The sequence below is a fragment of the Pseudophryne corroboree genome, chromosome 6 (genome assembly GCF_028390025.1).
Source record: "Pseudophryne corroboree isolate aPseCor3 chromosome 6, aPseCor3.hap2, whole genome shotgun sequence".
NCBI lineage: Eukaryota > Metazoa > Chordata > Amphibia > Anura > Myobatrachidae > Pseudophryne > Pseudophryne corroboree.
Window position 1 is genome coordinate 801,583,065 of NC_086449.1, and position 144,179 is coordinate 801,727,243.

General features: G+C 47.9%; 1 long non-coding RNA gene across 3 annotated transcripts; it reads left to right on the plus strand.

The window, feature by feature from the left end:
• Positions 1-57,142: 57,142 nt before the first annotated feature.
• Positions 57,143-100,296, plus strand: LOC134933597 (uncharacterized). Of its 3 annotated transcripts, none has more exons than XR_010179740.1 (3): positions 57,143-57,212; positions 82,493-82,606; positions 99,952-100,296. It is a non-coding gene; the product is annotated as an uncharacterized LOC134933597 (long non-coding RNA). The 3 variants fall into 3 exon arrangements; XR_010179739.1 differs by lacking the exon at positions 57,143-57,212 and adding an exon at positions 81,046-81,124; XR_010179741.1 differs by lacking the exon at positions 57,143-57,212 and adding an exon at positions 81,069-81,113.
• The last annotated feature ends 43,883 nt before the right edge of the window (positions 100,297-144,179 follow it).

Consider the following 144,179-nt stretch of genomic DNA (forward strand, 5'->3'; position numbering starts at 1 on the left):
AGGTTCCTGACTAGGTCGGATAACTCCCTGGCTTTCTCCTCCGGAAGAAACACCTTTTTCTGTACTGTGTCCAGAATCATCCCTAGGAACAGCAGACGTGTCGTCGGAATCAGCTGCGATTTTGGAATATTTAGAATCCAACCGTGCTGTCGTAGTACTATTTGAGATAGTGCTACTCCGACCTCTAACTGTTCTCTGGACCTTGCCCTTATCAGGAGATTGTCCAAGTAAGGGATAATTAAGACGCCTTTTCTTCGAAGAAGTATCATCATTTCGGCCATTACCTTGGTAAAGACCCGGGGTGCCGTGGACAATCCAAACGGCAGCGTCTGAAACTGATAATGACAGTTCTGTACCACAAACCTGAGGTACCCTTGGTGAGAAGGGCAAATTGGGACATGGAGGTAAGCATCCTTGATGTCCAGAGACACCATATAGTCCCCTTCTTCCAGGTTCGCTATCACTGCTCTGAGTGACTCCATCTTGAACTTGAACCTTCTTATGTAAGTGTTCAAGGATTTCAGATTTAAAATGGGTCTCACCGAGCCGTCCGGCTTCGGTACCACAAACAGCGTGGAATAATACCCCTTTCCCTGTTGTAGGAGGGGTACCTTGATTATCACCTGCTGGGAATACAGCTTGTGAATGGCTTCCAATATCGCCTCCCTGTCGGGGGGAGACGTTGGTAAAGCAGACTTCAGGAACCGGCGAGGGGGAGACGTCTCGAATTCCAATTTGTACCCCTGAGATACTACCTGCAGGATCCAGGGGTCCACTTGCGAGTGAGCCCACTGCGCGCTGAAAATCTTGAGACGGGCCCCCACCGTGCCTGAGTCCGCTTGTAAGGCCCCAGCGTCATGCTGAGGACTTGGCAGAAGCGGGGGAGGGCTTCTGTTCGTGGGAAGAGGCTGTCTGCTGCAGTCTTTTTCCCCTTCCTCTGCCCCGGGGCAGATATGAGTGGCCTTTTGCCCGCTTGCCCTTATGGGGACGAAAGGACTGAGCCTGAAAAGACGGTATCTTTTTCTGCCGCGAGGTGACTTGGGGTAGAAAGGTGGATTTCCCGGCCGTTGCCGTGGTCACCAAGTCCGATAGACCGACCCCAAATAACTCCTCCGCTTTATACGGCAATACTTCCATATGCCGTTTGGAATCCGCATCCCCTGACCACTGTCGCGTCCATAATCCTCTTCTGGCAGAAATGGACATCGCACTTACTCTTGATGCCAGAGTGCAAATATCCCTCTGTGCATCTCGCATATATAGAAACGCATCTTTTAAACGCTCTATAGTCAATAATATATTGTCCCTGTCCAGGGTATCAATATTTTCAGTCAGGGAATCCGACCAAGCCACCCCAGCACTGCACATCCAGGCTGAGGCGATTGCTGGTCGCAGTATAATACCAGTATGTGTGTATATACTTTTTAGGACATTTTCCAGCTTCCTATCAGCTGGTTCCTTGAGGGCGGCCGTATCAGGAGACGGTAACGCCACTTGTTTTGATAAGCGTGTGAGCGCCTTATCCACCCTAGGGGGTGTTTCCCAGCGCGCCCTAACCTCTGGCGGGAAAGGGTATAATGCCAATAATTTTTTAGAAATTAGCAGTTTTTTATCGGGGGAAACCCACGCTTCATCACACACCTCATTTAATTCATCTGATTCAGGAAAAACTACGGGTAGTTTTTTCACACCCCACATAATACCCTTTTTTGTGGTACTTGTAGTATCAGAAATGTTCAAAACCTCCTTCATTGCCGTGATCATGTAACGTGTAGCCCTACTGGAAAATACGTTTGTTTCTTCACCGTCGACACTGGAGTCAGTGTCCGTGTCTGTATCGACCTGATGTAACGGGCGCTTTAGAGCCCCTGACGGTGTTTGAGACGCCTGTATTAACTGATTATCCGGCTGTCTCATGTCGTCAACAGACTTTTGTAAAGTGCTGACACTATCACGTAATTCTTTCCATAAGATCATCCAGTCAGGTGTCGACTCCCTAGAGGGTGACATCACTAACACAGGCAATTGCTCCGCCTCCACACCATTTTCCTCCTCATACATGTCGACACAACGTACCGACACACCGCACACACACAGGGAATGCTCTGATAGAGGACAGGACCCCACTAGCCCTTTGGGGAGACAGAGGGAGAGTTTGCCAGCACACACCAGAGCGCTATATATATACAGGGATAACCTTATATAAGTGTTTTTCCCTAATATAGCTATCTTTATATGCCAATTTTATGACCCCCCTCTCTTGTTTTACCCTGTTTCTGTAGTGCAGGACTGCAGGGGAGAGTCAGGGAGCCTTCCTCCAACGGAGCTGTGAGGAAAAAATGGCGCCAGTGTGCTGAGGAGATAGGCTCCGCCCCCTTTTCGGTGGCCTTTCTCCCGCTTTTTTATTGTAATTTAGGCAGGGGTTAAATACATCCATATAGCCCAGGAGCTATATGTGATGTATTTTTAGCCAAAAAAAGGTATTTCTATTGCGTCTCAGGGCGCCCCCCCCCCAGCGCCCTGCACCCTCAGTGACCGGAGTGTGAAGTGTGCTGAGAGCAATGGCGCACAGCTGCAGTGCTGTGCGCTACCTTAATGAAGACAGGATGTCTTCTGCCGCCGATTTTCCGGACTCTTCAGTCTTCTGGCTCTGTAAGGGGGACGGCGGCGCGGCTCCGGGACCCATCCATGGCTGGGCCTGTGATCGTCCCTCTGGAGCTAATGTCCAGTAGCCTAAGAAGCCCAATCCACTCTGCACGCAGGTGAGTTCGCTTCTTCTCCCCTTAGTCCCTCGATGCAGTGAGCCTGTTGCCAGCTGGTCTCACTGAAAGTAAAAAACCTACTTTAAACTTTTTCTCTAAGCAGCTCAGGAGAGCCACCTAGATTGCACCCTTCTCGTTCGGGCACAAAATCTTAACTGAGGCTTGGAGGAGGGTCATAGGGGGAGGAGCCAGTGCACACCAGGTAGTCCTAAAGCTTTTTACTTTGTGCACAGTCTCCTGTGGAGCCGCTATCCCCATGGTCCTTACGGAGTCCCCAGCATCCACTTAGGACGTTAGAGAAATGTAAAACAGTTTTCATTGCCTCAATCATGTAACGTGTGGCCCTACTGGAAGTTACATTCGTCTCCTCGTCGTCGACACTGGAGTCAGTATCCGTGTCGACGTCTGTATCTGCCATCTGAGGTAGCGGGCGTTTTAGAGCCCCTGATGGCCTTTGAGACGCCTGGGCAGGCCCAAGCTGAGTAGCCGGCTGTCCCATGTCATCAAACTTCTTATGTAAAGAGTTAACACTTTCACGTATTCCTTCCATAAGCCCATCCACTCAGGTGTCGACCCCCTAGGGGGTGACATCTCCACTACAGGCAATTGCTCCGCCTCCACATCATTTTCCTCTTCATACATGTCGACACAATCGTACCGACACACAGCACACACACAGGGAATGCTCTGATAGAGGACAGGACCCCACTAGCCCTTTGGGGAGACAGAGGGAGAGTATGCCAGCACACACCAGAGCGCTATATATATGTAGGGATAACACTATATAGAGTGTTTTTCCCCTTATAGCTGCTGTATATAGTTATACTGCGCCTAATTAGTGCCCCCCCTCTCTTTTTAACCCTTTTCTGTAGTGCAGGACTGCAGGGGAGAGTCAGGGAGACGTCCTTCCAGCGGGGCTGTTAGGGAAAATGGCGCCAGTGTGCTGAGGAGATAGGCTCCGCCCCCTTCTCGGCGGACTTTTCTCCCGCTTTTATCTGTAATCTGGCAGGGGTTAATATACATCCATATAGCCCTGGAGCTATATGTGATGTAATTTTAGCCAGCCAAGGTGTTTTTATTGCTTCTCAGGGCGCCCCCCCCAGCGCCCTGCACCCTCAGTGACCGGAGTGTGAAGTGTGTATGAGGAGCAATGGCGCACAGCTGCAGTGCTGTGCGCTACCTTGGTGAAGACTGATGTCTTCTGCCGCCGATTTTCCGGACCTCTTCTTGCTTCTGGCTCTGTAAGGGGGCCGGCGGCGCGGCTCTGGGACCGGACTCCGAGGCTGGGCCTGTGTTCGGTCCCTCTGGAGCTAATGGTGTCCAGTAGCCAAGAAGCCCAAGCTGGCTGCAAGCAGGCAGGTTCGCTTCTTCTCCCCTTAGTCCCTCGATGCAGTGAGCCTGTTGCCAGCAGGTCTCACTGAAAATAAAAAACCTAAAACTAAACTTTTCCTAAGAAGCTCAGGAGAGCCTCCTAGATTGCACCCTGCTCGGTCGGGCACAAAAATCTAACTGAGGCTTGGAGGAGGGTCATAGGGGGAGGAGCCAGTGCACACCAGGTAGTCCTAAAGCTTTACTTTTGTGCCCAGACTCTTGCGGAGCCGCTATTCCCCATGGTCCTTACGGAGTTCCCAGCATCCACTAGGACATCAGAGAAATTACATTTATTAAATTGAAAGACTTCAGGATTTTATTTCAAATGAAAAGAAATTATGTATCAAAAGGATAGTGCCATCAAACATTAAAAGTTCTGTAAATTGGACAAAAAAAGGCTAATACCTGTAGGCTTGCTTTGCTCTACGAATAAATACTAAAACTGTAAAAAATAAAAACAAAAACTTTTGAATGAAATCACCAATAGATTTTTTTTTAATATTAGTGATTTCATGTGTTGTGTTTTTAGTTGTTGGGTGTTTTTTTTGTGTTATTTAACAGTACCGTCCCTTTAAGACATTATTCTTAATCTTATCTAACAGGTATCAGAAGGAAAATAACTTGCAGTAAAAAATAGGCAATAATAAAAACACATGTACATCAACATTCTGTGCTGGTTTTCTCAGTTGTTTTGTAACACTGTGAATGAACTCCAAATTCCTTGTTTAGTGCCAACCATCCCTGGCACTGCAGAGACACCTATAAAAGCTATTTTATTGCAAATTTAGAGAAAGAAAAAAATCAGCTATGATTTAGAACCATTTTCTAAACCTACTGGTGTAATCACTAGATTTCAGACAAAAAAAATGTACCTGTGGTCTTCACAAAGTAAAGGCAGACATTTTTGGTGGGCTCGAGCAATGTTCATGGCAATTTCTTTCCAGTTATGATGTTAAAAAGTAATGATCACTGAGGCATGAGGAAACCGTTGTATGGGTTGACTCAATAGTCGAGAAAACCAGTGACATAAAACGTAAAAGTCTCCGTCCACAGTTCACATAAACACAGTACAATGGGTCTAGCCAAGTGGTTTCTATTGAACAGATTGGCTGTAATGTCAAGGATATTGGTCCACAAAATGGCTGCCTCCAATTTATGTGTCACTCTAGGTGTTATCTATTTTTCATACCTCATTCTACAGTGAATGAAAATACAACATGGGCAGGTGTTAATGGCTAGCTTTGTCTCATCAAGTGGGTGTGGCGCGGCATAGGATGACCAGACTCTCCAACGTGATCCCTTCCACCAAGTATAAAGTGCTCTGCTCCTGGACTTCACACTTAATTTATTATTACAGCCATCTGTGTTGGTCTAGTCCAGTGGTTCACAAATGCGGTCCTCACGGCACCCCAACAGTTCAGGATTTAAGGATATCCATGCTTAGGCAAAGGGGACTTAATTAGTACCTCAGTCAGTTTAATTATACCATCAGTGCACAAGCAGGGATATCTAAAACCTGGACTGTGGGGTGGATTGAGGACCGCATTTGGGAACCCCTGGGCTAGTCAATTAATGAGAAGTGTGTGTTTAACACAGGTGTCTGCAATTATAATTTAAGACGGAAGTCCACAAGAAGATTATTTTGTACCTGGTGGAAGGGAATACGTTGGATGGACTGACGGCCATAAATCACTTCATCATACCCTTGCTCACTATGTGTTCACTGATGTGCACATGATGATGGAATTAACGTCATTATGACAGGTCTCGATACCACTCTATATTTCAGATCCGTGAATTGATGCAGGGTGCGTGGCCACATCCCATTGGGGGTCTGGTCACATGACAATCCTTTGTAACCCTAATCTGATTTATACTTCCTTCCAAACACCTACTTTATTGCTGCACGTACCAGCTATACAAATCATCAGTACGGACAAATGCCACCAGGGGTGGATTGGCCATAGGGGTCACCAGGAAGATTCCTGGTAGGCTGACGTGTCTGTGGGGCCTGTTTTGTGTGTTGTCTTGTGGCCCCACTGCTCACATGACAGGCAGCCCCCCGCACTCAGTACACTGCATTGTCCCCATTCATTCTGTTATTCCATCTCTGTAGTACAGCAACTCTGCCATGGCTACACGGTATGCTAAACCTCTTGTGCTGCCCATGTCAAGCCACTTCTACAAAACTTATTAGGGCCACTTTTAGTTCCCAATCCACCGCTGGTCTGCACAAAGACATGAGGAAGGCCACAATTGTGTACAATCAGGTCCTATGAGGAGGGATCCAGTCACCCTCAACAGACCCCAACTCCTCATCAGACCTTACACCCATTCGGACTGCTTCCATAAATCCCAATCCGCCCCTGAATACCACCCAACTTCCGGCCCATCAGATCAAAACCCAAAGATGAGACAGGACATTGCCCTCAAATCAGGACTGTGCCACCTACATCAGGCCAGTTGGGTAGAATGTGTCCCTACCTACTTTTCACACAGCCTTTCCCAATAATCTGGTAGTCTCCTATACCCCTTGCACATCGCACAAATAACCCGGTATCGACCCGCTATATTGCCGGGTCGACACGGGTCACTGTGCGATGTGAAAGGGGTCATGGAGAATTCCCGGATCGCCTGACCCAGTAATTCAACCCGGGTTATAAAAAGGGTTATTCCAGAGTTGAATACCGGGTCAGTGGTAGTGTAAACAGGTTCTCGGGTCGATGCAACCCGAGACCCGTTCACTACATAGGAAGAGGCGACGCGGAGATGACCTCATCTCCCAGCGCCGCTGCTGCCGCCCGCCGCTACGGTGACCGACTGCATATTACCGGGTTGGGAAGCTTGCCGAAGCCTGCTGTCTGGGTCCAATGTCAGATCCCACCCGGGAAGGACCCGTTTCCAATTCCCTGGTGGGATCCGGCATTGGAGATGTGAAAGGGGTAGTAGATAGTAGGCAAACATATGTTATGTAGCTACATGTTCCATAATGCTTTCCCAGCCACTGGCGATATAGTTCAACATCTACAGGGTGCAAAATATATTTGTATTTTTTCAAACTAGTGCTGGAGAAAAAGAAAAAAATAATGACGTCTTATTTTTCCATCTTCCAAAATAAAAATAGTGTTTGGTATGAAGTTGGCAGCCTAAACAATAGTGGTGGTTCCAGTGAAGTGTGACTGGTCTGTCCACTGGGAAGCAAGAAGACCACAAGTAAAACCTCTATGAACTTCCTCCACAGGGTCTGGCCAATCATTTACGCCTCAGCTAGGCCGATTTATATCCAAACTTATGGACCGTTTGAGGTCCTGTGCTATCCTGAACATCCAGTGTGTTATTTATTCTGAGAAGCAGCTCTGCAATTATGGTTACACAATATCCAAGGTCACTGCCAAATAACAGATTTTTAAGTACTTGAAAGCATTTGAACTTGCAAAGAGAAATGAGAAACGATTACTCTACACAAAAGGCTGGTGTTTTTGTAGGCACCGGTCCCCACGATAATTTGTTTTCGGGGATATTCCTGCACAGATATATCCAATTATTTGCTTTGTAACTCTCCGCTAAGCTCCACATGTAACTAGACTCTCAAATGCTCTGCTTTTCTCCCCCATATTGAACCGCAGAAACAACATTAGGACCTTCCCTCCCCCAATAAACTGCACTCTGCTGCTATTGTGCCAGATCTGAAAAGGTGACTGTTTCTGCAAGTTAAAGTGTAACCAGACTGAAGGAATTACTAACGATTTTATCATTGTTACAAAATATTTCCTGCTATTGCTCATGGGCACAATTTGATCATATTTAAATTTGCTAAATTTAATTGCATTAAACATTTTTGCAAATACATTATGGGGTATATGCAATTCCGGGCGAATTGCGGCACTTATTCGCCCGTTTTTAAATTCGACCGTCGAATTCCGGCAAGTGGGTGCCGGAATTCGACATATTCAATAAAAAACGAATTTGACAGTCCCGCTGTCGAAAAATGGCCGATTTGACGGATTTTGATTAGATTTTTAAAAATGTTTAAAAAAAATTGCGTGGGGTCCCCCCTCCTAAGCATAACCAGCCTCGGGCTCTTTGAGCCGGTCCTGGTTGCCAAAATACGGGGGGGGGGGGGGGGGGGGAAATGACAGGGGATCCCCCGTATTTTAACAACCAGCACCGGGCTCTGCGCCTGGTCCTGGTGCAAAAAATACGGGGGACAAAAAGAGTAGGGGTCCCCCGTATTTTTTGTACCAGCAGCAGGCTCCACTAGCTGGACAGATAATGCCACAGCCGGGGGTCATTTTTATACAGCGCCCTGCGGCCGTGGCATTAAATACCCAACTAGTCACCCCTGCCCGGGGTACCCTGGAGGAGTGGGGACCCCTTCAATCAAGCCACCCAAGGGCCAGGGGTGAAGCCCAAGGATGTCCCCCCCCCCCCCCCCATCCAAGGGCTGCGGATGGGGGGCTGATAGCCTTGTTGAAAATGTAAGAATATTGTTTTTTGCAGAAGAACTACAAGTCCCAGCAAGCCTCCCCCGCAAGCCGGTACTTGGAGTACCACAAGTACCAGCATGCGGGGGGGAAACGGGCCCGCTGGTACCTGTAGTTCTACTGCAAAAAAAAATACCCAAATAAAAACAGGACACAGACACCGTGAAAGTATAACTTTATTACATACATGCCGACACACATACTTACCTATGTTGACACGCCGACTCTGGCCACGTCTCCAATGTCGACGTCCGGGGTACCTGAAAATAAAATTATACTCACCTGATCCAGTGTCCAGTTCTTTTATTGTAATCCACGTACTTGGCAAAACAAAAAAACGCATTTACCCGAACCAGACGGACTGAAAGGGGTCCCATGTATACACATGGGACCCCTTTCCCCGAATGCAGAGACCCCCCGTGACTCCTGTCACAGAAGGTCCCTTCAGCCAATCAGGAAGCGCCACTTCGTGGCACTCTCCTGATCGGCTTTGCGCGTCTGAGCTGGCAGACAGCGCATCGCACAGCTCCCTCCATTAGTTTCAATGGTGGGAACTTTGCGGTCAGCGGTGGGGTTACCCGCGGTCAGCCGCTGACCGCGGGTGACCTCACCGCTGACCGCAAAGTTCCCACCATTGAAGATAATGGAGGGGGCTGTGCGATGCGCGTCTGACGTGCATACAGCCAATCAGGAGTCGGCGTGTCAACATAGGTTCACCCCTGGCCCTTGGGTGGCTGGGGGGGGACCCCTTGATTGAAGGGGTCCCCACTCCTCCAGGGTACCCCGGCCAGGGGTGACTAGTTGGGTATTTAATGCCACGGCCGCAGGGCGCTGTATAAAAGTGACCCCCGGCTGTGGCATTATCTGTCCAGCTAGTGGAGCCCGGTGCTGGTTGTTAAAATACGGGGGATCCCCTGTCATTTTTTTTCCCGTATTTTGGCAACCAGGACCGGCTCAAAGAGCCCGAGGCTGGTTATGCTTAGGAGGGGGGACCCCATGCATTTTTTTTTTCTGATTTTTACCCCATTCCATTATTTAAAAAAAAAAAAAAAAAAAATTTAAATATATAAATAATACTTATGCCTCCTAAATAGACAAACCAAGTACCTAATCCCTTCTAATATAAAAAGATATGCTATTACCAATAAAAAAAACACAAAAAAAAAAAACATGTTTTTAAAATTTTTTATTAGATTCCGCCAGCAAAGTGTGGCGTATTGAAAATGACGAATAAACTGTCTAAAAGCACTGTTGTCGAATTTACAATCTTCAATTGAATATACTTTTGTCGAAATGCCGCTTTTGTACCATTGCAGAAATGTCGAATTTGTCAAATGTAGAATTTCAAAAAGTCGAATTTGGAAAGTCCGTTGTTTTTACGAAAAGTACTGTATTGCATTGTTGAATTTTTTTTTTTGGGGCGAAAATGTCCCGTTTTTCAACATTTTCGGGAATTTGACCGCAATTGCATAAACCCCTATATCGTAACTTTGGAGGGGTGAAACAATAGAGGGTTTATAGGACCCAGCCGAAAGCTCCACCCTCCTATACTAGGTCTAAGGGGGTGATTCCGAGTTGTTCGCTCGCTAGCAGATTGTAGCAGCATTGCACACGCTAGGCCGCCGCCCTCTGGGAGTGTATCTTAGCTTAGCAGAATAGCGAAAGATTAGCAGAATTGCGAATAGCAATTTCTTAGCAGTTTCTGGGTAGCTCCAGACCTACTCACAGATTGCGATCAGCTCAGCCCGTTTCGTTCCTGGTCTGACGTCACACACACGCCCAGCGTTCGACCAGCCACTCCCCCGTTTCTCCAGACACTCCTGCGTTTTTCCCTGACACGCCTGCGTTTTTCCGCACACTCCCAGAAAACGGGCAGTTTCCGCCCAGAAACACCCACTTCCTGTCAATCACACTCCGATCGCTTCAACGATGAAAATTCTTCGTTCGGACGTGAGTAAATCTACTAAGTTTTGTGCTAAAATACTTAGCGCATGTGCACTGCGTACCATGCGCATTTTTGCCTTAATCGCTACGTTGCGAAAATCGGCAACGAGCGAACAACTCGGAATGACCCCCCAAGTTTGCATTTCCCATCTTTGCTGGCGCAGGCGTGTCTGCTATGTGAGCATGCACAGTGCAAATTTGCACAATTTCTGCAGCAAAAAAAAAAATGGCTAAAGTTCAACTGTGCATCAAGTCCAATAAGTGATGGGCCTAATTCAGATCTGTTCGCTCGCTAGCAGTTTTCGCTGCGCAGCGATCTGGTAACTACTGCGCATGCGTTTGCACCGCAATGCGCAGGCGCGCTGTACAAAGCGGATCGTTGTTGTGCACTGGTTCTAGCAAAGAAACCATTCGCACAGCCGTTCGCAAGGAGATTGACAGGAAGAGGGCGTTTGTGGGTGGCAACTGACCGTTTTCTGGGAGTGGTTGAGAAAACGCAGGCGTGTCAAAGCGTTTGCAGGGCGGGTGTCTGACGTCAATTCCGGCCGCGGACAGGCTGAAGTGTTCGCAGCGGCTGAGTAAGGTCAGAGCTACTCAGAAACTGCACAAACTGTTTTTGTACAGGGCGGCTGCACAGGCGTTCGCACACTTGCACAGCTAAAATACACTCCCCTATAGGCGGCGACTATCTGTTCGCAGCGCTGCAAAAAATAGCGAGCGAGCGAACAGATCTGAATTAGGCCCGATAAGTACAAGAATTAACTTAAAACATACATAGTATAAACCCAAAGATCCCGTTCACACCGCAATGGCGATACGTAGGATTGCGGCAGCTTTAAGTATGAAGTCTATTAAAGAAATCCCTAAAGCAGGAAATCAAGCGTGTGCAACTAGCACCGAGGACCGCAGTCCCCACAATTCTCAATGGATTCTGAGAACTGAGCCAATATGCCAAATTCCAAAAGCAGACAGCCGTAGCCACTGTAGCCTATAGGCCACAGGCCCGCCAAAGAGGTATCTACTGACACCTTCATGTCACCTAGGGCTGTGTACATGCATGAACCAAAGGCCGCACATGCGCAGATGAACACCCCCTTTGCCGCTGCGGTAAGAGGATTTAAAAAGGCAAAACCAACAGTGGGAAGGCCTCCTAATGAAAGCGATGGCCTAGCATGATTTAAATGGTAAAATTGTCCCATTAATTTATTTGTGATCATTCTGAATAATGGCAGTAACAGAGGTCAACAAATAAGCCCCTTACAGAAACCACTGGTCTCTCCTAAATTCACAGACAAATATTGGTCCCGTGTACAGTCCAAAATGGCTACCATTGTGTGTACTGTTATTCTCAAACAGCATTTTCATCTTGCCGATATGACCTAAAGAGCAAGCCAATTTGACATTAATACTAGTAGAGCATTCCTACCTACTCTCCTGGAACACATGGGAGAACGTGAAATTTCAGGGAGTACTGAGGCTTGGTTTATGGTCATGGGAGAGCTACCCGAAAACCAGAAGTCTCCCGGACATTGCAGGAGACTAGACGGCTCTGCCAATGGGTTTTCCATGACAGGGTGTGAATAAGTATCATTTACACTGGTACAGTTATGCATGTATGCAAATGAACATTCCTGTCCTAAAGTGGGAGGAGCTTCTGCTCTATACAGCGTGAAGGTTATTTTAGGTCTACTCAGTGGCAATGACTGCAGTATGTAAATGAGAGAGAGAGAGAGAGAGAGAGAGAGAGAGAGAGAGAGAGAGAGAGAGAGAGAGAGAGAGAGAGAGAGAGAGAGAGAGAGAGATTCAGTAACATTCTACAAGTATAAAAAGAAAAAATAATTAGTAGTATTCGCAACACAAATATATTACTGTATATAAAATAACTACAAGTTAACCCAATCTAGTAATAAGGTATATTTTCTTTATAGAAAAGTGAAGAACATCAATATAAATCTGGCAGGTAATAAGCATAAAAGACAAGGGACAAACGGCAGCATATAAGTAGTAGCAAATCAAAGGAAATGCTAAGAATGGTTATGTGCCCCGCAGGAATTCACGTTCTACTTTCATACAAAAATTGCAGTTCAAAGAGGAATAAACCCATTTGTTTAATTATTAATTAAGGTGGATGTCAGGATAGTGAGCAGAAGCTAATTACTGGATCAAGATCTGAGATATTTATTTTGGATTGGAGGATTTGGCTCTATTGCCAAATACTTATGTTGTTCATTGACCCGTAACAACGCCTGAGGGGTAAGTGTATGGCACAATTTATGCAGCGTGTTATCTCTTATGCAAGAGGCACATACATTAATTTGGAAAAACATTGCTGTTAATGTCATACTAACGTACAGTACCTGTATGGCGGAGGGCGGTCTCCTAGTATACCCCCCACCCCGTTTATTCTGGAGAATTCCCATAAAATGGGATTTTGGTACTCACCGATAAATCCTTTTCTCGGAGCCCATAGGGGATACTGGGATTGTGTTCTACAATGGGGTATAGACGGGGTTCTGGAGCCGGTGCTCATTTTTAAACTGAGTTTGTGTGCTGGCTCCTCCCCTCTATGCCCCCTCTCATCAGACCAGTTCTAGAAACTGTGCCCGAAGAAGACGGAACATAACTGGAGAAGAGGAAAGAACAGATAACAAGAAGATAAACTGAACAGGAAAAAAAAAAAAAAAAGAAGAACAGAGGTGAAGACAGAAGAAATCTGACCCAATCACCCGAACACACAACAGAAAGCTACTAAGCAGGGAAGAAAGCACAGGGCGGGTGCCCAGTATCCCCTATGGACTCCGAGAAAAGGATTTATCAGTGAGTACCAAAATCCCATTTTCTCATTCATCCATAGGGGATACTGGGATGGTGTTTTACAGTAGGGACGTCCCAGAGCTCCCAACACAGGCGGGAGTGTGCCGAGATCCCTGCCAAACCTAACGTCCAAACTGGGTGTCGGACGCTGCCAAGGTATCAAACCTATAAAACCAGACAAAGGTGTTTTTACCATACAGCTGCCCAACATAACGGCAACGCAGAACCCCCCCCCCCCCCAGGCAGCCGCCCAGGAAGGGCCCACCGAACGGGCAGAATGAGCCATAATAGAAGACGGCAGAGGCAATGATGAGGTAGTATAGGCTTGTGTGATGGTGAGCTTAATCCAGCGAGCAATCGTCTGTTTGGAAGCCGGGCAGCCAATCCTGAGAGCGTCATACAAGACAAAAAGGGAGTCCGACTTCCTTGTGTCAGCAGTTCTCTAAACGTAGATCCGTAGTGCCCGCACCACATCAAGAGATTTTGGAGTAGTCGAGGCGCCTGTAATGACCGAGACCACTACTGGCTGGTTAATGTGAAAGAAATGTGCAGGAAATGCAAGAATCGCCCCAACTTGAAGACAGTCGGTGAATACCATCTACGTTCACACCAAATGACGTACATCTTCCAAATTCTGTGGTAGTGCTTGGAAGTGACCTCCTTCCTGGCCCGAAGCATAGTGGTGATTGCAGTAGCAGGAATTCCTTTCTGTGCAAGTACCGCCCATTCAACAGCCATGACGTTAAAACAAACAGATTTTAAAAACCAGCGCCCCAACTCAATAGTGCAGCAACAGAAGCTAAGGTGATCCCAACCACCCGGATTAAACTCAAGACAATAACACAAATGTAAGCAACTGTGCGCACCCTCTTGATGTATAATCAGGGAATAGTCTGTGTATAAATATAAAGTTTATACGTCACACAGTTCTGAGAACACTAGTTCCTTTTTACTGAGAACTATAGTGTTATAGTCCAAATTCAGTCCCGTCTCACAAAATGGGCTCAATGTCCGTTCTTTGGCTCACTCATTCAGATTCTCTCCTTCCTCCTGGTGGGAGAGCCTCTCCACATAGACCCAAAAATTAGGAAGAGAAAAAGAGAATATATAGTGTAGTACAGTTTATTTAATAATTCCGTAAAAAATATATAAAATTTCACACAATGAATCCACCAATGACTAGGCAGAAAGGCGTACCGGATAGATAGGGGTGTCAAACAATGCCCACCCAAACAAGCATAGTGGTATCCCACGGGTACCTCCCGATTTTTTCAGGTGCCGTGTCCTTCTCTGGATCTGCAGTATCCAAAAGATATAGATGCCGGTCTGCTACAATCTCCCCAATCAGCTCACCAACGCGTTTCTGCTCCCTGGGGAGCCTTTACACCTTGATGTAAAGGCTCTGCAGATCCAGAGAAGGACACGGCACCTGAAAAAAATCGGGAGGTACCCGTGGGATACCACTATGCTTGTTTGGGTGGGCATTGTATGACACCCCTATCTATCCGGTACGCCTTTCTGCCTAGTCATTGGTGGATTCATTGTGTGAAATTTTATATATTTTTTACGGAATTATTAAATAAACTGTACTACACTATATATTCTCTTTTTCTCTTCCTAATTTTTGGGTCTATGTGGAGAGGCTCTCCCACCAGGAGGAAGGAGAGAATCTGAATGAGTGAGCCAAAGAACGGACATTGAACCCATTTTGTGAGACGGGACTGAATTTGGACTATAACACTATAGTTCTCAGTTAAAAGGAACTAGTGTTCTCAGAACTGTGTGACGTATAAACTTTATATTTATACACAGACTATTCCCTGATTATACATCAAGAGGGTGTGCACAGTTGCTTACATTTGTGTTATTGTCATGACGTTAAAACATAGCTGCTGTAAGTCGGGATAAACTGAAGGGCCCTGCTGGAACAGATCCTCCTGCAGTGGAAGGGGCCATGGGTCGTCGACCAAAGGTGAGATGAGGTCTGCATACCGCGCCCTGCGAGGCCAGTCCGGTGCAATCAGGATTGCTTGTACTCTCTCTCTCTCTCTTTACCCATTTCAATATCCACGGTAGTAACGGAAACGGAGGGAAAGATTCAGGGAGTCGTTAGGGTATCCACTGCTACCGCCTCTGGGTCTCTCGTCCTGGAGCAATAACAGTGCAGTTTTGTTGTTGTTGCGAGAAGCCATCAGGTCAATCTGCAGCCAACCCCACCGAGAGACAACTTAGTGGAAGAACTGAGGATGTAGACCCCACTCCCCTGGGTGTAGATCCTGTCTGCTTAAAAAATCTGCTTCCCAGTTGTTTACTCCCGGTATGAAGATTTCCAAAATGGCTGTGGCATACTTCTCTGCCCAATGAAGGATTCTGGTCACCTCTCTCATTGCTGTACTGCTTTTATTCCGCCCTGGTGGTTGACATATGCCATGGCCATGGCGTTGTCTGGCTGCACTTGGATGGCCTGACCTCATAGGAGATGAAAGGCCTGACACAGTGCCTTGAAGATCACCCTCAGTTCCAAGAAGTTTATCAGCAATGTGCTTTCCACTGCAGACCATCATCCATGGAACAGAGATCCCTGGGTAACTACCCCCCAACCCCGGAGACTTGCATCGATGGTTAGTAGCACCAGTTGTAGGTGCCAAAAGCGCGACCCTCTAACAGGTGTGGAGTCTGCAACCACCATAGAGGAGACAATCTCGATGCATGTTGGCAGGTGTGATCCTGACCATTTGGTGAGCAGATCCAGCTGGAAGGTCCGGGAGTGGAACCTGCCGTACTGAATGGCTTTGAAGGAAGCGACCATCTTTCCCAGCAGGCGAATGCAGAAATGGATTGAAACCTAACGTGGTTGGAGGACCAGTCGTAACAGGGACTGAATTGCTCTTGCCTTGTCCAGAGGCAGGAAAACTCGTGATACCGTGTCGATCATTCCCAGAAACTGCAGCCTCTGAGTGGGTCCCAAATGGGATTTCTGGTAGTTCAAAATCCACCCGTGATGAATTAGGAGATGCTGCGTGAGCTTGATGCTGTTAAGTAGCTGTTCCCTGGACGGAGCCTTTATAAGTAGGTCGTCTAGATAAGGAACGCTGTTCACTCTCTGTAAGCGGAGTTGTAACATCATCTTTGCCATGACCTTTGTGGGCTGACGAAAGACCAAAGGGTAAGGCCTGGACATAATAACAAGCTTCCTTGATAGCAAAACGGAGGAAAGCCTGATGCGGAGGCCAGATTGGTATGTGGAGGTAGGCATCCTTGATATCCAAGGATACTAAGAACTCCTGTTCCTCCAGCCCTGCGATCACCGCACACAGAGATTCCATCTCGAATCTGAAAACCTGAAGATATGGTTTCAGAGATTTCAGGTTAGGTCGGGCCTACAAATAAAATTTGAGTAGAAGCCTTTTTTCCTCTGATGTGTTGGAACTGGCACAATCACCCCTGCTTCCACAAGCCTGTGAATGGCCTCTTGTAAGGGCAACTTTCTTTTCTGGAAAAACTGGTAAACCCGAGGTGAAAAATCTGTGCGGTGGAGGCAATTTGAATTCTAATTTTGTAACTCTGGGCAATTAGATCCCTGACCCAGGAGTCCCGGCATGAGCTTTCCCTGACGTGACTGAAACTTCGAAGATGCGCTCCCACCCTGGGATCCCCCAGGTGAGAGGGAAGGGCATCATGCTGCAGGTTTCATAGTTGCCTTTTGATCCTGCTGATTGGTAGCAGCGGCCTGACGTCCGCGACCTCTGGTGCCTCTGGTGGAATTAGAGGCACCTCTGGCTCTACCTCTAAACCTTGTGGATCAAAAGGAATGAAAGGATGGGCCAGAATAGGTTTGCCTTGGAGGAGAAGCTGCCGGAGGAAGGTAAGTGGACTTACCGGCTGTAGCCTGTGATATCCACTTATTAAGATCCTCACCAAACAAAGCCTCCCCCATGTATGGGAGTCCTTCCACACCTCTCTTGAACTCTGTGTCCGCAGTCCACTGACAGAGCCATAAAGCCCTGCGACCCAATTCCGCCTTGGCTCAAATCCTTGAATTAAGCAGGCCTATTTCCTTTGAAGCCTCGCAAAGTTAGGCTGCTGACTCTTGTATGTGTTCTGCTAGAGTGATCAGTTCCTCATAGGGTTTGACCTCTTGAATCCCTGTTACTAGGTTCAATGCCCAGGCTTCTACGGTCTTGGTAATCCAGCAACCCTCTATTGCAGGTCTGAGAGCCACTCCCGCAGCCATATAGATCAACTTTAGAGTGTTTTCTATCTTACGGTCTCCTTAAGTGAGGTAGCTCTTGGAACCAGAAGTTAAATTTTCTTCAACAATCAAGATACCAATGGGTCCAGGGCTGGTGGATTTTCCCAGTTTCCTCCTATCAGGAGGAAAAGGAAAAGAAGTGAACAGCCTTTTGGGGATCTGGAACTTCTAATCTGGTTACAGCCATGCCTGCTGAAATGGACTAAAAATCAAATTCTTGTGATATAGAAAAAGTAGCAGCGGATTTCAGTGGCTTACTGAAAAAAAAAAGAGGGGTGTAGTGGAGTATCCTCTTTCTCAGAAATCTGTAACACTTCTTATACAGCTAAAATGAGGGCCTCCAGTCCCTGAGAAGGGTTGGAAGCATCCTCAATGTGGATATCTTCCTCAGCCTCCTCAAACTCACCTTCATCCAGCGGCGGCATGTCATCCCGAGTCATCAGATTGTAACACCGCTGGAAGCAGACGTTTTTTAGACATTAAAGTAGGAGGACTCTGTTTTGTCTGGCCTATGGCTGAAGCTATACTTTCCACAGAACTCTTAAGGGCCTGTGCCCATGTTGGCTCAGGTGCTTGATAAGCGTGTAAAACCTCTTTCCTTTCTGGTAGCCACCAGTTCTGAAGAAAGATCTGACATCACTCCAGTAAGAGCCGACATCCAGGCTGGTGTAAGCTCCTGTGACTTATTGGCTGACTGTGAAACAGAATCATCAGTACACTGCTCACAATATAGTGAATTGTCTGTAGATGACTGTGTAAACTTACTATTACAGCCCTTGCAAGAGAACAGCTTTTGCGAGCACTTGGATGCAGGGCCTTTGCTTGCCATTCTCACAGATAAGGCAAATACACAGAGATAGAATGAGAATCAACACAGTAATACCCCTTTTACACTCGCAGGAAAATCCCGGGATATTGCACGTGAACGCGCATCATCCCGGGATTCTTCTCAGTGTAAATGGGTACATGGACAATTTCCCGGGACGAGCATCCCGGGATTTCATCCCAGGTCAAAAGCAGGGTTGAACCCGGGACCGTCCCGGGAAGCTGTGTAGTGTGAAAGGGTCCGTCCCGGGATTCACTATCCCGGGACTGTTAAAAGGACTTGGATTGGAGCTTTCTTGGGCTCAGAAAAGCTGATGTCATCTTTTCTGAGCCCAAGGCCATTTCTAATGACATACTAATGCATTTGCAGGGATATCCCGGGATCAGTGTAAATGGGGCTGTCCCGGGTCGATCCCAGGTCTTAATGCAGTGTGAAAGGGGTCAGTCCCGGGAATGCATCCCGGGATGCATCCCGGGAAGCATCCCGGGAGTGCGAGTGTAAAAGTGGTATCACAGAGAGTGTATGATAGAGAGCTATGGAGAGATAGAAAATCAGCACCCTGCCCTTACAGCTAGTAAGCAAGGCAGCTTTGACCCAGAAACTGTTAAAACAGAAACCAGGATAGACAGATATATAGATACATAGATACATACATACATACATACACACACGGGGCATTGAGAGATGGGGGGGGGGGAAAGAGGGTACAAATTCCCTGGGCCCAGGTCTGATAGAGGGGCCCAGCGGGGGTCCAGGTCCATGCCTCCTGTGATTAGGATATATCCCCTGAAAAGTAAGTAGGTGCTTCTGATGTGCTAGACAGTCCCCCAAAAAGGAGTTACCATGCCCTCAGCATGCTGTGGTCACACCCCCTCCAGCTGGGGCAGGGGGGCCACGGACGTTGTTGTACCGGGGCCCAGAATTTCTCTTGGCAGCCCTGTGTTTGTATGTATGTATGTATGTATGTATGTATGTATGTATGTATGTATATGTATATATATATATATATATATATATATATATATATATATATATATATATATATATATATATATATATATATATATTATTTTGTTATAAGGTCCCCCACTCCAGCCCCCACTGTATTCACTACACCTGGAGCTGAGGACCGCAGAGTCTGTAGTCTTGTTAGGAGTCTCAAAATGGCGCTTCTGTGTGAATAGAATTAGTAAGCTCCGCGACCTCTACCACCCCGCGCCTTGTCTGAGCGGTATTACTGCTGACTACATTAAAACGCTCCCGCTTGCCTGCATCAGCACTATGGAGCCTGGGGGGAGACTGTAAAGCACTGCTGAGCGGTGTTACCGCTATGTGCTGCCGCCCCGTCCCGGGGCCCCTGCTGGCCGGGAGACCGGGTTATACTTACCGCTGCTATGGAGCCTGAGGCAAGCCCTCCACTGGCTGCCTGTGAGCTACCCAGGGACTAATGTCCCAGCAGCTGGGGACCTGGGCGCAGAGCCGGATTAAGAGGGTGGTCCCGGGGATAAGTACCCCGGGCCCCCTTTTTTCAAAGGGCCCCCCGCCGCAGCCGCAGATCGGAACAGAGATCCGATCTGCGGTATTGCCCTGCGCTCCCGGGAGCCGGCGCCACACGCAGCGACAGGGCAGCTCAGAGATAGCCGTCCCTGGCGCCTCTGGCTCCCGGCGGCGGCTCCACTGCCTGTGATGGCCAGCCGGTCACATTTGCCCTTGGCCAGGCTGGCTCACTATGCCTGCGGCCGGCTTGATCCACGCGTCTGCTGCCGTGTTCTTAACGCAAACCAGAAAATGTGATATTCCGCAGCCTGCTGGAGCGGGTGGCAGTGTCTTCCCTCTATTAGCTGTTGCGTTACACTGTTACTTGTTGAAGTGTATAGTACGAGTGACAGTGTACCGCAACAGCAAATAGCGGGAAGACACTGTTACTGAGTTCCCTCTCCCTCCGCTCAAGTCCGGAGACATACTGGATGGTAGTCGGACCCCGGACGCAGGGACAGGCACACACACCTCCGGCTCCCGAGATCCTGGAAGAGCCAAAGCCGCACTTTGGAATAATAGGGCAGGTGGAGCCGGCATAATAAGAGCACCGCGGAGGAAACTTGGTGCGCAGCCTGGATGAGATAGATCTGTCTGCGCTGACGGTAAGGGGCCGGTGCTGCTGTGGATGAATGGGAGCTGCCTGTAGCCTCGCTATCTCCCCATCATTCTCCGACAATTCTCTATTTGTCCTGTCACTGTCTCTGGATTGCATGCACAGGCTGCATGTACATACGTGTAGGGTTACATAGGAGCTGTGTACATGTTCTGCACGTTATTCCACAGCTGGTGGCCTGAGATATTGGGGGCATTATGGCTTTATTCCTACAAATATACAGCATGAGTACATTTCTGTGTTAAAATTGCAATGTAATGACCGTCAATTTATGTACACGAGAGATGTAATAATGATGTTCTTGCATATATGTATGTGTGCAATTGTTACATATGTGTATGTAGTGAGATATATATAATTTTTTTTTTAGCTTTATTGACTGCTGTCTGGTTAATGTTTAAATGCATGTTTCAGTCTTCCCTGCCATGGCCCTTCCTTTATTCCCGTTTACTATATGCGAGGCAGTATGCACGTTATCTGTGTCTGCAGTCTGGTCCCCCTCCTCTTTGTATGACAGCCGCCATTGAAAACTCCTGAGATTTCACCTTTTTTTTCTCTTAATATTATAAAAGCCACATTGCATTATAATAGCTGCTATAATTTTCTGCATATCAGATATTACTGTGACAGAACCTTCTACTGTGTGCATTGCATGCCTTGGAGCCTGAGACAATAAAGTTGATGGCATAGTTAGTAACCAGGCATTTGTATTATGCCCTGGGGTCAGAGGTCTGCTGTTAGAACAGGTTATTACTATGCAATTTTTGTGGTTCTTGTCCTTTTTATACTACCAACACATTGATGCTAACCCACCATTTCCTCTTCTCATCTAGCATTTCCTACAGCATGCCATCCCTTATTGTAAGTGGCTGCCATGTTCATTCTTGTCTAATGTGCATATGCACTTCCCGCTATTTGCTGTAGCGGTACACTGTCAGTTGTTGAAGTGTATAGTAGGGATGAGCGGGTTCGGTTCCTCGGAATCCGAACCCGCCCGAACTTCATGTTTTTTTTACACGGGGCCGAGCGACTCGGATCTTCCCGCCTTGCTCGGTTAACCCGAGCGCGCCCGAACGTCATCATCCCGCTGTCGGATTCTCGCGAGGCTCGGATTCTATATAAGGAGCCGCGCGTCGCCGCCATTTTCACACGTGCATTGAGATTCATAGGGAGAGGACGTGGCTGGCGTCCTCTCCATTTATAGAGAAGAGAGTGAGACAGTAGAGAGAGACACAGTAGTAATTTTGGGGAGCATTAGGAGGAGTACTAGTTACTTGCTGAAGTGATAGATAGTGTGACTGTATATTATCTGACTTGTGGGGGAGACACTGACAGTGGGGAGCAGTTAGAGTCTGAGAGCAGGACTCAGGAGTACATATAACGTACAGTGCACACTTTTGCTGCCAGAGTGCCACACTGCCAGTGTGACCACACTGACCACCAGTATAATATATATTGTGATTGTCTGCTTAGGAGTACTACTTGCAAGTTGCTGATAGTGTGACCAGTGACCTGACCACCAGTCACCACCAGTTATAATATATATATATATATATATATATATATATATATATATATAATAATTGTATATAATATATATATAATATTGTATACCACCTACCCGTGGTTTTTTTTTTTTTTCTTCTTTATACATACTACTATAGTAGCTTACTGTAGCAGTCTGCGGTGCTGCTGAGCTGACTGTGTCCAGCAGGTCCGTCATCAGTCATTACATAATAAATATATATACCTGTCCGGCTGCAGTACTAGCGATATTATATATATATATATTGATTTCACCTCATTATCATCCAGTCTATATTAGCAGCAGACACAGTACGGTAGTCCACGGCTGTAGCTACCTCTGTGTCGGCAGTCGCTCGTCCATCCATAATTGTATACCACCTACCCGTGGTGTTTTTTTTTTTTTTTTCTTCTTTATACATACTACTATAGTAGCTTACTGTAGCAGTCTGCGGTGCTGCTGAGCTGACAGTGTCCAGCAGGTCCGTCATCAGTCATTACATAATAAATATATCTACCTGTCCGGCTGCAGTACTAGTGTGATATAATATATATTGATTTCATCTCATTATCATCCAGTCTATATTAGCAGCAGACACAGTACGGTAGTCCACGGCTGTAGCTACCTCTGTGTCGGCAGTCGCTCGTCCATCCATAAGTATACTAGTATCCATCCATCTACATTGTTTACCTGAGGTGCCTTTTAGTTGTGCCTATTAAAATATGGAGAACAAAAATGTTGAGGTTCCAAAATTAGGGAAAGATCAAGATCCACTTCCACCTCGTGCTGAAGCTGCTGCCACTAGTCATGGCCGAGACGATGAAATGCCAGCAACGTCGTCTGCCAAGGCCGATGCCCAATGTCATAGTACAGAGCATGTAAAATCCAAAACACCAAATATCAGTAAAAAAAGGACTCCAAAATCTAAAATAAAATTGTCGGAGGAGAAGCGTAAACTTGCCAATATGCCATTTACCACACGGAGTGGCAAGGAACGGCTGAAGCCCTGGCCTATGTTCATGGCTAGTGGTTCAGCTTCACATGAGGATGGAAGCACTCAGCCTCTCGCTAGAAAACTGAAAAGACTCAAGCTGGCAAAAGCACCGCAAAGAACTGTGCATTCTTCGAAATCCCAAATCCACAAGGAGAGTCCAATTGTGTCGGTTGCGATGCCTGACCTTCCCAACACTGGACGTGAAGAGCATGCGCCTTCCACCATTTGCACGCCCCCTGCAAGTGCTGGAAGGAGCACCCGCAGTCCAGTTCCTGATAGTCAGATTGAAGATGTCAGTGTTGAAGTACACCAGGATGAGGAGGATATGGGTGTTGCTGGCGCTGGGGAGGAAATTGACAAGGAGGATTCTGATGGTGAGGTGGTTTGTTTAAGTCAGGCACCCGGGGAGACACCTGTTGTCCGTGGGAGGAATAGGGCCGTTGACATGCCTGGTGAAAATACCAAAAAAATCAGCTCTTCGGTGTGGAAGTATTTCACCAGAAATGCGGACAACATTTGTCAAGCCGTGTGTTGCCTTTGTCAAGCTGTAATAAGTAGGGGTAAGGACGTTAACCACCTCGGAACATCCTCCCTTATACGTCACCTGCAGCGCATTCATAATAAGTCAGTGACAAGTTCAAAAACTTTGGGCGACAGCGGAAGCAGTCCACTGACCAGTAAATCCCTTCCTCTTGTAACCAAGCTCACGCAAACCACCCCACCAACTCCCTCAGTGTCAATTTCCTCCTTCCCCAGGAATGCCAATAGTCCTGCATGCCATGTCACTGGCAATTCTGACGAGTCCTCTCCTGCCTGGGATTCCTCCGATGCATCCTTGCGTGTAACGCCTTCTGCTGCTGGCGCTGCTGTTGTTGCTGCTGGGAGTCGATGGTCATCCCAGAGGGGAAGTCGTAAGCCCACTTTTACTACTTCCACCAAGCAATTGACTGTCCAACAGTCCTTTGCGAGGAAGATGAAATATCACAGCAGTCATCCTGTTGCAAAGCGGATAACTGAGGCCTTGACAACTATGTTGGTGTTAGACGTGCGTCCGGTATCCGCCGTTAGTTCACAGGGAACTAGACAATTTCTTGAGGCAGTGTGCCCCCGTTACCAAATACCATCTAGGTTCCACTTCTCTAGGCAGGCGATACCGAGAATGTACACGGACGTCAGAAAAAGACTCACCAGTGTCCTAAAAAATGCAGTTGTACCCAATGTCCACTTAACCACGGACATGTGGACAAGTGGAGCAGGGCAGGGTCAGGACTATATGACTGTGACAGCCCACTGGGTAGATGTATGGACTCCCGCCGCAAGAACAGCAGCGGCGGCACCAGTAGCAGCATCTCGCAAACGCCAACTCTTTCCTAGGCAGGCTACGCTTTGTATCACCGGTTTCCAGAATACGCACACAGCTGAAAACCTCTTACGGCAACTGAGGAAGATCATCGCGGAATGGCTTACCCCAATTGGACTCTCCTGTGGATTTGTGGCATCGGACAACGCCAGCAATATTGTGTGTGCATTAAATATGGGCAAATTCCAGCACGTCCCATGTTTTGCACATACCTTGAATTTGGTGGTGCAGAATTTTTTAAAAAACGACAGGGGCGTGCAAGAGATGCTGTCGGTGGCCAGAAGAATTGCGGGACACTTTCGGCGTACAGGCACCACGTACAGAAGACTGGAGCACCACCAAAAACGCCTGAACCTGCCCTGCCATCATCTGAAGCAAGAAGTGGTAACGAGGTGGAATTCAACCCTCTATATGCTTCAGAGGTTGGAGGAGCAGCAAAAGGCCATTCAAGCCTATACAATTGAGCACGATATAGGAGGTGAAATGTACCTGTCTCAAGCGCAGTGGAGAATGATTTCAACGTTGTGCAAGGTTCTGCAACCTTTTGAACTTGCCACACGTGAAGTCAGTTCAGACACTGCCAGCCTGAGTCAGGTCATTCCCCTCATCAGGCTTTTGCAGAAGAAGCTGGAGGCATTGAAGGAGGAGCTAAAAGGGAGCGATTCCGCTAGGCATGTGGGACTTGTGGATGGAGCCCTTAATTCGCTTAACAAGGATTCACGGGTGGTCAATCTGTTGAAATCAGAGCACTACATTTTGGCCACCGTGCTCGATCCTAGATTTAAAACCTACCTTGGATCTCTCTTTCCGGCAGACACAAGTCTGCTGGGGTTCAAAGACCTGCTGGTGACAAAATTGTCAAGTCAAGCGGAACGCGACCTGTCAACATCTCCTCCTTCACATTCTCCCGCAACTGGGGGTGCGAGGAAAAGGCTCAGAATTCCGAGCCCACCCGCTGGTGGTGATGCAGGGCAGTCTGGAGCGACTGCTGATGCTGACATCTGGTCCGGACTGAAGGACCTGACAACGATTACGGACATGTCGTCTACTGTCACTGCATATGATTCTCTCACCATTGAAAGAATGGTGGAGGATTATATGAGTGACCGCATCCAAGTAGGCACGTCAGACAGTCCGTACTTATACTGGCAGGAAAAAGAGGCAATTTGGAGGCCCTTGCAGAAACTGGCTTTATTCTACCTAAGTTGCCCTCCCACAAGTGTGTACTCCGAAAGAGTGTTTAGTGCCGCCGCTCACCTTGTCAGCAATCTGCGTACGAGGTTACTTCCAGAAAATGTGGAGAAGATGATGTTCATTAAAATGAATTATAATCAATTCCTCCGTGGAGACATTGACCAGCAGCAATTGCCTCCACAAAGTACACAGGGAGCTGAGATGGTGGATTCCAGTGGGGACGAATTGATAATCTGTGAGGAGCGGGATGTACACGGTGATATATCGGAGGATGATGATGAGGTGGACATCTTGCCTCTGTAGAGCCAGTTTGTGCAAGGAGAGATTAATTGCTTCTTTTTCGGTGGGGGTCCAAACCAACCCGTCATTTCAGTCACAGTCGTGTGGCAGACCCTGTCACTGAAATGATGGGTTGGTTAAAGTGTGCATGTCCTGTTTATACAACATAAGGGTGGGTGGGAGGGCCCAAGGACAATTCCATCTTGCACCTCTTTTTTCTTTCATTTTTATTTGCGTCATGTGCTGTTTGGGGAGTGTTTTTTGGAAGGGCCATCCTGCGTGACACTGCAGTGCCACTCCTAGATGGGCCAGGTGTTTGTGTCGGCCACTAGGGTCGCTTATCTTACTCACACAGCTACCTCATTGCGCCTCTTTTTTTCTTCTTTGCGTCATGTGCTGTTTGGGGAGTGTTTTTTGGAAGGGCCATCCTGCGTGACACCGCAGTGCAACTCCTAGATGGGCCAGGTGTTTGTGTCGGCCACTAGGGTCGCTTAGCTTAGTCATCCAGCGACCTCGGTGCAAATTTTAGGACTAAAAATAATATTGTGAGGTGTGAGGTATTCAGAATAGACTGAAAATGAGTGGAAATTATGGTTTTTGAGGTTAATAATACTTTGGGATCAAAATGACCCCCAAATTCTATGATTTAAGCTGTTTTTTTAGGGTTTTTTGAAAAAAACACCCGAATCCAAAACACACCCGAATCCGACAAAAAAAATTCGGTGAGGTTTTGCCAAAAGGCGGTCGAACCCAAAACACGGCCGCGGAACCGAACCCAAAACCAAAACCCGAAAAATTTCAAGTGCACATCCCTAGTGTATAGTACGGGTGACAGTGTACCGCAACAGCAAATAGCGGGCAGACACTTAATAAGTTCCCTCTCCCTCTGCTCAAGTCGGGAGACACACTGGATGTTAGTCGCCTGAAGGTGAACAGCAAATACACTACCTTCCCTGATTGGCAGCAGGCAGCAACTGCTATAAGGACCTCTCCTTACTGCTATTTGAGAGAAGCTGTCTCCTGGCAATTCTGACTGCTCTCTTGCTGTCTGTCTCTCCGCTACTCTCATGCAGTCTGTCTCTCTATGCTGCTCTCTTGCGGTCTGTCTCTGCTACTCTATTGCTCTCTGTCTCTATCTGCTCCTATGTTGCTGTGTCTGCTGCTCTCTTGCTGTTTGTCTCCCTCTGCAGCTCTATTGCTATCTTGGCTGCTTTTTTGCTGTCTGTGGGGGTCATTCAGAGTTGTTCGCTCGCAAGCTGCTTTTAGCAGCTTTGCACACGCTAAGCCGCCGCCTACTGGGAGTGAATCTTAGCTTATCAAAATTGCGAACGAAAGATTAGCAGAATTGCGAATAGACACTTCTTAGCAGTTTCTGAGTAGCTCCAGACTTACTCGGCATCTGCGATCAGTTCAGTCAGTTTCGTTCCTGGTTTGACGTCACAAACACACCCAGCGTTCGCCCAGACACTCCTCCGTTTCTCCAGCCACTCCCGCGTTTTTCCCAGAAACGGTAGCGTTTTTACACACACACCCATAAAACGGCCAGTTTCCGCCCAGAAACACCCACTTCCTGTCAATCACATTACGATCACCAGAACGAAGAAAAAACCTCGTAATGCCGTGAGTAAAATACCTAACTGCATAGCAAATTTACTTGGCGCAGTCGCACTGCGGACATTGCGCATGCGCATTAGCGATTAATCGCTCCGTTGCGAGAAAAAAATAACGAGCGAACAACTCGGAATGACCCCCTCTGTCTATTGTTGTTGTTGCTGTTCTCTATGTAAAGCGCAACGGAATTTGCTGCACTATACAATAAACTGTTGATAATAATAATAGCATAGGGCTGGTGAGTTACTATGTTGTGACAGATGGTGGGCGCCTCAGCCCCTGCATATTCAGACGCATGGATGTATACCAGGAGGTGCATTGAAGCAGCATTCCCATAGAGATGCAAAAACAACTGCAGCAAAAGTCACAAGGAAGCTGCAAGTTTGTCCAACTCAGAATCAGGCCCTTTGAGGAGGAATCTTTGACAATCCCCACCCCCTCAACAGATCCCGCCCCTTTTAGGGCTGCTTCAATGAATTTCCCGGGCTGGTTTTCCATCCCAATCCGCCCCTGATAGAAGGACAGCTGAGCGACGGCTCAGCTGTCCAATAGTGTGAGGAACAGCAGCCTGCGGCTCAGTCATTGGCTGGGCGCGCAGGCTGCAGGGAAGGAGGAGGGAGGAGTCGGACAGCCGCCCGTGGACTCCGTGGAGGCAGCAGCAAGCCCAGCACCCATTCTCAGCCAGCTCAGGGGACTTCTTGGCTACCTGTACCTGTGCAAAAGCACATAAAAAAACGTAAGGCTGCATTACAATATGTTCTGGGTTTATATATATATATATATATATATATATATATATATATATATATATATTCTACACTCGCCCTCTATGCTCGGTCAGCAGGCCCGGCAACAGACATGCCGCTGCAGGGGCGGTAGAGGGTACATTTGTCAGCAGCACCTGCTACCGGAACACACATGATTTTAATTTTAAATCTTAGGGCCCCCCTGTCTTAAGTACCCCAGGCCCCCCGAAGCCTTAATCCAGCTCTGCCTGGGCGCCGACCTCTCAGATAGGTGAGAACGGGTCCCCCCCAAAAGCTCTCTTGAAGTTGTTAAGTAAAAAGTAAAAAATAAAATGTAAATAAAACGCTAGAGCCCTCCAGACTTTGACCGGTTTTGAGGGCACTTTTTCTAAAACTGGTCTGATGGGAGGGGGCATAGAGGGGAAATGTTTTTACTGGAGGTAAGGGGACAGGTTTGAGGGATGTGAAGGGACAGGTTTAGGGGGGGGTGGGGGCACAGGTAAAGGGAGGCAACGGGATACTTAAGTAGGAGATTAAAGGACACTTAATGGGGAGGAAAAAGGACACCTAGGGGAGGGGGGGACACGTATGGAAAGGATGAGGGGACATGTAAGGGGGAGTCGAGGGGACAGGAAAGGGAGTGGTGAGAGGATAGGCAAGGGGAAATGTTTAAGGGAGGTGAGGGGACAGGTGTGAGGGAGGTGAGGGGACAGGTTTGAGGGAGGTGAGACCACATGTAACGTAGAGGTGAAAGGAAACATAAGGGACACATAAGAGGGAGGGATTAAGACACATAAAGGGGGGAAGTGAGGGTCACATAAGGGGGAGGTAAAAGGACACATAAAGGGAAGGAGAAGGGACAAACAAGGGGGATAAGGGAGACAACATGCAAGAGTGAGGGGATGGGGACGCACAAGAGGAATAGGTAAGGGAACAACCGTAGAGCAGATGTTGAAAGGACATGTTCACCTCCATGCAAGGGAACCCCCACGTCTGAGTCATTTACAGATTACGGTTTATATGTGTATTCAGTTTTCCTCTTAAAATCAGTCATGAAAATTGGCAGCTCACACTCCTATTGGTGTATTATTTAAAATATTGCATTCAGCAAGCAAAGATTAAATGAGTATATTGCTTATAGGGTTCCACTGGAAGATGCAAGAGCGAGCTATGGATATTTGTAGACTGGATGTAAATCAGTCATAACAATATCAGACTGGGAGCTGCCATGATTACCAGCGTATTTATATATTCCGTACAATTATAGTTCCACTAATAGACCTAAGTGCAATGTAACCGGGCTTATGTGCCGCTAGTGGAAGAATCCCAGTGAGCTCTGTGATCACCGTCCTACACCAAGGCCCTCATTCCGAGTTGATCGCTAGCTGCTTTCGGTCGCAGCGCTGCGATTAGGTGAAAAAGCGACACTTCTGCGCATGTGCGTCGTACTTTCACAAAAGCCGATGTAGTTTCACACACGGTCTAGCGGCGCTTTTCAGTTGCACTGCTGGCCGCAGAGTGATTGACAGGAAGTGGGTGTTTCTGGGAGGTAACTGACCGTTTTCGGGGAGTGTGTGTAAAAACGCAGGCGTGTCTGATAAAAACGCAGGAGTGGCGGGGGAAACGGAGGCGTGGCTGGGAGTACGCAGGGCGTGTTTGTGACGTCAAAACAGGAACTAAACGGACTGAACTGATCGCTAGCTAGGAGTAAGTCTCGAGCTACTCTGAAACTGCACAATCTTTTTTTGTAGCAGATCTGCGATCCTTTTGTTCGCACTTTTGCTAAGCTAAGATACACGCCCAGAGGGCGTCGGCTTAGCGTTTGCACTGCTGCTAAAAGCAGCTAGCGAGCGAACAACTCGGAATGAGGGCCCAAATGTGAAAATATAGTATGAAAGGGGCGGTAGGTCGGCTGGTTTGGGCTGGTATTCTGAATCATTCTTGGAATTCCACACAAACTTCGTTTTCCATTTCTGTGGTGGTGTTAAGAGCTCCTAAATGTTTTCATGACTAGAAATTATAAAATGAATAATGACATTATTACACGCCAGAAAGACTGCGAAGCATAAAACTAAATGCCTCATTCTACAACATATACAAACACACATAAATGTGCAATGGAAGTAACCCATAAAGCCATACAACTGCGGCTATTAGCTTGACCACGTAACATGAATTCCACACAAGGTTGTTACAGCCTGCGACTTTGAAGCAATAGTTCTACAGCAAATGCTAAACTGTACTTCAAATATATAAAATCGCCGGGAGACATTCCAACCTATGACTAGGTAAGAAGATCATTTGAAACAATCAACAGTAAAATATACTATAGATAGATAGCTCTCTATATATTTTTTTTTAAGAAGTCTGATGAGACGAAACGCGTTGGGTTTCCTGTACTGACCTCCTACTGATTTTAAGCGAAGTTTGATCTCCTATCCTTTAATGTTTTTTCCGTATTTTTACTTGTATTTTAGAACTTTTTTTACTCTCATGTAAATGAAAACTTTTTTTATAATTTTACATTCTTTTGGCTCTTAAAAATTTTTTTGGCATATTTAAATCTTGTTTTAGCTACACCTGTCGCCGGTACCCCTATCCCTCCCGTTTACATATATATATATATATATATATATATATATATATATATATATATATATATATACACACACACACACACATTATTTGGCGGAGTGCCGAGTGTATCTTTACTCTACTATAGGTTGGACTGCCATATCCACACCATTGCTAAGGCAACCGCACTTCTTTGAACCAAGTGGGTCAGTATATTTTCTTTGATTTTATCCTGCACCTGACCGCACATCATGGATACGATACCAGAGGACGTTCCAGGATACAGAGCAACTACACTACTAACTGGGGAAATTCTATCCTTATCTGATATTGATGCCAACAGGATCCTGATTACAGACAAGCTGGCACAAACTACTGGAGTCAAAACCAGTGAACAAATCTATACTGATTTTCTGAGACTCAGAAACAGGGAAACTGATTTCTACCTACATGGAGTATGCTTATCGGACTATTTTCGGGAGAAAAAAATCCCCAGGGGCTTTCGCATTAAAAACATGCCCACCATTGGACGTTTCAATACAGATTTCTGTCGGAAATGGGCAGCCGTTTTAAATAAAGCCTCGTTTGACTTAATGCTGCTCGTCATTGAAGAATCCACAAGGGAGTTAGCCATCACCAGAGAGAAAATTAAAACTCTGGAGCAGAACAGCCTGGATGCTCTGATCTCAGATACTTCTGTGGACTGGATCGCTAAATTAAACACAGAGGTAGAAAAATACAGATCTGAATTAATTCAATTTAAAACCAAAAAATTGGCTACTGTCAATAGAGACTATGATGAGAACCGGGTATACTACTGGGCGAATCCGCAACCGGGCGGACGGAGATCATACCGCAGGAGGTTCAATAAATTTAATAAACAATCTGGACGATCATCTCAAGATACTGACACCTCCAGTGGAACTTCTCACAGTGAAGCAGAACTACCAAGCACCAGTCGCACCAATTCCAGAGGTCGTTCCCCTTTAGGGGTAAAAACGAGAGCAAAGGAGGACGGCGCAGAAGACAAAGAACCAGACGTGGCGGCCAATGCCAAAGGGAGACCAAAGCGAGCTGCAAAAACAACAAAGAAATGATATATAATTTATCATCACGCACATTGACTGACATTGAGACTGCGGTGTTGAGTAAAGGTTTGAATTTTGTTCCGACTAACCCCCATAATAGTCTCAAAAGCAAAGTTGACCTGAGTCGCCTTAACAGGCAACTGAGACTGAAAGAATTCTTTAGTAAAAATGACTCTGATAAACCTTTAACTAAAATTGATAAACCAGCATGTCCTGTTAAACCAAAATCTAACTTTGACCCCTATTCTTCCAACACAGCCATAAAAGCTTTCACTAGAACGGTCACTAATTGTATTGATTTATGTGAAAAAGAAAAATGTCACTAGCACCATGAATTTATCACCTGCTGAATGGCAGGCATTGCGTGATCTTGCGACCTGTAATGACATAACAATACGCCCTGCCGACAAAGGTGGGGGCATTGTGGTGCAAGACTTATGTGATTATAGAGATGAAGCTTACAGACAGTTATGTGATGATAATGTGTATACCAAGCTAGAGGCTGATCCCACTGCTATGTATCTAAGGGAGCTTGAGGATGTCTTGCTGTCTGCGGTTGAGGCTGGACATATTACTGAATCTGTAAAGAATGCTTTGTGTTGTAATTATCCCCGGGTACCCGTATTCAATATGCTTCCCAAATTGCATAAAAACAGTGAGAAGCCACCTGGCAGACCCATTGTGTCTGCCAGGGACTCCTTGTACTATCAAGTATCCAAATATCTTGACTTTTACCTCCAGCCGGTAGTTCAGAATCAGTCTACATATCTGAAAGACACGACAATGTTTTTGCATAAACTCAGATCTTTTGGTGTTATACCTGAAGACTGCTGGCTAGGCACTATTGATGTAGTAAGCCTATACACTAGTATTCCTCATGACAGGGGACTCGAGGCTGTACGAAGTTTGATTACCAATAACACCCTCTATCTTGGTCCTAATGTGGATTTTTTCTTGCAACTTTTGAGGTTGGTTTTGGAGAGAAATTATTTTATTTTTAACAATGAATTTTTCCTGCAGACCCGGGGTTGTGCGATGGGATCTTGTGTCGCACCAACCTACGCGAATGCTTTCATGTTCCTAGTTGAACATCAATTGTTCTTTGATAACCAGGACCTGGCCAATCTCATACCCCTATATACAAGATATATAGACGACGTGTTCCTCCTATGGAGGGGCACAGAGGAGGAATTCACTAATATGATGTCACTGGCCAACACTAGGGACAGACACATCAAGTTTACGTGGAACATTCAAAAGGAAAACATAAATTTTTTAGATGTAGAGGTAAAAATACGCGGTGTTGACTTCAGTACATCTATTTACCAGAAACCCACTGATTGCAACAATATGCTGCATGCCTCCAGCCACCATCCGAGCTCCCTTAAAAGAGGTCTCCCCTATTCGCAATTCTTACGGGTTCACCGCATTTGCAGTGATCCTGTTGATGAGGTGAATAAAATGGAACTTATGACTAAAAAATTTCTAGAAAGGGGGTACAGCAACAAGGATTTACAATCAGCCAAAATTAAGGCACTCAAAGCACCTAAAGTAAAGAATATCACCTGTCCCAAACCTAATAAAATAGACACTACCATGATTTGGGTCAACAATTACACGGTATCTACTAAGACCATTGTCAGTACCGCTAAAAGGGTTTGGCCAGTAGTCCAAGCAGACCCAGACCTTGCAGAATTGTCTGAAAGTGCGTTACTACCTTGTTATACAAGGGGTAAAAACATCGGGGACCATGTGATACATGTTGACATTGCTAACATGTCACCCACATATCCTAAACACTTCATGACTAAAAAACCAGGAAACTACAGGTGCTTAGGTTGCACTACTTGCACCTATCTGGACACCGGCAATTATATCAGGCATCCACATAGTGGTAAACAGATCAAATTAAAACATGTTTTTACTTGCACCAGCAAATATGTGATCTACTGCATTAGGTGCCCTTGCAGCTTATATTACATAGGCAAAACGGTGTGCCAGTTCAAAGAAAGAATGGCACAACACCGTAGCGCCATTAAGCAGATATTGGAAGGGAAAAACATAGATCAGCCTGTTGCCAAACATTTTAAAACTTGCAAGCACAGTCTCTCCTCATTACGCTACATGATGTTGGACCATGTCAAGGAAGATATCAGGGGGGGTGATAGAGGAAAGATCCTTCTGCAGTTAGAAATTAAATGGATACATCTTTTGAATACTGTTTCCCCGCATGGACTGAATGAAATGATTTCCTTTAATTGTTTCTTATAATGGTTATGTTGCTATTTTTTGTAGTATTGCTGTAAGATCATTTGTAGTAATGTCCGTTTGTACAATGTATCATTGTAACCATGGTAACGGTTTTTACTTTCACTTTCATTTTCACTTTGTCCCAGTCACTGCTCAGGCGCCGTCTATTGGTGATGACGTCAGCAGCAGCAGCATGGGGAGTGTTTTTGCACTTACTTTCACTTGGTGTTTCTTAACTGCATAAAGGTAAGCTTGATTTCTTGCATTTGTTATATACCTGACGAAGGATAATAAATCCGAAACGTTGTATTCAACCCAGGAGTGTCCGGGTTTCTTATTTGAATTAAGTCCACGAGTGCCGCCTACATACCATACTTATATCAAACTCAGAAGGAAGGCACCGGGCAAGATGTCTACATTTATTTGGCGGAGTGCCGAGTGTATCTTTACTCTATATATACACACACACATATATATATATATATATATATATATACACATACATACATACATACATACATACATATACATACAGGTTGGGTATCCCATATCCAAATATTCCGAAATACGGAATATTCCGAAATACGGACTTTTTTGACTGAGAGTGAGATAGTGAAACTTTTGTTTTTTGATGGCTCAATGTACACAAACTTTGTTTGATACACAAAGTTATTAAAGATATTGTATTAAATGACCTTCAGGCTGTGTATATAAGGTGTATATGAAACATAAATGAATTGTGTGAATGTACACACACTTTGTTTAATGCACAAAGTTACAAAAAATATTGGCTAAAATGACCTTCAGGCTGTGTGTATAAGGTGTATATGTAACATAAATGCATTCAGTGCTTAGATTTAGGTCCCATCACCATGATATCTCATTATGGTATGCAATTATTCCAAAATACGGAAAAATCCGATATCCAAAATACCTCTGGTCCCAAGCATTTTGGATAAGGGATACTCAACCTGTGTGTATTATATATATATATATATTATATATATATATATATATATATATATATATATATATATATATATATATATATATATATATATATATAAACACTACAATACTATGCGGAAAATATTTTGATATGTTTCATTTAGTTCTCGTCAGTACCATGCACGCCCTAACAGAACAGGGTGAAGGGATCTAGGCAGTGGACTGGTACTGCCAATTTCTGATTTCAGATGCATTTTAAAGCACATAGAACAGCAAGTCTACTTATTTATGCAAGACAGTCCCAATCAAGGAAGTTTATTATTAGTAGGGCCCCCCCAGAGGTTAGTTGCCCAGGGGCCCCTACTAATTCTTATCCAACCCTGCTATGACCTTGCTAGGTGTGACCGCTGTTTACATTTTTACTTTCTATCTAATGCTATAAAGCGACACAATGATCGGCAGTAAGTGGGGTTCTCAGACTTGACACTTCACCGTTACTAAGACCTTTGGCCTGGAATTACTCAGTGCGTTAAGTGAAATGATCCACAACTCTTATTATCTCCAGGTTTAACTTCTGCAAAGCTCTATGAAGCATTCCCCTCGCCCAATCATCCATCCTAAATTCTGCAGCAAGTCTGAATTTCCCTCTCTTACACTGGATCCCTACTTACACCAGACACCCTCCCTTACCTACAAAGCCCACACCAACCCTTCATACATCTCAAATCTCCTCCTCCCCCTCCTGCCTTCTGAGATCTACCACTGGCCTACATCTCTAGATTTTACAGACAACCGAACAGTCAAGACATATTTCAAGGGCCACGAATAACATTATGTACACTTCTCCAATGTTTGAAAGGCCTGCACATTACCCTTAATTTAAAAAAAAGAAAAGGCCAAAAACACTAGTTTACCCCTCACCATCACAAATCTCAATAGTTTACCCCTCACCATCACAAATCTACAATCATTCACACTGACATGCGGGGGAACGCCCAGCCCACATGTCAGCACCGGCCCCCCTGCAGGAGTGCAAAGGTATCGCACAGCGGCGATGCCTTTGCCCTTCAAGAGTAACTCCCGACCAGCGCAGCTTTAGCGTGCTGGTCGGGAGCTACTCGTCGCTTCCCGGCCCGCAGCGGCTGCGTGTGACGTCACGCAGCCGCTGCGGCCCGCCCCCCATTCGGTTCGGCCACGCCTGCATTGGCCGGATCGCACACACGAAACGGCGGCCAAACGCAGCGGTTCCGTCCCCCCGCGCCCAGTGACCGCCTCTGCCTGTCAATCAGGCAGAGGCGATCGTAGCGGCGGCGCATGCGCAGTTCTGACCCGATCGCACCACTGCGATAAACTGCAGCGTGTGATCGGATCAGAATGACCCATAACGTCTCTAGTGATTTGCAGACTATACTGCCCAGGCCGCTATGCTAATCAAGACGCTACTCATCACAAAGATTACTTGTCACCAGGTGTCCGGGATTTCCAGAAGATGTAGGAAAGACACAAACAGTATTTTAAAGCTACTTTCATAAGAGAGCTAAAATGGTTATTAAATATTTAAATTATATAAATTTATGGCATCTTTTTATTTAAACTGCATTGCCTGTATACAACTGTTCCACACTCAAATCGATTGCAAGCTCATGAAACTGGTCCCTACTGTAGGGTTTATAAGACTTATTCATGTAAGAATGCGATGTTTATGTTTAACTTTTCACTAAACATCGCATTATTTCAGGTTTTTGGGTTTTTTTCATATTTTCAACGCAATTCATTAATACTTCCCTGATGCCTTGCGGTATCCGGCTGTTCCGCGATCCCGGTTTCTCCAGTCCTCTCTCTTCATATCGCGGCTGGGGTTTTCTGCACGTGCGCAGTGTGTCCCCTGCCTCCAGGAGTCATCTCAGCATGCGCCGGGGAAATAAAAACTCCAGCGGCGGCAGCGGGACATAGGGTAGCGTGGGAGCGGGGGCGAGCCGACAAACAGCTGGGCAAGGGCAGTAAGGAGGAGGTGACCCGGCATATATACATGTCGGGTCACATTTTAGCAGTGGCGGGGGAAGGAGAGCAGTGAGTAGTCATCAGGGCAGCAGCGGCAGACAGTTAGGAAACCCGGCATACGCATAATTGCATATGCATGGTCTCCTCCGATCCTCCGATTGGCTGGCATTAGAGAAGGGGGCGGGGAGACAGTAGTCTCCGCTGCCCTTCTACATTCTGCTGCCTGTCTATGCCATCCTGAAATGGCGAAAAACAAAGTCAGGGGCGAAGCGGAAAGCACAGCTTTCCGTGCCTACATGAATTGCAATCACCATTCATTAGAATGGTGTTGCGATTCAGCTGCGGGGACAGGAGCAAGGTAGAGAAAACAGCGACTAGTGGGCGGTAAGACGTTACATGAATTAGAGGGAGCAGAGAAAAGCCATGTTTAGCGCACAACAGGGCTTTTCACTGCTCTATGAACAGACCCCTTAGGGTCTATTTACTAAGCCTTGGATGGAAATAAAGGGGACAGAGATAAAGTAGCAGCCAATCAGCTTCAAACTACTATGTCACAGGCTGTGTTTGAATAATGACAGTTAGGAGATGACTTGATACATTGCACGGTGATAAAGTACCAACCAATCAGCTCATAACTGTCATTTTTCAAACACAGCCTGTAACATGGCAGTTAGGAGCTGTTAGGTTGGTACTTTATCTCTCTGCACTTTATCACTCCTCAAGGCTTGATAAATCTGGACATTAGATTGCTGTTGGCGCCATCTCCATTGCATGGATACATCTTCGGACATTCCTTGACAGGAAAGAATCACGGCAGTTGGGAGAAATGTAATTATCCACGATGGGCCTCTGTGACGGGTGCACATTGCAGAGAACTGGCTTACCCCCTTAGAATGTGGCATTATAACTCTAAATACCTTGAAAATAAATAAATTAAATAAGCAATAGAAATCTGGACAAAATAAACCTGCCATACCTAGTTTGAAAACAAACTCACTTTCCAACAGGTCATTCCTCTTTTCAGACATTAGGACATTTTGGTGAAGTGTGGATGGGGGTAAGGGGGGTAGTAACATGGAAACTGAATACCTCCCAGTATTCACAGTCCCCTTTGTCTGTCCAACCAAGGTAAGCGCACATGAATAAAATAGGATTTTAATTACCTACCGGTAAATCCTTTTCTCGTAGTCCAGATCCATTTAGTACCATGGGGTATAGACAGGACCACTAGGAGCCATGGGCACTTTAAGAATTTTATAGTGTGGGCTGGCACCTCCCTCTATGCCCCTCCTACCAGGCTCAATCTAAAAAACTGTGCCCGAGGAGACGGACATAGTTTGAGAGAAGGATATAAAAGGATAGTGGTGTGATTCCGAACCAGCACACACAAACAAGAGGAAAGCTATGCTTACCAAACTTGAAACAGGAACAGCAAGAGCTGAACCAAACAATACTTAGCCAAGTAACAGTGCAAGAAGAACGAAGCACCTGGCGGGCGCCCAGTATCCTCTACGGACTACGAGAAAAGGATTTACCGGTAGGTAATTAAAATCCTATTTTCTCTTACATCCAAGAGGATACTGGGGACCCATTAAGTAGCATGGGGAAGTACCAAAGCTCCCAAACCGGGTGGGAGAGTGCTGAGGTTCCTGTAGAACTGATTGACCAAACTGAAGGTCCTCAGAGGCCAAAGTATCGAACTTGTAGAACTTTGCAAACGTTTTCGAACCTGACAAAGTAGCTGCTCAGCAGCTGTAAGGCCGAGACACCCCGGGCAGCCACCAAAGAAGAACCCACCGACCTAGTCGAGTGGGCCTGTACAGATTTAGGAACCGGCATTCCTGCCATGGAATAAGCATGCTGGATAGTGAGCCTGATCCAGCGCGCAATTGAAGCAGGACACCCAATCTTATTGGGATTGTAAAGAACAAACAGCGAATCCGATTTCCTGTGACGGGCTGTTCTCTTCACATACACCTTCAAAGCCCTCACAACATCCAAAGACTTTGAAGTATCAGAGGTATAGGTAAAAACCGGAACCACAATAGGTCGGTTGATGTGAAAGGCAGACACCACCGTAGGAAGAAATTGCTGGCGAGTCCTGAGATCAGCTCTGTCCTCATGGAAAATTAAATAGGGACTGTTGTGAGACAACGCCCCCAGCTCCGACACACGTCTTGCTGAAGCCAAGGGCAACAGTCTGACGGTCTTTTATGTAAGATACTTTACGTCTACATCCTGTAACGGTTCAAACCAGTCCGATTGGAGGAACTGCAGCACCAAATTGAGATCCCAAGGTGCCGTGAGAGGCACAAAGGGAGGTTGGATGTGCAGAACACCTTTCAAGAACGTTTGGACCTCAGGAAGAGAAGCCAATTGTTTCTGAAAGAAAATGGACAAGGCCGAAATCTGGACTTTTACTGAGCCCACACGTAGGCCCACATCCACACCCGACTGCAGAAAAAGCAGGAAACGTCCCAGATGAAATCCACAGCAGAAAATGTTCTGGTCTCACACCAAGATACGTATTTCTTCCAAATACGGTGGTAATGTTTTGATGTTACACCCTTCCTGGCTTGGATCATAGTTGGTATGACCTTATCAGGGATGCTTCTCCTGGCTAGAATCAGCTGTTCAACTTCCATGCCGTCAAACGTAGCCGTGGTAAGTCTTGATAGATGAATGGGCCCTGTTGCAGAAGAACCTCGCGAAGAGGTAGAGGCCACGGATCTTCGAGGAGCATCTCCAGAAGGTCCGCATACCAGCCCTTCTTGGCCAGTCCGGAGCAATGAGAATTGCTTGAACCTTTTCCCTTTTTATTCTTTTCAGAACTCTTGGGATCAGAGGAAGTGGAGGAAACACGTACACCATCTGATTGACCCATGGAGTCGTCAGAGCATCCACCGCCACTGCCTGTGGGTCTCTCGACCTGGAACAGTGCCGCTTGAGCTTCTTGTTGAGACAAGAGGCTATCATTTGTGGATATCCCCACCGACGTGTCAAGCACCTGAACACCTCCATGTGAAGGTCCCACTCCCCTGAGTGCAGGTCGTGCTGCTGAGTAAGTCTGTTCCAAGTTGTCTACTCCCGGAATGAAGACCGCTGACAACGTCACAGCGTGTTTTCTGCCCAGAATAGAATTCTTGACACCTCTGACATTGCTGCTCGGCTTTAAGTTCCGCCCTGTTTATGTACGTCACTGCTGTCACATTGTCCGACTGGACCTGAATAGCCAGTTCGTGAAGAAGATATGAGGCCTGCAGAAGGGCGTTGTATATAGCCCTGAGTTCCAGAATGTTGATTGGAAGCATGACTTCCTGACTTGACCATCTTCCCTGAAACTGCACCCTCTGAGTGACTGCTCCCCAACCTCTGAGGCTTGCGTCTGTGGTTAGCAGAATCCAATTTTGAATCCCGAACCGTCGACCCTCGAATAGGTGAAAAGTCTGAAGCCACCATAGAAGAGAAATCCTGGCTTTTGGCGACAGACAGATCCTCTGGTGCATGTGAAGATGCGATCCGGACCATTTGTCCAACAGATCGAGGTGGAAGGGGGTCTTGCGCAAAACCTTCTATACTGAAGCACCTCATAAGAGGCTACCATTTTCCCCAGAAGGCGAATGCATAGATGCACTGATATCCGGGTTGGCTTCAGGACATCACGAACCATTGACTGGATTACCAATACCTTTTCCAACGGAAGGAACACCTTCTGCGACTCTGTGTCCAGTATCATTCCCAGGAATGGAAACCTTCGTGTTGGATCTAGGTGAGATTTCAGAAGGTTCAGAATCCACCCGTGATCCAGGAGTAGTCTGGTTGAGAGGGCAATGCTGTCCAACAACCTCTCCCTGGACGGCGCCTTTATCAGAAGATCGTTCACGTAAGGAATTATGTTCATTCCCTGTTTGCGGAGGAGAAACATCATCTCTGCCATCACCTTGGTGAACACCCTCGGTGCCGTGGAGAGACCAAATGGTAGGGCCTGGAATTGGTAGTGACAGTCCTGCAGTGCAAACCGTAGATAAGCTTGATGAGGCGGCCAGATCGGAATGTGAAGGTACACATCCTTGATATCCAGAGACACTAGGAATTCCCCCTCCTCTAGACCTGAGATCACCGCTCTCAGAGACTCCATCTTGAATTTGAACACTCGTCAGTACGGGTTCAATGACTTGAGGTTCAAAATCGGTCTCACCGAACCATCCGGTTTCGGTACTACAAACAAGTTGGAATAACATCCCTTGTTTTGCAGATGACGTGGAACTGGAACAATGACCTGAGTCTGTACCAGTTTTTGAATGGCGTCCTGTAAGGTTATACTTGCCTCTTGTGAAACGGGTAAGCCTGATTTGAAGAATCTGTGAGGTGGGAGCTCCTGAAACTCCAGTCTGTAGCCCTGGGAAATAAGATTTATGACCCAGGGATCCTGGCACGAACCTGTCCAGATGTGACTGAAAATTTTTTAGTCGGGTTCCCACCTGCCAGTCCTCCAGGCATCGTGGTCCACTGTCATGCTGAAGGCTTTGAGGAAGCAGAGCGTGAGCTCTGTTCCTGTGAACCGGCAGTTGCTGGAGACTGCGCTGATTCATTTGATATGCGACACTTGTATATTGTGTGAGACCGAGGGCCCGATTCAGACCTGATCGCTGTTTTGCGAATTCACACAGCGGCCGATTATCGAATGACTGCGCATGAACTGCAATGTGCAGACGCGAGCCCAAACAGCGACACAAAGGTGCAAAATTTTTGATTGCTAGGCGTACGCACGGTGATTGACAGGAAGAGGACGTTTGGGGGGTGGTAACTGGCCATTTTCTGGGAGTGTCAGGAAAAACGCAGGTGTGCCCAAGCGTTTTCTGGGAGGGTGTGTGACGTCGGCTCCGGCCCCGATCAGCCTGATTCTATCGCACTGTAGGAGTAGGTCCTGGGCTACGCACAGACTGCACACACACTGGAAAACTCATTCGATGGTGAGTGAGTCGTGAACGGATTTGCAGATGTCCGCTGCCTGGCGAAGTTTTCGCACGGTGTACACATGTACTCGCACGGGGCGGGTTTTCACCCTCCCTGGGCGGTGACTATCTGATCGCAGCCCTCTGCAAATTTGCAGCACAGCGATTAGTTACTTAGGGGTCTATTTACTAAGCCTTGGATGGAGGTAAAGTGGATGGAGATAAAGTACCAACCAATCGGCCCCTAAGTCTCTATACGGAGCACAACGGAACTTGTATTGGAAAAAAGCTGCGGCTGTAACATCGTAGCACTTCCTATACAGGTTAAGAGACTCGGGCTGAGTCAGATCTGATCTGATAGTTTTCGCACAGCAGCGATCAGGTCTGAACTGCGCATGCACCGACGCCGCAGTGCGCCGCCACCTGGTAGACAACCACCGGCTGTCATAGCCCTGCGATGGCCTCTGCCCGATTGACAGTCAGAGGCAGTCGCTGGGCGGGAGGGGGCGAGCCGGCAGCGCGTAGCCGCCGTTTAGAGGACGCAGTCCGGGCAACGCAGGCGTGCCTGGACCGTTGCAGGGGCGGGCCGCAGCGGCTGCCTGATGTCACACGCAGCCACTGCGACCCGGGCAGCGACGAGTATCTCTCTGCCAGCGCTGGCGTCGAGCTACTCCTGAAGTACAAAAGCATCGCCACTGTGCGATGCTTTTGTACTTGTGCGACGGGGCAGAGACTGACATATGGGGCGTATTAGCCCTGTGCTGGGCGTCCCGACGCATGTCTGTGAAACTGATCGTAGCTCTGCTAAATTTATTACATCTATGATCAGGGGGGATATCCAATTAGCCCCTGTAATTTACTGGGGCTAATTGTCCCGCCGGGGGCTAGCTAATTAGCCCCGATAAGCCACAACACGCGCCGGCTTATCAGGGATTTTGTTTCACCTTCCTCCGGCAGGCGAAGCAGAATCCCCGGAAACAGTGAAAACGGGGCTGTTTCACACGAAAACACACAGGTTTCACTGAACCTGTGTGTTTTCGGGAGAAGTGTTTTTTTTGGGGTGGGGGTGGGGGGTTAACAGGCGATCCATCTGGTAGTCTGTATAAAATAAAATAAAAATAAAAAAAGGTTTGTGAAACATCGGAAAGAAAGTCAGAAAAATGGCCATTTTTTCGGGCCCGATGTTTTACTGGGGATAATTGGATATCCCCCCAGGTCTGAATTAGCCCCTCGGTCGCACACAGATATACACACACAGCCTCCTAGTGCATCAGCCACAATGTGTTCAAGAAGCATTTTCAGCAAATAAGACGCAAAAAAGGACGCCCAAATCTAGGACCGTTTCATGCGCCCTGGTGTGCTATGAGCGACTGCAGCAAAGATGTACAGTATGAGGACTTATCTGCATGTGTATATGGGTGCTGTTTAAAGGACACTTATGTAGCATTTAAAATCAGCATAAACAATTATTTTAATAATACACTATCATAAGCTAGCCTTTAGCAATCCTAAATAAAGAGATAGAAATATAAAGCGCCAGGAATGAATGTACTGTGGAGACTGGAGAGTGTTACATAAAATGATTTAAGAAAAACAACAACCTTTTGGTATTTAATTAATCAGTTTATAAATGACCAGTTAATAACTGACAAAGTCAACTTTCTGTTGCTAAGGGAACAGTTACTAATTTCAGATAGACACAGGAATTATAAACCTCATAGAGAGACATTTAAACTAAAGAATGTAAGTAGGAGCGAGCCCCGTATATAGAGTATGATTAATTACTCTGCGTAACACGTGAACTCTGTTGTTTGTGTAGCGTGCCCCTCTCCTACCAGATTTCACATTATAAACAAAGAGAAAGGGTTTAAGAGCGACAGCAGCACTTTCAGATCCAAATTCCACATTCTGTAAAAAGTTCTGCTCATGGTCATGTGACGCAGCCTTGTGATGGTTCATTTGTAGGTATTAGGGAGGCCAATCCCAGGCCATTTTTTTTCAATCCCGGGTTTCGGAATTGAAAAAAAAATGGTCAATCCCGGGATTCCCAGGATTGGCTTTCAACTGTGTCTGGCCGTCCCCCACGCCCCGCCCCCATACATAAATAAACTTACAAGACAGCAGGACCGGGCGGGTGGGAATTTTCATCCACATGCGGTGAGTACAGGGGGGGAGCCGGAAGGAGACGGCGGGTGACGACCGCCGTACCATCGGGCTTAGCGGCTGCTGACTGCGCAGCGTGACCTCACAGTCACAGGTCACACTGCGCAGGGGGAGCCGGGCAGCGTCTGAGCGTCCTGAGGACACTCAACGCTGCTCGGCATGAATGTGCCGCCTGATCCTGCAATCCCCGGGATTGTAGCTTCCAATCCCGGGATTGAATCCCGGCCTATTTTTGGCCTAACACCCAGGATCCCCCCCGATCCCTAGTAGGGATGGTCACATGACCAGGGACTGTAGAAAACACTTGGCCAAATATATAATGGCTCCCACTGCTAGGGAGGTGGGATAGAACTAAGGAGAGGCGGAGAAACGTGGTAAGTAGGGGCAGAATGGAGCAGGGGTGTAAGACTAAAGCAGACGAGGGGCTGGTGGCGCAGGACAGAGCGATGGCGGTTCAGAGCAGCCGGCAGAGCCTGTGATATACAGTATACTGTATGTATGTACAGTCAAGAACTCTCACGTGTGAAATGTTCTCTCTTCCATTCTAATTTCCCACCAGGCTAGAGCAGGTAGACCGCTGCTTCCCCTCACGGCCATTAGCCTGCGCCTCATATCAGTCAGACTGTCCCAACAGCAGGTGTAAGATGGCGGGGCTGACGGAGAGATGGTCACACATTGAGGTGCGTAGTGTGATCAGATTTCTGCGTCTCAGGCTGGGTACACACTAGAACGATGTAATGAACAACGGAATGATCCCTTGTTCCGGCCTTCATTACACTGCACCAGGTCATACGTGAGATCTTCTGATTGCCCATGCCGTACGGCGGACCATAGGATATCGCATACGACCCACTGGAACAGGCAATTGGGCATCCATTCCACACGGCCCAATATGCACATTACGTTGTTCCGATTTGGCTAGAAACAACATATGGTGCAGATATCGGCCATGTTTTCACACACGGTAAAGGGCACATCAGTAGCTGAAATTCATCGCCAACTTGCCGAGGATCATGGTGAGAACGTCTTGTCATGGAAACAGGTTTGGTGTACTGCCTGTGGGGAACGGATTTGGGCGGCCGGATCGCTGCTCATCTTGAACGTCTGTCCTGCAGATATCAAAGACAGTGCACCAAACCTGTTTCCACGACATGACATTATCACCGTACACCTCGACCAGCTGGCGATGAATTCCAGCTGCTGATGTGCCAGAAATTTGATCACACTATACACCTCGATGTCTGGCCATGTCTCCCCCAGCCCCGCCATCTTACACCTGATGTTGGAACAGATTGGGGTCGATTCAATTCAGAGCTCTGTTAATAGCTCCGGGAAGGAGGTCCCGGAGCTATTCAATTCAGCGCGCTGTTAAGTCCGACTGCAGGATTTCTGCTCTCACCCCCCCTGAGGGGCAAGCAGAAATCTGACAAAACGAGTGCTGCCATGCTATTTTGTGCCTTAGCGCAGCGGCGGGGCACTTAAGTCTGAAAATGCCCGTTTTCATGACAAAACACCCAGTTTAAGGCGCAAGTACCGGCATTCTCCGACATAACAGCGTGCTGAATTGAATAGCTCTGGGACCTCCTTCCCGATGCTATTAACAGTGCGCTGAATTGAATCGGCCCCTATGACTGATAATAGATGCAGGCTAATGGCAGTGAGGGGAAGCAGTGGTCTACCTGCTCCGGCCTAGGGGGAAACTAGCATGAAACCGAGAACATTACACACGTGAGAGGTCTTGTAGCTCCACTTACTGAATCACACCCGTATATAATGCAGCTGTAACAAGTGCGGTAACGGCCGCTAAATAAGAAAAAATAGCACATTCCTAACTGAGGATCTCTCCACGGACTGCTAGCTTTGGAAGTTTAAAGGCCTGGTCTGGGATTTCCTGCACTGTTTGTGCCGCTTGTACCTACCTGAAAACTAGGGGTGAATGTAATATCCTGCGAGTAGCAGGCAGCTGCAGGATTTTCTTTCTAGCAGCTAAATATGAAGTGGCATACAGTATGTAAAAGGCATAACCAGCTGCACTTTAGCCCGTGTCACTCCACAAGACGTCATAAATCGGTTTGCTCAGCATCCACCTCTGAGGCACGGTGGTACTGAAAGAGTTATAAGGAATTCTCACAGAGGTCACCGCTGTGGTTTGCTAGACTTCCATGCCAGTAATCGCTTACAAATAAATCTGACAGGAACTTGTTATTGCCCTAGACTGCCTGACACAGCCATACATCTAAAGACAGACAAGCAGACACTACCCCACATCGTTACTGTCCATTTTCAGTTTATAAAAAGTAAAAATGTCTAGTTCCCTCCACCAGGAGCGTTCAAGACGTTTGCAACATAATTTATTTCCACCACAAAATGAAACTACATAGGATTCCGTCGAGTTCTGTTCCCTTCTGAGAAACAGAGCAATGGACAGCAAGCTAGACAATACCGCATACATGCCTACAACATTTACTGTATGCGGTTAAATGTGAAAGACCCCGAGTTCTGGGGGTGCGGGAATTTTGTGCAAGTCTGCCCGTTTTTTTAAAGCAGAAATCATTTACAAGGCAAAACCGACCTTGGGAAGGTTAGGGTTTGGGACCGGGGAGGGAGGGTTAGGGTTAGGCACCAAGCGGGGAGGGTTAAGTTTAGGCAGCGGGGAAGGGAGAGTTAGGGTTAGGCACCAAGCGGGGAGGGTTAGGTTTAGGCAGCGGGGAGGGATAGGTTTAGGCAGCGGGAAAGGGAGAGTTAGGGTTAGGCACCAAGTGGGGAGGGCTAGGTTTAGGCAGCGGGGAAGGGAGGGTTAGGGTTAGGCACCAAGCGGGGAGGGATAGGTTTAGGCAGCAGGGAAGAAAGGGTTAGGGTTAGGCACCAAGCGGGGAGAGTTAGGTTTAGGCAGCAGGGAAGGGAGGGTTAGGTTTAGGCAGCGGGGAAGGGAGAGTTAGGGTTAGGCATCAAGCGGGGAGGGATAGGTTTAGGCAGCAGGGAAGGGATGGTTAGGGTTAGGCACTACGTGGGGAGGGTTAGGTTTAGGCAGCAGGGAAGGGAGGGTTAGGGTTAGGCACTACGTGGGGAGGGTTAGGTTTAGGCAGCAGGGAAGGGAGGGTTAGGGTTAGGCACCAAGCGGTAAGGTTTAGGGTTAGGCATCCACAAGGGAGGTTTAGGGTTAGGCACCACCGGGGAGGGTTAGGGTAGGGGGCAGAGGAGGGTTAGGGGGCTTACTAGGGGACTGTAGGGATTCTGATGGACAGAATGCTGCTGTTGGCATTCTAACCGCCGGCCTCCCCGTCCATCAGCAAATCATACTGATACCAGATTATGAATCAGTTCCATGAATCATTCATCCTACGGTACCCACAAAATAGCCAGATAAGGCAGCCATTATGGGCGCACTACAAAGGTTACAAATGGGTCCGATAATCAATACGTGGAAACATGCCGCTTCACGTGTTTTGTACCTTCAATATGCTTGGGGAAGGTACAAAATATAACACAGAAAATGTAAATGTAACTATAAAATGTTCTAGACGGTTCATACATGTGCGATGCAGCTTGAACGCTGTTGAACATACTGAAAATCTTGCATTTTTGTTTTTTTAAGAAGCAGTTCTAAAATGCAAGAACTCAGGACAGATGATAGAACCTACAGTAAGTAGTTGCTGAACTGCTTCAAGAACTCAACTGCAACTTTTTGAAACCTCTGTCATCACCACATTGAGCTCTTGATATTCTATGTATAAAAACAGAAGTGATACTCAAAAATTCTTAAAGCCTGTAGTGGGAAGAGAATATTTTTCCCAGGGGTCATGATTGGTGGATTATAATAAGTATTTTGACTATCAGTATTCTTAGTGCTTAGAGCAGCGGTTCTCAAACTTTTTTGAGTCATGGCGCCCTAGAATATCATAATTTTTTTCACATCACCACTAGGCCAAAAGTTTCTCACTGAGAAATTTAGAGAAAAAAAAAATGTTCAATTAAGTAAATTGTGTTAATATGTCATCCACAGGTTAGGTTACGTGGTGGTGTAAAGTTGTGCTTCCGTTTGTCCACATATTTTATGACTGGAAGCCATAAGCCCTCCCCCATCCCCAATGGTCCGAACACGCTTCTGTTGTCCGGGCCGAGTTCTAACGCTGTTGGCACGCCCCCTCCCGCCCCGCGACCACGTCTGCCTGTCAATCATGCAGAGGCACTCGCAGCCAGTGAGATGCTGGTAGCATCTCACTGGGCTCCCGGGGTGCGGCCGCTGCTCGTGTGCACTCCACAAAGTGATTCAGACTGCGATCGCTGCAGCAGTCTGAATTATCCCCAATGTTCTGTAATTTGCGCATGTGCAGGACCCGATCTGCAAGTGCGCAAATAGGTCCTGCAACGTCGCAAGCAAACCAGTCATCCGGCTGTCAGTGATTGACAATCTGATGCCGTTTTGGGGGGGGCGGCGACAGGCTCAATTTGGAAAAACGTAGGCATGGCGCCGCCATTTAGGTGGAGGGAAGATGTCAGGGATCTCCGTCCTTTGACAGAGATTTCCTGGCTTTTGCAACGGGTGGCTTGCACATCACCACGGGTGCCGCAAGCCGGCCAATGGTGGGTGCTTTGATCCCAAGCTGCCTCCTCGAATGCAGGTCAGATCACTACTGCAGCAGGAAGCGTCTGCGTGTAATAGACGCCTCGTGCACAGCACTATCACTGCTGCTTCCAAGGAAGAGACAGCAACTCCATCCACATCTGAATTAGCCCCATTATGTTTAAAATGAGGGTGTGTAATCCAAGCCCCCACCCCCCCTCCACCCTACCATTTGGTCTTATAAGTGGCCCCTAGTCTCTGCGCTGCCTATTACCTTTGCACAGACTTAAAATGACATTTAAACATCTCAACTCTGGTCCTCAAGTACCCCAACACCTTATGCTTTGAGAATGCTGTCCCTGAGACTTAGATCCCACACGCCTCGGAGGAGTCTTTCGGGGGTATCGGACACAGTTTCAGCTTTCAGAGACGGATGGAGGCTGCAAAAGATCCCTCGCCTGCAAATATGCCTCCATAGGCATAAAACCGTCTACGTCATTCAGAGTTTGGTACATAGGGGTCAGACAGAAGCCCTCATTGATAATCAGGATTGGGAGCCAGGGGTGGGCCCCCCTCTCTGGGCCCGGGACACTGTTCCCCACAGTCCCCCCCTGATGACTACCCTGTTGATAATAATGAGGACTGCAGCACCAACGAGCCATCGGCAGGAGATTTCTGTGAAATACAGTAGTCCGATTAATCTCTACTTGTAATTTCACAGGAACTGCAACGGCTTCTAAAAGAAAATATAATTAATGTTTTGTCTCCTAAGTGCCTCTATATTTATAGCCACATACTACAAATGTTACGCTGTAGTTTCCTACTGTTTAATAAGTCATCTGAATGTGTTTATGTAGATGGGACGCACTCACCATCAGTTCGGTGATTACGAGCCAAAATGTACGTGGTAAAATGAAAAGGCTCAGGATTGTAAATCGTAACACATATCCAAATCTGTTCCACACTAAATAGCAAACAAATCTGCAGACTCTGTTTATTGCTCATTGCTCTGCAATATTCTCCCATGTGGAATACATCACCTCGTTAGGGGACCCTCGGAGTTCAATTTACTTAACCTAAAAGGGTATGCCTGCTGGAATGTGCAGAAAAAGTCTAAACATTCATTCGACAATCAAAGTTGACGTGCTGTATGCTACAGTTTATTGGGAGAGAAGGGACAATTCATACCGCTCACTCAAACAGGTCTATTCCACTCCACTAAAAATTAGATGTTTGGTGCATTTTTTTTTTTCTTTCAAAATCTAATTTTTAGACTGAGCCAAACCAGACATCGGGGGAAAATGGCTTGGATTAAACTGACACAGATATATAGTGATGTCTACTATAAAACAGAAGTCAGGCTCGTCAAACACAAGCATTTTAGAGCTTAAGGAAACCTTTGATGTGGACAGCAAAAGAGAGACAGAGGTTGGTGCTTCTATAAGGCTCATTCAGAAAGTGTACACCTAATTTGTATGGGGTCTAAGTATCGGCGTAGCTCCCAGACAACAAAGGCCACTCCACTGCATTACAGTTTTTGTGATAATCCATAAATTAGTAACATTCCATTAATCAGATTAACAGCAAAACTATACTTGTTCTTTTTTCCTTGAATGGGTGAACAGACTATTAACCTTGATGTGATTTACAATATGAAGCTGGCGATATTTGGGTTACACTTGTAAATTCTGTTTTCAACAAAACATTAACGTTACATCTCCAAGTGCACTTTGTTCACAGGAAGATTACGGTATGTCTCAAAATTCACATTTACGCAAATTAGACACAAAACATGGTCTATCTATACAATAAAATTGCTCATTTGTATGTATGTACGATAAATTCAGAGCTAGTGAACCGATTTTGATTGGGTTTTCACAGTAATTTGATTTTTGGGATCCTCTGAGTAGCACAGGCTCTGAATCATCTCGCTCTCATATTAATTAGCGGAAAAAAAATCCTAAACGCATCAAATCATCTCTGCCACCACAGGGCAGGTAATGCGGGGGTCAGAGCTACACACGGGTAATGGGGGGGGGCAGAAACACTCATGGATAATGGGGGGGGGGTCAGAGGGACGCATGGGCCTTGGGGTATATAATAATGGGGAACCCCCTGTCATTTTTTTATTATTTTATTCAAGTGCAGCAACACACCGTGCAAAGGCACACGATGGTATGGGTGAGAGGGGGTAAGACAGCGCCAGTCAGTGTCGTGGGGTGCAGTATGCTGAGGGGACTATTACTGTTAGGTCAGGGACATGCAGGCAACGTCCAAAGTGCTGCTGACTCAGGCAGACGGCGGCCATCTTGCATCTTGACAGGGTCTTGTATCCTGACAGAGTCCTGTCAGGACCCCGAGCAGCCAGGCAGAAGCCACAAGATGGCCGCCGCCTGCCCGAGTCAGCAGCACTACAGTCAGGGACATGCAGGCGACGGACAAACAGTATTAGTTCCCTCAGTGCACTGCACCCCACGACACTGACTGGCCCAGTCAGGTTGGTTTTGTCTTGCAAATGATTGCCGCTTTAAAAATATAGGCATTCTCGCGCAAACTCCAACACATATGGCTTCTTGCACCCTATTACATTTACCCCATAACGTGGTTTACAACGAGGCATTTACAGACTGAAGGAATTAGTAAACAGTGAGAAAATAAAAATTCATTATTACCACAGAAGATATTAATACAGACGACTGAACTAAAAAAAATAAAAAATAAAAAAGGGAAAGAAAATAAAAAGTATCATTGAATAAAATGAACAATCACTCACGACGGATAGACATTGCTAGTCAACACTACAACAGGAGCTGCACTACTTATTTATTCATCGAGTACATATCTTATTAACAATTCAATTTAGATTCTATCTGCTGGAGAGCTGGCGAATGACAAGTCAAAACTGCTGGTGTAAAGTAAACACATAAGAATGTTACACAACTGTAATAAAGGGGATACGTCACTAATGTTGGACATACAGAGTCTGATATAATGCCTGTCAGTCATCTTATCTGACAGCTGTGAAATCAGATATGGGCATACACTGACATACTTACCTACTTTCGATTTTCCCAGAGAGGAGACGTTACAGGGAACTTTATAGACCAGGCGCTGACATCAAGCCAAGCTAAAAGGACACAATTTGCATCATTTTAGCCCCTCCGCTCAGACACGGGAATGCCGGAGATTATCTCTTCATCCTGCCCGCTTCACTAGGGTGCGGGCAGGATGCGGGAGATCTGCCTGCTCTTCTGGAGTGTGGGGAGCTAAGCCAAAAATCAGGATCCTCCCGCAACTTCAGAGAAAGTAGTCAAGCATGGACTGTGATATCACACCATGTATGGCTACACAATATCTACATTCCGCCCATGGGGAAGCAGACATTTATCTGTTCCTCCCTTGTGAGATATCTCACAGTATATGGCCACATGATATCGGTGTCCTCCTCTGGGAAGGAGACATTTCCCCACTCCTCCCCTGTGAGATATCTCACCGTGTATGGCCTTATTATATCTACGCCCTGACCCTGAGGTGGAGACCTTTCCCCGCTCCTCCCCTGTGAGATATCTCACCGTGTATGGCCTTATTATATCTACGCCTTGCCCCTGAGGTGAAGACCTTTCCCCGCTCCTCCCCTGTGAGATATCTCACTGTGTATGGCCTTATTATATCTACGCCTTGCCCCTGAGGTGAAGACCTTTCCCCGCTCCTCCCCTGTGAGATATCTCACCGTGTATGGCCTTATTATATCTACGCCCTGCCCCTGAGGAGGAGACCTTTCCCCGCTCGTCCCCTGTGAGATATCTCACCGTGTATGGCCTTATTATATCTACGCCTTGCCCCTGAGGTGGAGACATATCCCCACTCCTCCCCTGTGAGATATCTCACCGTGTATGGCCTTATTATATCTACGCCTTGCCCCTGAGGTGGAGACACATCCCTACTCCTCCCCTGTGAGATATCTCACCGTGTATGGCCTTATTATATCTACGCCTTGCCCCTGAGGTGGAGACACATCCCTACTCCTCCCCTGTGAGATATCTCACAGTGTATGGCCTTATTATATCTACGCCCTGCCCCTGAGGTGGAGACATTTCCCTGTTTCTCCCCTGTGAGATATCTCACCATGTATGGCACGCCATACAGCCACCCCAAAAACACAGCTGATACGCCCGTCTCCACGACAGTGCCCCGAAAATGCTAGATCGACGCCTCCTACCCATCCCACGAACACCTCTGCCTGTGAATCAGGCAGAAGCGTTCGCAGCCAATGCGATCAGATTGCATTGGCTGCTAGCGCACGCGTAGGATGGGACCTGCGTGTGCGCATTGCCGCCGCAGCCGGGGTTATTGCAGTTGCAACGATTAGCGATGTGACCTGAATAACCCCCGTAATGTATTGCTCACACATGCTGGACCATTCAGCTGATTAATATTTTTGGATTGGCCATGTGCATACACTGTACAATTATCTGACTGTTGGGAGGAATGTCCTGCTCACTGCCACTATACAAATGTTACATAGCGGTGATACTGCGACCACCTTTACCGGTGCAAGTGTTTGTCTTTCTATTTGTAAATGAGAGGGGGAGTTTAGGGAGGACCCAGCACTCAGGAGCGCTAGAAACAAGACTATAATTAGGTGCCACCACCCTTCCGTCCAAAGAGGGCCCTGGTTTAAAAGGGCCAAGCGTGGGGAGACAAGAGTATTAATGTAAATATCCTATATGCTGGCAGGGTCAAGATCACTGGGCTCTTCAGTTTTTTTCTTTTTTTTTATATTAGTGGCCACAGGCTAATAACTAACTTTAAACTAATTTAACTTCTATATTAAGAACTTAGGGGGTCTATTTACTAATCCTTGGAGAGAGATAAAGTACCAGACAATCAGCTCTTCACTGCCATGTTACAGGCTGAATTTGAAAAAATGACAGTTAGGAGCTGATTGGCTGGAACTTTATCTCTCTCCACTCTCTCTCTCTCTCCAAGGCTTAGTAAATAAACTCCTTAGACCCAGGCATCTACCTAAAAACTAGTCTCAGGGTCAGAAGCAGAAGTGTGGCCCCGGCGGGAGCAGTCCAGGTGGCTCCTATGGAGCCCGACAATAAATATACATATACTTCCCGATGCGCTGCTCTGTGCATCTAAGCACATGTGGTGGAGGGAGTGAGCAGTGGAACACCTTGTAGCTTTCAGTTCCGCAATTGTAAATATTAGAAATCAATGTGTAATTGGTTGCTAAGGGTTACAGCATATTTGTGCACACTGCACCACGTCAAGTTATGAGGGAATTGGGAGAACTACAGAATTAATCCCAGTGAGAGCTCCAAATCATTTTTTGCAAATGATCTGTGACGATCACCTGAGTCTCAGGTACCAAGGATTAGAGTACAAGTGGGTACAGGTAGGCGAATTATGAGATAAGCTTAGGCTGATCTATAGTACCCACCATAGGGTACAGATAACGTACAGTGCACCTCAGATGTTTACTTTTATTTTCTACACTTCCAGACCGATGAGAAGCAGCTGAATGATTACCGAGCTCTATCACATCTTCCTGTCAGGTGATGATGAGGGTATGAGGTAGGAAAAAGAAAGATGGCCGACACTTGAAGGTATAATTTGCACAAGGACAAGAAGTATGAAGATGCTAGTTTCCCCATTACACACCTCAGTTGTGCGGGATGTAATTTATGTAATGATGGCATATCCAGTTGTCATCCTAATTATAGAGCCTTCCAGTATAGGCAGCTATGAATAAATGACTATCTTATGTATAAATACCCTCCAACTGTACCTTTTTGTCCGGTACAGTACCGTTTTTTATGGTCTGTAGCGGCCAAAAAGGGCTTTGCACCGATTTTTTACTCACTAAGGGGTATGTTCAAATAGGGTCGGATCCATTCCGACATGCATTTGTCGGAATGGATCCGACAACCCCAATTCAATCCCATCTCAATTCGACTTTAAAAAAAGTCGAATTGAGATGAGACCTGTGAGCGGAGGAGAGGGGGGAGAGCCGCGGGCAGACGGAGGAGAGCAGAAGGATGTCTCACAGCCGCCAGACCTCACGGCAGTGTCCACCCGGCCCCAGCAAGCGGGACCTCACTTTCTGGAGCCGGGTGGCTGTGACACATCCTCCTGCAGCTCTGTGTTGTAGCGCTGCTCTCCCCCGTCTCCCCGCGGCTCTCCTCCCTCTCCTCCTCTAAGGTCCCTCCTCTCAATCCGACTTTTTTTTATGTCGGACTGAGATGGTCGGAAACGGGTCCAAATCCTGTCGAATTTGGCCCAGTTTCCCTCAAAAGTATGTGAATCGGCAGCTGTACCGCTGATTCACATACTATTCGACAAGTTGAATTCCCCGACTTGTCGAATATATTGAATAGGTCGGAACCTTTTCAGAACTAAAAAAGTCGAAAACTGCAGTCTTTTCGACAGACGGCAGCTTTTGACTTCATTTGAATATACCCCTAAATCTCCATAGAAAGTATAGGAAAGGGGGCGTGGCCACACCCCCTTTACCCGTGGCCACGCCCCTTTTCCTAATTTGTACCGGTTTTCGAGGGTACAATGAGGGTCATTCCGAGTTGATCGCTCGCTACCAGTTTTTAGCAGCCGTGCAAACGCTATGCCGCCGCCCACTGGGAGTGTATTTTAGCTTAGCAGAAGTGTGAACGTTTTTATCGCACAGAGCCTGCAAAAAATTTTGTGTAGTTTCAGAGTAGCTCAAAACCTACTCAGCGCTTGCGATCACTTCAGACTGTTCAGTTCCGGATTTGACATCACACACCCGCCCAGTGTTCGCCCAGCCACGCCTGTGTTTTCCCTTGGACGCCTGCATTTTTCTGAACACTCCCTGAAAACGGTCAGTTGCCACATAGAAACGCCCTCTTCATGTCAATCACTCTGCGGCAACCAGTGCAACTGAAATGCATCGCTAGACCCTGTGCAAAACTACATCGTTCGTTGTGCCCGTACGTCGTGCGTGTGCATTGCGCCGCATTCGCAGAACTGCCGATTTTAAACCTGATCGCTGCACTAAGAACAAATTCAGCTAGCGATCAACTCGGAATGACCCCCAATGTTGGAGGGTATGTGTATATAGAGGAAGGTGTGCAGTTCCTCTGTACGTACATCTACCACCATGTGTTCTCTGCCAATGTCTGCAGGTCTGAAATTCAAACTCTGAAAAGCTATTTAAGGGGGAATAGCAAAACCAGTGACTTTTCAAAGAAGACAATCAAGAAGGGACTCTGTGTGTGAAGGCCCTACTCACGGAGCGATCGCTGCTTAAAATCTAAGCAATCTGACTAGATTGCTTAGATTTTAAGCAGTGATCTCTCCATGTGTACCCCCCCAACCGTCGCTGCCGCTATATTGGCCTACATGCAGGCTCAATCTGGCAGGTCGCTCATTTCACCTGCCCCTCCCCCCGCTTGCTCAGCACACATCTCTCCCAACTACACCCAGTAGAACCTTATACACACTGCACCTTTACTTCTTACGGCAGATTCTTCACCAGCAGATATTGGTACGGAACATTCCAAAATACTGAAATTTTTTAGATAATGACATATTTGCTTTCTCATGTTTTAATGCACAAAATGATTAAAAATAGTGTAGAAATTATCTATAGAAGGTATATATGAAACATAAATTGTGTATACAGTATACACACACAATGATTAAAAAAACATTGTATAAAATGACCTTCAGGCTATGATTATAAGGTGTATATGAAACTAATGAATTCTGTGTTCAGACTTGAGTCCCATCCCCAAAATCTCCTTATAATATGCAAATATTCCAAAATACGGAAAAATCTGATCTCCAATATACTTCTGGTCCCAAGCAGTTTGGATAAGGGAGACTGAACTTGTATTTAGATAACACAGTATACTGCAAAATACAGTACAGGTTGAGTATCCCTTATCCAAAATGCTTGGGACCAGAGGTATTTTGGATATGGGATTTTTCCATATCTCCTATATATTTGCCTTAATCTGTGACTCTGTGCTCGTAACGCTGGGCGGAGTCACAGAGCTGGGCGGAGTCAACTGCATCTGCTGCAGGGAGCTACTCCATACCCAGTGCCAGCAGCAGTCAGGTGCAAGACCCTACCTTACAGTATAGGAGGTGAGGATGGCCACTAGCTGCCGGCTGCTGTGCCTGTCCTCCCCCCTCCAATCACCTGTGACAGCGGGCTGTGTGCTGTGCAGTGCGGGTCTCGAAAAGGGGGCGGGGCTACGGCGTCACGAGGGGCGGAGCTACACGGAATAGAGGGGCGGAGCTACACGGGACCAGACAGCTGAACAATGGTGGAATCAGCATTGCAGGGACGGCCAGCCAGACTTGGTAAGTGGAGGGTGAGAGAGAAATGTGTGTGCGTGTGTGTATAGTGTGTGTATATAGTGGGTGTGTATATAGTGGGTGTGTATATAGTGGGTGTGTATATAGTGTGTGGGTGTGTATATATATGGTGGGGTGTGTGTGTTTGTATATATGTGTGAATTGTGTGTGTGTGAGGTATGTCTGTGTGTGCGCACTTTATGGACGCCACTGCTGGGGGGGCCATTACATGCAAGGGCGCTACTAATATAGGGGGGGCATTACATATAAGGACGCTACTACTATAGGGGGGGCATTACGTATAAGGACGCTACTACTATAGGGGGGGCATTACATATAAGGACGCTACTACTTTAGGGGGGGGCATTACGTATAAGGACGCTACTACTATAGGGGTGCATTACGTATAAGGACGCTACTACTATGGGGGGGCATTACGTATAAGGACGCTACTACTATGGGGGGGCATTACGTATAAGGACGCTACTACTATAGGGGGGGGCATTACGTATAAGGACGCTACTACTATGGGGGGGGCATTACGTATAAGGAGGCTACTAATACTGGGGGGGCATTACATATAAGGACGCTACTACTGGGGGGGGCATTATGTATAAGGACTCTATTACTTCTGGGGGGCATTATGTATAAGGACGGTGCTACTACTACTGGGAGGGCATTACATGTAAGGATGCTACTACTACTGGGGGGGCATTATGTATAAGGACGGTACTACTACTGGGGGCACATTATGTATAAGGATGCTACTACTACAGGGGTGGCATTACGTATAAGGACGCTACTATTACTGTTGGGGGGCATTACATATAACTGCTACTACTACTGGGGGGCATTACGTATAAGGACGCTACTACTATTGGGGGGGCATTATGTATTAGGACGCTACTACTACTGGGGGGGCATTATGTATAAGGACGCTACTACTACTGGGGGGGCATTATGTATAAGGACGCTACTACTACTGGGGGGGCATTATGTATAAGGATGCTACTACTACTGGGGGGGCATTATGTATAAGGACGCTACTATTACTGTTGGGGAACATTACATATAACTGCTATTACTACTGGGGGGGCATTATGTATAAGGACACTACTACTATTGGGGGGGCATTACGTATATGGACGCTACTACTACGGGTGGGGCATTACGTATAAGATGAATAAGATTGTGCTACATTGTGGCGTAATTTTAAATAAGATTTTACTTACCGATAAATCTATTTCTCGTAGTCCGTAGTGGATGCTGGGGACTCCGTCAGGACCATGGGGATTAGCGGCTCCGCAGGAGACAGGGCACAAAAAGTAAGCTTTTAGGATCACATGGTGTGTACTGGCTCCTCCCCCTATGACCCTCCTCCAAGCCTCAGTTAGGTACTGTGCCCGGACGAGCGTACACAATAAGGAAGGATCTTGAATCCCGGGTAAGACTCATACCAGCCACACCAATCACACCGTACAACTTGTGATTTGAACCCAGTTAACAGTATGATAACAACGAAGGAGCCTCTGAAAAGATGGCCCACAACAATAATAATAACCCGATTTTTGTAACAATAATTATGTACAAGTAATGCAGACAATCCGCACTTGGGATGGGCGCCCAGCATCCACTACGGACTACGAGAAATAGATTTATCGGTAAGTAAAATCTTATTTTCTCTAACGTCCTAGTGGATGCTGGGGACTCCGTCAGGACCATGGGGATTATACCAAAGCTCCCAAACGGGCGGGAGAGTGCGGATGACTCTGCAGCACCGAATGAGAGAACCCCAGGTCCTCCTCAGCCAGGGTATCAAATTTGTAGAATTTTACAAACGTGTTCCCCCCTGACCACGTAGCTGCTCGGCAAAGTTGCAAAGCCGAGACCCCTCGGGCAGCCGCCCAAGATGAGCCCACCTTCCTTGTGGAATGGGCATTTACAGATTTTGGCTGTGGCAGGCCTGCCACAGAATGTGCAAGCTGAATTGTACTACAAATCCAACGAGCAATAGTCTGCTTAGAAGCAGGAGCACCCAGCTTTTTGGGTGCATACAATATAAACAGCAAGTCAGACTTTCTGACTCCAGCCGACCTGGAATTATATATATATATATATATATTTTCAGGGCCCTGACAACGTCTAGCAACTTGGAGTCCTCCAAGTCCCTAGTAGCCGCAGGCACCACAATAGGTTGTTTCAGGTGAAACGCTGACACCACCTTAGGAAGAAACTGGGGACGAGTCCGCAGTTCTGCCCTGTCCGAATGGAAAATCAAATATGGGCTTTTGTAAGACAAAGCCGCCAATTCTGACAATCGCCTGGCCGAGGCCAGGGCCAACAGCATGGTCACTTTCCAAGTGAGATATTTCAAATCCACAGATTTGAGCGGTTCAAACCAATATGATTTGAGGAATCCCAACACTACGTTGAGATCCCACGGTGCCACTGGAGGCACAAAAGGGGCTGTATATGCAATACTCCCTTGACAAATGTCTGGACTTCAGGAACTGAAGCCAATTCTTTCTGGAAGAAAATCTACAGGGCCGAAACTTGAACCTTAATGGACCCCAATTTGAGGCTCATAGACACTCCTGTTTGCAGGAAGTGCAGAAATCAACCTAGTTGAAATTTCTTCGTGGGGCCTTCCTGGCCTCACCCACGCAACATATTTTCACCACATGTGGTGATAACGTTGTGCGGTCACCTCCTTCCTGGCTTTGACCAGGGTAGGTATGACCTCTTCCGGAATGCCTTTTCCCTTAGGATCCGGCGTTCAACCGCCATGCCGTCAAACGCAGCCGCGGTAAGTCTTGGAACAGACATGGTACTTGCTGAAGCAAGTCCCTTCTTAGCTCCCGAGGCCATTAGTCCTCTGTGAGCATCTCTTGAAATTCCGGGTACCAAGTCCCTCTTGGCCAATCCGGAGCCACGAGTATAGTTCTTACTCCTCTACGTCTCATAATTCTCAATACCTTGGTTATGAGAAGCAGAGGAGGGAACACATACACAGACTGTTACACCCACGGTGTTACCAGGGCATCCACAGCTATCGCCTGAAGGTCTCGTGACCTGGCGCAATACCTGTCCCGTTTTTTGTTCGGGCGGGACGCCATCATGTCCACCTTTGGTCTTTCCCAACGGTTCACAATCATGCGGAAAACTTCCTGATGAAGTTCCCACTCTCCCGGGTGGAGGTCGTGCCTGCTGAGGAAGTCTGCTTCCCAGTCGTCCACTCCCGGAATGAACACTGCTGACAGTGCTATCACATGATTTTCCGCCTAGCGAAAAATCCTTGCAGTTTTGCCACTGCCCTCCTGCTTCTTGTGCCGCCCTTTCTGTTTACGTGGGCGACTGCCGTGATGTTATCCCACTGGATCAATACCGGCTGACCTTGAAGCAGAGGTCTTGCTAAGTTTACAGCATTATAAATTTGCTCTTAGCTCCAGTATATTTATGTGGAAAGAATTCTCCAGACTTGATCACACTCCCTGGAAATTTTTTCCCTGTGTGACTGCTCCCCAGCCTCTCAGGCTAGCCTCCGTGGTCACCAGCATCCAATCCTGAATGCCGAATCTGCGGCCCTCTAGAAGATGAGCACTCTGTAATCACCACAGGAGAGACACCCTTGTCCTTGGATATAGGGTTATCCCCTGATGCATCTGAAGATGCGATCCGGACCATTTGTCCAGCAGATCCCACTGAAGAGTTCTTGCGTGAAATCTGCCGAATGGAATCGCTTCGTAATAAGCCACCATTTTTACCAGGACTCTTGTGCAATGATGCACTGACACTTTTCCTGGTTTTAGGAGGATCCAGATTAGCTCGGATAACTCCCTGGCTTTCTCCTCTGGGAGAAACACCTTTTTCTGGACTGTGTCCAGAATCATCCCTAGGACCAGCAGACGTGTCGTTGGAACAACTGCGGTTTTGGAATATTTAGAATCCACCCGTGTTGTCGTAGAACTACTTGAGATAGTGCTACTCCGACCTCCAACTGTTCTCTGGACCTTGTTCTTATCAGGAGGTCGTCCATTTTCTTTGAAGACGAATCCTCATTTCGGTCATTACCTTGGTAAAGACCCGGGGTGCCAAGGACAATCCAACGGCATCGTCTGAAACGGATAGTGACAGTTCTGTACCACGAACCTGAGGTACCCTCGGTGAGAAAAGCAAATTTTGGGACATGGAGGTAAGCATCCCTGATGTCCCGGGACACCATATAGTCCCCTTCTTCCCGGTTCGCTATCACTGCTCTGAGTGACTCCATCTGGATTTGAACTTTTTTAAGTGTTCAAATATTTCAGATTTAGAATAGGTCTCACCTAGCCTTCTGGCTTCAGTACCATCATATAATGTGGAATAATACCCCTTTCCTTGTTGTAGGAGGGGTAATTTTATTATCACCTGCTGGGAATACAGCTTGTGAATTGTTTTCAATACTGCCTCCCTGTCGGAGGGAGACATTGGTACAGCAGACTACAGGAAACTGCGAGGGGGAAACGTCTCGACATTCCAATCTGTACCCCTTGGATACTACTTGTAGGATCCAGGGGTCCTGTACGGTCCCAGCGTCATGCTGAGAACTTGGTAGAAGCGTTGGAGGGCTTCTGTTCCTGGGAATGGGCTGCCTGCTGCAGTCTTCTTCCCTTTCCTCTATCCCTGGACAGATATGACTCTTATAGGGACGAAAGGACTGAGGCTGAAAAGATGGTGTCTTTTTCTGCAGAGATGTGACTTAGGGTAAAAAACGGTGGATTTTCCAGCAGTTGCCGTGGCCACCAGGTCCCATGGACCGACCCCAAATAACTCCTCCCCTTTATACGGCAATACATCTTTGTGCCGTTTGGAATCTGCATCACCTGACCACTGTCGTGTCCATAAACATCTTCTTGCAGATATGGACATCGCATTTACTCTTGATGCCAGAGTGCAAATATCCCTCTGCGCATCTCGCATATATAGAAATGCATCCTTTAAATGCTCTATAGTCAATAAAATACTGTCCCTGTCAAGGGTATCAATATTTTTAGTCAGGGAATCCGACCAAGCCACCTCAGCTCTGCACATCCAGGCTGAGGCGATCGCTGGTCGCAGTATAACACCAGCATGTGTGTGTATACTTTTTAGGATATTTTCCAGCCTCCTATCAGCTGGCTCCTTAAGTATGGCCCTATCTGTAGATGGTACCGCCACTTGTTCTGATAAGCATGTGAGCGCCTTATCCACCCTAAGGGGTGTTTCCCAACGCGCCCTAACTTCTGGCGGGAAAGGGTATACCGCCAATAATTTTCTATCGGGGGAAACCCACGCATCATCACACACTTCATTTAATTTATCTGATTCAGGAAAAACTACAGGTAGTTTTTTCACATCCCACATAATACCCTTTTTTGTGGTACTTGTAGTATCAGAAATATGTAACACCTCCTTCATTGCCCTTAACGTGTGGCCCTAAAGGAAAATACGTTTGTTTCTTCACCGTCGACACTGAAATCAGTGTCCGTGTCTGGGTCTGTGTCGACCGACTGAGGTAAATGGGCGTTTTACAGCCCCTGACGGTGTTTGAGACGCCTGGACAGGTACTAATTTGTTCGCCGGCCGTCTCATGTCGTCAACCGGCTTGCAGCGTGTTGACATTATCACGTAATTCCATAAATAAGCCATCCATTCCGGTGTCGACTCCCTAGAGAGTGACATCACCATTACAGGCAATTTGCTCCGCCTCCTCACCAACATTTTCCTCATACATGTCGACACACACGTACCGACATACAGCACACACATAGGGAATGCTCTGATAGAGGACAGGACCCACTAGCCCCTTGGGGAGACAGAGGGAGAGTTTGCCAGCACACACCAAAACGCTATAATTATACAGGGACAACCTTTATATAAGTGTTCCTCCCTTATAGCATTTAATATATATTCATATCGCCAAATCAGTGCCCCCCCTCTCTGTTTTAACCCTGTTTCTGTAGTGCAGTGCAGGGGAGAGCATGGGAGCCTTCCCACCAGCATTTCTGTGAGGGAAAATGGCGCTGTGTGCTGAGGAGAATAGGCCCCGCCCCCTTTTCGGCGGGCTTCTTCTCCGGAGTTTGTGATATCTGGCAGGGGTTAAATACATCCATATAGCCTCAAGGGCTATATGTGATGTATTTTTCGCCATACAGGTATTATACATTGCTGCCCAGGGCGCCCCCCCCCCCCGCGCCCTGCACCCTCCGTGACCGCTGTGTGAAGTGTGCTGACAACAATGGCGCACAGCTGCAGTGCTGTGCGCTACCTGATGAAGACTGAAAGTCTTCTGCCGCCTGGTTCCGGACCTCTTCAATCTTCAGCATCTGCAAGGGGGGTCGGCGGCGCGGCTCCGGGACGAACCCCAGGGCGAGACCTGTGTTCCGACTCCCTCTGGAGCTAATGGTGTCCAGTAGCCTAAGAAGCCAATCCATCCTGCACGCAGGTGAGTTCACTTCTCTCCCCTAAGTCCCTCGATGCAGTGAGCCTGTTGCCAGCAGGACTCACTGAAAATAAAGAACCTAAAAACTTTTTCTAAGCAACTCTTTAAGAGAGCCACCTAGATTGCACCCTGCTCGGACGGGCACAAAAACCTAACTGAGGCTTGGAGGAGGGTCATAGGGGGAGGAGCCAGTACACACCATGTGATCCTAAAAGCTTACTTTTTGTGCCCTGTCTCCTGCGGAGCCGCTAATCCCCATGGTCCTGACGGAGTCCCCAGCATCCACTAGGACGTTAGAGAAAATGGGGGTACTATTGTGTGGCCATGCCTCTTAGTTGTGAGACCACACCACTTTCCCCGATGCACAACAAAGGAATATGGGAGGGCGCAAAGTTCATAGTTTGCAGGGGGGCGCCGAACACCCTAGCCCTGGCCCTGGCCACCAGTAGCAAAAGTACACCACGGCCACTGACACTATCTGCAGGGAGGGAAACAGCGCTGATATGGAGGGTACTTGCAGGCAGCGAGTCGCCGCCCGCAGCTCCTCTCCCACCTACACACCATACCTGCCGCCTGACACCCACACCCCAGGGAGAGGGCGCTAGCTCAGGCACCGCTAGATCAGCATCTGCAGCATACAGACAAGGGCTGCCATGCTCAGCGGCAAGCGGTGCGGAGCATGTGCAGCGGGACAGCGCCAGGACGGGACACGCACTAATCAACATTGCTGCTGGGCCGGAGCTCCCTCCGTCTGCAGCCTAAGGACGCGCGCCGCACCTCTCCAGGGAAACACCATGCCTGCCCGCCCACAGGGCTCCGGACGCTTACCTATGCTCCGCGATCACAGCAGCTGACGCTGCCATGCAGGATGGAGGAATGACGCCCGTCAGACGGGGCGGACAGTGTGCGGCGGAACGGGGCCAGGAAGGAATGCTGACCACGACCCATTGCTGCTGGGTCTGAGCTCCCTCCCTCTGCAGTCACCATCTCACAGCAGCAGCCTGGAGGTTAGTGGCCACCACGGCCCGCACATCCTTACCTCACACATACCTCACACATGAGAGCAAAGGTACACACACTGTGACATCACACCTGTAGCCCACCCCTATATCTGCTAAGTACTCCCCGTCACTATGCCCTGTCACCCTCATCCTGCTCTCTAACTGCCTGTCTGTGTACTGGCCTTCACCCCTCTCACACCATCACCAACCCTCACTAACTACCACAGAGACTATGTGCACTGATATCTGCCCCTCCACCACCTGCAGCGCCCCTGGACCCCTCCCCATCCCCCGCAAACCCCCGCACCTGCCCCTCCACCACCCGTGGCACCCCCACCCACTGCGCCTTCGGACCCCCTAACCCACCCGCAGTGTCTTCCAAACCCCTCCCCCATCTGCAGCAGCCCCTCCCCCATCCGCCACACCCCAAATCTGGCTCTCCCCTGCCCGCTGCACCTTTGGATCCCCTACCCCACCCACGCAGCAGGCCCTTCCCAATCCGCATCGCCTACACCATTCGCAACAGCACCGCACCCGCCACTCCCCCACCCACGTTACCCCCGCATCCACCCCTCCCCCACCCACCGCGCCCCCTGGACACCTCCCCCATCCACTGCACACCCGCACCCACCCCTTCCCCATCTGCAGCGCCTTCGGAACCCCTCCTCCATCCGCAACAGCCCTGCAGCTGCCATCCCCCACCTGCGACACCCCTGCTCCTACCCCACCCACAGCGCCTTCATACCCCCTCCCCCATCCGCGGTCCCCACTCCCCAAACCCCTTCCTGTTGCAAGGGACTACGCCCCCTTCACCATCGGACGCCCTATCATTGTGCAATATTCAAACACTAACAAAACTAGGAATGCAGGTAATACTCCATATATTGAACCCCAGAAAGGCGTGCAGGGGTTAAGGGGGCGTAGCCCCTTCCGACGGTGTGAAGAGCGCCCGTAGGGCGCGATGAAGCACCTAGTTTTGGAATAATTGCATACCATAATGAGATATCATAGTGATGGGACCTAAATCTAAGCACAGAATGCATTTATGTTTCATATTCACTTTATACACACAGCCTGGAGGTAATATTAGCCAATATTTTTTATAACTTTGTGCATTAAACAAAGTGTGTGTACATTCACACAATTCATTTATGTTTCATATACACCTTATACACACAGCCTGAAGGTCATTTAATACAATATTTTTAATAACTTTGTGTATTAAACAAAGTTTGTGTACATTGAGCCATCAGAAAACAAAGGTTTCACTATCTCACTCTCACTCAAAAAAGTCCGTATTTCGGAATATTCCGTATTTCAGAATATTTGGATATGGGATACTCAACCTGTATTATAACAACATACTACATATATGTTCCTATACCCAATATTTGGTAGTAAAACCAGATTTTCATTATAAACAGTATATACAGTATTTCCAAACGTACTCAGGGATGGGGGGGGGGGGGGGGGGAACAGCCTTTAACAAAAACTAAGACATCTCAGAAGGGAAGAGAAGCTCAATGCATCCAACGCAAATGGCACGGCTAAATGTCAGCTGCAACGGCTGGGTGCGGTGGAAGATCCTTCGCCCCTCCAAAATATATATCTCAACAGTCAATAGATCAGGATCATATATGGTCGACACGCACAAGGTCAACAGGGTCAAAGGTCGACAGGTGACAAAGGGTCAACTGGGAAAGTAAATAGTCCACACGGATAGGAAATCAAGTAAATGTTGGGAAAACGTAAAAAAAAAAAAATAAATACTTGTGTCAACCATTTGTGTATTGCCCATGATCATATCGCCATATTCAACATGTCGACCTTTTGTACCCGTCATCCTAATGCATGTCAACCTTCTGGTGTTGAATTATTGACTGTCGACATACATACACATATATATATATATATATATATATATATATATATATATATATGAAGAATATACTCATCAGACCATTACGTAATGATTGCACTAAAAATATTTATCATGAACGTTATACAGTCAGGAGAGGAATTGATCAGGTAAATGTTATGGGCCCTACACACTAATAGATACGCCGCCGAGCTACCCGGCAGCGGGGGGGGGGGGGGGGGGGGGGGGGGGGGGCAGTGACGGGGGGGAGTGAAGTTTCTTCACTCCCCCAGTCACCCGGCTTCATAGCAGTGCAGGCAAATATGGACGAGATTGTCCATATTAGCCTGCATGCGCAAGAGACGGAGCACCAGCGATGAACGAGCGCGGGGGCCGCGCATCGTTCATCGCTGGGAGCCTCCAAACTGAAAGATATGAACGGTATCTCGTTCATATCTTTCAGTATTATCTGCCAGTGTGTAGGGCCCATTAGATGTGGCTTACTTATAATATTTGCATAAAGTTACAATTGCCCAACTTTTTTGCTTTACCCCACACTCTCCAGCCGACCTACTTTGTTACAGGCTCAATTAAGGCCTAAAGGATCCGATCTTGGTGCAATCTACAGTATGTCTGTGTGGAACAAGGTATTGAGCAAACAAGGCCTTACATCCTCCGACCACCGGGATCTTAACCGGATCCCCTGCAGACTCCCTAAATAATATAGGGGATATGTAAGTGAATATTAAAAAATATTATAGGTCATCAGCAAATATGGAATCCTTGGGTCTTCCAGACGTGCCAAGACCTCACTGTGTAGAAAGGGAGGCGGTGGTGGAGGAAACCCCTACCAGCCCCCCAACACACACACAGTTAACACCAACCCCACTTTCCCTTTCATTTCCATAAATACACTTAGACTTTGCATTACAACCCGTGCCCCCCCCCCCCCAAGCCCTTCCCTGCCGTCTTTCTTTCTGACCACATTCATTTGTAGATGAGAAGGTTAGTAAAGACGTTTGTTAACTACACAATGGCCATTTGACGCATTGATAATTAAAATAATAAGTAGACAACCCAGTTAAAAATAAGTCTCCATAACTCGGTCTTACCAGTTATTATTTCTCCTTCTATAGCTTATTACTTATGGTAAAGATCAAACGTCACCTCTAATACTGGCTTTCTGTATTTTGGTCAGTATTTATTATCATGTCATTGCTGTGGTTTCAACTGCACTACAAAGTCGCCACGGTGACGGTGTTTTCTAGATGATTATTCTATTGCTTGATTAATAAAAGCATCATGATCTCCATCAAATAGGCCAGCGCATTCTAACAATTGCAGAATTTAGTTTTCCACATTTGCAGAAAAATGCAAAAAACATGAAGGATATTCCAGAAGAGCTGACAATCTAAAGTGTGTAAATATACAGCAGCATTGAGGCGGTTCATAGTTCATGTTTATAATATAGGGTAAAAGAGAAGTGGTTAATTTCACAATCACATTTTAGAACAATATGGGGGGGTGGGGGGGAGGGGGGGAGACGTGCAATGCAGAGGAAAAGGGGCCAATAAACTTGAATACAGATGTGTACTCTTTCATCTTTGCTGCAGTCATGCTAAACAGCCCTTCAAGTGGCGCCATGCCCTGGTGGGATTCGGTAGCGCAGAGCATCTATTTTTGCGTCTTTTGTCGCAACAATGCGTCTTAGAAGAAATGTAATGTAACAGGACGCACAAGCAACCTCTGCTGATTAAAATTATATACGGCATGTCTATATCCTGCGTGTAACAGCGGCGCCATCTGCATCTGAAATGAATCGTTACAGTTTTTCCAGGAAAACTCTGTAGCTTGGCATTTTGTATGCAAATACAGTCGCAGTCACACACAGTATATAGGCATGCTGCACATCGTTTTAATCATTTTTATCAGCAGAAGCTGCTCGTGCATCCTATTGCATTACATTCGCGACAGGAGACACAAAAGTAGACGCTCAGCACTACCGAGTCACATGGCACTCACGCATTATGCGCAACACGACTTGTAGCACATTAAGCAAAATTGTAAGCGGACACATCTGTATGTCAGAGCTGTTACAGCAGAGAAGTCACTTCATGCTTAGCCATGATGTGCACATCGCTGCAATAAGACCCACTCCATCTGTAGGTCCTATAAAACATGCACACCTATTCCATACCATGACGTGATTTTCATCATACAACACAGACAGAATGGGCACAAATTACTTCGGCAACAGAACAAGTTCTGCATAGTGAAAAATCATTGCCTTTTCAGCCATACGGACAGCCCGGAGCACAATGGCACAGAAAAACAAAACAGCTTTAAATTCTAAAGACAGTTTAGGATCATTATACACATATATTGTTGTGCGGACAAAGTCACACACATACACACAGACAGCGGTCAGCAAGTATCAATGAGTGAGTCCTGCGAGAACTATCTGTACTTCGGGACAATTAACAGACACAGCAGGGGTTCGCTGCCAATAAACACCAATCCTGGAGGGTGAGCAGCTGTAAATCTGCATTAATCGTTTCAGGAATTCAGCTATTTACGAAGATTCCGCAGTGCAAACAAACGAATCCTCTCCCTACCTTCGCATTGTTTCCCCTCGCCCTTGTAACCCGGCTTGCAGATACATTTGTAAGCTTTTGGGGTGTTCTGACAGATGGCGTCAATGTGACAGTCGTCTGTCCCCTCTGCGCACTCGTCACTGTCTGTAATGAGGGGACAAAAAAAAAAAAAAAAAAATCATTAATCACAAAAAAAAAAAAAAGGAAAAGAAAGAAAACCTAACAAGTAATTCTTGCAGAAAAACAAAAACAAAATACCATCGCTGCACTTAAAAAGTCATCACAGAGAGCAGTTTAATCAGTGCCAACCGAACTTCTAATGGTTAACAGACCCATATGAATTTGCAGCGTATAACTAACGTGAATGATAGAAAACAGATGGCAGACCGGGGACACAGGTGACTTAAAGGGGTTTTGTCATGGCTGAGCGGAGGGCCTGTGAAAGAAAAATATCATTAAACGATTAAAGGAAATAGTAATGTGTTGGGGGGGGGGGGGTCATCCGGTCTGCCGGCAATTAGAGGACAATATCACAATCTTTATTTTTTTTTTAACAATCAACGGGAACAATTAATCCTTCATACTGCTTTTATAAAAAATAAAAAAGGCTTGCAGGGCATATGGATAATTTCTGATAGGGTTAGCTTGGGATCTGTAAAGCAGTAGACAGTGGGCAATATACAACTGCGGTTTCTCTGACCTGCTGGGCCCCTCTCCCCAGGCGGTGAGACAGAAATAAAATAAAATAATGACCTTAGGCAACGGATTGATGCCTCGTGTCAATACTTATATTTGCCTTGTTGGAAATTCAGTTTTAATTGAACCTTTTCACTATTTGATGCTACAAAAACATCTGGGGCTCAGTTTAAGGAAGAAAAAATAAAATAAAATAAAAAACGAGATGAAACAGCAAAGCAGAGTACACACGCTAAGTAAATAACCGAAATGTGTTCGCAACGAGTCTTTCTGCTGCTAAAATAAATAATAATTATGATATAATCTTTTCTCCAGACCAATTATAATTAACAGATTGCAGGAAAGGAGTTACTTAGCAAAGAAGCACCTTATTATGCTCCGATGTGAATACTTTTTGTTTGTGCCTTTGAGTAACATGGTGCAGGTGTAGTAGAACCACAATAAAGCATACAGCAGAAGTCTCATTATGTTGCAAAAGGATGTACTGTATCGCAAAGGAATGAATTGGAATGAATTCAATTCACGACCTGAGATCTATTTCACACAGTCAGTTACATTTAAAGAAAAATTAGATATTGCCAGAGGGTGTCGTGATTTTAAAGAAGACCAAATTGTGAAATTCAAAAGTGCCCGTTTATTAGACTACTCCTGTGCGCCGGCCATGTAACCGCATCCGCTTAAATCAAGGTTGCTGCAGTGACAGAGAAGGGAGGGGAGGATGGGAGTAGGGTTTACTTGTTTAAGTACACTAGAGATGGGATAGGGGGATAAACAGGAGGGAGGGGAGGGGAGGGGTGGGGTGGGGGGACAGGCAAGCAGATCAGGTTTAAATGATGGGTTGTTTTAATGTAACGTAAAGTTTGCAAACAATATTAGCGCATGGGAGCGTATGAAGTTATACAGGAGTGCATGGGGATGAATGGAGTAATAGAGGAGTGCATGGGAGTGTATGGAGTTATAGAGGAGTGCATGGGAGTGTATGGAGTTATAGAGGAGTGCATGGGGAAGTATAGAGAAATAGAGGAGTGCGTAGGATTGTATGGAGTTATACAGGAGTGCATGGAGTAATAGAGGAGTGCATGGGGATGAATGGAGTAATAGAGGAGTGCATGGAGTTATAGAGGAGTGCATGGGGAAGTATAGAGAAATAGAGGAGTGCATGGGAGTGTATAGAGTTATAGAGGAGTGCATGGGAGTGTATAGAGTTATAGAGGAGTGCATGGGAGTGTATAGAGTTATAGAGGAGTGCATGGGAGTGTATAGAGTTATAGAGGAGTGCATGGGAGTGTATAGAGTTATAGAGGAGTGCATGGGAGTGTATAGAGTTATAGAGGAGTGCATGGAAGTGTATGGAGTTATAGAGGAGTGCGTGGGAGTGTATGGAGTTATAGAGGAGAGCATGGGAGTGTATAGAGTTATAGAGGAGTGTATGGAGTTATAGAGGAGTGCATGGGAGTGTATGGAGTTATAGAGGAGTGCATGGGAGTGTATGGAGTTATAGAGGAGTGCATGGAGTAACAGAAGAGTGAATAGCGGATGTATGAAGTAATGATGGTTAGTATGGGGGTGTAAGGGATAATGAAGGATAGTATGGTAGTCTAAGGAGTAATAGTAGGGGATGTATGGAGTTTTTAAGGATAGCATGGGGGTGTAAGGAGTAATAGTAGGGGATGTATGGAGTAATGAAGGATAGTATGGGGGTATAAGGGGCAATAGTAGGGGATGTATGGAGTAATGAAGGATAGTATGGGGGTATAAGGAGTAATAGTAGGGGATGTATGGAGTAATGAAGGATAGTATGGGGGTGTGAGGAGTAATAGTAGGGGATGTATGGAGTAATGAAGGATAGTATGGGGGTATAAGGAGTAATAGTAGGGGTGTATGGAGTAATGAAGGATAGTATGGGGGTGTAAGGAGTAATAGTAGGGTATGTATGGAGTAATGAAGTATAGTATGGGGGTGTATAGAGTAACAGTAGGGGGATGTATGGAGTAATAAAGTATAGTATGGGAGTGTAAGGAGTAATAGTAGGTGATGTATGGAGTAATGAAGGATAGTATGGGGATGTGAGGATTAATAGGGGATGTATGGAGTAATGAAGGTCAGTATGGGGGTGTAAGCAGCAACAGTAGGGGATGTATGGCATAATGAAGGATAGTATGGGGGTGTAAGGGGTCATAGTAGGGGATGTATGGAGTAATGAAGTATAGTATGGGGGTGTAAGGAGTAATAGTAGGGTATGTATGGAATAATGAAGGATAGTATGGGGGTGTGAGGAGTAATAGTAGGGGATGTATGGAGTAATGAAGGATATTATGGGGGTGTAAGCAGCAACATTAGGGGATGTATTGAGTAATGAAGGATAGTATTGGGGTGTAAGGAGTAATAGTAACGGATGTATGGAGTAATGAAGGATAGTATTGGGGTGTGAGGAGTAATAGTAGGGGATGTATGGAGCAACGAAGGATAGTATGGGGGTGCAAGGAGTAATAGTAGGGGGGGATGTATGGAGTGATGAAGGATAGTATGGGGGTGTAAGGAGTAATAGTAGGGGATGTATGGAGTAATGAAGGATAGTATGGGGGTATAAGGAGTAATAGTAGGGGTATATGGAGTAATGAAGGATAGTATGGGGTTGTAAAGAGTAATAGTAGGGTATGTATGGAGTAATGAAGTATAGTATGGGGGTGTATAGAGTAACAGTAGGGGATGTATGGAGTAATGAAGTATAGTATGGGAGTGTAAGGAGTAATAGTAGGGGATGTATGGAATAATGAAGGATAGTATGGGGGTGTAAGGAGTAATAGTAGGGGATGTATGGAGTAATGAAGGATATTATGGGGGTGTAAGCAGCAACATTAGGGGATGTATTGAGTAATGTAGGATAGTATGGGGGTATATGGAGTAATAGGAGGGGGTGTATGGAGTAATGAAGGATAGTATTGGGGTGTAAGGAGTAATAGTAGGGGATGTATGGAGTAATGAAGGATAGTATTGGGGTGTGAGGAGTAATAGTAGGGGATGTATGGAGCAACGAAGGATAGTATGGGGGTGCAAGGAGTAATAGTAGGGGGGGATGTATGGAGTGATGAAGAATAGTATGGGGGTGTAAGGAGTAATAGTAGGGGGTGTATAGAGTAATGAAGGATAGTATTGGGGTGCTAGGAGTAATAGTAGGGGATGTGAGGAGTAATGAAGGATAGTATGGGGGTGCGAGGAGTAATAGTAGGGGGGGGGGATGTATGGAGTAATGAAGGATAGTATGGAGGTGCTAGGAGTAATAGTAGGGGATGTAAGGAGTAATGAAGGATAGTATGGGGGTGTGAGGAGTAATAGTATGGGATGTATGGAGTAATGAAGGATAGTATTGGGGTGTGAGGAGTAATAGTAGGGGATGTATGGAGCAACGAAGGATAGTATGGGGGTGCAAGGAGTAATAGTAGGGGGGGATGTATGGAGTGATGAAGGATAGTATGGGGGTGTAAGAAGTAATAGTAGGGTGTGTATGGAGTAATGAAGGATAGTATTGGGGTGTAAGGAGTAATAATAGGGAATGTATGGAGTAATGAAGGATAGTATGGGGGTGCTAGGAGCAATAGTAGGGGGTGTATGGAGTAATGAAGGATAGTATGGGGGTGTGAGGAGTAATAGTAGGGGGGGTGTATGGAGTAATGAAATATAGTATGGGGGTGTAAGGAGTAATAGTAGGGGATGTAAGGAGTAATGAAGGATAGTATGGGGGTGCGAGGAGTAATAGTAGGGGGATGTATGGAGTAATGAAGGACAGTATGGGGGTGCTAGGAGTAATAGTAGGGGATGTAAGGAGTAATGAAGGATGGTATTGGGGTGTGAGGAGTAATAGTAGGGGATGTATAAAGTAATGAAGGATAGTATGGGGGTGCTAGGAGTAATAGTAGGGGATGTATGGAGTAATGAAGGATAGTATGGGGGTGCTAGGAGTAATAGTAGGGGATGTATGGAGTAATGAAGGATAGTATGGGGGTGTGAGGAGTAATAGTAGGGGGGATGTATGGAGTAATGAAGGATAGTATGGGGGTGTGATGAGTAATAGGAGGGGGGATGCATGGAGTAATGAAGGATAGTATGGCGGTGTGAAGAGTAATAGTAGGGGATGTATGGAGTAATGAAGGATAGTATGGGGGTGTAAGTAATAATAGTAGCGGTGTATGGAGTAATGAAGGATAGTATGGGGGTGTGAGGAGTAATAGTAGGTTGGGATGTATGGAGTAATGAAGGATAGTATTGGGGTGTAAGGAGTAATAGTAGGGAATGTATGGAGTAAAGAAGGATAGTATGGGGGTGTAAGGAGTAATAGTAGGAGGTGTATAGAGTAATGAAGGATAGTATTGGGGTGTGAGGAGTAATAGTAGGGGATGTATGGAGTAATGAAGGATAGTATGGGGGTTTGAGGAGTAATAGAAGGGGATGTATGGAGTAATGAAGGATAGTATGGGGGTATAAGGAGTTATAGATGGGGTGGTGTACGGAGTAATGAAGGATAGTATGGGGGTGTAAGGAGTAATAGTAGGGGATGTATGGAGTAATGAAGGATAGTATGGGGGTGTAAGGAGTAATAGTAGGGGATGTATGGAGTAATGAAGGATAGTATGGGGGTGTGAGGAGTAATAGTAGGGGATGTATGGAGTAATGAAGGATAGTATTGGGGTGCTAGGAGTAATAGTAGAGGATGTATGGAGTAATGAAGGATAGTATGGGGGTGTAAGGAGTAATAGTAGGTGATGTATGGAGTAATGAAGGATAGTATGGGGGTATTAGGAGCAATAGTAGGGGATGTATGGAGTGATGAAGGATAGTATGGGGGTGTGAGGAGTAATAGTAGGGGATGTAAGGAGTAATGAAGGATAGTATGGGGGTCAAAGGAGTAATAGTAGGGGATGTATGGAGTAATGAAGGATAGTATTGGGGTGTGAGGAGTAATAGTAGGTGATGTATGGAGAAATGAAGGATAGTATGGGGGTATAAGGAGTAATAGTAGGTGATGTATGGAGTAATGAAGGATAGTATGGGGGTATAAGGAGTAATAGTAGGTGATGTATGGAGTAATGAAGGATAGTATGAGGGTGTGAGGAGTAATAGTAGGGGGTGCATGGAGTAATGAAGGATAGTATGGGGGTATAAGGAGTAATAGTAGGGGGTGCATGGAGTAATGAAGGATAGTATGGGGGTGTGAGGAGTAATAGTAGGTGATGTATAGAGTAATGAAGGATAGTATGAGGGTGTGAGGTGTAATAGTAGGTGATGTATGGAGTAATGAAGTAATGTATGGGGGTATAAGGAGTAATAGTAGGGGGTGCATGGAGTAATGAAGGATAGTATGGGGGTACATGAAGTAATACAGAAGTGCACGGAGTGTACAGCGTAACACAGCTCTATTAGATAACATTACACATATAGATACAGCACTGATGCGGGGCAGAGTAATAAATGTGGAAGTGTTCCATATAATGCTGCGTACAGAGCACTGTCCTGTCTGTGCAGATGAGGTGTCCCTAGTCCCTGGCACTGCTCCCTGATGCCCCTCACCAGCACTAGTGGTCTGCAGCACAGGGGTCCCGGCTCTCAGGGAACTTTGCAGGGGATTAGGGTTAGATGGAGTTGCTCTTACCTGGAAGCCCGCTGCCTCCGGTGAAGCTGCCCCTGTAGAGGAGAAGAAGGAGCAGGCACAGATTCCAGGTGAAGCCCGCGGCAGTCCCCATGATCCCGGAGCCGGCACCAGCTGATGTTCCCGGGGAAGAGCCACGCTCGGCACTGCCAGGCTGGAGGCGACACGAGCGGACGGGGTGACAGGCGAGAGTTCATTGGCTGCGGATCCGGGTGGAGGGGAGGAGCTGGAGGGGGAGCAGCCAATAGCTGATAGAGAGGGGAGGAATAGTGATGAGAAAACGCCTCCTTCCCCAGGATTTCTTATTTCCAAGCCGAAGCTTCATTGCTGGGAGATGCCCGGTCAGTGTGACCAGTGCGGAGCCGGGGACCTGGCCAGTGTGACCAGCACAGATCCGGGGATCTGGCCAGTATAACCAGTACAGATCTAGTGACTCTTACTGGTCCATGCCCAGTGTGACCAGTAATGATCTGAATACACTTACTGGTCTCTGTCCATTGTGACCAATACAAGTCTGGGTGCTCTTACTGGTCTAAGGGCCTAATTCAGACCTGATCGCAGCAGCAAATTTGTTAGCAGTTGGGCAAAACCATGTGCACTGCAGGTGGGGCAGATGTAACATGTGCAGAGAGAGTTCGATTTGGGTGGGGTGTGTTCAAACTGAAATCTAAATTGCAATGTAAAAATAAAGCAGCCAATATTTACCCTGCAATAATAACCCACCCAAATCTAACTCTCTCTGCACATGTTACATCTGCCACACCTGCAGTGCACATGGTTTTGCCCAACTGCTAACAAATTTGCTGCTGCGATCAACTCTGAATTACCCCCTATGGCCAGTATAACAAGGGCACAGCCAGGAACTTTTACTGGTTTATGGGGCTAATTCAGGTTGGATTGCAAATCGCTATCCGACGTGAATTTTTACGATCGCCACGCGGACGCATGCGCAGCGCCCGGACTTTCTGTGGGGGGGCTGCAGAAAATGCGATCGTCTCTGCCTGTTAATTAGGCAGAGGGGGGGCTTGGAGGGGCGGCCAGTGCTCTGTTTCCAGGGAGGAGACAGAGCATAGCGGGGGCGGTGCGGCGCGAATGGGGGGCGAAGGTTGCCAAACGGGGGCGTGATCACGGCGGCTGCGTGACGTCACACACAGCCGCCACGATCGTGAACACGCAGCGGGGCTCCTGCTGGTACCATCAATAAGTTCTACGATGAAGCAAAAATTGTGAGGCAATTGCAATTTCTGCTTCATAAAGGGGGGAAGGGAAGCAGCGGTCAGCATGCTGGGCAGCCCCCAGCATGCTAGGAAAAGGATAGCAAATTCTGTTGCTATCTTTACTGAATTAGGGCCCTCATTCCGAGTTGATCGCTCGCTAGCTACTTTTAGCAGCCGTGCAAACGCATAGTCGCCGCCCACGGGGGAGTGTATTTTCGCTTTGCAAGTGTGCAAACGCCTTTGCAGCCGAGCTCTGCAAAAACAATTTGTGCAGTTTCAGAGTAGATCACTTCAGCCTGTTCGTGTCCGTAATTGACGTCAGACACCCGCCCTGCAAACGCTTGGACACGCCTACCTTTTTCCAAACACTCCCAGAAAATGGTCAGTTGACACCCATAAATGCCTTCTTCCTGTCAATCTTCTTGCGATCGGCTGTGCGAATGGAATCTTCGCTAAATCCATCACCCAGCACCGATCCTCTATGTACCTGTGCATTGCGGTGCATACGCTTGCGTAGTTTTGGCATTTTTTGACCTGATCGCTGCACTGCGAAAATCGGCAGCGAGCGATCAACTCAGAATGACCCCCTAGGTCCTATGTCCAGTATAACCAGTACAAATCCAGGTACTCTTAAGGGTCATTTCAATTATCCGCAAGTGCTGTTTGCATTGGTTTGGGAATGTCGGCAACAGCACCTCATCTTTCCCCTTCTCACCCTATGGGGCTGCGAACAGAACTCAACGATTCCGTGGCACTTATGTGTGCAGTGCCAGAGCCGGCCCTAACCAATATGATGCCCTAGGCAAGATTTTGGCTGGTGCCCCCTAGCACCACCGCTGGTTCTGCCTCTGACCTTGCCCCTCACCCATAGCAGTCCTTATTTTGGTGTTTGTGCCCCCTATATTTTAAAGAGGAACAGTTTGCACATTTGGTGCTCAGCCCAAAAAGGGGTGTGTTTTTGCTGGCAAGGGGCATGGCCACACAATAGTAACCCCAATTCCAGTTACGCCTCACAATACTGCAACTTTATTCACATTTGATCATGCGATAGTGTACATAATTCATATTACATCCCACAGTAGTATCACTTTACCTTATAAACATTACTCCTCACAGTAGAGCCCCTTATTCACATTGCACCACACCATATTTTTCTTTATTCACATTACACCACACCCTATTGCTCTTTAGTCACATTAGACGACACAGTAGTGCCCTTTCTATACGCAACGCCACATAGTAGAGCACCTTATACACATAATGCCAGAGTAATGCCCCTTACACATGAGACCATAATGACACACATAGTGCCCCTACCCATTTGCTGCACATTATTACTGCCCCTATACACATAATGATACACATACAGTAGTACCCTGTTACACATATGCCGCACATTATTAATGCTCTTATACACATAATGAAACACATAGTGCCCCTTACTTACACATATGTTGCACATTATTAATGCATTTTTACATGACACACATAATGCTTCTTACACATATTCCAAACACTACTGCACAACAAACCCACTCACATGCACACAGCACTCACACTGCCACTAACACTGTGACCTCTGTCTCTGCTTGGATACAGATGTGTACTCATAAATCTTGCCTCAATGCTAACGACGGGCACCTTTTTGTTATGAAAATGCATCTTATTTGCATTGCTATGTGGCTAGGATGCACAAGCACCTTCTGCTGATTAAACTGATATGCAGCATGCCTATATACTGTGTGAGACTGTGGCTGTATCTGCATATGAAATGCTACACACAGACTATAGGCATGCCGCATATCATTTTAATCAGCAGAAGCTGCTGATGCCCCTAGGAATATCAAATGCCCTAGGCAATTGCCTAGTTTGCCTATGCCTATGGCCGGCTCTGAGTGGGCCGACTGGTAACTGACTGAATTGACCCCTTAGTGGTCTATGGGGCTGATTCAGAGGTTGATTCTGTAGTGATTATTTCACTATTTTCCAATGTCTGCAGATCTGGGCATACACATGTACAGATCTGGGCATACACATGTACAGATCTGGGCATACACATGTACAGATCTGGGGCTGCCATGACGCTTGCAGTGCTCCAAGCCCTGCAGCATGATTGACATGTTACTGGCGCTTAGGGGCAGCGACAGGTAGTGTCCCAGAAAACGGGGGATGGGTCAGCCCTGTTTTCTGGGCAAGCCTAAGCCAGCAGCCGCAGCTTCACTGGTACCGGCAGCGTGATTTCACCGGACATCCGGAGTAACCTTAGGCAACTCTGCATTTTCGTACTCTTACTGCCCCAAATAGAGTGCAACCAGTAATAGGCCAAAATCTTACTGGTCCATCTCAAGAGAAGGTCAGGCAATGTTTTGACTGGAGGTGTGTGTGTGTGTGTGGGGGGGGGGGGGGGGGGGGTGCGCAAACACACGTGGCCTATGGTTCTGCAGTACTTTTATCGGTATATTCAATTCGTGCTGGTTTTTCCGACAGTCGGAAAATCTGCACTTTTCAACAGTGTTAGGTCGAATTTGCATTCAACCTATTCAGTGAAAGTTACTTTTTTTTTTCAAATGAAGTTTCTCGTCAATCCACGTGTTTCTGTTGAAACGTGGCTGTTTTTGACAGTTTGCCGCAGATGCAGATTCCACTTGTAATCAAGTCGAGTCTGCAGTGTCGGAATGCTGTCCGTTTCCGTCCAGCATTGAATAGTGACGTGTCGGATCCTCTCTGTCGGAGAGGATCCGGCATTATTTGAATATAGCCTTAGTGATAATTCTGTCTATTACTGATACTTTAGGACATTTAATTTTTTGCAATAACATTGAGATTCTTGCATCTACCCCTGGTTCTGTGACAGTGTTTGGAAATGACTGGGCTGCATAATTACAGTGGCCACTGTAATCTCTATTATGGAAAGAATGCACAGGTGCCTCACCATGAAGGTATACCTCCCAACATGACCTTCTCCAGGAGGGACACAATGGACTTCCTGGACTTCCCTCTTAATTTATGATTGCCATCACCTGTTCTAAAACACCTTTTACTTATCCATTAACCTGTCCAACACAGGTGCCGGCAATCATAAATGAAGAGGGAAGCCAAGCAGCAGAGCATTGTGTCTCTCCTGGAGAGGGTCATGTTGGGAGGTATGATGAAGGTGCTGTCAGAGAAAGAGAAGCAGGGGGATACTGTGCTCTGCGTCAGTGCCGTAACTAGGCATTTTAGCGCTGTGTGCAAGAAACGGCATTGGCGCCCCCCCCCCCCCCCGCATGCAAGATAGGGGCAGTGCGCACCGTAAATTATATAGGGCGTGGCTTCATGGGGAAGGGGCATGGCCACAAAATAATACCAATTCATACTACGGTGCACAGTAGTCTCCATTATTCAAATTACGCTGCACAGTAGCGCCACTACACCAGGTAGAGCCCCTTTTACACATTACAGCAGTCAGTCCCCCTTTTTACACATTACGGCAGACAGTGTCCCCTTTTTACACATTACGGCAGACAGCGTCCCCCTTTTTACACATATCGGCAGACAGCGTCCCCCTTTTTACACATTGCGGCAGCCAGTCCACCTTTTTACACTTTACGGCAGACAGTGTCCCCTTTTTACACATTGCAGCAGCCAGTCCCCCTTTTTACACATTATGGCAGACGGTGTCCCCCTTTTTACACATTACGGCAGATAGCAAAAGAGAGAGAGAGATACTTACCATCTCCCCGCTGGCAGTCAGGCTCCTCGTGCTGGCAGCTCCCTCGGTGCAGGCAGCGGAGAAGGAGGAGGAGGGAGGGGGACTGGAGCCGCAGCAGTGCAATGCAATTGGTAGTAGCGCCGCTGCAGCAGCCCCCTCTCCTTCCGTATAGGCTGCCCGGCGGTGCTGTGACTGCTGGGATGAAGGAAGTGGATCCCAGCATTCACAGCAGCGCTGGGCAGCCTATACGGAAGGAGAGGGGGCTGCTGCAGCGGCGCTACTGCCAATTACATAGCACTGCTGCGGCTCCAGTCCCCCTCCCTCCTCCTCCTTCTCCGCTGCCCGGCGCTACTCTCTCCTCTCCAGTGCGGCGCACGGCACACAGCAGAGGCGGCATGTAATGAGTCAATTTGACTCATTACATGCCGCTGGCCGTTGCACCCTCAGGGCAACTGCGCTGTGTGCCAGGCACACCTGGCACACACGTATTTACGGCCCTGCTCTGTGTAGAGTTGTTAGTGAAGACAGAGGCGGAGTAATACAGCTGTGTGTGATTTGCCCTGTCAGAGAAAGTCAGGCGGAGTGATACAACTCTTTGTGATTTGTCCTGTCAGAGAAAGTGTGTGTGGGGGGGGGAGTGACACAGCTCTGTGTGATTTGTCCTGTCAGAGAAAGTGAGGCGGAGTGATACAGCTGTGTGTGATTTGTCCTGTCAGAGAAAGTGGCGCGGAGTGATACAGTCCTCTGTGTGTGATCTGTTAGTATGCAGAGGGGCGGAGTGATATAGCTCTATATGATTTGTACTGTCATAGAAAAAGGGTCATAGTGGGACACAGAGATGTGGTGTAGTGATGGTCATCCGCAGCTCTACTATCAATGGCTGGTGGCCCATAAACCATCAGTAGAAAACCATCAATGGTTTAGCTGTTGGTGGCTGTGTGCCAAATATGTGCAAATCGCAGCCATTGATGGTGTGCCATAGGCATAGATCATTGTGAAACCATAGATAACCGATGGCCATTCCTACTAGGGTGTACCTGTCAGGGGGGACGTCTCAGCAGCACCCCCCCCCCCCTTAGTGCCATGAATTGTGGTGGAGGGGGAGTCACCTCAATTATGTTGTGAGGTGGAAATACGCTCGCCACAGGTTCTTTTCTCCCTCTATTGGTGTGGTGGACACCCATAGAGGGGGAATCACCTACCTCCCCGGTATATCAGCGGCGGTATGGTGCCCCCGTCGGGATCCCAGCATCGGTATTGTGACAGCCAGGATCACGACGAGTGGTATGCTAACCGCATACCGTCTGAGCCTGTCACTGCATCTATGTATGCAGTTACAATGGCATCGGCGGGGTCACTTCCCACAGACACCTGAGCAACTCTTATAGGGTGGCTTAGATGATCGATGCAGCAACCGATATGCATCTGATGGTGCGTCTTTGTACACAAGCGGCAGATTTGAGACACTGCCGGTGGGCGACTCATTCCAAATCCCAGCTTCTGCGATATTTGCATACTTTAGCAGAAACGCTGCGTACGGGATCGCAGTCACGGCCGGAACAGAAGGATGGGCACCAGTTGTGTTTTAAGAATGCACCCTGCGCTTTTCTATGTGAGCACCTTGCAAGCAGGAAATGAGTCAGAGGAGCAACCATGTCACCCACTCATTCTGGTTCCCATTGGCTGAGTCACCAGTAACATACTCTTCGTCACGGCCCTGTAGCAACACAATTGTGATTACATTTTTATTTTAAATATGTGTATGTGCATCATATGATATAACATGTAATAATGCAACAATTACTCTTTAAAATCATGGTGGAACAAAGGGTTACTGGCATCAAGGCAGTTCTAGCCCAGACAAGGGTTAGCTTCCTAGCCTTGTGTATAGAACGCTAAGAAGTTTATTTGCTAATGTAATGATTTTCCATCAGGCGTATCTTATGTGGCTGAGCTAAAGTGACTTACTCTGAATTCAAGCATTGTCTCCATATATAGTGTGACATGACTGCGGTGACACGGGTGATGGTCAGTGCTATGGGGTTAGCGTTGACATGCAGATATTAGTGCATTTATTGTGTTTTCTTCATATTCTGACAAGTAAATGATTATGTGTCCTTCACAGTAGTAGAAACACAGCCAGTTCTGCAGATTTTTACGGAGCCCAGTAAACTCATTTATCACTGTATTCATGTGTAGAGCGGAAATTGGACAGGACTCTCACCGAAATAACCAGGAGGTAACATTTGTAATGTGTATCTTACCAATTGTCTTACATGAACCCAAATATAGTTTTCTGTATCCTGTCTATTGCTTATCTACCTGTACTGTTGGGATGCGGTCATGTGACCGCCGCTCGGGATCCCATGTTACATGTGTTATATAGAGGGGTGTAGCTACCATAGGTGCAGGGAGTGCAGCTGCTATGGGGCCCAGAGCTGAGAGGGGCCCACCTTCCCTGTCACAGTTACTTGTGTTATATACAAGGGTGTAGCTACCATAGGTGCAGGGAGAGCAGCTGCTATGGGGCCCAGAGCTGAGAGGGGCCCACCTTCCCTGTCACAGTTACATGTGTTATATACAGGGTGTTGCTACCATAGGTGCAGGGAGTGCAGCTGCTATGGGGCCCAGAGCTGAGAGGGGTCACCTTCCCTGTCACAGTTACATGTGTTATATAGAGGGGTGTAGCTACCATAGGTGCAGGGAGTGCAGCTGCTATGGGGCCCAGAGCTGAGAGGGGCCCACCTTCCCTGTCACAGTTACATGTGTTATATACAGGGTGTTGCTACCATAGGTGCAGGGAGTGCAGCTGCTATGGGGCCCAGAGCTGAGAGGGGTCACCTTCCCTGTCACAGTTACATGTGTTATATAGAGGGGTGTAGCTACCATAGGTGCAGGGAGTGCAGCTGCTATGGGGCCCAGAGCTGAGAGGGGTCACCTTCCCTGTCACAGTTACATGTGTTATATACAGGGTGTAGCTACCATAGGTGCAGGGAGTGCAGCTGCTATGGGACCCGGAGCTGCGAGAGGCCACCTTCCCTGTCACAGTTACATGTGTTATATACAGGGTGTAGCTACCATAGGTGCAGGGAGTGCAGCTGCTATGGGGCCCAGAGCTGCGGGGGGCCCACCTCCCCTGTCACAGTTACATGTGTTATATACAGGGCGTAGCTACATGTGTTATATACAGGGTGTAGCTACCATAGGTGCAGGGAGTGCAGCTGCTATGGGGCCCGGAGCTGAGAGGGGCCACCTTCCCTGTCACAGTTACATGTGTTATATACAGGGCGTAGCTACATGTGTTATATACAGGGTGTAGCTACCATAGGTGCAGGGAGTGCAGCTGCTATGGGGCCCGGAGCTGAGAGGGGCCACCTTCCCTGTCACAGTTACATGTGTTATATTGTTACTGGGAATAATGCTTGGAGCAATACCAGCCTGGATGACTGATAGGCTTATGCTGGTAAAATGCTAAACATTATATACTATTGTGATTTGATCAATATATTTTCTATTACATGATCATTTGAAATATACAGTAGCAAAATGGAACTAATGGAAGTGGGTCTATGTCCATAATGTAAAGCATCTCTCTTATAAATGCAGCTTTAAAAATAATGGGGGGTTTTCTGACCTGATCTCTCCTCTGCAAATTTGCAGAGGTCTGCGATCAGATAGCCGCCGCCCAGACAGAGGGAAACCCCGCCCCGTGCAAGTCTGCGTATGGCTTGCGAAAATCTCGGCGATCGCCGGTCAGCTGCAAATCCATTCGCAGCTCACTCACCATCAAATAATTTTTCTAGTCTGTGCACAGCCCAGGACCTGCTCCTACAGTGCGATGAGAACGGGCTGATCGGGGCCAGAGCTGACGTCACACACCCTCCCTGAAAACGCTTGGGAACGCCCGCGTTTTTCCTGACACTCCCAGAAAACCGGTTACCACCCCCAAATGTTCGCTTCCTGTCAATCAACTTGCGTACGGCTAGCGATGAAAAAAGTTGCTGGATTTTTTCACTGTTTAGCCTTGCGCATGAGCACTATGATACAAATGTATGCGCAGTCGTCCGATAATCATCGGGCTTGCAAATTCACACAGCACCGATCAGGTCTGAATACCCCCAGTGACGCTCTTCTTGTGAACCAAGAGGTCAGGGGGACTAAGAGGGTCATTCTGAGTTGATTGCTCGCTAGCTACTTTTAGCGGGATCCGGTCTGAAGATCGACAGTGTCTAGGTCGACAATGTTTAGGTCGACCACTATAGGTCGACAGTCACTAGGTCGACATGGATGGAAGGTCGACAGGGTTTCTAGGTCAACATGTGCTAGGTCGACAGGTCTAAAGGTCGACATGAGTTTTTCACATGTTGTTTCTTTTTTTGAATTTTTTCATACTTAACGATCCACGTGGACTACGATTGGAACGGTAAAGTGTGCCGAGCGAAGCGGTAGCGGAGCGAAGGCACCATGCCCGAAGCATGGCGAGCGAACGCGGTGCACTAATTTGGGATCCCGATCACTCTACGAAGAAAACGACACAAAAAAAAAATCCTCATGTTGACCTTTAGACCTGTCGACCTAGCACATGTCGACCTAGAAACCCTGTCGACCTTCCATCCATGTCGACCTTGTGACTGTCGACCTATAGTGGTCGACCTAAACATTGTCGACCTAGACACTGTCGATAAAACGAACCACACCCACTTTTAGCAGCCGTGCAAATGCATAGTCGCCGCCCACGGAGGAGTGTATTTTCCCTTTGCAAGTGTGCGCACGCCTGTGCTGCCGAGCGGGTACAAAAACATTTTGTGCAGAACAAGACCAGCCCTGTAGTTACTTATTCTGTGCGATGATTGCAGCGACGAAGGTCCCGGAATTGACGTCAGACACCCGCCCTGCAAACTCCAAACACTCCCTGAAAACGGTCAGTTGACACCCATAAACTCCCACTTCCTGTCAATCTCCTTGCGATCGCCTGTGCGAATGGAATCATCGCTATAAGCAATGCAAAACAACGATGCTCTTTGTACCCGTACGCCGTGCGTGCGCATTGCCGGTTTATTTAACGATCGCTATGCAGCGAACATCGGCAGCTAGCGATCAAATCGGAATGACCCCCAAAATCAGGTAGATACTTATGTTGGGCCACCTCCCATATCAACAATATACAGCTATAGCCCACATGAGTAATTATATTTGCCAATTCCCAATTAGTCCCAATGTGTCAACTATGGGAACAAGGACTGTAAAACACTGGCCCTCATTCCGAGATTTTCGCTTGCTAGCTGCTTTTAGCAGCCGTGCAAACGCTAGGCCGCCGCCCTCTGGGAGTGTATCTTAGCTTAGCACAAGTGAGAACGAAAGGATCGCAGCGCTGCTACAAAAAAAGATTGTGCAGTTTCTGAGTAGCCTCGAGACTTACTCCTACCTTGCGATCACTTCAGACTGTTTAGTTCTTGTTTTGACGTCACAAACACGCCCTGCGTTCGGCCAGCCATGCTTACGTTTCCCCAGCCACTCCTGCGTTTTTATCCGACACGCCTGCGTTTTTCCACACACTCCCCGAAAAACGGTCAGTTACCTCCCAGAAACACCCACTTCCTGTCAATCACTCTGCGGCCAGCAGTGCGACTGAAAAGCGTCGTTAGACCTTGTGTGAAACTGCATCGGCTTTTGTGAAAGTACGTCGCACGTGCGCACTGCATCCCATACGCATGCGCAGAAGTGCTGATTTTTTACCTAATCGCTGCGCTGAGAAATAAAGCAGCTAGCGATCAACTCGGAATGACCACCATTATTCCAGCGGCAGAGTGCGGAGGAGGAAAAATGAAACGGGAACGGCACTAACATTAGCGCTACTGAGGCTGAATTGGCAAATTCTATGTTGAAGACTAATTTAATTAGAGGTCCTCCCCAGCAGTATATCTGGGGTCTGGACCCCCCTGACAAAGGAATTGCTCAACTGTGTCGCAATGTCATGAATTGCTGGACTTCTGGGCTATAGCATCTTAGGGCCTCCGTGATGGAGCCAGGAGATTGGACCATAAAGCATAACTGGGGTTATTTGCAAATTGCTTTCCCCAGGGGCCAGCAGCCAATTTGTGCATGGCTCATCTAGAAAGTGCTCCAACCCCCACTTCAACCAGAGCCCCTGATGAGTGGGGTGTAGGAATACTGGGGGGTAATTCCAAGTTGATCGCAGCAGGAATTTTGTTAGCAGTTGGGCAAAACCATATGCACTGCAGGGGAGGCAGATATAACATGTGTAGAGAGAGTAAGATTTGGGTGGGTTATTTTGTTTCTGTGCAGGGTAAATACTGGCTGCTTTATTTTTACACTGCAATTTAGATTGCAGATTGAACACACCCCACCCAGATCTAACTCTCTCTGCACATGTTACATCTGCCCCCCCTGCAGTGCACATGGATCTCCTTATCCATTAGGAATTTATCTAACCCATTCTTAAAGGTGTTGACTGAGTCGGCCATTACAACTCCCTCAGGCAGGGAATTCCAAACACGTATCGTCCTTACCGTAAAAAAGCCTTTACGCCGTATTGTGCGGAATCTCCTCTCCTCTAACCTGAGCGAGTGTCCACGAGTTCTCTGTGTTGATCTAACCAAAAACAGGTCCTGCGCATGATCTGTATATTGTCCCCTTATATATTTGTAAATTTTGATCATGTCCCCTCTTAATCTCCTCTTTTCCAGTGTAAACATGCCTAGTCTTGCAAGCCTTTTCTCGTATTCCAGCGTCTCCATACCCTTAATTAGTTTGGTCGCCCGCCTCTGAACCTTTTCTAGCTCCAGGATATCCTTTTTGTAGTAAGGTGCCCAGAATTGTACACAGTATTCAAGGTGTGGCCTCACAATTGATTTATATAACGGGAGTATAATACTCTCGTCCCTAGCATCAATCCCCCGTTTTATGCATGCTAATATCTTATTAGCCTTCTTTGCTGCAGTCCTACTTTGGGTACTACTGCTTAGTTTGCTATCTATGAGGACACCTAAGTCATTTTCCAGTACAGAATCCCCTAATTTTACCCCATTTAGTAGGTAGGTGTTATTTTTGTTCTTGTTACCACAGTGCATTACCTTACACTTTTCTGTATTGAAGCGCATTCTCCATTTTGCTGCCCAAGCTTCTAATTTAACTAAGTCTTTCTGAAGCGACTCAGCATCCCCCTCCGCATTTGTAACTTTACATAATAAGATTTTACTTACCGATAAATCTATTTCTCATAGTCCGTAGTGGATGCTGGGACTCCGTAAGGACCATGGGGAATAGCGGCTCCGCAGGAGACAGGGCACAAGAATAAAAGCTTTAGGATCAGGTGGTGTGCACTGGCTCCTCCCCCTATGACCCTCCTCCAAGCCTCAGTTAGGATACTGTGCCCGGACGAGCGTACATAATAAGGAAGGATATTGAATCCCGGGTAAGACTCATACCAGCCACACCAATCACACCGTACAACTCGTGATCTGAACCCAGTTAACAGTATGATAACAACGAAGGAGCCTCTGAAAAGATGGCTCACAACAACAATAACCCGATTTTGTTAACAATAACTATGTACAAGTATTGCAGACAATCCGCACTTGGGATGGGCGCCCAGCATCCACTACGGACTATGAGAAATAGATTTATCGGTAAGTAAAATCTTATTTTCTCTGACGTCCTAGTGGATGCTGGGACTCCGTAAGGACCATGGGGATTATACCAAAGCTCCCAAACGGGCGGGAGAGTGCGGATGACTCTGCAGCACCGAATGAGAGAACTCCAGGTCCTCCTCAGCCAGGGTATCAAATTTGTAGAATTTAGCAAACGTGTTTGCCCCTGACCAAGTAGCTGCTCGGCAAAGTTGTAAAGCCGAGACCCCTCGGGCAGCCGCCCAAGATGAGCCCACTTTCCTTGTGGAATGGGCTTTTACAGATTTAGGCTGTGGCAGGCCTGCCACAGAATGTGCAAGTTGAATTGTACTACAAATCCAACGAGCAATAGTCTGCTTAGAAGCAGGAGCACCCAGCTTGTTGGGTGCATACAGGATAAACAGCGAGTCAGACTTTCTGACTCCAGCCGTCCTGGAAACATATATTTTCAGGGCCCTGACAACGTCAAGTAACTTGGAGTCCTCCAAGTCCCTAGTAGCCGCAGGCACCACAATAGGTTGGTTCATGTGAAAAGCAGAAACCACCTTAGGGAGAAATTGAGGACGAGTCCTCAATTCTGCCCTGTCAGAATTAAAAATTAAGTAAGGGCTTTTATATGATAAAGCCGCCAATTCTGACACACGCCTGGCTGAAGCCAGGGCTAACAGCATCGTCACCTTCCATGTGAGATATTTTAAGTCCACAGTGGTGAGTGGTTCAAACCAATGTGACTTAAGGAACCTCAAAACAACATTGAGATCCCAAGGTGCCACTGGAGGCACAAAAGGAGGTTGTATATGCAGTACCCCTTTTACAAAAGTCTGAACTTCAGGTACTGAAGCCAGTTCTTTCTGGAAGAAAATCGACAGGGCCGAAATTTGAACCTTAATGGACCCTAATTTTAGGCCCATAGACAGTCCTGTTTGCAGGAAATGGAGGAAACGACCCAGTTGAAATTCCTCTGTAGGGGCCTTCTTGGCCTCACACCACGCAACATATTTTCGCCAAATGCGGTGATAATGTTTTGCGGTTACATCCTTCCTGGCTTTGACCAGGGTAGGGATGACTTCATCTGGAATGCCTTTTTCCTTCAGGATCCGGCGTTCAACCGCCATGCCGTCAAACGCAGCCGCGGTAAGTCTTGGAACAGACAAGGCCCCTGCTGGAGCAGGTCCTTTCTTAGAGGTAGAGGCCACGGGTCTTCCGTGAGCATCTCCTGAAGTTCCGGGTACCAAGTCCTTCTTGGCCAATCCGGAACCACGAGTATCGTTCTTACTCCTCTCCTTCGTATGATTCTCAGTACTTTTGGTATGAGAGGCAGAGGAGGGAACACATACACTGACTGGTACACCCACGGTGTCACCAGAGCGTCCACCGCTATTGCCTGAGGGTCCCTTGACCTGGCGCAATATCTGTCTAATTTTTTGTTTAGACGTGACGCCATCATGTCCACCTTTGGTTTTTCCCAACGGTTTACAATCCGGTGGAAGACTTCTGGGTGAAGTCCCCACTCTCCCGGGTGAAGGTCGTGTCTGCTGAGGAAGTCTGCTTCCCAGTTGTCCACTCCCGGAATGAACACTGCTGACAGAGCTATCACATGATTTTCCGCCCAGCGAAGAATCCTTGCAGCTTCTGCCATTGCCCTCCTGCTTCTCGTGCCGCCCTGTCTGTTTACGTGGGCGACTGACGTGATGTTGTCCGATTGGATCAATACCGCCTGACCCTGAAGCAGGGGTTTCGCTTGACTTAGGGCATTGTAAATGGCCCGTAGTTCCAGAATGTTTATATGAAGAGATGTTTCCATGCTTGACCACAAGCCCTGGAAGTTTTTTCCCTGTGTGACTGCTCCCCAGCCTCTCAGGCTTGCATCCGTGGTCACCAGGATCCAATCCTGAATGCCGAATCTGCGGCCCTCTAGAAGATGAGCACTCTGCAACCACCACAGGAGAGACACCCTTGTCTTTGGCGACAGGGTTATCCGCTGCTGCATCTGAAGATGCGAACCGGACCATTTGTCCAGTAGATCCCACTGAAACGTTCTTGCATGGAATTTTCCGAATGGAATTGCTTCGTAAGAAGCCACCATTTTTCCCAGGACCCTCGTGCACTGATGCACTGACACCTGGGCTGGTTTTAGGAGGTTCCTGACTAGCTCGGATAACTCCTTGGCCTTCTCCTCCGGGAGAAAAACCTTCTTCTGGACTGTGTCCAGAATCATTCCTAGGAACAGAAGACGTGTCGTTGGAATCAGCTGCGATTTTGGAATATTTAGGATCCACCCGTGCTGACGTAACACTATCTGAGATAGTGCTACTCCGACTTCTAACTGTTCCCTGGACCTTGCCCTTATCAGGAGATCGTCCAAGTAAGGGATAATTAATACGCCTTTTCTTCGAAGAAGAATCATCATTTCGGCCATTACCTTGGTAAAGACCCGAGGTGCCGTGGACAACCCAAACGGCAGCGTCTGAAACTGATAATGACAGTCTTGTACTACAAACCTGAGATACCCTTGGTGAGAAGGGTAGATTGGGACGTGGAGATAAGCATCTTTGATGTCCAGAGACACCATATAGTCCCCTTCTTCCAGGTTCGCTATCACTGCTCTGAGTGATTTCATCTTGAATTTGAACCTTTTTATGTAAGTGTTCAAGGATTTCAGATTTAAAATTGGTCTCACCGAGCCGTCCGGCTTCGGTACCACAAACAGCGTGGAATAATACCCCTTTCCTTGTTGTAGGAGGGGTACCTTGATTATCACCTGCTGGGAATACAGCTTGTGAATGGCTTCCGGAACTGCCTCCCTGTCGGAGGGAGACTTTGGCAGAGCAGACTTCAGGAACCGGCGAGGGGGAAACGCCTCGAATTCCAGTTTGTACCCCTGTTTCTTGAGACGGGCCCCCACCAAGCCCGAGTCTGCTTGTAAAGCCCCAGCGTCATGCTGAAGACTTGGCAGAAGCAGGGGAAGGCTTCTGATCCTGGGAAGCGGCTGCATGGTGCAGTCTTTTTCCCCTTCCTCTGCCCCGGGGCAGAAAGGAATGGCCTTTTGCTCGCTTGTATTTATGGGAACGAAAGGACTGAGTTTGAAAAGACGGTGTCTTTTTCTGTTGATGTGAAGTGACCTGGGGTAAGAAGGTGGACTTTCCAGCCGTTGCCGTGGCCACCAGGTCCGAAAGACCAGCCCCAAATAACTCCTCCCCTTTATACGGCAATACTTCCATATGTCGTTTGGAATCCGCATCCCCTGACCACTGACGCGTCCATAACGTTCTTCTGGCAGAGATGGACATAGCACTTACTCTTGATGCCAGGGTGCAAATATCCCTCTGTGCATCACGCATATATAGTAATGCATCCTTCAAATGCTCTATAGTTAACAATATATTGTCCCTATCCAGGGTATCAATATTTTCAGTCAGGGAATCCGACCACGCGACTCCAGCACTGCACATCCAGGCTGAAGCGATTGCTGGTCGCAGTATAACACCAGTATGTGTGTATATACTTTTTAGGATATTTTCCAGCCTTCTATCAGCTGGTTCTTTGAGGGTGGCCGTATCAGGAGACGGTAACGCTACTTGTTTAGATAAACGTGTGAGCGCCTTATCTACCCTAGGGGGTGTTTCCCAACGTGTCCTAACCTCTGATGGGAAAGGATATAGTGCCAATAATTTATTAGAAATTAGCAGTTTTTTGTCGGGAGAAACCCACGCTTTATCACATACCTCATTCAATTCATCTGACTCAGGAAAAACTATTGGTAGTTTTTTCACCCCCCACATAATACCCTTCTTAGTGGTATTTGTAGTGTCAGAAATGTGCAATGCTTCCTTCATTGCCGTGATCATGTAACGTGTGGCCCTACTGGACATTACGTTCGACTCATCACCGTCGACACTAGACTCCGTATCTGTGTCTGGGTCTGTGTCGACCCACTGAGGTAATGGGCGTTTTAGGGCCCCTGACGGTGTCTGAGACGCCTGGACAGGCACTAATTGATTTGCCGGCTGTCTCATGTCGTCAACAGTTTTTTGCAAAGTGTTGACATTATCACTTAATTGTTTGAACACGATCATCCAGTCAGGTGTCGACTCCCTAGGGGGTGACATCACTAACGCAGGCAATTGCTCCGCCTCCACATCATTTTCCTCCTCATACATGTCGACACACACGTACCGACACACAGCACACACACCGGGAATGCTCTGATAGAGGACAGGACCCCACGAGCCCTTTGGAGAGACAGAGGGAGAGTCTGCCAGCACACACCCAGCGCTATATATATATACAGGGATAACCTTATATAAGTGTTATTCCCTTATAGCTGCTGTTTATATTGTCATTTGCTGCCAATAGTGCCCCCCCTTCTCTTTTTTACCCTGATTCTGAAGCAAGACTGCAGGGGAGAGTCAGGGAGCCGTCCTTCCAGCGGAACTGTGAGGGAAAATGGCGCTTGTGTGCTGAGGAGATAGGCTCCGCCCCTTCACGACGTCCTTATCTCCCGCTTTTTTGTGTAAAAATGGCAGGGGTTAAAATACATCCATATAGCCCAGGAGCTATATGTGATGTATTCTTTTGCCACCTAAGGTATTATCATTTATATTGCGTCTCAGGGCGCTCCCCCCCAAGCGCCCTGCACCCTCAGTGACCGGAGTGTGAAGTGTGCTGAGAGCAATGGCGCACAGCTGCGGTGCTGTGCGCTACCTTAGTCTGAAGACAGGATTGTCTTCTGCCGCCGATTTCACCGGACCTCTTCGTCTCTTCTGGCTCTGTAAGGGGGACGGTGGCGCGGCTCCGGTGACCCATCCAGGCTGTACCTGTGATCGTCCCTCTGGAGCTAATGTCCAGTAGCCTAAGAAGCCCAATCCACTCTGCACGCAGGTGAGTTCGCTTCTTCTCCCCTTAGTCCCACGATGCAGTGAGCCTGTTGCCAGCAGGACTCACTGAAAATAAAAAAACCTAAATTAAACTTTTATTCTAAGCAGCTCAGGAGAGCCACCTAGCCTGCACCCTTCTCGTTCGGGCACAAAAATCTAACTGAGGCTTGGAGGAGGGTCATAGGGGGAGGAGCCAGTGCACACCACCTGATCCTAAAGCTTTTATTCTTGTGCCCTGTCTCCTGCGGAGCCGCTATTCCCCATGGTCCTTACGGAGTCCCAGCATCCACTAGGACGTCAGAGAAAATTTGGTATCATCTGCAAAAATTGACACCATGCTCTCTAGACCTTCTGTTAGGTCGTTAATGAAAATATTGAACAATAGCGGTCCTAATACTGAGCCTTGCGGCACACCACTTAGCACTTCAGTCCAATTTGAAAAAGATCCATTAAGCACAACGCGCTGCTCCCTATTATCTAACCAGTTTTTGACCCAAGTGCATATTGTGCTCCCTAGCCCTGTTTCTTGTAGCTTGTAGATAAGTCTCATGTGTGGTACAATGTCGAATGCTTTGGCAAAATCTAAAAAGATTACATCCACGTCTTTACCCTGATCTAGGTTTGCGCTTACTGTTTCATAAAAGCCAAGTAAGTTGGTTTGACAGGATCTGTCCTTCATAAACCCATGTTGATTCCTTTTAATGACCTTATTGACTTCAAGAAACTTCTGAATAATATCTCTTAGAATACCTTCCAATACTTTTTCCCCACTATAGATGTAAGACTAACTGGTCTATCATTACCTGGTTCAGCTTTACTTCCCTTTTTGAATATAGGCACTACTTCCGCTATACGCCAGTCTTTGGGAACCATACCTGATATTACTGAATCCTTAAAGATCAAAAATAGCGGTTTTGCAAGTTCAGATCACACCTCCAAATCACATGGCCACACCCCAAATTCCTGTTGGGAGTGGGGTTTGCCTAGCCAATATCTGCACCATATAAACGTATTAATATATAACGTGTCAGTTCACATGAATCCTATGAGAAGAAGCTGACACAATGGTGAATTCTTCCATAAGTTATAAAAACTCGCCAACATGACAAATCGCCAGCCAAATTTTGATGTTTAAGTACTCAGCTTCACTAACTGCGTTTGGCACTCAACATATATGGTCTGTGTCTGAGTCACACTCTCCTGCGGCCGCTTTTCCGTACAGCAGCGGCATTGCACATACCTTACTATGCTAATATTACAATTGGCCGAACTAAATTGCAAATCTGTGCTCCTGAAAGTGCAAGCCTGTCCCGCCCACTGCTCTAGTGTCCGCAAACGCAGTAGTCATCACTAATACCGGCTCTTGCTCCAACCCCGTGCTAGCTGAAAAGATCAGTCAGGTTTCTTGTCCCTGTACACGCCACTCAGAATTGAACAGAGAGGTACACAGGGCAGCCATAGGGGGGGGGGGGGGGGGGGGGGGGGGGGGGGAGGGGGGGGGGCCACTCCTGGCTCCCACCACCGATACCTGAAGAGCAGCACCAGGCTGCACAACAGCAGCGGGCTGATGCACATGGAGGTCATCTTCAAAGAAGCCTTCCCTGTGCATCAGCTCTCTGTGAATGCAGATCTGCAAAAGCTCTACCTACAGTATATGTGACGTCACAATGGGGTGGATCGGTGTGGCAGAATCTTTTTTTTTTTTTTTAGGTGGGCCTATCTATTTTGTCAGTCCCGGGCCCCACAATATCTGATGGCAGCCCTGGATGTACACACACGCCCACAGAGCCGTAAACAGGGCACAAATGCACCCAGTGCCACCCCAGCCCGCTGAGCACGCAACGCATACTTGCCTACTTTGGATTGGAGACCCTGCAGGAGACTTTGGGGAGGCTGTGACATCATCAAGCCCCCACATCAAAAAAATGCAGCGATTCGCGGGGCTGAGGGGAAGGAGCGGGGCTAAAATGACGCAATTTGCATCATTTTAACCCCTTCCCCACCCCACGGACCCGCGAATATGGGAAATGATCTCTCCATCCTGCTCGCATCACTAGGGTGCGAGCAGGATGCAGTGAACCTGCCTACTCTTCCGGGGGTGCGTGGGGCTACCCCAAATAAACGGGAGCCTCCCGCAGCTTCCGGGAGAGTAGGCAAGTATGACGCAACGTCATGACGTTGAGCGCATGATGTCATTATGTTGTGCAAAAGGGGTGGAGCCGGCAGCACTAGTAAGTGCAGTGCTGACTGGGGAGTCCCAAGGATTCTCTGATCGCCAGCAAAGACTGCAGAATGCCCCACAGGACGCTCTGGCGGCACAGATCCTGCTGTTCTAGACACCATGATAGCCAGAAGCAAGGACCGTGAAGTGGCAATAGTTGTACTGTGCGCTTGTCTGTAAAAAGACAGTGAACAATTACTGAATGCATCCAGGGCAAAGAGCACCAGATGAGATTAATATCTGGAGAGAAGAAAAAAAACAAAAAACTTTCCTGGAATAACATTTAAAAGTGTTTCTACAGTATACTGCGACTATGTAAGTATTGCATTGGTCCTTCCAAAAGTTTTTTTTTTAAATTATATTATTTATCTTTTAATTCCAATTATGCCTCTTTTCATTCGCTCCTTTTTTATTTTTTTTTCTACTGATGTTCGATGAAGAACTTTTAAAAGTCTATGAATCTGCCTTCCTGTCTGCAGGCTGCTTGAGGGAGCGGCGTCGCGGAATGGGTTAACCCGGCGGCATTGTCTGTCCTCTCCTTTCTTGTTGATTCAGTGGCTGCCTCCTAGACAGAAATGGCAACTCTCAAAGTGAAGGGAAGAAAAGGCTTTTGAGGAGACCCCATCCAACACGGCACCAACTTAACAGCAGGCTACCCCTAGCAACCCAGCAAGTTTTCTTGCTCAACTATGAGAAACCTTTCCCTATTCTTTTCCTCTTTTTTTTTTTCCCCCTCTCCCTCTTCTGATTACTCAAGATCGGCGCTGACCGGTTCATCTGAAGAGGAACGAAAGGGCGAGAATCTTCCATGCACGGCAGAACCCCTGTAAAACACAGATTTTTATTTTTTTATTTTTTTTGAATTTTCAGTCCCTAATTAAAGCTGTTTTATTAAGTTGTTTCTTCCATACAGTATATATCAAATCCGTCACCCCAATATGTAGCAAGAAAAAAAAAATTCAGTTAAGATGGAAATTTTGTAAAAAAAAATTAATAATAATAAAAAAATTGTGGTAAATATATTGTGAGAAGATTTTAATGGCCACAAATTTAACTCAGTTGACCCGAAACTTAAAATGGCAGCTATTGCCTTCATATGTATGTACATGTGTGCGCTTGTATTTTGTTTATAGCTGCATTACATGACAAAACCCTTCCTTGGAAAATTAAAATTGAATTGACGATAAATAAGCACATTCAGTAGGCTAAGCAACTATCACGATACTGTACGCATGTTAAAAAAAATATTCTGTTAAGTTTTTGTTTCATAGATACGTTAAACTTAACAATGTCAGCATTACCCAGCAGTATCCAGTAACAGTAATGCTATGCGGGCAGTCTGGGTATATTCCTAATAGCTTGTGTCAAATAGCATTGTCATTGAAATTTTAATCCTAACCTGGGGCAGGTAGGAACTGAGGTCTCAAACCATAAAATGACACTTTTCAGTGCATTTCCCGTTCTAATAATAATCCCTGCCCACCTACCAATACAGGTCACCTTCTCTAGTCCTACCGTTTGCAAGCGCCCGAGTAAGTAATTGTACTAGGAAGTGTGTGTCAGCATGTATCACAATACACTTCCTACTGTAGACTTTGTAGTAGGCCACTTAGAAGTAAACACATATGTGGTCATGATGTATGTAAGGAAAATCGTTTGATTATTGCACCAGACCTCCAGCTTCCACAAGAGATACTTGTACTAATATGCATCCACTTTTGACTTTGACGGAGTTGTGGAGTTGGGTGAACCCTTATTTACTTGACCTAAACTTGGCCACCCCTGTTCCTCATCTCCAGAGGTACAGAGACACAAGTCTCAACGATACGCAGAAATCTACATCACCCGGGAGGAAGCATTGCTTTCAGCGTCCTTTGGACACTCCGGTGGCTTAGCAGCCGTATTGCGCTGTTCAAGGCACCGTGCAAGCAAAATGCAGGTGCCATGTGGCAGTCACTCGTACACCCTTAATTATGGCCTTGGTTCAACCTTGTTCTAAAACAGACATATTATCAGGCCAGCATTCTTTTTGTGGACAAGCTCAATGCGAATTTGTGCAATTTATGTAATGCAGACTGACGTAAACTTAATCCAGCATTAGGGCCTTGAAGCTTTCATCTGAGCTAATCCTCACTCTTTAGCCACTCTTCAGCTTACTTCTCAACCACAGGCTAACCTCGCTACTCAACCACAGACTAACCTCGCTCCTCAGCCAAAGCTTAACTTTGCTCCTCATCCACAACCTAACCTTGCTTCTCAGCCACAACCTAACCTCGCTCCTCAACCACAGCCTAACCACGCTCCTCAGCCAAAGCTTAACCTCGCTCCTCAGCCACAACCTAACCTTGCTCCTCAGTCACAGACTAACCTCACTCCTCAGCCACAGCCTATCTTTGCTCCTCAGCCACAGGCTAACCTCACTCCTCAGCCATAGCCTAACCTCGCTCCTCAGCCAAAGCTTAACCTCGCTCCACAGCCACAACCTAACCTTGCTCCTCAGCCACAGACTAACCTCACTCCATAGCCACAGCCTAAATTCCCTCCTCAGCCACAGCCTAACCTCTCTTCTCAACCACAGCCTAAACTCGCTCCTCAGCCAAGGCTTAACCTCGCTCCTCAGCCAAAGCTTAACCTCACTCCTCAGCCACAACCTAACCTTGCTCCACAGCCTAACCTCGCTCCTCAGCCACAGCCTAACCTCGCTCCTCAGCCACAGCCTAACCTCACTCCTCAGCCACAGCCTAACCTCGCTCCTAACCTTGCTCCTCATCCACAGACTAACCTCACTCCTTAGCCACAGCCTAACCTTGCTCCTCAGCCACAGCCTAACCTCACTCCCTAGCCACAGCCTAAACTCACTCCTCAGCCACAGACTAAACTCACTCCTCAGCCACAGACTAACCTCACTTCCTAGCCACAAACTAACCTCACTCCCTAGTCACAGCCTAACCTCACTCCTCAGCCACAGCCTAACCTCACTCCTCAACCACAGCCTAACCTTACTCCTCAGCCACAGCCTATCCTCACTCCTCAGCCACAGCCTACCTCGCTCCTCAGCCACAGACTAACCTCACTCTCTAGCCACAGCCTAAACTCGCTCCTCAGCCACAGCCTAAGCTCGCTCCTCAGCCACAGATTAACCTCAATCCCTAGCCACAGCCTATCCTCGCTCCTCAACCACAGCTTAACGTCGCTCCTCAGCCAAAGCCTAACCTCGCTCCTCAGCCACAGCCTAACCTCGCTTCTCAGCCAAAGCTTAACCTCGCTCCTCAGCCACAACCTAACCTCGCTCCTCAGCCACAGCCTAACTTCGCTCCTCAGCCACAGCCCAACCTCGCTTCTCAGCCACAGCCCAACCTCGCTCCTCAATCACAGCCTAACCTCTCTCCTCAGTCACAGCTTAACCTCGCTCCTCAGCCACAACCTAACCTCATCCCTCAGGTACAGCCTAACCTTGCTTTCGCTATCTGATGCCAACTGCACACTATCAGGGTGGGCTCTTGCTATTGTACAAGCAGTCATCAGTGGGAGCCGTTTGCTTGCAGCTAATTATCCAGGACCTGTACAGTCACTGTAAAGCCACAATGGTCAACCATTCTGCTTAATCACATGCAGTGTCCCCAGGAATATTTCCAGCTGGGGCAAGCATGATTTGCTGGCATGTTTGATTTGACCCAGTTTCTGTGTGCTGAGCAGACATGTGCAGAAATAGAATGAAATGATTCCATTGCCGGATTTGTTTTGTTCAGTTGCATTATATCCAAAATACGGAGTGAGAAAAGCCTTGATGCGCTTTCCTGTAACACGCCATCACTTTTTTCTAACCTATCTACTTGTGAGAAGAAAATTAATTAGTGCTAAAAAAAAGTGTTACATTAAGTATTACAATGTGATGCTGCAGATGTGTTTTCTATGTAGAACAACAAGTCTCAGCATGATAGCACCTCTCATGTTTGGAATTAGTTGTGCAATCCAATCCCCCCCCCCCCCCATATAGTCTATATTGTGTACACTTGAAGTCGGAAAATCCTTTAAATTGGATTAGCACCCCTCCCACCTAACAAAGGTTGCTTTTAATTAGCACGGATCTCTGGCATTTACAGACAGCATATTGGGAAGGCACTATGATGATAAGTCCTGAATAAATATATACATTTTGTCAGTTTTAGGGATAAATTCGGGGTGCGGGGCCCCCCGGGTTGGTGCGGCCTGGCTGCTTTGCGGCATCACATTGTAATACTTAATCTAGCACTTTTTTAGCACATTATTTTTCTACCACTGTAACACCTTTTAGCACTCTAATTATTACCTCTCACATCTGTAACACTCTTGACACGTAGTTTATGCTTTTTATGTAACACTTATTGACACTTTAACCTCTCACTAGTGTTATGTCTTGGGGCATTTGGCCTGTGCTGGACTGGGGGGTCCCGATCCCCTGGACTGGACGCACCAGATTGAGGTCACCTGGTCGCAGTTGGTTGGCCAATATTTTTGGCCGAAAATTATGTTAAGCACCTCAATTTTGCTGTATGTTAGATTGCAGAGTTGATTGTAATTATTCTGATTAGCGGTACTTAGTACTGTAGAGTGTGCATCTGCATTTTATTTATTTAATTCTGTGTAACACTACAAGTCTCAGCATTATAGCACCACTTATTATGTTTGGAATTAAGGTGTGCAATCTAAGGTTTCCCCCCCTCCATATACTTTGGATGTTCTATAACTTTAATGAACTCCACCCAATTAAAAAAAACACCCTCAAATACAAATACCAGAGAAACCACAAATCAAAAGCAAATATGTATGATATGTTTTTTGCTAATTGCTCTTTTAGACCCACTCGGGGGACCATTGGCGGACGCTTAGGCTTCTGCAGGAAAATCACGTGAATGGAGTAGGAAGCTTTCGGGAGAACACAGCGCTGCCGAACCAAGTGACATTGCAGCGGAATATTCCAGTCTACACCCGAGAAGCCAGGCAGCTGTCCATTCGCTTTGTACTGAGACGGTGGACTTATAACCCATTGATCTGACAGGAAGCCAGGAAGTTGAATTTAGTTCCTAATACTTGTCCTAAAATGTTTCCAATATTTTCATTACAAAATATTTTGTTCTAACAAATAGTAATGATAATATACATAATGGATAAAAATTTCACAAGTGAAGGAAAGTAAACCAATTTTGGGGGTAATTCCAAGTTGATCACAGCAGGAAATTTGTTAGCAGTTGGGCAAAACCATGTGCACTGCAGGGGGGGGGGGCAGATATAACATTTGCAGAGAGAGTTAGATTTGGGTGGGTTATTTTGTTTCTGTGCAGGGTAAATACTGGCTGCTTTATTTTTACACTGCAAATTGGATTGCAGATTGAACTCACCACACCCAAATCTCTCTCTCTCTCTGCACATGTTATATCTACCTCCCCTGCAGTGCACATGGTTTTCCCTAACTGCTAACAAATTTCCTGCTGCTATCAACTTGGAATTACCCCCTTGATTGCTTTACTTTTATTTCTAATTCTAAATGTACATCATAGAGCTCCATCTAGTGGTAAATTTGGAGTATTACAAAATGTATTTCTTTGCAGATTTGTTAACCTTATTTTAACATATACAGATAATAGAGAGAGATTAGATAGATAGATAGATAGATAGATAGATAGATAGATAGATAGATAGATAGATAGATAGATAGATAGATAGATAGATAGATAGATAGATATTAAATGTATACCAGGCACTTCATGAGATGCATTAGGTATATATTGGAAAAATAAAAATAAGGTAAATAAATCAAGGTATTGGTTACAGTTTTCATCACCAGGTGGCAATCTGGCAAAACAAATTGCTTGAAGAACACTACAATTGTTGAATGTGTCCTCCATTGTGGTCAACAAAAGTTTTCATTCAAAGATCAGCAGATGAGTCATTTGCAGCTACAGGGTCGTTCAGTCTGAACATGCTATATATAAATAACATTGGTCTATATGGTCTCTAGGCTGTTTTTTGTTTTTACCCACTACAAGGTTTTCTCCTATTATCACAAGATGTTATTGTTCATCGGAATACTATTATGCAGTCTGCTAACCCTCAGTCATTTTTAAATATGTTTAAGTATGCATGTGTAACATAGTGATATGTAAGTAGAGAAAGACATTGCGACAGACATAAAATGTCTCTAAGAAGTAGCTTATCTGAGCTACCAAATGTGTTACTTTGATTTCAATTCAGACAACATGCTGTTGTCACAGAAATTATCTTGTCGGAAAATCTGATCCAAGAAAACGCTTATCATATCACTTAGACCTCACTTCATGGTCTTAAGTTTTTTCAATCACTTTAACCTAGAATAGACAACAAATCAACCTATACATAGGCAACTGTAGATTGAGGCAACTCTGCACTGCCATCTGATGACCAGTTGTGGTAATGCACTGGGTGTTACTTATTTTACACTGCGTCCTGTCGTCAAATTTGCTACTTGACCAATCTAGAAATAAAGCATTCTTAAATGCTTTTTGCTCAGTTATCACCAGCGGCGGCTCCTACTTGAGTGGATGAGGGGGACTGCTGCTGGTTTTGCCGCCTGGTCCTCGCAGCCTGATGTGCTGCCTGGTCACTGCCGCCGGCCGGGTCCCGGCACCTGCATAACGTAGTTGACAGACGCCAGGACTGGCGCATGCACAGTAGCAGCGCATGCGCAAAGCCCCTGCTTCTATGGACTGCATCGGCTGCAGCCCATAGAAGCCGGCTAAGGCTTCCCAAAAAGCAGGTAGTGGCTTCCCACAGGAAGCACCTCTGCTTAACGCAGGGAGGTCTGGCAGTCCCAGAGGGAGAAAACACCTCCCAATGGAACTACTTGTAGTGTCTGTGACTGGCAGGCAGAACTTCCAATAGGAAGTCCCTGCCAGTAACAGTGAAGCCAGTGCAGTCACAGACACTGGGGTATATATACTAAGCTGCCGAATTTGACCGATTTGGTGTTTTTTTGTCAAAGTGTCATCTCGGGAATTTACTAAACTCAAATCTCGGCAGTGATGAGGGCATTCGTATTTTTTTTTAAGTCAAAGAAAAAAAATACGAATGAATACACCATCAGTCAAATACGCCTGTTATTTGATAGAACTCGGTCATTTACTAAAATTTGTATTTCACAAACACTGCCGGCAATAGCCAAACACTGCCGTGAATAAATACAAATCGTAAAAACAAGCAGTTTTAAAATAGACCTGCTTTTTTTACCGTGTTCTGTGGTAAGGGGTGGGAAAGTGTTACATTTTTTATAAAAAAATGCGTGGGGTCCCCCCTCCTAAGCAAAACCAGCCTCGGGCTCTTTGAGCCGGTCCTGGATGAAAAAATATGGGGGGGAAAATGACATGGGTTCCCCCATATTTCATCAACCAGCACCGGGCTCTGCGCCTGGTCCTGGTTCCAAAAATACGGGGGACAAAAAGCGTAGGGGTCCCCCGTATTTTTTAAAACCAGCACTGGGCTCCACTAGCCAGGTACATAATGCCACAGCCGGGGGACACTTTTATTGTGGTCCTGGCGGCCCTGGCATTACATACCCAACTAGTCACCCCTGGCCGGGGTACCCTGGAGGAGTGGGAACCCCTTAAATCAAGGGGTCCCCCCCCTCCAGCCACCCAAGGGCCAGGGGTGAAGCCCGAGGCTGTCCCCCCCCATCCAAGGGCGGCGGATGGGGGGCTGATAGCCTTTTGGAAAAAATGTGAATATTGTTTTTAGTAGCAGTACTACAAGTCCCAGCAAGCCTCCCCCGCATGCTGGTACTTGGAGAACCACAAGTACCAGCATGCGGTGGAAAACCGGGCCCGCTGGTACCTGTAGTAGTACTACTACTAAAAAAATACCCCAAAAAAAACAGGACACACACACCGTGACAGTATAGGTTTATTACATACATGCACACCTCCAAACATACATACTTACCTATGTTCACACGAGGCTCGGTCCTTTTCTCCATGTAGAATCCTTGGGGTACCTGTGAAAAAATTATACTCACATAATCCAGTGTTGCTTGTGTTCTTTGAATAATCCACGTACTTGGCAAAACAAAAAAACAGAAACCCGACCACGCACTGAAAGGGGTCCCATGTTTACACATGGGACCCTTTTCCCCGACTGCCAGGATCCCCCCCCCCCCCTGACTCCTGTCAAAGAGGGTCCCTTCAGCCAATCAGGGAGCGCCACGTCGTGGCACTCTCCTGATTGGCTGTGTGCTCCTGTAGTGTCTGTGAGGCTGCAGACGGCAGAGATACAATGTAGCGCCTATGCGCTCCATTGTATCCAATGGTGGGAACTTTGCGGTCAGCGGTGAGGTTACTTTCGGTCAACCGCTGACCGAAAAAAGTTCCCACCATTGGATACAATGGAGCGCATAGGCGCAAATGTATGTATGTAGGTGTGCATGTATGTAATAAAGTTTTACTATCACGGTGTGTGTGTTCTGTGTTTTGTTGGGTATTTTTTTTGTAGTAGTACTACATGTACCAGCTGGCCCATTTCTCCACCGCATGCTGGTACTTGTGGTTCTCCAAGTACCAGCTTGCGGGGGAGGCTTGCTGGGACTTTTAGTACTGCTACAACAAACAATATTCTTTTTTTTACACTTGGCTATCAGCCCCCCCATCAACCGCCCTTGGGTGGGGGAGACAGCCTCGGGCTTCACCCCTGGCCCTTGGGTGGCTGGAGGGGGGGGGGCCTTGATTTAAGGGGTCCCCACTCCTCCAGGGTACCCCGGCCAGGGGTGACTAGTTAGTGATTTAATGCCAGGGCCGCAGGGACCTATATAAAAGTGTCCCCCGGCTGTGGCATTATCTCTCTGACTAGTGGAGCCCGGTGCTGGTGTTAAAAATACGGGGGACCCCTACGCTTTTTGTCCCCCGTATTTTTGGCACCAGGACCAGGCGCAGAGCCCGGTGCTGGTTGATCAAATATGGGGGAACCCCTGTCATTTTCCCCCCCATATTTTTTCAACCAGGACCGGCTCAAAGAGCCCGAGGCTGGTTATGCTTAGGAGGGGGGACCCCACGCATTTTTTTTCTTGATTTTTAACACTTTTTTTTTTTTTTTTAAAGGTGCACAATGAAGCCCTGCACGGATCTCACAGATCCGTCCGAGATTCATTGTGTTAATGTCGGCAGTGTTTTACTATTCACTCCCGTAAAACACTGTCTGAAAATACGAATGACATCGACATCGGAAAACTCGAAAATGCAGAATACGACAGCATAGTAAATGAGGCGTAAAAAATTCAAAAAGTTGCAATTTCACACATTCGATGTCATTCGTGTTTGAACTTTAACCTCATTCAGAAAAATACGAATTTTAGTAAATATGCCCCACTGAGAGGGGTGGCGCATTTTACTGGGGAGACTGAAGTCCATAAGTAAAATCCGCCACTGCTAGTGACGCAATACTAGGAGAACATCAGCAGACCATTCCATGATTAAGACTACACAGATATATCAATAAGGAAAAGGGTGCAGACATTTTTTTGTCCTACTCACTATGTGAATGGGTGTCACACGCACCTGCTTTGGAGGTGTATTTAGGGGTTGAGACCATTGGCAGTCTAGTGTTGCAGAAACTATTCGTGCTGGAAGGTGCAGCTTGAAAACCAACTGCAGAAGCCTGAACTCTGAGACGCTCACAGTGAGGAGAAACACATTATATTACTGGGGGTGTAATATGGTTTGCCGGCGGTCGGGCTCCCGGCGACCAGCATACCAGCGCCGGAATCCCGACCGCCGGCATACCGACAGCTGGGCGAGCGCAAATGAGCCCCTTGCGGACTTGCTGCGTTTGCCACGCTGCGGGCACGGTGGCGCACTACGCGCGCCACGCTATCTATTCTCCCTCCAGGGGTGTTGTGGACTCCCAAGAGGGAGAAAATATGTCGGTATGCCATCGGTCGGGATTCTGGAGCCGGTATGGTGGTTGCCGGGATTCCGGCCGTCGGCAACCTGAAGACCACCCATTACTGGTGCTGTGTTCCAGTGGGACGTTGGGTCTTCCCATGCATGTCACATCATTCCCTTTCTATAATAGTAATAATCTGAATTCTAATAAACAAATACATTTAAAACAGAATGTAATATAATTTATTTGAGACCTGATTCTGAGTGACACGGATCTCTTAGCACTGACGCAAATGGCGAGGTATTGCACGCAGCTCGCACTCAAAAGTACAATCACACATTTTTATGTATGTCCGTCCTAGTCTGAGTCAGACGGAACTTTACAGCCTCAGGAGTCACAACAGAGCACAGGATCAGATGACCGGCTGCCCTCCTGGATACCTGCTCACCAGGCTGTAGGTAAATATAAGTGGAGGGGGGGGCGGAGGGCACGGCGGGTAGGCGATGGTAGCACATGCGCGGTCACATGCTCAGAGTATTTTTCACGAGATATACCCTAAGAATTGCAGTAGGGAGATTCATAGGGACAGAGGCTTTTTGCAAGCTTTGTCCCGAAACCCTGCATGCGATATACATCCTTGTGATGTCTTCAAATATCACATTGCGGATTTGGACAAATTTACCACATCTCATCTGCATCTGAGATGCGGATTGTGATAAATATGCCCAAAAGGTCTAATTAGTTTTATATAGCAAAGGTGGGCAGACACAGGAAGAAGAAAACATGGGTTTAATAGCAGCCAATAAGGACAGAGCTTAGGCTCCATTCATTCCTATGGTGGGAACCGATTAATTAGAAAAACCACAAGTGTCAGCAGCAGTTGACCTTGTGGTTTCCCGCTCTAACCACAAGGTCAATTGGGGCTGACCCTTCTGGTTTTTCTCATTAATCAGTTCCCACCATAGGAATGGATAAAGCTGAGTGGCTGAACCCTGGGAGATCAAAGCCAATAAGGAAGCTGCTGCTATGGCAGCAGCTCCTGATTGGCTGGCGGGTCCCTCTAGTGACATTAGTCACATGGAGGGCCCGCAAACGTGTAGTAGGAGTGTAGTTATGGTCTGGGTTAATGCGGTTTGTTATATTTAACCACTGTGGATGCCTACAGAAGAGGACCGATCTACACTGATGGACTGAAGAGGACCGATCTACACTGGATTTGGTGAGTATAATTGTTTTTCTCATACGTCCTAGAGGATGCTGGGAACGACATCAAGACCATGGGGTATAGACGGGATCCGCAGGAGACATGGGCACTCTAAAGACTTTTCATTGGGTGTGAACTGGCTCCTCCCTCTATGCCCCTCCTCCAGACCTCAGTTTAGAAATGTGCCCAGGCTGACTGGATGCACTCCAGGGGAGCTCTACTGAGTTTCTCTGAAAGGACTTATGTTAGGTTTTTTATTTTCAGGGAGATCTGCTGGCAACAGTCTCCCTGCTTCTTGGGACTGAGGGGGCAGAAGCAGAACTAACTTCCTCAGAGTTTCATGGCGCTGCTTCTGGCTGACAGGACACCATTAGCTCCTGAAGGGAACTGAACGCTAGCCGTGTCTAGATGCTCACTCCCACAGCACGCCGTCACCCCCCTCACAGAGCCAGAAGTCAGAAGATAGGTCAGTATGAGAAGAATGATCTTCAATCAAGTAAGTGACGGCTGAGGTGCAGCGCGGCTGGCGGGAGCGCAGCGCGCCATTGCTGCCCACACACACAGGCATTGCAAGGTGCAGGGCGCGGGGGGGGGGGGGGCTGGGCAGCAAGAAAAATAGCTCAAACTGGCTAAAAGGGGGCATAAGATGCCGCTGGCACAGCCCTACCCCGCCAGTATAAATAATTAGTCAATATACTGAGTGTAAGGACGCGCCATTGTGGGGGCGGAGCTTCCTCAGGCAGCCAGCACACTACTCAGCGCCATTTTCTCTCTCTCCTCAGGCTGCAGAAAACACGCTGGTCCTCTCCTCCACTTCTGACAAGTACAGGGTGCTATAAAGGGGGGGCACAAAGCGATTGTGGTGCATTTGATAGTGTATATTACTATTTAAAAGCGCTTTTGGGCTGCGGACATACTGTGTTCACAGGCAATACTGGCGCTGGGTTTGTGAACTGGCTGCTCCTATCCTGTGTCCCTCTGACAGATTTTACTGTGGGTCTGTCCCCAAAATAAGTCCCAGTGTGTCTGTGAGTGTGGTGTACACGTGTGAGGCATGTCTGAGGCAGGTAGTTCCTCCCCGGAGGAAGCCATTTTAGGGACACAGAGTTGTAATGTGGTGGCGCTACCGGCACACCAAGAGCCTGCATCGGTGAAAGAGATACGTGACAGTATGCATCTGATTAACCGAAGATTAGATAAGTCTGAATCTAAGGCTGCATGCTGGAGAAAATCTGTGGAAGATGTGATTTTTCAGGATGCTGTTATTCCTTATGCGGGCTGCCCCTCTGGGTCACATAAGAGACCATTTGCAAATGTTGTAAACACTGATACCGACACGGATTCTGATTCTTGTGTCGACAATAGTGAATCCAGAGAGATAGATCATAAATTGGCAAAAAGTATACAATATATGATTGTGGCTATAAGGGACGTGTTGGAGGTTACAGAAAGCACTCCTGTACCTCAGGAGAAAGCTTATTTATGTAAGGAAAAGAAATCCAAAGTCACGTTACCTCCTTCACACGAACTAAATGCTCTGTTTGAAGGGATGTGGGTGAATCCTGATAAAAAATGTCGTATTCCCAAAAGGATTCACATAGCTTATCCTTTCCCGGTTGAAGACAGGAAAAAATGTGAGTCACTACCTGTGTTAGACAGTGCACTTTCCAGGTTGACAAAGAAGGTAATTCTCCCTGCTCCTGGCACGGCTTATCTTAAAGAGCCCGCAGACCGCAAAATGGAAACGACATTGAAATCCATTTATGTTACCAATGGTACACTGCTCAGGCCCACTATTGCCTGCGCATGGGTGAGTAGCGCTATTGAAAAATGGTCAGAAAGCGTGTCATCAGAAATTGACACGATTGATAAAGATGAGATACTCCTTAAGTTAGGGAATATCAAGGACGCTGCCGCCTATATGCTGGAAGCAATGAAGGATATTGGACTCTTGAGTTCACAAGCCGCTACCATGGCAGTATCGGCTAGGCGGGCGTTATGGATTCGCCAGTGGAACGCGGATGCAGATTCCAAAAGAAACATGGAGGCTCTCCCACATAAAGGTGAGGCCTTATTTGGCGATGGCCTGGATGCGTTAGCCTCGGCGGCTACCGCAGGTAAGTCAACATGTTTGCCCTCTGCGCCTGCACCGGCAAAAAAGACCTATCACCCGCAAATGCAGTCCTTTCGGCCCAATAAATACAAAAAGACGAGAGGTTCCCCCTTCTTTGCAGGTAAGGGAAGGGGAAAGAAGCCCACACCGGCTCCAGGTTCCCAAGAGCAGAAGTCTACCCCTAATTCTGTCAAATCCCCAGCATGACGCTGGAACTCCCTTGTGGGAGACCGCTCAGGTGGGGGCACGTCTCAAATTCTTCAGCCAGGATTGGATTCTGTCTGGCCTGGATCCCTGGGTGTTGCAAATAGTATCCCAGAGATACAAACTAGAGTTTCAAGACGTTCCCCCATGACGATTTTTCAAATTGACCTTGCCAGCTTCTCCGCCAGAGAGAGAAGCAGTAACAGCGGCAATCCAAAAATTATGTCAAGACCAGGTTATAGTCCTGGTACCCTTGTCACAACAGGGGCAGGGTTTTTATTCAAGCCTCTTTGTTGTTCCGAAGCCGGACGGCTCGGTCAGACCGATCCTAAATCTAAAAGATCTGAATTTCTTCCTGAAAAGGTTCAAGTTCAAGATGGAATCACTTCGGGCAGTGATTGCCAGTCTGGAAGAGGGGGACTACTTACTGTCGGTGGACATAAAGGAGGCTTACCTGCATGTTCCCATTTATCCTCCTCACCAGGCTTATCTGAGATTCGCGATTCAGGATTGCCATTACCAATTCCAGACGTTACCTTTCGGTCTCTCCACGGCGCCGAGGGTATTCACCAAGGTGATGACGGAGATGATGGTCCTCCTTCTTCAAAAAGGAGTCAATATAATCCCTTATCTGGACGACCTCCTGATAAAGGCGAGATCCAGGGAGCAGTTATTACAAAACATATCCCTTTCCCTGTCAATACTCCAACAACACGGGTGGATCATAAATTACCCAAAGTCACAGTTGGAACCAACGACAAGGTTGTCTTTCCTTGGGATGATTCTGGACACAGAAGTTCAGAGAGTATTTCTTCCACTGGAAAAGGCTCTGGAAATCCAGAAAATGGTAAAACAGATATTAAAACCATCAAGTGTGTCGATCCATCAGTGCATTCAGTTGTTGGGGAAGATGATGGCGGCCTACGAGGCCATACAGTTTGGCAGGTTCCATGCCAGAGTATTCCAGTGGGACCTGTTGGACAAGTGGTCGGGGTCACACCTACACATGCACAGAAAGATAATCCTGTCGTAAAAAAACAGGATTTCGCTCCTGTGGTGGCTGCACAGCTCTCACCTGCTAGAGGGACGCAAGTTCGGCATTCAGGACTGGGTCCTAGTAACCACGGATGCAAGTCTCCGAGGCTGGGGAACAGTCTCTCAGGGAGAAAACTTCCAGGTACGTTGGTCACAACAGGAAGCCTGCCTTCACATAAACGTTCTGGAGCTAAGAGCCATTTACAACGGCCTTCAACAAGCGGTACATCTTCTTCAATACCGTCCCGTGCAGATCCAGGCGGACAATGTAACAGCAGTCACAAACATATACAGGCAGGGCGGAACGAAAAGCAGAGCGGCAATGGCAGAGGCGACAAAAATCCTCCGCTGGGCAGAAAAACATCTACAAGCTCTGTCGGCAATATTCATTCCGAGAGTAGACAACTGGGAAGCAGACTTCCTCAGCAGACACGATATCCATCCAGGAGAGTGGGGCCTCCACCAAGAAGTCTTCGCAGAGGTGACAAGTCTTTGGAGAGTTCCTCAAATAGACATGATGGCGTCTCGTCTCAACAAGAAGCTTCAGAGATAATGTTCCAGGTCGAGAGACCCTCAAGCAGTAGCAGTGGATGCACTGGTGACCCAGTGGGTGTTTCCGTCAGTGTATGTTTTCCCTCCACTTCCGCTGATCCCAAAAGTACTCAGGATCATAAGAAAGACAAGGGTTCGAGCAATCTTCATTGCCCCAGACTGGCTAAGAAGGGCTTGGTACCCAGATCTTCAGCAGTTACTCATAGGAGATCCTCGGCCTCTTCCTCCTCGGGAGGACCTGCTGCAGCAGGGGCCGTGTGTGTACCAAGACTTACCGCGGCTACGTTTAACAGCATGGCTGTTGAGCGCCGTATCCTAGCCAGGAAGGGTATTCCTAAGGAGGTCATCCCCACCCTTATTCAGGCCAGAAAGGGAGTATTGTCAAAACTACCACCGTATTTGGAGAAAATATGTGTCTTGGTGTGAATCCAAGAAAGCTCCTACGGAAGAGTTTCACTTAGGACGTTTTCTCCATTTTTTTGCAGGATGGTGTGGAGACGGGCCTACGATTGGGATCAATCAAGGTCCAGATTTTGGCCTTGTCAGTGTTCTTCCAAAACCAATTGGCCTCTCTTCCAGAGGTTCAGACCTTCGTGAAAGGGGTTCTGCACATCCAGCCTCCATTCGTGCCTCCAGTGGCACCATGGGACCTTAACGTGGTATTGCAGTTCCTTCAATCGGATTGGTTTGAGCCTCTACAAAAGATAGAGTTGAAGTTTCTCACTTGGAAAGTGGTGATGCTTTTGGCTTTGGCATCTGCAAGGCGGGTGTCTGAATTGGGGGCCTTGTCTCACAAGAGCCCTTACCTGATTTTCCATGAAGATAGGGTGGAGTTGCGGACTCGCCAACATTTTCTTCCAAAGGTGGTTTCTGCTTTTCACATAAACCAACCTATTGTGGTGCAGGTAGTTACTGACACATTCACTGATTCAAAGTCTCTAGATGTGGTTAGAGCTTTGAAAATCTATGTTGCTAGAACAGCTTGTATACGGAAAACAGAGGCTCTGTTTGTCCTGTATGATCACAGCAAGATTGGCTGTCCTGCTTCCAAGCAGACTATTGCACGTTGGATTAGGAATACGATTCAGCAAGCTCATACTACGGCTGGATTGCCGTTACCGACGTCGGTAAAGGCCCACTCCACTAGGAAGGTGAGCTCATCCTGGGCGGCTGCCCGGGGGGTCTCGGCATTACAACTTTGCAGAGCAGCTACTTGGTCAGGGTCAAACACATTTGCTAAGTTCTACAAGTTTGACACCTTGGCCGATGGGGACCTAAAGTTTGGTCAATCGGTTCTGCAGGGTCATCCGCACTCTCCCGCCCGTACTGGACCCCATGGTCTTGATGTCATCCCCAGCATCCTCTAGGACGTATGAGAAAATAGGATTTTGATAACCTACCGGTAAATCCTTTTCTCCTAGTCCGTAGAGGATGCTGGGCGCCCGTCCCAGTGCGTACTTTACCTGCAGTTTAGTTATTACAGTTACACAAGTTGTGTTACCTTGGTTTCAGCATGTTGCTGCAATTAGTTCATGCCTGTTGGCGTGTGTTATGTTGAATGCCATGGGTGCGGCATGGTTGAGGGTGTGAGTTGGTAGATATTTCACCACTAGTTAAGTAATTCCTTTCCTCAAAATGTCAGTCTCCGTGGGCACAGTTCCTACAACTGAGGTCTGGAGGAGGGGCATAGAGGGAGGAGCCAGTTCACACCCAATGAAAAGTCTTTAGAGTGCCCATGTCTCCTGCGGATCCCGCCTATACCCCATGGTCTTGATGTCGTCCCCAGCATCCTCTACGGACTAGGAGAAAAGGATCTACCGGTAGGTTATCAAAATCCTTTTTTTTTACAGGTACCCCGTAGATTCTACTAGACAAGGGTACCGAGGGGCTCAGTGGGACAGTAGGTAAGTATGTCTAAGTGTATGTATGTAAGTGTGAATGTGCATGTGTGGTACCCCGGAACTGTGTGTGTGTGTGCCCCTTTAAGAGCCCTTTGCTGTAGCTCCGCAGCAGCAGGAGATATGCTGTTGTAGGAGGAGTTAACTGAGCCCTGGGTCCGGTCATGTGGCCTGAAGAGAGGGAGTTGTTTTGTAGGAGACTGCTGGGAGAAGAGGGAATGCTGGGAAGAAGACGTCTGGAGAGCGTGGATTGTGCTGGCTGAAGGAGGAACGCGGAGCAGAGCGGGAGATGTATGCTGGAGAGAGCCAGTATCACTGACCTGGTTTGGGAGTGTTGTGGACTCGGGGCTTCTTCCGATGACCGGGAAGAGGAACCGCCACTGGGTCGTAGTAGAGATGGCCGGATGTAGGTCTTCCTCATGCAGAACTAAGACGGCAGGCGGGAGGCCCAGAGGAATTCTTGTAGGTCTCCTGTAAGACAAGACTTGTAGAAATAATGAAGGCTGGGGTACTGAGATATTGGAGACACTGTGGTATTGAAGGCACTGAGGTACTGGGAGTACAGGGAGTGCTGGGAGACCCTTGGAGGCACGGAGGTGTTTGGAGGCACGGAGGTGCTTGGAGGCACGGAGGTGTTTGGAGACACCGAGGTGTTTGGAGGGACGAGGTGCTTGGAGGCACGAGGTGCTTGGAGACACGGAGGTAACTGGAGGCACGGAGGTGCTTTGAGGCGCGGAGGTGCTTGGAGGCACGGGGTGCTTGGAGGCACGAGGTGCTTGGAGGCACGGAGGTGCTTGGAGGCACGGAGGTAACTGGAGGCACGGAGGTAACTGGAGGCACGGAGGTAACTGGAGGCACGGAGGTGCTTGAGGCGCGGAGGTGCTTGGAGGCACGAGGTGCTTGGAGGCACGAGGTGCTTGGAGGCACGGAGGTGCTTGGAGGCACGGAGGTGCTTGGAGGCACGAGGTGCTTGGAGACACGGAGGTAACTGGAGGCACGGAGGTGCTTGTAGGCACAGGATGCTTGGAAGCACAGGTTGCTTGTAGGCACAGGATGCTTGGAAGCACAGGTTGCTTGTAGGCACAGGATGCTTGGAAGCACAGGATGCTTGCAGGGACAGGATGCTTGGAAGCACAGGATGCTTGCAGGGACAGGATGCTTGGAAGCACAGGATGCTTGCAGGGACAGGATGCTTGGAAGCACAGGATGCTTGCAGGGACAGGATGCTTGGAAGCACAGGATGCTTGCAGGGACGAGGGAGCTCTGGATCATAGCTTCCACAGGAGAAACGAAGATACTCAGGCATCGGATCTCTGCCTGGTATCTGATTTTAAATTCCCCGCCCTAGCCTGATTGGCGGAGCAGGCAGGTGACGTCAGACCTGCTCCGCCTCCTTGCCCTTGCTTGTGATGGCGGCGCCCTTGCTTCCGGGAAGCCGCCGGAGAGCAGCGCCGACCCGCCGCTGAAGCTGGAGACTGACAGGGGAAGAGAGGCGCCGGGCAGACCAGGCCACCCGCAGGGACAAGCGCGGTCGCCGCTGCCCGAGGTTCGTGACAGTACCCCCTCCTCCAGGAGTGGCCCCTGGACACTTCCCGGGCTTAGTCGGATGTCTGGAGTGGAAGATCCGAATCAGACGAGGAGCCGTTACTTCAGTAGCCCCAATCCAACTTCTCTCCTCAGGTCCATAACCCTTCCAGTCCACCAAGTACTGTAATTTTTTATGAAGATAACGAGAGTCCAGAATAGCTTTGATTTCAAACTCCGCTCCAGCTTCTGCCACTACGGACGTTGGCCTTGGGAGTGCTGAGTGGAATCGATTCAGTATGAGGGGACGGAGTAGAGAAACATGGAAGGCGTTAGGTATGCGAAGATGGGCAGGCAAACCCAGTTTACAGACCACAGGATTTAAGACTTGTAGCACAGGGTAAGGACCGATGAACCTTGGAGCGAATTTCATGGTGGGCACCTTCAACCGGAGATTCCGTGTGGACAGCCATACCCTGTCCCCAACTTTATATTGAGGTGCGGCTTGCCGTTTCTTATCTGCAAAGAACTTGTACCGAACAGAAACCTGCTTAAGATTAGCATGAACCTTTCTCCAAATTTGTCCAAAGTGTCGTAGAGTGGACGCTACAGCAGGAACCTCTATTATCGGAAGGCTTGGAAATTCCGGAACACGGGGATGGAACCCGTAGTTGACGAAAAATGGTGATTCCCCAGTGGAAGAATGAAACAAATGGTTATGGGCAAACTCCGCCCAAGGCAACAACTCCACCCAGTTGTCCTGTGAAGGAGAGAGATACAACCGAAGAAAAGTCTCTAGATCTTGATTGACTCGTTCCGTTTGTCCATTTGTTTGGGGATGATAAGCCGACGAAAACTTAAGTTTAATGTGTAGAGTTGAACAAAGGGCTTTCCAAAACCTGGCGGTGAACTGTACTCCACGGTCAGAAACAATCTCTTGTGGCAACCCATGCAAACGAAAATGTTCTCGGATAAACAATAGAGCCAGTTTCGGTGCTGTCGGAAGACCAGTCAAGGGCACAAAGTGTGCCATCTTCGAAAAACGGTCAACGATAACCCAAACGGTGTTGCAACCCTTGGAACAGGGCAAGTCAGTGATGAAGTCCATGGAAATGTGAGTCCAGGGTCTCACAGGGATAGGCAGAGGACGAAGTAACCCTGCAGGAGGCAGACGAGGAGATTTATGTTGTGTACATTGGGGACATGAATTAACGCAATCTTGTACATCCTTCCTCATGGTGTTCCACCAGTAAGACCTTTGCAGAAACTTGTACATCTTCTGAGCGCCGGGATGACCGGAAAACTTGGAGTTATGGACCCACCGTAGTATTCCTGGGCGGAATCTAGCTGGTACGGACATTCTTCCAGGAGGAGGAGCTGGAGTAGTTAAAGCAGCAGAGACAGAAACTGGATTCAGAATTAAACCCCGCTCCGGAGGTTCATCCTCGTCTGTGGGAACCTGTGAACGGGAAAGCGCATCTGCTTTAATATTGAGAGTCCCGGCACGGTACTTGATAATGAACGAGAATCGGGAAAAGAAAAGTGCCCATCTCGCCTGGCGAGGATTCAAACATTGTGCGGATTTGATGTACAGTAAATTCTTGTGATCCGTGTAGATGGTAAACACATGTTTAGCCCCTTCTAGAAGATATCTCCATTCTTCCAAGGCAGATTTGATTGCCAAGAGTTCCTGGTCTCCAATAGAGTAATTTCGTTCGGCTGGAGAGAATTTACGAGAGTGGAAGCCACACGGATGTAATTTCTTATCAGAGGAATGCTGGGAGAGGACAGCCCCCACCCCGACTGAAGATGCATCAACTTCTAAGAAGAAGGGTTCCTCGAAATTTGGTTGTTGGAGAACTGGAGCCGTCGTGAAAGCTAACTTTAAGCGAGAAAAAGCTACAATGGCTTCCGGAGGCCACAAACTAGGATTAGAACCCTTTCTCGTCAGGGCAGTAATGGGTGCAACAATGGTGGAGAAACCTTTAATGAATTTCCTGTAGTAGTTCGCAAAGCCCAGGAACCTTTGTATTGCTTTCAGGGAAAGAGGCTGAGTCCAATCACGAATGGCCGACAACTTTTCCGGATCCATGCGAAGCTCCGTCCCCGAGATGACATAACCGAGGAACGGAATAGATGTTACTTCAAAGGTACATTTGGAAAGCTTGGCGTAGAGATGATTCTCTTGTAAACGGTGTAGCACCTCTTTGACTTGAGTCCTGTGTTCGACAAGATTCTTGGAAAAAATCAGTATGTCGTCCAGATATACCACAACGCTCTGATACAGCATATCACGAAAGATTTCGTTGACGAATCCCTGGAAAACCGCGGGAGCATTACTAAGACCAAACGGCATCACCAAGTATTCGTAATGCCCATCTCGGGTATTAAAGGCAGTCTTCCATTCATCCCCCTCTCGGATGCGTATAAGATTATAAGCTCCTCTCAAGTCGAGTTTTGAAAAAATGCGGGCACCACGAACCCTATCAAATAACTCTGTGATTAGTGGCAAGGGGTATTTATTCTTAATAGTAATGTCGTTTAGGCCGCGGTAGTCGATGCATGGTCTCAACCCCCCGTCCTTTTTCTTCACGAAAAAGAAGCCTGCACCAGCAGGGGAGGAAGAGGGGCGAATGAATCCCTTGAGCATATTGGACTTAATATACTCCGACATGGCTTGAGTCTCGGGAAGAGACAGAGGATATGTGCGACCACGAGGTGGCGTCTTCCCTGGGACAAGGTCAATAGGGCAGTCCCAAGGCCTGTGAGGTGGTAACAGGTCAGCAGCTTGTTCCGAAAATACGTCCTTGTACCCTTGATATGCCTCCGGAATGTGCTCTTCATCCGTTTTGGAGGTAACACGGAGCGGACAAACAGGAGTAAGACAATTAGTGTGACAAAAGGAACTCCAGGACAGAATTTGTGACGACTTCCAATCGATGTGGGGGTTATGACTTTTCAGCCAAGGCATTCCAAGAACCAGATCATGGGGCATTTCTGGGATTACCAAGAGTTCCAAATCTTCCTGATGTAGAGCCCCGACCCGCAGCTTAACTGGCCCCGTGCGCCACATTATGAGACCTTTGGAAATTCTAGTCCCGTTGATAGCCGTCAGTGAAATTGGCCGCTCGATAGGCCGTAACTTTAAACCCAAACTTTGGGCACAGAAGGAAGAAACGAAGTTCCCTGCAGCTCCGGAATCCAATAGGGCTTCACAAGACCTGGAGACTGAATTGGAGACTAGAGTTACTGGAAGCAAGCAGTCCGAAGTTGGAGAAGCTTTTGTCGTAACTCCCAGCTTGACTCCTCCGGAACAAGCTAGGTCTGCCCGTTTCCCGGACGGACTTTACAAGATTTAAGAAAATGATCTGCGGCTCCACAGTAAAGGCAGAGTTTACCCTCACGACGACGCTGTCGTTCTTCCGGAGACAGTCGGGAGCGGTTAATTTGCATGGGCTCATCTGAGCTAGGTGAGGCCACCGGCCTAGGAGTAGGATTCCGGAACCTGGAACGATCCGAACGGTTACGTTCTCTTCCACGCTCCTGCATCCGAAGATCCACCTTGACGCAAAGGGAAATCAAATCTTCTAATGGATCCGGCAGATCTCTAGTAACCAGCTCGTCTTTCAGCCGGTCGGAAAGACCGTTCCAGAAGGCAGCTCTCAGGGCATCATTATTCCAGCGTAGTTCGGAAGCAATGGTCTGGAAATGAACCACGTACTGGCCCACGGAACGGGCGCCCTGCCGAACACGGAGCAAATCGGAAGAAGCAGTGGTCATTCTGCCGGGCTCGTCGAAAATCCTTCGAAAGGACGAGATGAAGTTGGTGTAGTTGGAAACCATGGGATCAGATCGTTCCCATAATGGAGACACCCAATCCAAAGCAGAACCTTCCAACAGAGAAATAATATATGCTACCTTGGACCGGTCTGTAGGAAAGTTGTGTGCAAGTAGCTCGAAATGTACCTCGCACTGGTTCAAGAAACCACGACAATTTTTGGGATTCCCATTATAGCGGGACGGAGTAGGCAACTGAAGGCGTGGAGTGACACCGGCCGATGGTTGAACATTGCTGGCAACGGCAACTGGTGCGACTGCTGGAACAGGAGCCGGAATTACTGAGGCCAGAGACGCCTGAATCTGATCCAGACGCCCGGACAACTGCTGGAGGTACTGCATCACCTGACCTTGTGCTGCTTCCTGACTTTGCACTCGAGAAGCCAGGTTCTGGATGGCACTAGAGTCCGTGTTCCGATCCCCCGAGTCCATGAGGCCTGAGTATACTATCACTGACCTGGTTTGGGAGTGTTGTGGACTCGGGGCTTCTTCCGATGACCGGGAAGAGGAACCGCCACTGGGTCGTAGTAGAGATGGCCGGATGTAGGTCTTCCTCATGCAGAACTAAGACGGCAGGCGGGAGGCCCAGAGGAATTCTTGTAGGTCTCCTGTAAGACAAGACTTGTAGAAATAATGAAGGCTGGGGTACTGAGATATTGGAGACACTGTGGTATTGAAGGCACTGAGGTACTGGGAGTACAGGGAGTGCTGGGAGACCCTTGGAGGCACGGAGGTGTTTGGAGGCACGGAGGTGCTTGGAGGCACGGAGGTGTTTGGAGACACCGAGGTGTTTGGAGGGACGAGGTGCTTGGAGGCACGAGGTGCTTGGAGACACGGAGGTAACTGGAGGCACGGAGGTGCTTTGAGGCGCGGAGGTGCTTGGAGGCACGGGGTGCTTGGAGGCACGAGGTGCTTGGAGGCACGGAGGTGCTTGGAGGCACGGAGGTAACTGGAGGCACGGAGGTAACTGGAGGCACGGAGGTAACTGGAGGCACGGAGGTGCTTGAGGCGCGGAGGTGCTTGGAGGCACGAGGTGCTTGGAGGCACGAGGTGCTTGGAGGCACGGAGGTGCTTGGAGGCACGGAGGTGCTTGGAGGCACGAGGTGCTTGGAGACACGGAGGTAACTGGAGGCACGGAGGTGCTTGTAGGCACAGGATGCTTGGAAGCACAGGTTGCTTGTAGGCACAGGATGCTTGGAAGCACAGGTTGCTTGTAGGCACAGGATGCTTGGAAGCACAGGATGCTTGCAGGGACAGGATGCTTGGAAGCACAGGATGCTTGCAGGGACAGGATGCTTGGAAGCACAGGATGCTTGCAGGGACAGGATGCTTGGAAGCACAGGATGCTTGCAGGGACAGGATGCTTGGAAGCACAGGATGCTTGCAGGGACGAGGGAGCTCTGGATCATAGCTTCCACAGGAGAAACGAAGATACTCAGGCATCGGATCTCTGCCTGGTATCTGATTTTAAATTCCCCGCCCTAGCCTGATTGGCGGAGCAGGCAGGTGACGTCAGACCTGCTCCGCCTCCTTGCCCTTGCTTGTGATGGCGGCGCCCTTGCTTCCGGGAAGCCGCCGGAGAGCAGCGCCGACCCGCCGCTGAAGCTGGAGACTGACAGGGGAAGAGAGGCGCCGGGCAGACCAGGCCACCCGCAGGGACAAGCGCGGTCGCCGCTGCCCGAGGTTCGTGACAGCCAGTGCTGCTGGAGAGAGAAGCAGAGTGTTGCCAGGTAGCGGGTGTTGAGACACCGCAGCCGGAGGAGCGGACACCGCTAGGCCTGGTCATAGGCGTGGATGCTGCGTACATCTTGGAGGGGAGTGTGAGGAGCAGATACAGCGGGAACAGCCAGCGTGAAATTCCATTCTCTGGGTCTGAGTGAGTAGTGTTTGAAATTGACAGCCAGCCACAGACCAGTGTACTGTGCAGCCGCCATACCCTGTGTTACAAGCTAGCCAGTGACTGAGAAGGGGGCAGTCAGCAGCGCCATTTTGTACCAGCTAGACCCCATAAAAAGAAGGGCTAAAACCAGGACTGAGGTTATTTCAAGTTCAAGGGAAGTATTTGTAGCTTTTGATGGAAATGAGACAATACTCTGCTAAAGGATTGAGTTTGTACAATGCAGACAGATAACCACTGCTGGAGGAATGAACTAATTATTCAACCCTGCAACTACAAGAGACTGAGGGGGACATTCAGACCCGACCGCTGGTGCGATCGCGGCTGCACGGGCACACACATTGCGATCACATCCCCGATGGATGCGACCACATTGTGATTGACAGCGACGGCCGTTCGCGGGGTCGTCGGCATGGCGTTGGGGGGGGGGGGAGCATGGCAAACAATTAAAAGAATAGCGACCGACCGCCTGACAGTGCAGCCGGGCTGCGCTGCCAGGGGTCAATCTTAGTTCCAATGTGTCCACAATCTAATTGCGGACGCATCGGGAGGCAGCCTCACACATGCTGGGCCACCTTGCCTTGTGCAGCGATCTGCATCGATCTCTGCAGTGTCATAAGTATCGTTGGTGCAGGGGATGCAGCTGCTACAGGGCCCGAACTGACTTCAGGGCCCGCTGCTCCTCCTGCACCCAGTCACAGTCCCCTATAGAAATTGTGTTTTAATAATAGCCTTTATCATGAGGCCTACTGTGACAAATCACATGGCCCTATGTGGGCACTGCCATTATGTAGTGTTAGGACTGCTGACATCGGAGAAGCCGTGAAGTGGCTCAGCAGCTTAAAAATGCATTTGCAAACATGTGTGACTAATTCTCTGAATTTCTATTACCAGATAGGTTCAGGTATGGTTACAGGTAATTTTTAGTGTGCTGAAGGGAAATTTGGGGTGGGATTTGCAAACCCCCCCCCCCCCCCCCCCATCCTCTGTTTGTTTGTCTGTGACCCCTCCCCCTTTCCAGCACCTGATACATAATTAACTCCAGGAATGACCAAGCAACTGCCACTGTTTGTCTCCCTATAGAAGTTACCCTGCTGAGAGAAGGGCCCTCCGCCGCCAAAGGAGCCCCGCAAACGAACCCCGGCCACCCTTATTAGGTTACCACAGAAAGAACGGGTGATGCCGGGGAATGGGTCTGTGCTGCCCGCCCCCCAACATCCTGCCTTTCACTCCTGCAGCCGCTCCATGGTGGAGAAACAAAGCTCAGCCACAGTATGTCCGATGACTCCTCCCTTCCTCCGGCCTCACACTTTACCCGCGGGGCAATGCGGCTGTGTAGCTACAAGGTGAGCTCTGTATTCGCCTTGGATCTCCTCGCTGCTGACCTCCCGGGAACCCAACAGAGGAGGTATCTCCGATGACGGGGGGCCTGTACGTGGATCTGCCTGCCTCCTTCTCTTCAAAACCGATTTGTGTTCAACTCTACTGAGCTGAGTCTGACTCGGGAGGATCTCTGCGCGTGGAGCGGAAATGGGGAGTTTTTGCATGCGCAGATGCAAATTTCCGCATTTGTGCATATGTCCGTCCTATTCTAAATCATACGGATATTGGCCCTCATTCCGAGTTGTTCGCACGCTAGCTGCTTTTAGCAGCTTTGCACACGGTAAGCCGTCGCCCTCTGGGAGTGAATCTTAGCTTAGCAGAATTGCGAACAAAAGATTTGCAGAATTGCGAAAATAAATTTCTTAGCAGTTTCTGAGTAGCTCGAGACTTACTCTGCCACTGCGATCAGTTCAGTCAGTTTCGTTCCTGGTTTGACGTCACAAACACACCCAGCGTTCGCCCAGACACTCCCCCGTTTCTCCAGCCACTCCCACGTTTTTCCCAGAAACGGCTGCGTTTTTTCACACACACCCATAAAACGGCCAGTTTCCACCCAGAAACACCCACTTCCTGTCAATCACACTCCGATCACCAGAACAAAGAGATTTCTTTGTTAAGCCGTGAGTAAAATACCTAACTTTTTATCAAATTTACTTGGCGCAGGCGCACTGCGAACGTTGCGCATGCGCAGTTTGCGGCTAATCGCACCGATGCGAAGAAAAATAACGAGCGAAGAACTCGGAATAAGGGCCATTGGGCGGATCTGTCTGTCGGTGGAATTGGGCGTTTCATCGCTAGAACTGGGTGGCAACAAGCACATGGGGCTGGTGCAAGTGGTGATATGGCGGTTGCTGCGACTGGCGGAAATTCAATCAGCAGGCATGGGTCGCAGCTTTCAGGCGCACAAACCCCCGCATTAAGCATATGGATTGTTGTATTAGCATAAGGTGGTACAGCCACTTAGCGTGCCACTCGTGGGATGTAGTTATGTGACCTGCGGTAAGAGGACCACCGGTCACAATACCCTCCCCCCCCTGCATCCCGCCCCCTTAGAATCCTGACAGTCGACTATTCCCACTCATGGGTGTCCACGACACTTATAGAGTGGGGAAAAACCTGCGCTCACCACCAAGCCCGCAAGGGGCTTGTTGTGCTCGCTCCCTCGCCGGCCATCTTGATGCTGCAATCCCGGCGTCGGTATGGTGACCGCCGGTCACGCATACCCGACCCCCACTCATAGCTCAGACTTTGGCCCTGGCACAAAGTAATTCTGTGTAGGTGTTAAACGCCTGATGCCGCCCACACCCTGTAACATATGGGATGGCATGGAGTTATACTAGTCAGAAACTCTTGTGTCTCATGCATTTTGTCTTTTCTGCGTGATCTTCCGAGGATTATGGGAGGGAGGGGGGGGGGGCTGCATTAACATTGAGCCAAGGGCGCACATCAGTCAATAACGGAGGTTACAGCGAAGTGTATATTTACACTCTGCCGTTCTGTCCATTAATCAGACGGAAGCGTTTGAACGTTTGGCAGACCTCCCCTTCCTACATTAGTGTACAAAGTAAGTGGATCATTAAACTTTACCAATCAATAACCATAAACTATACATTATTCAGAATGCATGATAATGTCAAAGGCTTATTACTGACATTCTTTAACCACTGATAGAACATTGGGGGTCATTCAGACCCGTTTGCACACGCTGCATTTTCTCGCAGCCGCGCGAACGGGTCTGAACTGCGCATGCGTGCCGGCCGCAATGCGCAGGCGCGTCATTGCCCAGCGACGGGGGTCGCTGGAGAGCGACGGCTTCTACTAAGAAAGCGATCGCAAGAAGACTGACAGGCAGAAGGCGTTCCTGGGTGGCAACTCACCGTTTTCTGGGAGTGTCGAAAGAAATGCAGGCATGTCCGGCCGTTGCAGAAGAGGGTCCCTGACGTCAGCTGCTTCCTGGATCATCGCAGCGGGTGAGTAAGTCCTGGGCTGTGCAGCTCACTGCACAGCCCATCGCACCCCTGCAAAGCCCTAACCACCTCCCCCTGTAGGCGGCGATTACCCGGTCGCAGCAGGGCAAAAAATAGCCTGCGTGTGACCAGGTCTGAATTACCCCCACTAACAGGCCGGCAAAGTCACAGCGGGGACGGCTTCATCGGTGATGTGATGGCGATTTTCCGACAGAAGATCCTAAAGGGACCAGATTGTCTAAAATGACCCCTCACGATTTAACCCCTCCATGGCCAGCGGTAACTTGCACTTTCATTTCAAGAACTTTTCCTTTCCTTTTTATACATCGGTTCCGCCAAGTCTCAGTAAGCAAATTGTGTATATTTATTCTCTCTATAATTAATAGATTTTTTTTTTTTAAGTAGATTAAATATAAAATTTTGATTGGCCATCGGTATTCTTCCTGTGGCATACCTCGCTACTTTTGAGCTTGCCTACTTTTGAGCTCAGTACATAGCTCCAGTGGAGGTGTGGTCATGTCACATTAGGGGCGTGTTACATTACCCACAGATGCTCTTGGCCACTCCCCTCTTCCTGTAAAGATAAAGGGGAATATCCAATTTACAGCAGCTAATTGTCCCGCTGGGGGCTATCCAATCAGCCCCCATAAGTTGGCGCGAGATGCGTCTTATCGGGGATTTTGTGGCAGGCAAAACGAAATCCCCAGAAACAGCCCCATCGGCTGTTTCTATCAAAAACACACAGGTTTCACTAAACCTGTGTGTTTTTCGGAGGTAAGCTATTGTTTTACGTGAGATCCAAATTCGATAGCCTGTAAAAAAAAAAAAAATATCAGCGAAACATCGGGAAAAAAGTGCGAAAATTGAATACCCCAAAAAAGTACGGAAAAGTCAGGCAGTACAATGCGGCAGTGAGAGGGACATACCACCCAACAGCCCTGGCAGTTGGGACACAAGGCCTGACTGGCAGATGGGTGGGATACCCTAGAATTATGAATGTGCTGTGAGGTGAACAGTGAAGGAGAGGGGAGAACTGTGAGGTTGACACTAGGGGCCTCATTCCGTGGTGATCGCATGCAGCAACTTTTTGCTGCTCGTGCGATCAACTAGACGCCGCCTATGGGGGAGTGTACTATAGCATAGCAGGGGTGCGAACGCTTGTGCAGCCCTGCTATGCAAAAAAAGTTTCCTGCAAAACAAGAACAGGGTCAGACCTACTTACCCTGTGCGACAGATCCAGCGATGAAGGTCCCGGGACTGACGTCAGACATCCGCCCTCCAAACGATTGGACACGCCTGCGTTCGCCTCACCACGCCTGGAAAACGGTCAGTTGACGCCCCGGAACGCCTTCCGCCTGTCAGTCTTCTTGCAATCGCCGCTGCGGAATGCTGTCAGGACAGGGTCAGTGAGTGCACTGAGGTGGACAGTGAGTGCTGTTAGGGGGCAAGTGTGGTGGTCAGTGTGTGTGTAGGGGGCAGTAACTGAGATGTGAGGGGGGTCAGTGAGTGCTGTGAAGGCCTCAGTGTTTTATGCAAGGAATCGGCAGTGAGAGAGAGCTATGGAGGGGGTAATGGTGGTCATTCCGAGTTGATCGCTCGTTGCCGATTTTCGCAACGCAGCGAATAGGTGGAAAATGCGCATGCGCATGGTACGCAGAGCGCATGCGCTTAGTAATTTTACTAAGAACTTAGTAGATTTACTCACGAGCGAACAACGTTTTTTTCCACGCTGAAGTGTTCGTAGTGTGATTGACAGGAAGTGGGTGTTTCTGGGCGGAAACTCAGCTTTTTCACGGCGTTGGCGGAAAACGCAGGCGTGCCAAGGCAAAACGCAGGAGTGGCTGGAGAAACGGGGGAGTGGCTAGCCGAACGCAGGGCGTGTTTGTGACGTCAAACCAGGAACGAAACTGACTGAACTGATCGCTATCTGTGAGTAGGTCCGGAGCTACTCAGAAACTGCTAAGAATTATGTAGTAGCAAATCTGCTAATCTTTCGTTCGCTATTCTGCTAAACTAAGATACACTCCCAGAGGGCGGCGGCCTAGCGTGTGCAATGCTGCTAAAATCAGCTAGCGAGCGAACAACTCGGAATGAGGGCCAATGAGAGAAAGGTGATGCAGTAGGGATCCCATCGGTTAGGATCCCAACAGTCAGAATTCCGACAGTGGCATCCCAATGGTAAGTACTGGGGTTAGGGACTAAGGGGAGGGTTAGCGTTAAACTGTGTGGGCAGGGGGGTGGGGGGGATTAGGGTTAGGCTGCAGGAAGGAGGTAAGGCTGTGAGAGGGGTGTGTTAGGGGTACGGTTAAAATACTCATCAGGATTCTGAACGTCGGGATGCTGCTGACGGCATTCTGTCGGGATCCCAGGATTTTGATACCTTCCTGAGAGACAGCTATGCAGTGGGCAGTCAGGGATATATGCAGGTAGGACTCAATGAGACAGCAGGAAGGGCTGGAAGAAAGCCCGGGGCCACTTGATTGCATTTGCCCCCCAGGCTAAGAGTTGCCAGTCAGCCCCTGCCCCAAGTCTTGGTTCGGCATCTTTGTAGTCTAGTCTGGACCACACGTGGCCTAGTGATTTAGAGAGGCATTGCGCCATCATTTACATACTGTGCATCCCCACTCCCTCCGTCACTTCCCCTCAGAGCCGGCTCCAGGCATGTTCGAATAGAGCGGCCGAACAGGGCGCCACACTCAATGGGCGCCGCTATATTGGAGCCTGCCCTGGAGCCAGGTCCCTGTCTGTACAGCGTCCGTCCCATGGCCTGCTTCCCACAGCCCCCATGTAAGCTGCGCCAGCCCGTGAGCCAATCAGAGCTCGTGGACCGGCAGCCAATGCTCCTGATTCCTGCCGGACCGCAAGCTTTGATTGGCTCGTGGACCGGCGCCTAATTGGAGCTGGGCAATCACTCAGTCAGTTATGCCCGAGCTGGAAAGCTGGCGGCTCCCTCCTTCCCCGTCCTCCCCAGTTCCTGCTCTATGCTCTTCTCTCCGGTTCCGATGGCAGTGCTCGTGTCATGCCCTCCTGCACAGGTAGTGTCTCACTCCCTCCGCGTCTTCCCGTCTGCGCTTCCCAGGCAGCAGCTGCTGGCATTGGGGGCATATCTGGCACTCTGGGGACATGTGTATATGCACTGGAGGCATATATGTATCTGGCACTGTGGGGACATGTATCTGGCACTGGGGGCATATCTGGCACTGTGGGGACATGTATCTGGCACTGGGGGCATATCTGGCACTGTGGGGACATGTGTATCTGGTGCTGGGGTCATATATGTATCTGCACTGGGGGCATATCTGGCACTGTGGGGACATGTGTATCTGCACTGGGGGCATATCTGGCACTGTGGGTACATGCGTATCTGGCACTGGGGGCATATATGTATCTGGCACTGTGGGGACATGTATCTGGCACTGGGGGCATATCTGGCACTGTGGGTACATGTGTATCTGGCACTGGGGGCATATATGTATCTGGCACTGGGGGCATATCTGGCACTGTGGGTACATGCGTATCTGGCACTGGGGGCATATATGTATCTGGCACTGTGGGGACATGTATCTGGCACTGGGGGCATATCTGGCACTGTGGGTACATGTGTATCTGGCACTGGGGGCATATATGTATCTGGCACTGGGGGCATATCTGGCACTGTGGGGACATGTGTATCTGCACTGGGGGCATATCTGGCACTGTGGGGACATGCGTATCTGGCACTGGGGGCATATATGTATCTGGCACTGTGGGGACATGTATCTGGCACTGGGGGCATATCTGGCACTGTGGGTACATGTGTATCTGGCACTGGGGGCATATATGTATCTGGCACTGGGGGCATATCTGGCACTGTGGGGACATGTGTATCTGGCGCTGGGGGCATATATGTATCTGGCACTGGGGGCATATCTGGCACTGTGGGGACATGCGTATCTGGCACTGGGGGCATATATGTATCTGGCACTGTGGGGCATATATGTATCTGGCACTGTGGGGCATATATGTATCTTGCACTGTGGGGCATATATGTATCTGGCACTGCTGGGGGGCATATCATGTGTATCTGGCACTATACTGGAGACACTACTGTGTCTGTTATGTGTAAGGCTGCTAATTGTGTGTGTAGGGGTGTGTGAAAATATATTTATTTATAGTTTGAAGTTGCGAGGCCATGCGCGCATATGGGGGGGGGGCGGGCTTCAAATTTTTCTCTCTCAGGGTGCGGGTAGGCCTGGAGCCGGCCCCGCTTTCCCTCGCCGCTGCTTCATACTCTACCAATAGAGTAGGGATCCTCAAGTGAAGGGACTGGTATCTATGAGTCGGTGATAGACCAGGGGGGACTAGGGGAGATCCTGCCTTTGGAAACAGGGAGTTCTGCCACGTTGACCACTTATTCCCAGTAAGGTGTAACATGGTAGCTGTATTCATTGTGGTTTCCAATACGGTGTATTTTAAATGTTATTTTCACACAAGAAAACAACAGATCTATTACACCAACAGAAAGAAACCAAGCAGCCATGTTCATCCAAGTTCCTACTCTATCAGGTAACTGGAACCTGACATTAGAAGAGGGGGTGGGGCCAGCCGTGGATCTCCCACTGGGCACATAAGGCACGTGCCTAGGGGCGGCACTTGTTGGAGGGGCGGCACACGAGGCTGATGAGGCCAGGTGATTATTTTTTTTTATTTTTTTCATTTAACTTGTTTTTTAAACATTTTCTTTTGCAACTGACTGGAGTGGAACAATGGGCAGCAACTTTTGCTCCAGGAGGTGGTAGTGGGGTGAGGTTGGGGCTGCTCTGTGGTGGGCTCAAGGCATCTGGACTGGCCCATACATGAAAGGGGCAGTGACATGATCGGGGGAGGGAGAAATAATGTGCCTAGGGGTGGCTTGACCCGTAAATCCACCCCTAGGTGGGGCCCACCAGGGATTTCCCCTCTAGGCCTGTGGGCCAGTGGTACTATCAGAATTATGGGATGAGAATTCATGGCACGATATCCAATGTGCAGAGAGTGTCTACCCTGTCAGAATAACCATGCTTATGGACCTGCCATTTTAACAGCACTTTCAGGAACTGCTTTCATTTAGGTGCTAAGTAGGCTCCCTAGTTTTAACAAGGTTTTTAATGAATGGTTCAGTGTAATGAACTCCTCTGCTCCGCATCTTACATCTCTCTGCTATCCCGAGAATGAGTAACCATGCTGAATATATAGACAACAGTCAGGATAACTTAAAATTAGACAATAGACAGGATACAGTAACTTAGAATTGTTTGCGCCCTGCAGATTTACGATCTCCTGAATTTAACTTTAAACACCCCCCACCCCCTTCCCCCCTGCCTCCAGCGTCTTCTTTTTCTCTTTAAAAAGATTATTTGAGCAACAAAAAGAAGAATCCCTCTCAGGACCGGCTGAGTCTTTGGAGGACCAGCAGACGACAAGCAGCCTATTAGTGCCACATCATAAAGGGCCGCGGTGAATGAAAGCCCTCGATGAAAGTGATGGAAAAATTGAAAAGCGCTGTCTGCTTATTTCCAGGAAAAATGCAGGAAAAACAAAAACAGTGGAACTGCTAAATGCTGCGAGCGAAAGGTCACTTTCCCATTCAGCCCTGGGAGGAAGGCTCCTCTCTATACCCTTGCTGTTGACGATATAATAAAACCAGGGGAAACGCTTTTGATGTAGCCCGGCACATTCCACATTTGCATTGAGGGGCATTGGACTGTTTAAATGGCTATTTACATTTCCAGCTGTTTTACCAGCGATTTCGCCAACTTAATGGCTCTTTAAGCTTTTAAAAAAGAAACTAGCTATTCTACACCCCGGCCGTTTCATCCTGCGCCTTTTGTGGCCCAGACTCATTCCCTCGTTGTGTGACCCTTCTGGCGCTGTGTGCTCTTCTGCATCACTTGATCGCAAAAGTTGATCTACTAGCTTAATCCATTTCATTATCATTTTGAATATAGTTAATTCAAACCCACCCTCCCAAAAAAGTTACTTTCCGTCAAAACAATGTTTGATTTTATTTGTAAATATTAGGAAATTAATGTATATTTAGATTTCTGCTGAACCGCTTGTAAAGATTTCTACAAAGGTGTTAATACCAGAGGCGTGCAATACATTTGATGCACAAAAAGTATTTTGTTTACAAACAAAGTCAATGTTACATTTTTTCAAAGTATTCGCCAGAGGAGAATACGCCAAGTTGCATGTTCTGGAACCACTTGGTGAAGCAGCTGGACCAGTCCGAAGCAGGTATGTCTTCTACGTGCTGGCTGAAGGTCTCCACTGCAGCTTCCGGTGACTGTAAACGAATCCCAGGCATCTTGCGCTTGATTTGTCGGAACACAAAAGAAGTCGCAGGGGGGATAGGTCTGTACTTTGTGGTGGATGACCAAGCTCCAGGATGTGATCATGGGACAGAAAATCCACCACTTTCCTGGACTTGTGAGCAGGTGCTTTGTCATGATGGAGAAGGACACCACGAGCGCGAGTTCTTGGATGGTGCCTGGAAATGGCTTCCAGCACTTGTGGCAGGTATTGGTTGGTGTTCCAGTCCCCGGTGAGGGTGTGCTGCTGCACAAGTGGCATGGTAGCTACATGACCACAAAAACATCTACTATCTGTGTTTACATCAATAATTGTGTGGTGGTGCACCTCCAACTGGGGTCCACTGGGCTGACTGTTGTTTGGTTTTGGAGGTCGAAACTGTAGGTAATGATGATTTGCCAGCCAGCGTTTAAGCAACTGCCATAAAACCTGCTTTTTTCTGCTCTTGAGTCAGCTGATAGGGCACCCAGCCCTCAAAAACCTTGCTCTGGCCAAGCTTTTCATGAAGTATCAAGCAGATAGAGCCCGATGAGATGCCTATCTTCTTCTCTAACTGGGCCACAATCACCTTGGCATCCATCTCAACTTTGGCCCACACGCCAGCAACGTTGTCCTCGTGATGGCAGATAGAGGTCGGCTGCAGTGCTCGTAGTCTTCCAGGGACCGCCTCTTGCACCTAAATTCTACAAACCACTCAAACACAGTGGTTTGGGGCAGAGCTTCCACCCCAAAAGCAGCTTGCAGTCGGTCAAAACTCTCCTGTTGTCGTAGGGCCAAACTTGCAGTCATGTGGTTGACTTGTGTTAAACTCTGACCCAACGTGTGTTGGTTAGATCATACTCCCAGATTTAAAGAGACAGAAATAAATAGTACAATACAGTACTACTAACAAAGCATGCACAAACTAACACAACACACAAAATGTACAACCCAAACTTTTTTTAAGTTGCCATTGATGAAAACCATAGAACATTACGTTGAGATCACAGCATCTAAAACTTAATCCACCTTAGTTGGCCCCATAGCAATATATTGAAGAGGCCCCTGTCCCAATGATTATTGATAGACACCTTTCTGCAGCAGTTGATTTTATGCCCCATAATAGTGCCCTATTTAATTTTCTGAACCATAGTTAATTTTTTTAATCATAGTAGTGCCCTAGTTAATATTATGCCCCATAGTAGTGCTCTAGCTTGTTTTCTGAACCATAGTAGTGCCCTAGTTTATTTTATGAACCATCATAGTTCCCTAGTTCACGTTATGTCACATTGTAGAACTGGCAGTACACGTTATGCCACACAGTGGCCCCAATTCGCATTGACACACAGTATCCCCCATTCACATTATGACATACAGTTCATATTATGCCACATCATAGGTGTGCGCAGGGGGGGTGCCTGGTGCGCACAGGCACCCACTAATGTCTGGCACCCCAATCTCACATGCCTGATGCAGCGATCGCCGAGCAGGCTGATTACTCTCCCCTCTGCGTTGCACCCTGTCAGGACTGCATTACTGACTGGACGCCTGGGTTAATGAAGGGTGCCACTGCCACCGGCTTTCAAACTCCCGGCTCCATCTCCATGTACAAAAACTGCGTGATGTGACGTGATGACGTCATGCTGCTCGCCCGCCCACCCGTCACACCCGCCACACGCCCACCTCTCTCCTTCTATTCTATGCCAACGCCAGCCACTGATGAGGAGCAGCATGCAGCCAGCATTCCAGGAAGACAAATTCAATACTGGCAGGTGGTTGGCAGCAGCATTGACACGTCACTCGTTTTTCCAGCAGCAGCAGTACTAGTCTGCGACTGTCAGTGTCAGTGAGTGGCTGACTTGTAAGTAAGCTGCTGCAGCTTGCAGGGGAAAGAGAGGGGGAGCCAGACCAGGCTGAGGAGGAGCACTGTAATTGCAGTGAGTGCCATCAGGGGTGTTTGTTTGGTGCACACCACAACATCAGACAATGTATCTGCTTTATTAGGATTGGTACAAGGGTGGATATTTTATATTGTGTTGACCGCCAATAGATGGTGCTAGACACGCCCAAAAGGCGGTGCTAGACACACACCCTCCAACGGTGCACCCCCTAATAAAATGTGCTGCGCCGCCTATGTGCCACATTACAATGCCCCGTCATATTATGTAACATTAAAGTGCCCACCACATTACTATAAGCAGATCAGATTATGTCACATTATAGTGGCCTCCAGTACAAATGATGCCACATTACAGCGCCCCCTAACCAATATAACATCCACTATACACTCCTCTCACTGATAATGCAATGTCACACAATCCAGGCTGGGCAATGGATCACACCTAATTGCTTTGCAGACAAATCTGGAAAATTGGTATGCAACTTTATATCGTGGGTCCAGGCCCCCTAAGCCTCTGGACCCCATAGCAATGGCACCCTGTGCACCCACTATAGTTATGCCCATGGTTTAATGAAATGTTGAACATGGTGAAAAAGTTGTAGCATACTGATTCTGAGTCGGACGGACGGATCTGAGCTGGATCCAGGGACAGATTGGGCCTCTAAAGCAGCCGGAGCATTATACTGTGCATGCAACAAGGGGGCGTGATCATCACTTAAGGGGGTGTGGTCATGACATAAGTGGACATGCCCCGTGTGTCTCGGTATGCAGGTTGGCCGATCAGAGAGAATAAGGCTTCCGCGGCTTCACGCACACACAGCCTCATTGCATCTGATGCAGATTCAGCCCCACTGGTAACACCAACACCCAACAGAAGCACAAATACACCAAAAACACCCCAGAGAAAAACACCATGAAATGAATGTTTAAAAATTAGTTTTAACAATACATAAATACACATATACAATAAATATACAATAAATAATACACATAAACTAAAAACCAAAACCAACAATTAATCCCTAATATTCGACAACCAATATGGTAAATGTAACATAAAAGAATAAAATAAATCTCATGAAAGTTTCCCACGAAGGTAATGTGCTGCTTGTGTTATACTGGAGAAGATCTGACGGTTCTCCAAGATAATGATGAAATGTTCGTGGCCACATAAACAGCAAATGAAGCTAATTACCAAAGTTTCACCGGGATGATTCTTCCAGTATCTAGAGAGCCGAATACAGTGGTCAGTATGTCTGCCACCAGAAATTGCAGGGCCGGTACTGACAAAAGAGGCAGAATGTCTGTCAGCTTGTTGATTGGTAGACGGCTGGAGCTTTCCAGCAATCGGAGCGCTGACAGCCATTCACTGTCTGGCTGCAGGCTGATAGGTAGAGAATGCTGTTTGTTTGGAGGAGAGAAGGGAAAGGGGGGACATGATAGAAATTTTAAAATATATCAAGGGTCTTAACAAAGTTCAGGAGGGAAACATTCTTCAAAGGAAAAGAAGTATTAGAACTCGAGGGCATACATTGAGACTGGAGGGGGGGAGGTTCAGGGGAAATGTAAGGAAAAATTACTTCACAGAAAGGGTAGTGGATAAGTGGAATAGCCTCCCATCAGAGGTGGTAGAGGCTAAGACTGTAGGGCAATTTAAACATGCTTGGGACAGGCATATGAATATCCTTACAAAGAATTAAGGTTAAAAAAGGGTTGAGATTGCCTAAAGGATAAAATAAAAAAGGGGCAGACTAGATGGGCCAAGTGGTTCTTATCTGCCGTCAAATTCTATGTTTCTATGTTTAATGCTGCACTCTAATTGGTGGGTAGCTCTAGCCACCCACCAATCAGCATGCTGACAGCCAATTACTGTATGGGGATGCAGTTAAAATGTTGCTAGATGGGATCCCGGCATTCAAAATCCTGACGCTGGAATCCCGAACGACGGCATAAGCCTGGCGTCTAAATACCGACAGGGGTATGGATCCCAGGGTCAAAATACAGACGCCCAGGATCCCAAACGTTCTTTCAGCGGGACACGCTTGCATCCTACTGCAAGGGGTGGGAGGTTAGGTTTAGTCATTAGAAGGGGGGTTAGGGTGCAGGGACAGGAAGGGTATGGTTAGGTACTGGAGAGAGGGGGTTAGAGTTAAGCATTTACAAGGGGAGGTTAGGGTTAGGCACCAAGCGAAGGGTGGGATAGGTTTAGGTAGTGGGGAAGGGAAGGTTAGGGTTAGGCACCAAGTGGGGAGGGTTAGGGTTAGGCACCATCAGGGAGGGTTAGAGTTAGACACCCACAAGGAAGGGTTAGGGTAGGGGGCAGGGGAGGGTTACGTTACTTTCTGGGGGTCTGTCGGGATTGAAAGTCAGGATTCCGCTGTCAGTATTCTGACCGTCGGCATCCCGTCCATCGGGATATCATACGGAGTCCAAAAGCATTTGGAGAGACGGTACAGAACCACAGTAGGGGCATGTTATGATCCCCATTGCTGCACTCTGAGAATCCCCGCAGATCTGCAAAGATGCAGATATTCTACTCAGATGACCATGAAAAATCGCAGATTAGTCCGTTTTGCATGCAGATCTGAGTCGGGCCCTCTGGGTTGTACCAGAGACGTGGTAGAAGCGGAATATCAGTACTGACGAGGAGCTACAACTGCAGGACTAACGAAGAATCAGATTTTCCAGTGAAAGGACTGTAAGATCCAGCAATGTTCCTCAAGTCCTGCGGGACTTGTGTGGACACCAGAAGTGGGTGGGCATTAGAGCAGGACCTCTGTCTTGCCGGCGGTGATGGCAGAGGATCATCACCAACAACAGATACACCAGGGTTGGATAAAAGTAGGAAGATATTTGCCTGGGTGCAAAAATACTTCCCACGTTCTACCGATAGGTGATAGGAAGATGTATAGTGCAGGTGGATGTCTCTGCTGTTTAGGCCCAAGCCCTCACCACTGGTCACTGTGGGCAAATAGCCAGTGGGTGCCCCAATAACATAATGCACACTGGACAGAACTTGGACTGGCTATACCTTCCCAACTCAACCCCAAGAAATCCTCATTATTATCATGTCTTCAAAACCTAAACCTGACCGCAACCTTAATGGTTTTATTACAAAAAAGAAAAGATGTTTGTCTAAAAATGACAGGTACCGTCAGGATACGGGTACTATTGCCAGGACTCACACCTATCTATATGTCCTGTTCCTTAGGGTCGCAGGTCACACAGGCAAGGACAACAGAAAAGAAACAACGGCCTGATTCTGTGCTGGAAATGCAGAAGAATCTTGCGGATTTACGCTTCCATACTCGACCGTAGCGTGCAGACAGAAATTGGACACCATCTTCAGATCAATTGCACCCAGCATGGGCTGAAGGCAAGGTCACTTAGTAAAGATGATGACACATGGATCTTTGGCATACATGGGTGGATTCACGTATTAGTATAAGGAAGTAGCCTGCCGCGGCCACACGACAAGGCAACTACAGACGTTTGTGACTAAGAATCAGCTCACAATATCTTTTTTTACACTGCAAACAAACAATGTAATGTTGTAACACAAACTTCCGAGTTGATCGCTAGCTGCATTTGTTCGCAGCGCAGCGATCAGGCTAAAAAACGGCAGTTCTGCGCATGCGGCGCAATGCGCACGCGCGACGTACAGGCACAACGAATGATGCAGTTTTGCAGTGTGTCATTTCATTCGCACTGGTTGCCGCAGAGTGATTGACATGAAGTGGGCGTATCTGGGTGGCAAATGACCGTTTTCAGGGAGTGTTTGGAAAAACGCAGGCGTGCCAGGAAAAACGCAGACGTGGCTGGGCGAACGCTGGGCGGGTGTGTGACGTCAAACCCAGAACTGAATAGTCTGAAGTGATCGCAAGCGCTTAGTAGGTTTTTAACTACTCTGAAACTACACATTTTTTTGCATGCGGTCTGCGATACAACCGTTCGCACTTCTGCTAAGCTAAAATACACTCCCAGTGGGCGGTGGCATAGTGTTTGCACGGCTGCTATAAAAAACTGCTAGCGAGCGATCAACTCGGAATGCCCCCCAACAGAGCCGGCCCTAACCAATATGATGCCCTAGGCAAGATTTTGGCTGGTGCCCTCTAGCACCTCCGCTATTTCTGCAGGAGATGCCTGGCATGAGTCAGCTGGCAGCTCTGCTAGCGTTGGGCGCCTTTTGTTTATGAAAATGCATCTTATTTGCATTACTATGTGAATAGGATGCACTAGCAGCTTCTGCTGATTAAAATGATATGCAGCATGCTTATATTCTGTGTGTGACTGTAGCTGTATCTGCATACGAAATGCTACATTACAGTGATTTCCAGGAATACACTGCAATGTAGCATTTCGTATGTAGATACAGCCGCAGTCACACACAGAATATAGGCATGCCGCATATCATTTTAATCATCAGAAGCTGCTGGTGCCCCTAAGCATATCAAATGCCCTAGGCATTTGCCTAGTTTGCCTATGCCTAAGGCCGGCTCTGCCCCCCAATGTACTAAAACATTAAATATTAGCCAGGTATGCTGCCATTTCAAAAAGGGGCACCTTCACCATAGAACACTACTGGTATAATTTTAGTGTTGACAGTGCGCCAGGGTTCTGTGTCCCTATCGAGTTTGCTACAGTCACAGGATGCAGCCGCGGGGTCTCTCCCCAGAGGACTTGGGACTTAGGGGTCTATTTAGCAAGCAAAAAGTCATCTAAAATATGTGGAAGCTAACATTAAGTTTCACAACTTTTAGGAAAGTGTTAACGGAGAAGATTACGCTATTATTATTATATTTAATTATGTTAATGCTGACTCCTACATCATTGCATTGCTCTTTACAGCGCTGTTTCCGGTGCTTGTCTTCCCTGATTTCATACTGCTCCACCACACGCTCTGTAACCCTGGTTTTGAAAATGAGGAGGAACAGGGAGAACGCAATGCTAGGAGAACGCAATGCTACAGAGGTTTGCGCCCATCCGCCTGTTGAGCTTGATGTTTTTAAATGTGCCCTATGACAAAGAATGTGCGTTCCATATTTACCTGCTCTCCTGGAACTTCTGGGGACTTCTCCGAAGTAGAAGTCACCCAAATTGGGCAGGATGGTGGCACGATGACCCAGTTCTCTGGGTCACAAGATGGCTACTCTGGGCAAAAATGTTATCATTAAATATTTGCGGCTCATTGCGAGGAGAAACCACAAATATTTATTATCACCTTAATAGGACTGCAGCAGATATTTCCGATACCTGCTGCGATCCCTCCATTCCCACCTGTAACCGCCCCCCCCCCTCCTCCTCCTCCCCATAGGTTTCTATGGGGGATGCGATGGTGTGAAATTTAACAAGCTCTGTAGCTTGGCCCCCACAGCCGAAGCCACCAGAAGATGGCGTTAGCGTGCTATAGTCTATGTGCTACAGATCACGTTTTAATTAGCCAGCAGAGGATTCCCACAGAATCCACCCTGGCAAAGGCCCATTTATTACTTACCTTTCCGGAGTCCAGCGCCGGGAGCTGCAATCACGGTGGAAATCGCCGCCAAAATGGGCGCCGCGCATGCGCGGTAGCCAAATTGGTCTCCGGATCATGGCATGTTTCCGGAGACCTGCGCATGCGCAGTAGACTCTGGCACAGTGCCGGTGTCTACAGCGCCGTGCAGAGGAGGGGGCCCACCCGGAGGTGCACACGGGCCCCCTCCTCTGTAGAAACGCCCCTGCAGAGGCCGCCAAGCATGAGCAGGTGTCTTGCTACCACTCTGGCTCTTTTCGAAGCCCCTGTCCCTGCGGTTGCTCAGTTAACATTTTCCCGGTATAACTGCATACCGCTAATATTGTGCCCAGATTGCATTGAGTACGTTAAACAGGAGAAAGACTGGTCATATAGCAGGAAGTTGCTGAGGCCCATAGGTAACGTCTCAGAGGGCCTAAGGGCACACATGTTGACTCAGCAAACTAAGAATTTAACCCCAAATCTAATATTATATTTGTTCCCTGGTAAAACTATACATATAGAACCGCCAATTAATCCATCCAGCTCTTATGCTATTAGCTATTCCCTAGCACAAGATATGGAGCAATGGCCGATAGCACAGTACGTTGCAATGAAGTAAAGGCGGATAGATCCAAATCCATTAAGTGTATGTGTGTTATACCGAGACCTTACTGTGATATTTCTAACTTGCATTAGAATGCATAATAGATGTTCTGAGTCTTTCCGTTCACAGTTATCTTTGTGCGGATGCGGTAATTACTTGTATATTGTTTTTTTACTGTTTTTTTATGTTTATTGCATTATGAGTATTAATAACCTTTGTCCATCTGCACATCACATCTCTCAGATGCTTGTTTGTTCAAGCAGACTTTTTTTTTTCTATAGGATAATGGCCCTCATTCCGAGTTGTTCGCTCGGTAATTTTCTTTGCATCGCAGCGATTTTCCGCTAATTGCGCATGCGCAATGTTCGCACTGCGACTGCGCCAAGTAAATTTGCTAAGAAGTTTGGTTTTTTACTCACGGCATTACAAGGCTTTTTTTTCGTTCTGGTGATCGTAGTGTGATTGACAGGAAGTGGGTGGTTCTGGGCGGAAACTGGCCGTTTTATGGGAGTGTGTGAAAAAACGCTGCCGTTTCTGGGAAAAACGCGGGAGTGGCTGAAGAAACGGGGGAGTGTCTGGGCGAACGCTGGGTGTGTTTGTGACGTCAAACCAGGAACGACAAGCAGTGAACTGATCGCACTGGAAGAGTAAGTCTCGAGCTACTCAGAAACTGCACAGAAAAATCTTTTCGCAATATTGCGAATACTTCGTTCGCAATTCTGCTAAGCTAAGATACACTCCCAGAGGGCGGCGGCTTAGCGTGTGTACTGCTGCGAAAAGCGGCTAGCGAGCGAACAACTCGGAATGAGGGCCAATATGCCCTGGTGTTGTGAAACGCTATGCATATTGCACTTAATACAACAACCAGCTACTTCACCATGGGCCTCCCTGAGAGAGTGCAATACAAAAATAGGATTTTAATTACCTACTGGTAAATCCTTTTCTCGTAGTCCGTAGAGGATGCTGGGGTCCACATTAGTACCATGGGGTATAGACGGGTCCACTAGGAGCCACTGGCACTTTAAGAGTTTGAGAGTGTGGTCTGGCTCCTCCCTTTATGTCCCTCCTACCAGACTCAGTCTAGAAACTGTGCCGAGGAGATGGACAACTTTGAGAGAAGGAATTTACGCAGATTGTGGCGAGATTCACACCAGCTCACACATACAAGGCAAACCAAGCTAACTAGCTTGAAACATCAGCAATGGCCGAACAATGGGGGTCATTCTGACCCGATCGCACCCTGCAGTTCATCGCAGCAGTGCGATCTGGTCAGAACTGCGCATGCACTGGCGTCGCAGTGCGCCGGCGCATGCCAGACGCCCGAAGGCCGTCGGGCCGCTACGAATGCCTCTGCCTGATTGACAGGCAAAGGCGGTCGCTGGGCGGGGGGGGGGGCGGAATGGTGGCCTTTTGCCGCCGTTTCATGGGCGCGGTCCGGCCAATGCAGGCGTGGCCAGACTGAACGGGTGGCGGGCCGCAGCGGCTGCGTGACGTCACAAGCAGCCGCTGCGGGCCGGGGCGCGATGAGTAGCTCCCGACCAGCGCTAAAGCTGCGCTGGTCGGGTGCTACTCTTGAAGTGCAAAGGCATCGCCGCTGCACTTCTGCGAGGGGGGGAAGGGGCGTTACTGACATGCGGGGCGTCCCCCCGCATGTTAGTGTGAATGATCGTAGCTGTGTTAAATTTAGCACAGCTACGATCATCTCGGAATGACCTCCAATATTACTTAACCAAGTAACAAAACAGTACTAAACCAAGAACTAAGCAGTACTGAACAAAGTAACCACTGCAAGATCACGAAGCGCTGGGCGGGCGCCCTGCATCCTCTACGGACTACGAGAAAAGGATTTACCGGTAGGTAATTAAAATCCTATTTTCTCTTACGTCCTTGAGGATGCTGGGGTCCACATTAGTACTATGGGGATGTACCAAAGCTCCCAGAACGGGAGGGATAGAGCAGAGGCTCCTGCAGAACTGATTGACCAAACTTCAGGTACTCAGAGGCCAAGGTATCAAACCTGTAGAATTTTACAAACGTGTTCGACTCAGACCAAGTAGCCACTCGGCAAAGCTGTAAAGCCGAGACACCCCGGCCAGCCACCCAGGAAGAACCCACCTTACGAGTACAGTGGGCTTTAACAGACGTAGGACATGGCAATCCTGCCGTAGAATACGCATGCTGGATAGTGAACCTGATCCAGCGAGAGATCTTAGAAGCAGGACACCCAAGTTTCTTGGGATCATACAGGACAAACAGAGTCCGATTTTCTGTGACGAGCAGTCCTCTTCACATAGATTTTCAGAGCCCTTACAACATCCAAGGACTTGCTTGGCACCACAATAGGTTGGTTGGTTGATATGAAATGCCGACACAGCCTTCGGAAGGAACTGCTGACGTGTCCGGGGCTCAGCTCTATCTTCATGGAAGATCAAGTAGGGGCTCTTACAAGACAAAGCCCCCAACTCCGACACACGTCTAGCAGAAGCTAAGGCCAACAAAGTGACAGCCCTTCCACGTGAGAAATTTGACCTCAACCTCCGGTAGAGGTTCGAACCAATACGATTGGAGGAACTGTAACACCACGTCAAGATCCCAGGGCGCCGTAGGCGGCATAAAGGGAGGCTGGATGTGCAGAACCCCTTTCAGAAAAGTCTGAATCTCTGGGAGGGAAGCCAACTGTTTCTGGAAGAAAATGGATAGGGCCGAAATCTGGACCTTTACAGATCCCAACCTCAGGCCCATATCCACACCAGCTTGCAGGTAGAAGCTCCACCGTAGGAAACTTCTTGGACTCACACCAAGATACATATTTTTTCCAAATACAATGATAATGTTTAGACATTATTCCTTTCCTAGCCTGCATGAGGGTAGGAATAACCTTGTTCGGAATGCCCTTCTGAGCTAATATCTGGCGTTCAACTTCCATGTCGTCAAACGTAGCCGCGGTAAGTCTTGATAGGCGAATGGCCCCTGCTGCAGCAGGTCCTCCCGAAGAGGAAGAGGCCTCGACTCTTCTAGCAGTAGATCCAGAAAATCCGCGTACCAAGCCCTTCTTGGCCAGTCCGGAGCAATGAGGATCGCATGAACTCTTGTTCTCCTTATGAGCTTTAGAACTCTTGGAATGAGTGGAAGTGGAGGAAACACGTACACCGACTGGAACACCCACGGAGTGACTAGGGCGTCCACTGCCATGGCTTGCTGGTCCCTCGACCTGGAACAATACCGCCGAAGATTATTGTTGAGACAAGAAGCCATCATGTCTATATGAGGTACATCCCAAAGGTCTGTTTCCTCCCTGAACACCTCCGGATGGAGTCCCCACTCTCCTGGATGGAGATCGTGTCTGCTGAAGAAGTCCGCTTCCCAGTTGTCTATTCCCGGAATGAAGATTGCGGACAGCGCCAATGCGTGTTTTTCTGCCCAGAGGATGATTCTTCTTACCGCTGACATCGCAGCTCTGCTCTTCGTTACGCTCCCTGTCGGTTTAAGTAAGCTACTGTCGTTACATTGTCCGACTGCACTTGAATGGCCCAATCTCGCAGAAGATGGGCCGCTTGGAGAAGACCGTTGTAGACGGCTCTTAGTTCCAGAATGTTTATTGGTAGGCCGGCTTCCAGACTTGACCACCTTCCTTGGAAGGTTTCCCCGAGTGACTGCACCCCAGCCGCGGAGCCTTGCATCCGTGGTTAGAAGGATCCAGTTCTGAATCCCGAACCTGCGGCCCTCCAGAAGGTGAGGTAATTGTAGCCACCAGAGGAGTGAAATCCTGGCCTTTGGCGACAGACGTATTCTCTGGTGAATGTGTAGATGAGATCCCGACCACTTGTCCAGGAGATCCAGTTGGAAGGGCCGAGCATGAAACCTCCCGTACCGCAGAGCCTCGTAAGAGGCCACGATCTTCCCCAGAAGGCGAATAGTGCATTCGCCTTCTGGGGAAGATCGTGGCCTCTTACGAGGCTCTGCAGCACGGGAGGTTTCATGCTCGGCCCTTCAGTGCGATGAACCTAAACCCGGGCTGGCTTCAGGACATCCCGGACCATTGTTTGTATCACCAACGCTTTCTCCTTCAGGAGAAACAACCTCTGCACTTCTGTGTCGAGGATCATCCCCAGAAAAGACAACCTCCTGGTCGGCTCCAAATGTGATTTTGGAAGATTCAGGATCCAACCGTGTTCTCTGAGTAGATGAGTTGTGAGAACAATGGACTGTAACAGGTTCTCCTTGGACAATGCCTTTATCAGCAGATCGTCCAGATACGGGATTATATTCACCCCTTGGCCAGTATTTACTAAAAATCCGAGTTTTGCTGATTTGTGTTTTTTTTTCTAAGTCCCAATCCGGGAATTCACTAAGCAGAAAATTCGGCAGTGTCTGGTCTATTTGTAATGGTTTGTTTGGCAAAGTTCAGAAATACGAATGAATAGACCATCGGTCAAACGCGGCTGTTATTTCATACAATACGGGCATTCACTATTCATTCGTATTTGGGTGTTAGTCTCTGAGTGCTCAAGTGCGGGTCTGTTTTTTTTTGATTCGTTAAAAAAAGCAGCAAAAAAATAGACCTGCTTTTTCCAGTCGAGTTTGGATAACCATGCACGGATCAGTGAGATCTGTGCATGGTTATCTATGGGAAAGGGTCTGTTTAGTGTAAAAACAGAAAAAAAAATTGCGTGGGGTCCCCCCTCCTAAGCATAACCAGCCTCGGGCTCTTTGAGCCGGTCCTGGTTGACAAAATATGGGGGGAAAAATGACAGGGGTTCCCCCATATTTCATCAACCAGCACCGGGCTCTGCGCCTGGTCCTGGTTCCAAAAATACGGGGGACAAAAAGCGTAGGGGTCCCCCGTATTTTTGAAACCAGCACCGGGCTCCACTAGCCAGGTACATAATGCCACAGCCGGGGGACACTTTTATACTGGTCCCTGCGGCCCTGGCATTACATACCCAACTAGTCACCCCTGGCCGGGGTACCCTGGAGGAGTGGGAACCCCTTAAATCAAGGGGTCCCCTCCCTCCAGCCACCCAAGGGCCAGGGGTGAAGCCCGAGGCTGTCCCCCCCCATCCAAGGGCGGCGGATGGGGAGCTGATAGCCATGTGTAAAAAATGTGAATATTGTTTTTAGTAGCAGCACTACAAGTCCCAGCAAGCCTCCCCCGCAAGCTGGTACTTGGAGAACCACAAGTACCAGCATGTGGTGGAAAACCTGGCCCGCTGGTACCTGTAGTACTACTACTAAAAAAATACCCCAAAAAAACAGGACACACACCGTGAAAGTATAAGTTTATTACATACATGCACACCTCCATACATACATACTTACCTATGTTCCCACGAGGCTCGGTCCTCTTCTCCATGTAGAATCCTTGGGGGACCTGTGAAAAAAATTATACTCACATAATCCAGTGTAGATTCTGTCCAATGTATAATCCACGTACTTGGCAAAACAAAAAAACGGAAACCCGACCACCCACTGAAAGTGGTCCCATGTTTACACATGGGACCCCTTTCCCCGACTGCCAGGACCCCCCCTGACTCCTGTCAAAGAGGGTTCCTTCAGCCAATCAGGGAGCGCCATGTCGTGGCACTCTCCTGATTGGCTGTGTGCTCCTGTAGTGTCTGTGAGGCAGCCCACGGCAGAGATACAATGTAGCGCCTATGCGCTCCATTGTAGCCAATGGTGGGAACTTTGCGGTCAGCGGTTGACCGAAAGTAACCTCACCGATGACCGCAAAGTTCCCACCATTGGCTACAATGGAGCGCATAGGCGCTACATTGTATCTCTGCCGTGTGCTGCCTCACAGACACTACAGGAGCAGACAGCCAATAAGGAGAGTGCCACGACATGGCGCTCCCTGATTGGCTGAAGGGACCCTCTTTGACAGGAGTCAGGGGGGGTCCTGGCAGTCGGGGAAAGGGGTCCCATGTGTAAACATGGGACCCCTTTCAGTGCGTGGTCGGGTTTCCGTTTTTTTGTTTTGCCAAGTACGTGGATTATACATTGGACAGAATCTACACTGGATTATGTGAGTATAATTTTTTTCACAGGTCCCCCAAGGATTCTACATGGAGAAGAGGACCGAGCCTCGTGGGAACATAGGTAAGTATGTATGTATGTATGGAGGTGTGCATGTATGTAATAAACGTATACTTTCACGGTGTGTGTGTCCTGTTTTTTTGGGGGTATTTTTTTAGTAGTAGTACTACAGGTACCAGCGGACCAGGTTTTCCACCACATGCTGGTACTTGTGGTTCTCCAAGTACCAGCTTGCGGGGGAGGCTTGCTGGGACTTGTAGTACTGCTACTAAAAACAATATTCACATTTTTTACACATGGCTATCAGCCCCCCCATCCGCAGCCCTTGGATGGGGGGGGACAGCCTCGGGCTTCACCCCTGGCCCTTGGGTGGCTGGAGGGGGGGGACCCCTTGATTTAAGGGGTTCCCACTCCTCCAGGGTACCCCGGCCAGGGGTGACTAGTTGGGTATGTAATGCCAGGGCCGCAGGGACCAGTATAAAAGTGTCCCCCGACTGTGGCATTATGTACCTGGCTAGTGGAGCCCGGTGCTGGTTTCAAAAATACGGGGGACCCCTACGCTTTTTGTCCCCCGTATTTTTGGAACCAGGACCAGGCGCAGAGCCCGGTGCTGGTTGATGAAATATGGGGGAACCCCTGTCATTCCCCCCCCCCCATATTTTGTCAACCAGGACCGGCTCAAAGAGCCCGAGGCTGGTTGTGCTTAGGAGGGGGGACCCCACGCAATTTTTTTCTGATTTTTTACGACTTTAAACACCTTTTTAAGGTACACAATGAAGCCCTGCACGGATCTCACAGATCCGCCCGGGATTCCTTGTGTTTTGTCAGGCAGTGTTTTACTCATCACTCCCCGTAAAACACTGCCTAACATTACGAATCACATCGACATCGGAAAATACGAATTTGGAAAAGTAGGCAGCTTAGTGAATGATCGTATCAGGATTCAAAAAGTTGCAGTAAAATGCACCCGATACCATTCGAGTTCAAACACCCTTCAAAACGGCAAAAACCCGAATCTTAGTAAATATACCCCCTTGTCTGCGGAGGAGAACCATAATCTCCGCCATCACCTTGGTGAACACCCTCGGTGCTGTGGTGAGGCCGAATGGTAGGGCCTGGAACTGAAAATGACTGTCTAACAGTGCGAATCGGAGAAAAGCCTGATGCGGCGGACAAATCGGAATGTGGAGGTACGCATCCTTGATCTCCAGGGCTACCAGGAATTCCCC